Here is a 144,179-nt window from a genome sequence, read left to right on the forward strand (position 1 = left end):
TGGAGTTTTGGAACATTAAAATATTCATCTAAAATCAGCCGAACTACGAATTCCGATTTACTCACCTGTTTTAAGGAGAGACCTCTGTGTTGCATCTTTGAGCCCAGTACTGATCCTGAAAAGTAATTCTAACCGTACTTACCAGTAACTTGAATTTCCTTCCATAGGCTAACATTGACTGGTTTCACTTGGGTATTCTTTTAAGTGTGGAGTTTTGGAACATTAATATATTCATCTAACATCAGCGGAACTACTAATTCCGATTTACTCACCTGTTATCAGGAGATACCTCAGTGCTGCATCTTTGAGCCCAGTGCTGATCCTGAAAAGTAATTTTAATTGTACTTACAAGTAACTTTAATTTCCTTCTGTAGGCTGACATTGACTGGTTTCACTTGGAAATTCTTCTAAGCGTGGAGTTTTGGAGATTTATGATATTCCTGTAAAATCAGCCGAACTACAAATTCCGATTTACTCACCTGTTATCAGGAGAGACCTCAGTGCTGCATCTTTGAGCCCAGTACTGATCCTGAAAAGTAATTCTAACCGTACTTATTAGTAACTTGAATTTCCTTCCATAGGATATCATTGCCTGCTTTTTGCTGAAAAAGTTTCCAAGTGTCGATTTTTGAAACTTACAAATATTCCTCTAAAATCAGCCGAACTACAAATTCCGATTTACTCACCTGTTATCGGGAGAGCTTCAGTGCTACATCTTTGAGCCCAGTACTGATCCTGAAAAGTAATTCTAACCGTACTTACCAGTAACTTGAATTTCCTTCCATAGGCTAACATTGACTGGTTTCACTTCGAAATTCTTCTAAGTGTGGAGTTTTGGAACTTTAAAATATTCATCTAAAATCAGCCGAACTACAAATTCCGAATTACTCACCTGTTATCAAGAGAAAACTCAGTGCTGCATCTTTGAGCCCAGTACTGATCCTGAAAAGTAATTCTAACCGTATTTACCAGCAACTTGAATTTTCTTCCGTAGGCTAACATTGACAGGTTTCACTTGGAAATTCTTCTAAGTGTGGAGTTGTGGAACATTAAAATATTCATCTAAAATCAGCCGAACTACGAATTCCGATTTACTCACCTGTTTTAAGGAGAGACCTCTGTGTTGCATCTTTGAGCCCAGTACTGATCCTGAAAAGTAATTCTAACCGTACTTACCAGTAACTTGAATTTCCTTCCATAGGCTAGCATTGACTGGTTTCACTTGGGTATTCTTTTAAGTGTGGAGTTTTGGAACATTAATATATTCATCTAAAATCAGCGGAACTACTAATTCCGATTTACTCACCTGTTATCAGGAGATACCTCAGTGCTGCATCTTTGAGCCCAGTGCTGATCCTGAAAAGTAATTTTAATTGTACTTACAAGTAACTTTAATTTCCTTCTGTAGGCTGACATTGACTGGTTTCACTTGGAAATTCTTCTAAGTGTGGAGTTTTGGAGATTTATAATATTCCTGTAAAATCAGCCGAACTACAACTTCCGATTTACTCACCTGTTATCAGAAGAGACCTCAGTGCTGCATCTTTGAGCCCAGTACTGATCCTGAAAAGTAATTCTAACCGTACTTACCAGTAACTTGAATTTCCTTCCATAGGATATCATTGCCTGCTTTTTGCTGAAAAAGTTTCCAAGTGTCGATTTTTGAAACTTACAAATATTCCGCTAAAATCAGCCGAACTACAAATTCCGATTTACTCACCTTTTATCAGGAGAGCTTCAGTGCTACATCTTTAAGCCCAGTACTGATCCTGGAAAGTAGTTCTAACCGTACTTACCAGTAACTTGAATTCCCTTCCATAGGCTAACATTGACTGGTTTCACTTGGGTATTCTTTTAAGTGTGGAGTTTTGGAACATTACAATATTCATCTAAAATCAGCGGAACTAAGAATTCCGATTTACTCACCTGTTATCTGGAGATACCTCAGTGCTGCATTTTTGAGCCCAGTACTGATCCTGAAAAGTAATTCTAACCGTACATACCAGTAACTTGAATTTCCTTCCATAGGCTAACATTGACTGGTTTCACTTGGAAATTCTTCTAAGTGTGGAGTTTTGGAACTTTAAACTATTCATCTAAAATCAGCCGAACTACGAATTCCGATTTACTCACCTGTTATCAGAAGAGACCTACGAGCTGCATCTTTGAGCACAGAACTGGTCTTGAAAAGTAATTTTAATCGTACTTACAAGTAACTTTAATTTCCTTCTGTAGGCTAACATTGACTGGTTTCACTTGGAAATTCTTCTAAGTTTGGAGTTTTGGAGCTTTATAATATTCATGTAAAATCAGCCGAACTACAAATTCCGATTTACTCACCTGTTATCAGGAGAGACCTCAGTGCTGCATCTTTAAGCCCAGCACTGATCCTGGAAAGTAATTCTAACCGTACTTACCAGTAACTTGAATTTCCTTCTGTAGGCTAACATTGACTGGTTTCACTTGGAAATTCTTCTAAGTGTCGATTTTTGAAACTTACAAATATTCCTCTAAAATCAGCCGAACTACAAATTCCGATTTACTCACCTGTTATCGGGAGAGCTTCAGTGCTACATCTTTGAGCCCAGTACTGATCCTGAAAAGTAATTCTAACCGTACTTACCAGTAACTTGAATTTCCTTCCATAGGCTAACATTGACTGGTTTCACTTCGAAATTCTTCTAAGTGTGGAGTTTTGGAACTTTAAAATATTCATCTAAAATCAGCCGAACTACAAATTCCGAATTACTCACCTGTTATCAAGAGAAAACTCAGTGCTGCATCTTTGAGCCCAGTACTGATCCTGAAAAGTAATTCTAACCGTACTTACCAGTAACTTGAATTTCCTTCCATAGGCTAACATTGACTGGTTTCACTTCGAAATTCTTCTAAGTGTCGATTTTTGAAACTTACAAATATTCCTCTAAAATCAGCCGAACTACGAATTCCGATTTACTCACCTGTTTTAAGGAGAGACCTCTGTGTTGCATCTTTGAGCCCAGTACTGATCCTGAAAAGTAATTCTAACCGTACTTACCAGTAACTTGAATTTCCTTCCATAGGCTAGCATTGACTGGTTTCACTTGGGTATTCTTTTAAGTGTGGAGTTTTGGAACATTAATATATTCATCTAAAATCAGCGGAACTACTAATTCCGATTTACTCACCTGTTATCAGGAGATACCTCAGTGCTGCATCTTTGAGCCCAGTGCTGATCCTGAAAAGTAATTTTAATTGTACTTACAAGTAACTTTAATTTCCTTCTGTAGGCTGACATTGACTGGTTTCACTTGGAAATTCTTCTAAGTGTGGAGTTTTGGAGATTTATAATATTCCTGTAAAATCAGCCGAACTACAACTTCCGATTTACTCACCTGTTATCAGAAGAGACCTCAGTGCTGCATCTTTGAGCCCAGTACTGATCCTGAAAAGTAATTCTAACCGTACTTACCAGTAACTTGAATTTCCTTCCATAGGATATCATTGCCTGCTTTTTGCTGAAAAAGTTTCCAAGTGTCGATTTTTGAAACTTACAAATATTCCGCTAAAATCAGCCGAACTACAAATTCCGATTTACTCACCTTTTATCAGGAGAGCTTCAGTGCTACATCTTTAAGCCCAGTACTGATCCTGGAAAGTAGTTCTAACCGTACTTACCAGTAACTTGAATTTCCTTCCATAGGCTAACATTGACTGGTTTCACTTGGGTATTCTTTTAAGTGTGGAGTTTTGGAACATTACAATATTCATCTAAAATCAGCGGAACTAAGAATTCCGATTTACTCACCTGTTATCAGGAGATACCTCAGTGCTGCATTTTTTAGCCCAGTGCTGATCGTGAAAAGTAATTCTAATCGTACTTACAAGTAACTTTAATCTCCTTCTGTAGGCTAACATTGACTGGTTTCACTTGGAAATTCTTCTAAGTGTGGAGTTTTGGAACTTTAAAATATTCATCTAAAATCAGCGGAACTGCGAATTCCGATTTACTCACCTGTTATCAGGAGATACCTCAGTGCTGCATCTTTGAGCCCAGTACTGGTCTTGAAAAGTAATTCTAAACGTACTTACCAGTAACCTGAATTTCCTTCCATAGGATATCATTGCCTGCTTTTTGCTGAAAAAGTTTCTGAGTTTCGATTTTTGAAACATACAAATATTTCTCTAAATTCAGCCGAACTACGATTTCCCATTTACTCACCTGTTATCAGGAGAGACCTCAGTGCTGCATCTTTAAGCCCAGTACTGATCCTGGAAAGTAATTCTAACCATACTTACCAGTAACTTGAATTTCCTTCCATAGGCTAACATTGTCTGGTTTCACTTCGAAATTCTTCTAAGTGTGGAGTTTTGGAACTTTAAAATATTCATCTAAAATCAGCCGAACTACAAATTCCGAATTACTCACCTGTTATCAGGAGAGAACTCAGTGCTGCATCTTTGAGCCCAGTACTGATCCTGAAAAGTAATTCTAACCGTATTTACCAGTAACTTGAATTTCCTTCCGTAGGCTAACATTGACGGGTTTCACTTGGAAATTCTTCTATGTGTGGAGTTGTGGAACTTTAAAATATACATCTAAAATCAACCGAATTACGAATTCCGATTTACTCACCTGTTATCAGGAGGGACCTCAGTGCTGCATCTTTAAGCCCAGTACTGATCCTGAAAAGTAATTCTAACTGTACCTACCAGTAACTTGAATTTCCTTCCATAGGATATCATTGCCTGGTTTCACTTGGATATTTTTTTAAGTGTGGAGTTTTGGAACATTAAAATATTCATCTAAAATCAGCCGAACTACGAATTCCGATTTACTCACCTGTTATCAGGAGATACCTCAGTGCTGCATCTTTGAGCCCAGTGCTCATCCTGAAAAGTAATTTTAATTGTACTTACAAGTAACTTTAATTTCCTTCTGTAGGCTGACATTGACTGGTTTCACTTGGAAATTCTTCTAAGTGTGGAGTTTTGGAGCTTTATAATATTCCTGTAAAATCAGCCGAACTACAAATTCCGATTTACTCACCTGTTATCAGGAGAGACCTCAGTGCTGCATCTTTGAGCCCAGTACTGATCCTGAAAAGTAATTCTAACCGTACTTACCAGTAACTTGAATATCCTTCCATAGGCTAACATTGACTGGTTTCACTTGGGTATTCTTTTAAGTGTGGAGTTTTGGAACATTAAAATATTCATCTAAAATCAGCGGAACTACTTATTCCGATTTACTCACCTGTTATCAGGAGATACCTCAGTGCTGCATCTTTGAGCCAGTGCTCATCCTGAAAAGTAATTTTAATTGTACTTACAAGTAACTTTAATTTCCTTCCATAGGATATCATTGCCTGGTTTCACTTGGATATTCTTTTAAGTGTGGAGTTTTGTAACATTAATATATTCATCTAAAATCAGCCGAACTACGAATTCCGATTTACTCACCTGTTTTAATGAGAGACATCTGTATTGTATTTTTGAGCCCTGTACTGATCCTGAAAAGTAATACTAACCGTACTTACCAGTAACTTGAATTTCCTTCCATAGGCTAACATTGACTGGTTTCACTTGGGTATTCTTTTAAGTGTGGAGTTTTCGAACATTAAAATATTCATCTAAAATCAGCGGAACTACTTATTCCGATTTACTCACCTGTTATCAGGAGATACCTCAGTGCTGCATCTTTGAGCCCAGTGCTCATCCTGAAAAGTAATTTTAATTGTACTTACAAGTAACTTTAATTTCCTTCTGTAGGCTGACATTGACTGGTTTCACTTGGAAATTCTTCTAAGTGTGGAGTTTTGGAGCTTTATAATATTCCTGTAAAATCAGCCGAACTACAAATTCCGATTTACTCACCTGTTATCAGGAGAGACCTCAGTGCTGCATCTTTGAGCCCAGTACTGATCCTGAAAAGTAATTCTAACCGTACTTACCAGTAACTTGAATTTCCTTCCATAGGATATCATTGCCTGCTTTTTGCTGAAAAAGTTTCCAAGTGTCGATTTTTGAAACTTACAAATATTCCTCTAAAATCAGCCGAACTACAAATTCCGATTTACTCACCTGTTATCAGGAGAGCTTCAGTGCTACATCTTTGAGCCCAGTACTGATCCTGAAAAGTAATTCTAACCGTACTTACCAGTAACTTGAATTTCGTTCTGTAGGCTAACATTGACTAGTTTCACTTGGAAATTCTTCTAAGTGTGGAGTTTTGGAACTTTAAAATATTCATCTAAAATCAGCTGAACTACGAACTCCGATTTACTCACCTGTTTTAAGGAGAGACCTCAGTGTTGCATCTTTGAGCTCAGTACTGATCCTGAAAAGTAATTCTAACCGTACTTACCAGTAACTTGAATTTCCTTCCATAGGCTATCATTGACTGGTTTCACTTGGAAATTCTTCTAAGTGTGGAGTTTTGGAACTTTAAACTATTCATCTAATATCAGCCAAACTACGAATTCCGATTTACTCACCTGTTATCAGAAGAGACCTACGTGCTCCATCTTTGAGCACAGAACTGGTCTTGAAAAGTAATTTTAATCGTACTTACAAGTAACTTTAATTTCCTTCTGTAGGCTAACATTGACTGGTTTCACTTGGAAATTCTTCTAAGTTTGGAGTTTTGGAGCTTTATAATATTCATGTAAAATCAGCCGAACTACAAATTCCGATTTACTCAACTGTTTTAAGGAGAGACCACAGTGCTGCATCTTTGAGCCCAGTACTGATCCTGAAAAGTAATTCTAACCGTACTTACCAGTAACTTGAATTTCCTTCCATAGGATATCATTGCCTGCTTTTTGCTGAAAAAGCTTCTGTGTGTCGATTTTTGAAACTTGCAAACATTCCTCTAAAATCAGCCGAACTACAAATTCCGATTTACTCACCTGTTATCAGGAGAGCCTCAGTGCTGCATCTTTGAGCCCAGTACTGATCCTGAAAAGTAATTCTAACCGTACTTACCAGTAACTTGAATTTCCTCCCATAGGATATCATTGCCTGCTTTTTGCTGAAAGTTTCTGAGTGTCAATTTTTGAAACTTACAAATATTCCTCTAAAATCAGCCGAACTACAAATTCCGATTTACTCACCTGTTATCGGGAGAGCTTCAGTGCTGCATCTTTAAGCCCAGTACTGATCCTGGAAAGTAATTCTAACCATAGTTACCAGTAACTTGAATTTCCTTCTATAGGCTAACATTGACTGGTTTCACTTCGAAATTCTTCTAAGTGTGGAGTTTTGGAACTTTAAAATATTCATCTAAAATCAGCCGAACTACAAATTCCGAATTACCCACCTGTTAGCAGGAGAGACCTCAGTGCTGCATCTTTGAGCCCAGTACTGATTCTGAAAAGTAATTCTAACCGTATTTACCAGTAACTTGAATTTCCTTCCATAGAATATCATTGCCTGCTTTTTGCTGAAAAAGTTTCTAAGTGTCGATTTTTGAAACTAACAAAAATTCCTCTAAAAACAGCCAAACTACGAATTCCGATTTTCTCACTTGTTATCAGGAGAGACCTCAGCGCTGCATTTTTAAGCCCAGTACTGATCCTGAAAAGTAATTCGTACCGTACTTGCCAGTAACTTGAATTTCCTTCCGTAGGCTAACATTGACGGGTTTCACTTGGAAATTCTTCTAAGTGTGGAGTTGTGGAACTTTAAAATATTCATCTAAAATCAACCGAATTACGAATTCCGATTTACTCACCTGGTATCAGGAGGGACCTCAGTGCTGCATCTTTAAGCCCAGTACTGATCCTGAAAAGTAATTCTAACCGTACTTACAAGTAACTTGAATTTCCTTCCATAGGCTAACATTGACTGGTTTCACTTGGGTATTCTTTTAAGTGTGGAGTTTTGGAACATTAAAATATTCATCTAAAATCAGCGGAACTACGAATTCCGATTTACTCACCTGTTATCAGGAGATACCTCAGTGCTGCATCTTTGAGCCCAGTGCTGATCCTAAAAAGTAATTTTAATCGTACTTACAAGTAACTTTAATTTCCTTCTGTAGGCTAACAATGACTGGTTTCACTTGGAAATTCTTCTAAGTGTGGAGTTTTGGAACTTTAAAATATTCATCTAAAATCAGCCGAACTACAAATTCTGATTTACTTACCTGTTGTCAGGAGATACCTCAGTGCTGCATCTTTGAGCCCAGTACTGATCCTGAAAAGTAATTCTAACCGTACTTACCAGTAACTTGAATTTCCTTCCATAGAATATCATTGACTGCTTTTTACTGAAAAAGTTTCTGAGTTTCGATTTTTGAAACATACAAATATTTCTCTAAATTCAGCCGAACTACGATTTCCCATTTACTCACCTGTTATCAGGAGAGACCTCAGTGCTGCATCTTTAAGCCCAGTACTGATCCTGGAAAGTAATTCTAACCATACTTACCAGTAACTTGAATTTCCTTCCATAGGCTAACATTGTCTGGTTTCACTTCGAAATTCTTCTAAGTGTGGAGTTTTGGAACTTTAAAATATTCATCTAAAATCAGCCGAACTACAAATTCCGAATTACTCACCTGTTATCAGGAGAGAACTCAGTGCTGCATCTTTGAGCCCAGTACTGATCCTGAAAAGTAATTCTAACCGTATTTACCAGTAACTTGAATTTCCTTCCGTAGGCTAACATTGACGGGTTTCACTTGGAAATTCTTCTATGTGTGGAGTTGTGGAACTTTAAAATATACATCTAAAATCAACCGAATTACGAATTCCGATTTACTCACCTGTTATCAGGAGGGACCTCAGTGCTGCATCTTTAAGCCCAGTACTGATCCTGAAAAGTAATTCTAACTGTACTTACCAGTAACTTGAATTTCCTTCCATAGGATATCATTGCCTGGTTTCACTTGGATATTTTTTTAAGTGTGGAGTTTTGGAACATTACAATATTCATCTAAAATCAGCCGAACTACGAATTCCGATTTACTCACCTGTTTTAAGGAGAGACCTCTGTGTTGCATCTTTGAGCCCAGTACTGATCCTGAAAAGTAATTCTAACCGTACTTACCAGTAACTTGAATTTCCTTCCATAGGCTAACATTGACTGGTTTCACTTGGGTATTCATTTAAGTGTGGAGTTTTGGAACATTAAAATATTCATCTAAAATCAGCGGAACTACTTATTCCGATTTACTCACCTGTTATCAGGAGATACCTCAGTGCTGCATCTTTGAGCCCAGTGCTCATCCTGAAAAGTAATTTTAATTGTACTTACAAGTAACTTTAATTTCCTTCTGTAGGCTGACATTGACTGGTTTCACTTGGAAATTCTTCTAAGTGTGGAGTTTTGGAGCTTTATAATATTCCTGTAAAATCAGCCGAACTACAAATTCCGATTTACTCACCTGTTATCAGGAGAGACCTCAGTGCTGCATCTTTGAGCCCAGTACTGATCCTGAAAAGTAATTTTAACCGTTCTTACCAGTAACTTGAATATCCTTCTATAGGCTAACATTGACTGGTTTCACTTGGGTATTCTTTTAAGTGTGGAGTTTTGGAACATTAAAATATTCATCTAAAATCAGCGGAACTACTTATTCCGATTTACTCACCTGTTATCAGGAGATACCTCAGTGCTGCATCTTTGAGCCCAGTGCTCATCCTGAAAAGTAATTTTAATTGTACTTACAAGTAACTTTAATTTCCTTCCATAGGATATCATTGCCTGGTTTCACTTGGATATTCTTTTAAGTGTGGAGTTTTGGAACATTAATATATTCATCTAAAATCAGCCGAACTACGAATTCCGATTTACTCACCTGTTTTAAGGAGAGACCTCTGTGTTGCATTTTTGAGCCCAGTACTGATCCTGAAAAGTAATGCTAACCGTACTTACCAGTAACTTGAATTTCCTTCCATAGGCTAACATTGACTGGTTTCACTTGGGTATTCTTTTAAGTGTGGAGTTTTCGAACATTAAAATATTCATCTAAAATCAGCGGAACTACTTATTCCGATTTACTCACCTGTTATCAGGAGATACCTCAGTGCTGCATCTTTGAGCCCAGTGCTCATCCTGAAAAGTAATTTTAATTGTACTTACAAGTAACTTTAATTTCCTTCTGTAGGCTGACATTGACTGGTTTCACTTGGAAATTCTTCTAAGTGTGGAGTTTTGGAGCTTTATAATATTCCTGTAAAATCAGCCGAACTACAAATTCCGATTTACTCACCTGTTATCAGGAGAGACCTCAGTGCTGCATCTTTGAGCCCAGTACTGATCCTGAAAAGTAATTCTAACCGTACTTACCAGTAACTTGAATTTCCTTCCATAGGATATCATTGCCTGCTTTTTGCTGAAAAAGTTTCCAAGTGTCGATTTTTGAAACTTACAAATATTCCTCTAAAATCAGCCGAACTACAAATTCCGATTTACTCACCTGTTATCAGGAGAGCTTCAGTGCTACATCTTTGAGCCCAGTACTGATCCTGAAAAGTAATTCTAACCGTACTTACCAGTAACTTGAATTTCGTTCTGTAGGCTAACATTGACTAGTTTCACTTGGAAATTCTTCTAAGTGTGGAGTTTTGGAACTTTAAAATATTCATCTAAAATCAGCTGAACTACGAACTCCGATTTACTCACCTGTTTTAAGGAGAGACCTCAGTGTTGCATCTTTGAGCTCAGTACTGATCCTGAAAAGTAATTCTAACCGTACTTACCAGTAACTTGAATTTCCTTCCATAGGCTATCATTGACTGGTTTCACTTGGAAATTCTTCTAAGTGTGGAGTTTTGGAACTTTAAACTATTCATCTAATATCAGCCAAACTACGAATTCCGATTTACTCACCTGTTATCAGAAGAGACCTACGTGCTGCATCTTTGAGCACAGAACTGGTCTTGAAAAGTAATTTTAATCGTACTTACAAGTAACTTTAATTTCCTTCTGTAGGCTAACATTGACTGGTTTCACTTGGAAATTCTTCTAAGTTTGGAGTTTTGGAGCTTTATAATATTCATGTAAAATCAGCCGAACTACAAATTCCGATTTACTCAACTGTTTTAAGGAGAGACCACAGTGCTGCATCTTTGAGCCCAGTACTGATCCTGAAAAGTAATTCTAACCGTACTTACCAGTAACTTGAATTTCCTTCCATAGGATATCATTGCCTGCTTTTTGCTGAAAAAGCTTCTGTGTGTCGATTTTTGAAACTTGCAAACATTCCTCTAAAATCAGCCGAACTACAAATTCCGATTTACTCACCTGTTATCAGGAGAGCCTCAGTGCTGCATCTTTGAGCCCAGTACTGATCCTGAAAAGTAATTCTAACCGTACTTACCAGTAACTTGAATTTCCTCCCATAGGATATCATTGCCTGCTTTTTGCTGAAAGTTTCTGAGTGTCAATTTTTGAAACTTACAAATATTCCACTAAAATCAGCCGAACTACAAATTCCGATTTACTCACCTGTTATCGGGAGAGCTTCAGTGCTACATCTTTGAGCCCAGTACTGATCCTGAAAAGTAATTCTAACCGTACTTACCAGTAACTTGAATTTCCTTTCATAGGCTAACATTGACTGGTTTCACTTGGAAATTCTTCTAAGTGTGGAGTTTTGGAACTTTAAACTATTCATCTAAAATCAGCCGAACTACGAATTCTGATTTACTCACCTGTTATCAGAAGAGACCTACGTGCTGCATCTTTGAGCCCAGTACTGGTCTTGAAAAGTAATTCTAACCGTACTTACCAGTAACTTGAATTTCCTTCCATAGGATATCATTGCCTGCTTTTTGCTGAAAAAGTTTCTGAGTTTCGATTTTTGAAACTTACAAATATTTCTCTAAATTCAGCCGAACTACGATTTCCCATTTACTCACCTGTTATCATGAGAGACCTCAGTGCTGCATCTTTAAGCCCAGTACTGATCCTGGAAAGTAATTGTAACCATAGTTACCAGTAACTTGAATTTCCTTCTATAGGCTAACATTGACTGGTTTCACTTCGAAATTCTTCTAAGTGTGGAGTTTTGGAACTTTAAAATATTCATCTAAAATCAGCCGAACTACAAATTCCGAATTACTCACCTGTTAGCAGGAGAGACCTCAGTGCTGCATCTTTGAGCCCAGTACTGATTCTGAAAAGTAATTCTAACCGTATTTACCAGTAACTTGAATTTCCTTCCATAGAATATCATTGCCTGCTTTTTGCTGAAAAAGTTTCTAAGTGTTGATTTTTGAAACTAACAAAAATTCCTCTAAAAACAGCCAAACTACGAATTCCGATTTTCTCACCTGTTATCAGGAGAGACCTCAGCGCTGCATTTTTAACCCCAGTACTGATCCTGAAAAGTAATTCGTACCGTACTTGCCAGTAACTTGAATTTCCTTCCGTAGGCTAACATTGACGGGTTTCACTTGGAAATTCTTCTAAGTGTGGAGTTGTGGAACTTTAAAATATTCATCTAAAATCAACCGAATTACGAATTCCGATTTACTCACCTGGTATCAGGAGGGACCTCAGTGCTGCATCTTTAAGCCCAGTACTGATCCTGAAAAGTAATTCTAACCGTACTTACAAGTAACTTGAATTTCCTTCCATAGGCTAACATTGACTGGTTTCACTTGGGTATTCTTTTAAGTGTGGAGTTTTGGAACATTAAAATATTCATCTAAAATCAGCGGAACTACGAATTCCGATTTACTCACCTGTTATCAGGAGATACCTCAGTGCTGCATCTTTGAGCCCAGTGCTGATCCTAAAAAGTAATTTTAATCGTACTTACAAGTAACTTTAATTTCCTTCTGTAGGCTAACAATGACTGGTTTCACTTGGAAATTCTTCTAAGTGTGGAGTTTTGGAACTTTAAAATATTCATCTAAAATCAGCCGAACTACACATTCTGATTTACTTACCTGTTGTCAGGAGATACCTCAGTGCTGCATCTTTGAGCCCAGTACTGATCCTGAAAAGTAATTCTAACCGTACTTACCAGTAACTTGAATTTCCTTCCATAGAATATCATTGACTGCTTTTTACTGAAAAAGTTTCTGAGTTTCGATTTTTGAAACATACAAATATTTCTCTAAATTCAGCCGAACTACGATTTCCCATTTACTCACCTGTTATCAGGAGAGACCGTGCTGCATCTTTAAGCCCAGTACTGATCCTGGAAAGTAATTCTAACCATACTTACCAGTAACTTGAATTTCCTTCCATAGGCTAACATTGTCTGGTTTCACTTCGAAATTCTTCTAAGTGTGGAGTTTTGGAACTTTAAAATATTCATCTAAAATCAGCCGAACTACAAATTCCGAATTACTCACCTGTTATCAGGAGAGAACTCAGTGCTGCATCTTTGAGCCCAGTACTGATCCTGAAAAGTAATTCTAACCGTATTTACCAGTAACTTGAATTTCCTTCCGTAGGCTAACATTGACGGGTTTCACTTGGAAATTCTTCTAAGTGTGGAGTTGTGGAACTTTAAAATATACATCTAAAATCAACCGAATTACGAATTCCGATTTACTCACCTGTTATCAGGAGGGACCTCAGTGCTGCATCTTTAAGCCCAGTACTGATCCTGAAAAGTAATTCTAACTGTACTTACCAGTAACTTGAATTTCCTTCCATAGGATATCATTGCCTGGTTTCACTTGGATATTTTTTTAAGTGTGGAGTTTTGGAACATTAAAATATTCATCTAAAATCAGCCGAACTACGAATTCCGATTTACTCTCCTGTTTTAAGGAGAGACCTCTGTGTTGCATCTTTGAGCCCAGTACTGATCCTGAAAAGTAATTCTAACCGTACTTACCAGTAACTTGAATTTCCTTCCATAGGCTAACATTGACTGGTTTCACTTGGGTATTCTTTTAAGTGTGGAGTTTTGGAACATTAAAATATTCATCTAAAATCAGCGGAACTACTTATTCCGATTTACTCACCTGTTATCAGGAGATACCTCAGTGCTGCATCTTTGAGCCCAGTGCTCATCCTGAAAAGTAATTTTAATTGTACTTACAAGTAACTTTAATTTCCTTCTGTAGGCTGACATTGACTGGTTTCACTTGGAAATTCTTCTAAGTGTGGAGTTTTGGAGCTTTATAATATTCCTGTAAAATCAGCCGAACTACAAATTCCGATTTACTCACCTGTTATCAGGAGAGACCTCAGTGCTGCATCTTTGAGCCCAGTACTGATCCTGAAATGTAATTCTAACCGTACTTACCAGTAACTTGAATTTCCTTCCATAGGCTAACATTGACTGGTTTCACTTGGGTATTCTTTTAAGTGTGGAGTTTTGGAACATTAAAATATTCATCTAAAATCAGCGGAACTACTTATTCCGATTTACTCACATGTTATCAGGAGATACCTCAGTGCTGCATCTTTGAGCCCAGTGCTCATCCTGAAAAGTAATTTTAATTGTACTTACAAGTAACTTTAATTTCCTTCTGTAGGCTGACATTGACTGGTTTCACTTGGAAATTCTTCTAAGTGTGGAGTTTTGGAGCTTTATAATATTCCTGTAAAATCAGCCGAACTACAAATTCCGATTTACTCACCTGTTATCAGGAGAGACCTCTGTGTTGCATCTTTGAGCCCAGTACTGATCCTGAAAAGTAATTCTAACCATACTTACCAGTAACTTGAATTTCCTTCCATAGGCTAACATTGACTGGTTTCACTTGGGTATTCTTTTAAGTGTGGAGTTTTGGAACATTAAAATATTCATCTAAAATCAGCGGAACTACTTATTCCGATTTACTCACCTGTTATCAGGAGATACCTCAGTGCTGCATCTTTGAGCCCAGTGCTCATCCTGAAAAGTAATTTTAATTGTACTTACAAGTAACTTTAATTTCCTTCCATAGGATATCATTGCCTGGTTTCACTTGGATATTCTTTTAAGTGTGGAGTTTTGGAACATTAAAATATTCATCTAAAATCAGCCGAACTACGAATTCCGATTTACTCACCTGTTTTAAGGAGAGACCTCTGTGTTGCATCTTTGAGCCCAGTACTGATCCTGAAAAGTAATGCTAACCGTACTTACCAGTAACTTGAATTTCCTTCCATAGGCTAACATTGACTGGTTTCACTTGGGTATTCTTTTAAGTGTGGAGTTTTGGAACATTAAAATATTCATCTAAAATCAGCGGAACTACTTATTCCGATTTACTCACCTGTTATCAGGAGATACCTCAGTGCTGCATCTTTGAGCCCAGTGCTCATCCTGAAAAGTAATTTTAATTGTACTTACAAGTAACTTTAATTTCCTTCTGTAGGCTGACATTGACTGGTTTCACTTGGAAATTCTTCTAAGTGTGGAGTTTTGGAGCTTTATAATATTCCTGTAAAATCAGCCGAACTACAAATTCCGATTTACTCACCTGTTATCAGGAGAGACCTCAGTGCTGCATCTTTGAGCCCAGTACTGATCCTGAAAAGTAATTCTAACCGTACTTACCAGTAACTTGAATTTCCTTCCATAGGATATCATTGCCTGCTTTTTGCTGAAAAAGTTTCCAAGTGTCGATTTTTGAAACTTACAAATATTCCTCTAAAATCAGCCGAACTACAAATTCCGATTTACTCACCTGTTATCAGGAGAGCTTCAGTGCTACATCTTTGAGCCCAGTACTGATCCTGAAAAGTAATTCTAACCGTACTTACCAGTAACTTGAATTTCGTTCTGTAGGCTAACATTGACTAGTTTCACTTGGAAATTCTTCTAAGTGTGGAGTTTTGGAACTTTAAAATATTCATCTAAAATCAGCTGAACTACGAACTCCTATTTACTCACCTGTTTTAAGGAGAGACCTCAGTGTTGCATCTTTGAGCTCAGTACTGATCCTGAAAAGTAATTCTAACCGTACTTACCAGTAACTTGAATTTCCTTCCATAGGCTAACATTGACTGGTTTCACTTGGAAATTCTTCTAAGTGTGGAGTTCTGGAACTTTAAACTATTCATCTAATATCAGCCGAACTACGAATTCCGATTTACTCACCTGTTATCAGAAGAGACCTACGTGCTGCATCTTTGAGCACAGAACTGGTCTTGAAAAGTAATTTTAATCGTACTTACAAGTAACTTTAATTTCCTTCTGTAGGCTAACATTGACTGGTTTCACTTGGAAATTCTTCTAAGTTTGGAGTTTTGGAGCTTTATAATATTCATGTAAAATCAGCCGAACTATAAACTCCGATTTACTCAACTGTTTTAAGGAGAGACCACAGTGCTGCATCTTTGAGCCCAGTACTGATCCTGAAAAGTAATTCTAACCGTACTTACCAGTAACTTGAATTTCCTTCCATAGGATATCATTGCCTGCTTTTTGCTGAAAAAGCTTCTGTGTGTCGATTTTTGAAACTTGCAAACATTCCTCTAAAATCAGCCGAACTACAAATTCCGATTTACTCACCTGTTATCAGGAGAGCCTCAGTGCTGCATCTTTGAGCCCAGTACTGATCCTGAAAAGTAATTCTAACCGTACTTACCAGTAACTTGAATTTCCTTTCATAGGCTAACATTGACTGGTTTCACTTTAAATTCTTCTACGTGTGGAGTTTTGGAACTTTAAACTATTCATCTAAAATCAGCCGAACTACGAATTCTGATTTACTCACCTGTTATCAGAAGAGACCTACGTGCTGCATCTTTGAGCCCAGTACTGGTCTTGAAAAGTAATTCTAACCGTACTTACCAGTAACTTGAATTTCCTTCCATAGGATATCATTGCCTGCTTTTTGCTGAAAAAGTTTCTGAGTTTCGATTTTTGAAACTTACAAATATTTCTCTAAATTCAGCCGAACTACGATTTCCCATTTACTCACCTGTTATCAGGAGAGACCTCAGTGCTGCATCTTTAAGCCCAGTACTGATCCTGGAAAGTAATTCTATTCATAGTTACCAGTAACTTGAATTTCCTTCTATAGGCTAACATTGACTGGTTTCACTTCGAAATTCTTCTAAGTGTGGAGTTTTGGAACTTTAAAATATTCATCTAAAATCAGCCGAACTACAAATTCCGAATTACTCACCTGTTGGCAGGAGAGACCTCAGTGCTGCATCTTTGAGCCCAGTACTGATTCTGAAAAGTAATTCTAACCGTATTTACCAGTAACTTGAATTTCCTTCCATAGAATATCATTGCCTGCTTTTTGCTGAAAAAGTTTCTAAGTGTCGATTTTTGAAACTTACAAAAATTCCTCTAAAAACAGCCAAACTACGAATTCCGATGTTCTCACCTGTTATCAGGAGAGACCTCAGCGCTGCATTTTTAAGCCCAGTACTGATCCTGAAAAGTAATTCGTACCGTACTTGCCAGTAACTTGAATTTCCTTCCGTAGGCTAACATTGACGGGTTTCACTTGGAAATTCTTCTAAGTGTGGAGTTGTGGAACTTTAAAATATTCATCTAAAATCAACCGAATTACGAATTACGATTTACTCACCTGGTATCAGGAGGGACCTCAGTGCTGCATCTTTAAGCCCAGTACTGATCCTGAAAAGTAATTCTAACCGTACTTACAAGTAACTTGAATTTCCTTCCATAGGCTAACATTGACTGGTTTCACTTGGGTATTCTTTTAAGTGTGGAGTTTTGGAACATTAAAATATTCATCTAAAATCAGCGGAACTACGAATTCCGATTTACTCACCTGTTATCAGGAGATACCTCAGTGCTGCATCTTTGAGCCCAGTGCTGATCCTAAAAAGTAATTTTAATCGTACTTACAAGTAACTTTAATTTCCTTCTGTAGGCTAACAATGACTGGTTTCACTTGGAAATTCTTCTAAGTGTGGTGTTTTGGAACTTTAAAATATTCATCTAAAATCAGCCGAACTACAAATTCTGATTTACTTACCTGTTGTCAGGAGATACCTCAGTGCTGCATCTTTGAGCCCAGTACTGATCCTGAAAAGTAATTCTAACCGTACTTACCAGTAACTTGAATTTCCTTCCATAGAATATCATTGACTGCTTTTTACTGAAAAAGTTTCTAAGTGTCGATTTTTGAAACTTACAAATATTTCTCTGAAATCAGCCAAACTACAAATTCCGATTTACTCACCTGTTATCAGGAGAGCCTCAGTGCTGCATCTTTAAGCCCAGTACTGATTCTGAAAAGTAATTCTAACCGTACTTACCAGTAACTTGAATTTCCTTCCATAGGATATCATTGCCTGCTTTTTGCTGAAAAAGTTTCTAAGTGTCGATTTTTGAAACTTACAAATATTCCTCTAAAATCAGCCGAACTACAAATTCCGATTTACTCACCTGTTATCAGGAGAGCTTCAGTGCTACATCTTTGAGCCCAGTACTGATCCTGAAAAGTAATTGTAACCGTACTTACCAGTAACTTGAATTTCCTTCTGTAGGCTAACATTGACTGGTTTCACTTGGAAATTCTTCTGAGTGTGGAGTTTTGGAACTTTAAAATATTCATCTAAAATCAGCTGAACTACGAATTCCGATTTACTCACCTCTTTTAAGGAGAGACCTCAGTGTTGCATCTTTGAGCCCAGTACTGATCCTAAAAAGTAATTCTAACCGTACTTGCCAGTAACTTGAATTTCCTTCCATAGGCTAACATTGACTGGTTTCACTTGGAAATTCTTCTAAGTGTGGAGTTTTGGAACTTTGATCTATTCATCTAAAATCAGCCGAACTACAAATTCCGAATTACTCACCTGTTATCAGGAGAGACCCCAGTGCTGCATCTTTGAGCCCAGTACTGATCCTGAAAAGTAATTTTAATCGTACTTACAAGTAACTTTAATTTCCTTCTGTAGGCTAACATTGAATGGTTTCACTTGGAAATTCTTCTAAGTTTGGAGTTTTGGAGCTTTATAATATTCATGTAAAATCAGCCGAACTACAAATTATGATTTACTCACCTGTTATCAGGAGAGACCTCAGTGCTGCATCTTTGAGCCCAGTACTGATCCTGAAAAGTAATTCTAACCGTACTTACCAGTAACTTGAATTTCCTTCCATAGGATATCATTGCCTGGTTTCACTTGGATATTCTTTTAAGTGTGGAGTTTTGGAACATTAAAATATTCATCTAAAATCAGCCGAACTACGAATTCCGATTTACTCACCTGTTTTAAGGAGAGACCTCAGTGTTGCATCTTTGAGCCCAGTACTGATCCTGAAAAGTAATTCTAACCGTACTTACCAGTAACTTGAATCTCCTTCTGTAGGCTAACATTGACTGGTTTCACTTTGAAATTCTTCTAAGTGTGGAGTTTTGGAACTTTAAAATATTCATCTAAAATCAGCTGAACTACGAATTCCGATTTACTCACCTGTTATCAGGAGAGACCTCAGTGCTGCATCTTTGAGCCCAGTGCTGATCCTGAAAAGTAATTTTAATCGTACTTACAAGTAACTTTAATTTCCTTCTGTAGGCTAACATTGACTGGTTTCACTTGGAAATTCTTCTAAGTGTGGAGTTTTGGAACTTTAAAATATTCATCTAAAATCAGCCGAACTACAAATTCTGATTTACTCACCTGTTGTCAGGAGATACCTCAGTGCTGCATCTTTGAGCCCAGTACTGATCCTGAAAAGTAATTCTAACCGTACTTACCAGTACCTTGAATTTCCTTCCATAGAATATCATTGCCTGCTTTTTACTGAAAAAGTTTCTAACTGTCGATTTTTGAAACTTACAAATATTCCTCTGAAATCAGCCAAACTACAAATTCCGATTTACTCACCTGTTATCAGGAGAGACCTCAGTGCTGCATCTTTAAGCCCAGTACTGATACTGGAAAGTAATTCTAACCATACTTACCAGTAACTTGAATTTCCTTCCATAGGCTAACATTGACTGGTTTCACTTCGAAATTCTTCTAAGTGTGGAGTCTTGGAACTTTAAAATATTCATCTAAAATCAGCCGAACTACAAATTCCGAATTACTCACCTGTTATCAGGAGAGACCTCAGTGCTGCATCTTTGAGCCCAGTACTGATCCTGAAAAGTAATTCTAACCGTACTTACCAGTAACTTAAATTTCCTTCCATAGGATATCATTGCCTGCTTTTTGTTGAAAAAGTTTCTGTGTGTCAATTTTTGAAACTTACAAACATTCCTCTAAATTCAGCCGAACTACAAATTATGATTTGCTCACCTTTTATCAGGAGAGACCTCAGTGCTGCATCTTTGAGCCCAGTACTTATCCTACAAGTAATTCTAACCGTACTTACCAGTAACTTGAATTTCCTTCCATAGAATATCATTGCCTGCTTTTTACTGAAAAAGTTTCTAAGTGTGGAGTTTTGGAACTTTAAAATATTCATCTAAAATCAGCTGAACTACGAATTCTGATTTACTCACCTGTTATCAGGAGAGAACTCAGTGCTGCATCTTTGAGCCCAGTACTGATCCTGAAAAGTAATTCTAACCATACTTACCAGTAACTTGAATTTCCTTCCATAGGCTAACATTGACTGGTATCACTTGGAAATTCTTTTAAGTGTGGAGTTTTGGAACATTAAAATATTCATCTAAAATCAGCCGAACTACGAACTCTGATTTACTCACCTGTTATCAGGAGAGACCTCAGTGCTGCATCTTTAAGCCCAGGATTGATCCTGGAAAGTAATTCTAACCGTACTTACCAGTAACTTGAATTTCCTTCCATAGGCTAAGATTGACTGGTTTCACTTGGGTATTCTTTTAAGTGTGGAGTTTTGGAACATTAAAATATTCATCTAAAATCAGCGGAACTATTAATTCAGATTTATTCACCTGTTATCAGGAGATACCTCAGTGCTGCATCTTTGAGCCCAGTGCTGATCCTGAAAAGTAATTTTAATCGTACTTACAAGTAACTTTAATTTCCTTCTGAAGGCTAACATTGACTGGTTTCACTTGGAAATTCTTCTAAGTTTGGAGTTTTGGAGCTTTATTAAAATTCATGTAAAATCAGCCGAACTAAAAATTCCGATTTACTTACCTGTTATCAGGATAGACCTCAGTGCTGCATCTTTGAGCCCAGTACTGATCCTGAAAAGTAATTCTAACCGTACTTACCAGTAACTTGAATTTCCTTCTGTAGGCTAACATTGACTGGTTTCACTTGGAAATTCTTCTAAGTGTGGAGTTTTGGAACTTTAAAATATTCATCTAAAATCAGCTGAACTACGAATTCCGATTTACTCACCTGTTTTAAGGAGAGACCTCAGTGTTGCATCTTTGAGCCCAGTACTGATCCTGAAAAGTAATTCTAACCGTACTTACCAGTAACTTGAATTTACTTCCATAGGCTAACATTGACTGGTTTCACTTGGAAATTCTTCTAAGTGTGGAGTTTTGGAACTTTAAACTATTCATCTAAAATCAGCCGAACTACGAATTGCGATTTACTCACCTGTTATCAGGAGGGACCTCAGTGCTGCATCTTTAAGCCCAGTACTGATCCTGAAAAGTAATTCTAACCGTACTTACCAGTAACTTGAATTTCCTTCCATAGGATATCATTTCCTGGTTTCACTTGGATATTCTCTTAAGTGTGGAGTTTTGGAACATTAAAATATTCCTCTCAAATCAGCCGCACTACAAATTCCGATTTACTCACCCGTTATCAGGAGAGCTTCAGTGCTACATCTTTGAGCCCAGTACTGATCCTGAAAAGTAATTCTAACCGTACTTACCAGTAACTTGAATTTCCTTCTGTAGGCTAACATTGACTGGTTTCACTTAGAAATTCTTCTAAGTGTGGAGTTTTGGAACTTTAAAATATTCATCTAAAATCAGCTGAACTACGAATTCCGATTTACTCACCTGTTTTAAAGAGAGACCTCAGTGTTGCATCTTTGAGCCCAGTACTGATCCTGGAAAGTAATTCTAACCATACTTACCAGTAACTTGAAATTCCTTCCACAGGCTAACATTGACTGGTTTCACTTCGAAATTCTTCTAAGTGTGGAGTTTTGGAACTTTAAAATATTCATCTAAAATCAGCCGAACTACAAATTCCGATTTACTCACTTGTTATCAGGAGGGACCTCAGTGCTGCATCTTTAAGCCCAGTACTGATCCTGAAAAGTAATTCTAACCGTACTTACCAGTAACTTGAATTTCCTTCCATAGGATATCATTTCCTGGTTTCATTTGGATATTCTTTTAAGTGTGGAGTTTTGGAACATTAAAATATTCATTTAAAATCAGCCGAACTACAATTTCCGATTTACTCACCTGTTTTAAGGAGAGACCTCAATATTGCATCTTTTAGCCCAGTACTGATCCTGAAAAGTAATTCTAACCATACTTACCAGTAACTTGAATTTCATTCCATAGGCTAACATTGACTGGTTTCACTTGGGTATTCTTTTAAGTGTGGAGTTTTGGAACATTAAAATATTCATCTAAAATCAGCGGAACTACGAATTCCGATTTACTCACCTGTTATCAGGAGATACCTCAGTGCTGCATCTTTGAGGCCAGTACTGATCCTGAAAAGTAATTCTAACCGTACTTACCAGTAACTTGAATTTGCTTCCATAGGATATCATTGCCTGCTTTTTGTTGAAAAAGTTTCTGTGTGTCAATTTTTGAAACTTACAAACATTCCTCTAAATTCAGCCGAACTACAAATTCCGATTTACTCACCTGTTATCAGTGGAGGTTCAGTGCTACATCTTTGAGCCCAGTACTGATCCTGAAAAGTAATTCTAACCGTACTTACCAGTAACTTGAATTTCCTTCTGTAGGCTAACATTGACTGGTTTCACTTGGAAATTCTTCTAAGTGTGGCGTTTTGGAACTTTAAACTATTCATCTAAAATCAGCCGAACTACGAATTCTGAATTACTCACCTGTTATCAGAAGAGACCTACGAGCTGCATCTTTGAGCACAGAACTGGTCTTGAAAAGTAATTTTAATCGTACTTACAAGTAACTTTAATTTCCTTCTGTAGGCTAACATTGACTGGTTTCACTTGGAAATTCTTCTAAGTTTGGAGTTTTGGAGCTTTATAATATTCATGTAAAATCAGCCGAACTACAAATTCCGATTTACTCACCTGTTTTAACGAGAGACCACAGTGCTGCATCTTTGAGCCCAGTACTGATCCTGAAAAGTAATTCTAACCGTACTTACCAGTAACTTGAATTTCTTTCCATAGGATCTCATTGCCTGCTTTTTGCTGAAAAAGTTTCTGTGTGTCAATTTTTCAAACTTGCAAACATTCCTCTAAAATCAGCCGAACTACAAATTCCGATTTACTCACCTGTTATCAGGAGAGCCTCAGTGCTGCATCTTTGAGCCCAGTACTGATCCTGAAAAGTAATTCTAACCGTACTTACCAGTAACTTGAATTTCCTTCCATAGGATATCATTGCCTGCTTTTTGCTGAAAAAGTTTCTGAGTGTCAATTTTTGAAACTTACAAATATTCCTCTAAAATCAGCCGAACTACAAATTCCGATTTACTCACCTTTTATCAGAAGAGACCTACGTGCTGCATCTTTGAGCCCAGTACTGGTCTTGAAAAGTAATTCTAACCGTACTTACCAGTAACTTGAATTTCCTTCCATAGGATATCATTGCCTGCTTTTTGCTGAAAAAGTTTCTGAGTTTCGATTTTTGAAACTTACAAATATTTCTCTAAATTCAGCCGAACTACGATTTCCCATTTACTTACCTGTTATCAGGCGAGACCTCAGTGCTGCATCTTTGAGCCCAGTACTGATCCTGAAAAGTAATTCTAACCGTATTTACCAGTAACTTGAATTTCCTTCCATAGAATATCATTGCCTGCTTTTTGCTGAAAAAGTTTCTAAGTGTCGATTTTTGAAACTTACAAAAATTCCTCTAAAAACAGCCAAACTACGAATTCTGATTTTCTCACCTGTTATCAGGAGAGACCTCAGCGCTGCATTTTTAAGCCCAGTACTGATCCTGAAAAGTAATTCGTACCGTACTTGCCAGTAACTTGAATTTCCTTCCGTAGGCTAACATTGACGGGTTTCACTTGGAAATTCTTCTAAGTGTGGAGTTGTGGAACTTTAAAATATTCATCTAAAATCAACCGAATTACGAATTCCGATTTACTCACCTGGTATCAGGAGGGACCTCAGTGCTGCATCTTTAAGCCCAGTACTGATCCTGAAAAGTAATTCTAACCGTACTTACCAGTAACTTGAATTTCCTTCCATAGGCTAACATTGACTGGTTTCACTTGGGTATTCTTTTAAGTGTGGAGTTTTGGAACATTAAAATATTCATCTAAAATCAGCGGAACTACGAATTCCGATTTACTCACCTGTTATCAGGAGATACCTCAGTGCTGCATCTTTGAGCCCAGTGCTGATCCTAAAAAGTAATTTTAATCGTACTTACAAGTAACTTTAATTTCCTTCTGTAGGCTAACATTGACTGGTTTCACTTGAAAATTCTTCTAAGTGTGGAGTTTTGGAACTTTAAAATATTCATCTAAAATCAGCCGAACTACAAATTCTGATTTACTTACCTGTTGTCAGGAGATACCTCAGTGCTGCATCTTTGAGCCCAGTACTGATCCTGAAAAGTAATTCTAACCGTACTTACCAGTAACTTGAATTTCCTTCCATAGAATATCATTGACTGCTTTTTACTGAAAAAGTTTCTAAGTGTCGATTTTTGAAACTTACAAATATTTCTCTGAAATCAGCCAAACTACAAATTCCGATTTACTCACCTGTTATCAGGAGAGCCTCAGTGCTGCATCTTTAAGCCCAGTACTGATTCTGAAAAGTAATTCTAACCGTACTTACCAGTAACTTGAATTTCCTTCCATAGGATATCATTGCCTGCTTTTTGCTGAAAAAGTTTCTAAGTGTCGATTTTTGAAACTTACAAATATTCCTCTAAAATCAGCCGAACTACAAATTCCGATTTACTCACCTGTTATCAGGAGAGACCTCAGTGCTGCATCTTTGAGCCCAGTACTGATCCTGAAAAGTAATTGTAACCGTACTTACCAGTAACTTGAATTTCCTTCTGTAGGCTAACATTGACTGGTTTCACTTGGAAATTCTTCTAAGTGTAGAGTTTTGGAACTTTAAAATATTCATCTAAAATCAGCTGAACTACGAATTCCGATTTACTCACCTCTTGTAAGGAGAGACCTCAGTGTTGCATCTTTGAGCCCAATACTGATCCTAAAAAGTAATTCTAACCGTACTTGCCAGTAACTTGAATTTCCTTCCATAGGCTAACATTGACTGGTTTCACTTGGAAATTCTTCTAAGTGTAGAGTTTTGGAACTTTAAAATATTCATCTAAAATCAGCCGAACTACAAATTCCGAATTACTCACCTGTTATCAGGAGAGACCTCAGTGCTGCATCTTTGAGCCCAGTACTGATCCTGAAAAGTAATTCTAACCGTATTTACCAGTAACTTGAATTTCCTTCCATAGAATATCATTGCCTGCTTTTTGCTGAAAAAGTTTCTAAGTGTCGTTTTTTGAAACTTACAAAAATTCCTCTAAAAACAGCCAAACTACGAATTCTGATTTTCTCACCTGTTATCAGGAGAGACCTCAGCGCTGCATTTTTAAGCCCAGTACTGATCCTGAAAAGTAATTCGTTCCGTGCTTGCCAGTAACTTGAATTTCCTTCCGTAGGCTAACATTGATGGGTTTCACTTGGAAATTCTTCTAAGTGTGGAGTTGTGGAACTTTAAAATATTCATCTAAAATCAACGAATTACGAATTCCGATTTACTCACCTGTTATCAGGAGGGACCTCAGTGCTGCATCTTTAAGCCCAGTACTGATCCTGAAAAGTAATTCTAACCATACTTACCAGTAACTTGAATTTCCTTCCATAGGATATCATTGCCTGGTTTCACTTGGATATTCTTTTAAGTGTGGAGTTTTGGAACAATAAAATATTCATCTAAAATCAGCCGAACTACGAATTCCGATTTACTCACCTGTTTTAAGGAGAGACCTCAGTGTTGCATCTTTGAGCCCAGTACTGATCCTGAAAAGTAATTCTAACCATACTTACCAGTAACTTGAATTTCCTTCCATAGGCTAACATTGACTGGTTTCACTTGGGTATTCTTTTAAGTGTGGAGTTTTGGAACATTAAAATATTCATCTAAAATCAGCGGAACTACGAATTCCGATTTACTCACCTCTTGTAAGGAGAGACCTCAGTGTTGCATCTTTGAGCCCAATACTGATCCTAAAAAGTAATTCTAACCGTACTTGCCAGTAACTTGAATTTCCTTCCATAGGCTAACATTGACTGGTTTCACTTGGAAATTCTTCTAAGTGTAGAGTTTTGGAACTTTAAAATATTCATCTAAAATCAGCCGAACTACAAATTCCGAATTACTCACCTGTTATCAGGAGAGACCTCAGTGCTGCATCTTTGAGCCCAGTACTGATCCTGAAAAGTAATTCTAACCGTATTTACCAGTAACTTGAATTTCCTTCCATAGAATATCATTGCCTGCTTTTTGCTGAAAAAGTTTCTAAGTGTCGTTTTTTGAAACTTACAAAAATTCCTCTAAAAACAGCCAAACTACGAATTCTGATTTTCTCACCTGTTATCAGGAGAGACCTCAGCGCTGCATTTTTAAGCCCAGTACTGATCCTGAAAAGTAATTCGTTCCGTGCTTGCCAGTAACTTGAATTTCCTTCCGTAGGCTAACATTGATGGGTTTCACTTGGAAATTCTTCTAAGTGTGGAGTTGTGGAACTTTAAAATATTCATCTAAAATCAACGAATTACGAATTCCGATTTACTCACCTGTTATCAGGAGGGACCTCAGTGCTGCATCTTTAAGCCCAGTACTGATCCTGAAAAGTAATTCTAACCATACTTACCAGTAACTTGAATTTCCTTCCATAGGATATCATTGCCTGGTTTCACTTGGATATTCTTTTAAGTGTGGAGTTTTGGAACAATAAAATATTCATCTAAAATCAGCCGAACTACGAATTCCGATTTACTCACCTGTTTTAAGGAGAGACCTCAGTGTTGCATCTTTGAGCCCAGTACTGATCCTGAAAAGTAATTCTAACCATACTTACCAGTAACTTGAATTTCCTTCCATAGGCTAACATTGACTGGTTTCACTTGGGTATTCTTTTAAGTGTGGAGTTTTGGAACATTAAAATATTCATCTAAAATCAGCGGAACTACGAATTCCGATTTACTCACCTGTTATCAGGAGATACCTCAGTGCTGCATCTTTGAGCCCAGTGCTGATCCTGAAAAGTAATTTTAATCGTACTTACAAGTAACTTTAATTTCCTTCTGTAGGCTAACATTGACTGGTTTCACTTGGAAATTCTTCAAAGTGTGGAGTTTTGGAACTTTAAAATATTCATCTAAAATAAGCCGAACTACAAATTCTGATTTACTCTCCTGATGTCAGGAGATACCTCAGTGCTGCATCTTTGAGCCCAGTACTGATCCTGAAAAGTAATTCTAACTGTACTTACCAGTAACTTGAATTTCCTTCCATAGAATATCATTGCCTGCTTTTTACTGAAAAAGTTTCTAAGTGTCGATTTTTGAAACTTACAAATAATCCTCTGAAATCAGCCAAACTACAAATTCGAATTTACTCACCTGTTATCAGGAGAGCCTCAGTGCTGCATCTTTGGGCCCAGTACTGATCCTGAAAAGTAATTCTAACCGTACTTACCAGTAACTTGAATTTCCTTCCATAGGATATCATTGCCTGCTTTTTGCTGAAAAAGTTTCTAAGTGTCGATTTTTGAAACTTACAAATATTCCTCTAAAATCAGCTGAACTACAAATTCCGATTTACTCACCTGTTATCAGGAGAGCTTCAGTGCTACATCTTTGAGCCCAGTACTGATCCTGAAAAGTATTTCTAACCGTACTTACCAGTAACTTGAATTTCCTTCTGTAGGCTAACATTGACTGGTTTCACTTGGAAATTCTTCTAAGTGTAGAGTTTTGGAACTTTAAAATATTCATCCAAAATCAGCTGAACTTTGAATTCCGATTTACTTACCTGTTTTAAGGAGAGACCTCAGTGTTGCATCTTTGAGCCCAGTACTGATCCTGAAAAGTAATTCTAACCGTACTTACCAGTAACTTGAATTTCCTTCCATAGGCTAACATTGACTGGTTTCACTTGGAAATTCTTCTAAGTGTGGAGTTTTGGAACTTTAAACTATTCATCTAAAATCAGCCGAACTACGAATTCTGATTTACTCACCTGTTATCAGAAGAGACCTACGTGCTGCATCTTTGAGCACAGAACTGGTCTTGAAAAGTAATTTTAATCGTACTTACAAGTAACTTTAATTTCCTTCTGTAGGCTAACATTGACTGGTTTCACTTGGAAATTCTTCTAAGTTTGGAGTTTTGGAGCTTTATAATATTCATGTAAAATCAGCCGAACTACAAATTCCGATTTACTCACCTGTTTTAAGGAGAGACCACAGTGCTGCATCTTTGAGCCCAGTACTGATCCTGAAAAGTAATTCTAACCGTACTTACCAGTAACTTGAATGTCCTTCCATAGGATCTCATTGCCTGCTTTTTGCTGAAAAAGTTTCTGTGTGTCGATTTTTGAAACTTGCAAACATTCCTCTAAAATCAGCCGAACTACAAATTCCAATTTACTCACCTGTTATCAGGAGAGCCTCAGTGCTGCATCTTTGAGCCCAGTACTGGTCTTGAAAAGTAATTCTAACCGTACTTACCAGTAACTTGAATTTCCTTCCATAGGATATCATTGCCTGCTTTTTGCTGAAAAAGTTTCTGAGTTTCGATTTTTGAAACTTACAAATATTTCTCTAAATTCAGCCGAACTATGATTTCCCATTTACTCACCTGTTATCAGGAGAGACCTCAGTGCTGCATCTTTAAGCCCAGTACTGATCCTGGAAAGTAATTCTAACCATAGTTACCAGTAACTTGAATTTCCTTCGATAGGCTAACATTGACTGGTTTCACTTCGAAATTCTTCTAAGTGTGGAGTTTTGGAACTTTAAAATATTCATCTAAAATCAGCCGAACTACAAATTCCGAATTACTCACCTGTTAGCAGGCGAGACCTCAGTGCTGCATCTTTGAGCCCAGTACTGATCCTGAAAAGTAATTCTAACCGTATTTACCAGTAACTTGAATTTCCTTCCATAGAATATCATTGCCTGCTTTTTGCTGAAAAAGTTTATAAGTGTCGATTTTTGAAACTTACAAAAATTCCTCTAAAAACAGCCAAACTACGAATTCCGATTTTCTCACCTGTTATCAGGAGAGACCTCAGCGCTGCATTTTTAAGCCCAGTACTGATCCTGAAAAGTAATTCGTACCGTACTTGCCAGTAACTTGAATTTCCTTCCGTAGGCTAACATTGACGGGTTTCACTTGGAAATTCTTCTAAGTGTGGAGTTGTGGAAATTTAAAATATTCATCTAAAATCAACCGAATTACGAATTCCGATTTACTCACCTGGTATCAGGAGGGACCTCAGTGCTGCATCTTTAAGCCCAGTACTGATCCTGAAAAGTAATTCTAACCGTACTTACCATTAACTTGAATTTCCTTCCATAGGCTAACATTGACTGGTTTCACTTGGGTATTCTTTTAAGTGTGGAGTTTTGGAACATTAAAATATTCATCTAAAATCAGCCAAACTACGAATTCCGATTTACTCACCTGTTATCAGGAGAGACCTCAGTGCTGCATCTTTGAGCCCAGTACTGATCCTGAAAAGTAATTGTAACCGTACTTAGCAGTAACTTGAATTTCCTTCTGTAGGCTAACATTGACTGGTTTCACTTGGAAATTCTTCTAAGTGTAGAGTTTTGGAACTTTAAAATATTCATCTAAAATCAGCTGAACTACGAATTCCGATTTACTCACCTCTTGTAAGGACAGACCTCAGTGTTGCATCTTTGAGCCCAATACTGATCCTAAAAAGTAATTCTAACCGTACTTGCCAGTAACTTGAATTTCCTTCCATAGGCTAACATTGACTGGTTTCACTTGGAAATTCTTCTAAGTGTGGAGTTTTGGAACTTTGATCTATTCATCTAAAATCAGCCGAACTACGAATTCCGATTTACTCACCTCTTGTAAGGACAGACCTCAGTGCTGCATCTTTAAGCCCAGTACTGATCCTGAAAAGTAATTCTAACCGTACTTACCATTAACTTGAATTTCCTTCCATAGGCTAACATTGACTGGTTTCACTTGGGTATTCTTTTAAGTGTGGAGTTTTGGAACATTAAAATATTCATCTAAAATCAGCCAAACTACGAATTCCGATTTACTCACCTGTTATCAGGAGAGACCTCAGTGCTGCATCTTTGAGCCCAGTACTGATCCTGAAAAGTAATTGTAACCGTACTTACCAGTAACTTGAATTTCCTTCTGTAGGCTAACATTGACTGGTTTCACTTGGAAATTCTTCTAAGTGTAGAGTTTTGGAACTTTAAAATATTCATCTAAAATCAGCTGAACTACGAATTCCGATTTACTCACCTCTTGTAAGGACAGACCTCAGTGCTGCATCTTTAAGCCCAGTACTGATCCTGAAAAGTAATTCTAACTGTACTTACCAGTAACTTGAATTTCCTTCCATAGGATATCATTGTCTGCTTTTTGTTGAAAAAGTTTCTGTGTGTCAATTTTTGAAACTTACAAACATTCCTCTAAAATCAGCCGAACTACAAATTCTGATTTACTCACCTTTTACCAGGAGAGACCTCAGTGCTGCATCTTTGAGCCCAGTACTGATCCTAAAAGTAATTCTAACCGTACTTACCAGTAACTTGAATTTCCTTCTGTAGGCTAACATTGACTGGTTTCACTTGGAAATTCTTCTAAGTGTAGAGTTTTGGAACTTTAAAATATTCATCTAAAATCAGCCGAACTACAAATTCCGAATTACTCACCTGTTATCAGGAGAGACCTCAGTGCTGCATCTTTGAGCCCAGTACTGATCCTGAAAAGTAATTCTAACCGTATTTACCAGTAACTTGAATTTCCTTCCATAGAATATCATTGCCTGCTTTTTGCTGAAAAAGTTTCTAAGTGTCGATTTTTGAAACTTACAAAAATTCCTCTAAAAACAGCCAAACTACGAATTCTGATTTTCTCACCTGTTATCAGGAGAGACCTCAGCACTGCATTTTTAAGCCCAGTACTGATCCTGAAAATTAATTCGTTCCGTGCTTGCCAGTAGCTTGTATTTCCTTCCGTAGGCTAACATTGACGGGTTTCACTTGGAAATTCTTCTAAGTGTGGAGTTTTGGAACCTTAAACTATTCATCTAAAATCAGCCGAACTATGAATTCCGATTTACTCACCTATTATCAGAAGAGACCTACGTGCTGCATCTTTGAGCCCAGTACTGGTCTTGAAAAGTAATTCTAACCGTACTTACCAGTAACTTGAATTTCCTTCCATAGGATATCATTGCCTGCTTTTTGCTGAAAAAGTTTCTGAGTTTCGATTTTTGAAACTTAGAAATATTTCTCTAAATTCAGCCGAACTACGATTTCCGATTTACTCACCTGTTATCAGGAGAGACCTCAGTGCTGCATCTTTAAGCCCAGTACTGATCCTGAAAAGTAATTCTAACCATACTTACCAGTAACTTGGATTTCCTTCCATAGGCTAACATTGACTGCTTTTTGTTGAAAATGTTTCTGTGTGTCAATTTTTGAAACTTACAAACATTCCTCTAAAATCAGCCGAACTACAAATTCTGATTTACTCACCTTTTATCAGGAGAGACCTCAGTGCTGCATCTTTGAGCCCAGTACTGATCCTGAAAAGTAATTCTAACCGTACTTTCCAGTAATTGAATTTTGTTCCATAGAATATCATTGCCTGATTTTTACTGAAAAAGTTTCTAAGTGTCGATTTTTGAAACTTACAAATATTCCTCTAAAATCAGCCGAACTACAAATTCCGATTTACTCACCTGTTATCAGGAGAGCCTCAGTGCTGCATCTTTGATCCCAGTACTGATCCTGAAAAGTAATTCTAACCGTACTTACCAGTAACTTGAATTTCCTTCGGAAGGCTAACATTGACTGGTTTCACTTGGAAATTCTTCTAAGTGTGGAGTTTTGGAACATTAAAATATTCATCTAAAATCAGCCGAACTACGAATTCCGATTTACTCACCTGTTTTAAGGAGAGACCTCAGTGTTGCATCTTTGAGCCCAGTACTGATCCTGAAAAGTAATTCTAACCATACTTACCAGTAACTTGAATTTCCTTCCATAGGCTAACATTGACTGGTTTCACTTGGGTATTCTTTTAAGTGTGGAGTTTTGGAACATTAAAATATTCTTCTAAAATCAGCGGAACTACGAATTCCGATTTACTCACCTGTTATCAGGAGATACCTCAGTGCTGCATCTTTGAGCCCAGTACTGATCCTGAAAAGTAATTCTAACCGTACTTACCAGTAACTTGAATTTCCTTCTGTAGGCTAACATTGACTGGTTTCACTTGGAAATTCTTCTAAGTGTGGAGTTTTGGAACTTTAAAATATTCATCTAAATACAGCTGAACTACGAATTCCGATTTACTCACCTGTTATCAGAAGAGACCTACATGCTGCATCTTTGAGCCCAGTACTGGTCTTGAAAAGTAATTCTAACCGTACTTACCAGTAACTTGAATTTCCTTCCATAGGATATCATTGCCTGCTTTTTGCTGAAAAAGTTTCTGAGTTTCGATTTTTGAAACTTACAAATATTTCTCTAAATTCAGCCGAACTACGATTTCCGATTTACTCACCTGTTATCATGAGAGACCTCAATGCTGCATCTTTAAGCCCAGTACTGATCCTGGAAAGTAATTCTAACCATACTTACCAGTAACTTGAATTTCCTTCCATAGGCTAACATTGACTGGTTTCACTTCGAAATTCTTCTAAGTGTGGAGTTTTGGAACTTTAAAATATTCATCTAAAATCAGCCGAACTACAAATTCTGAATTACTCACCTGTTATCAGGAGAGACCTCAGTGCTGCATCTTTGAGCCCGGTACTGATCCTGAAAAGTAATTCTAACCGTACTTACCAGTAACTTGAATTTCCTTCCATAGGATATCATTGCCTGCTTTTTGTTGAAAAAGTGTCTGTGTGTCAATTTTTGAAACTTACAAACCTTTCTCTAAAATCAGCCGAACTACAAATTCTGATTTACTCACCTTTTATCAGGAGAGACCTCAGTGCTGCATCTTTGAGCCCAGTACTGATCCTGAAAAGTAATTCTAACCGTACTTTCCAGTAACTTGAATTTCCTTCCATAGAATATCATTGCCTGCTTTTTACTGAAAAAGTTTCTAAGTGTCGATTTTTGAAACTTACATATATTCCTCTAAAATCAGCCAAACTACAAATTCCGATTTACTCACATGGTATCAGGAGTGCCTCAGTGCTGCATCTTTGATCCCAGTACTGATCCTGAAAAGTAATTCTAACCGTACTTACCAGTAAATAGAATTTCCTTCGGAAGGCTAACATTGACTGGTTTCACTTGGAAATTCTTCTAAGTGTGGAGTTTTGGAACTTTAAAATATTCATCTATAATCAACCGAACTACGAATTCCAATTTACTCACCTGTTATCAGTAGAGACCTCAGTGCTGCATATTTGAGCCCAGTACTGATCCTGAAAAGTAATTCTAACCGTACTTGCCACTAACTTGAATTTCCTTCCATAGGATATCATTGCCTGCTTTTTGCTGAAAAAGTTTCTGAGTGTCGATTTTTGAAACTTACAAATATTTCTCTAAATTCAGCCGAACTACGAATTCCGATTTACTCACCTGTTATCGTGAGAGACCTCAGTCCTGCATCTTTAAGCCCAGTACTGATCCTGGAAAGTAATTCTAACCGTATTTACCAGTAACTTGAATTTCCTTCCATAGGCTAACATTGACTGGTGTCACTTGAGTATTCTTCTAAGTGTGGATTTTTGGAACATTAAAATATTCATCTCAAATCAGCCGAACTACGAATTCCGATTTACTCACCTGTTATCAGGAGATACCTCAGTGCTGCATCATTGAGCCCAGTGCTGATCCTGAAAAGTAATTCTAACCATACTTACCAGTAACTTGAATTTCCTTCTGTAGGCTAACATTGGCTGGTTTCACTTGGAAATTCTTCTAAGTGTGGAGTTTTGGAACTTTAAAATATTCATCTAAATATAGCTGAACTACGAATTCTGATTTACTCACCTGTTATCAGGAGAGACCTCAGTGCTGCATTTTTAAGCCCAGTACTGATCCTGAAAAGTAATTCGTACCATACTTGCCAGTAACTTGAATTTCCTTCCGTAGGCTACCATTGACGGGTTTCACTTGGAAATTCTTCTAAGTGTGGAGTTGTGGAACTTTAAAATATTCATCTAAAATCAGCCGAACTACAAATTCCGATTTACTCACCTGTTATCAGGAGAGCTTCAGTGCTACATCTTTGAGCCCAGTACTGATCCTGAAAAGTAATTCTAACCGTACTTACCAGTAACTTGAATTTTCTTCTGTAGGCTAACATTGACTGGTTTCACTTGGAAATTCTTCTAAGTGTGGAGTTTTGGAACTTTAAAATATTCATCTTAAATCAGCGGAACTGCGAATTCCGATTTACTCACCTGTTTTAAGGAGAGACCTCAGTGTTGCATCTTTGAGACCAGTACTGATCCTGAAAAGTAATTCTAACCGTACTTACCAGTAACTTGAATTTCCTTCCATAGGCTAACATTAACTGGATTCACTTGGAAATTCTTCTAAGTGTGGAGTTTTGGAACTTTAAACTATTCATCTAAAATCAGCCGAACTACAAATTCTGATTTACTCACCTGTTATCAGAAGAGACCTACGTGCTGCATCTTTGAGCCCAGTACTGGTCTTGAAAAGTAATTCTAACCGTACTTACCAGTAACTTGAATTTCCTTCCATAGGATATCATTGCCTGCTTTTTGCTGAAAAATTTTTGAGTTTCGATTTTTGAAACTTACAAATATTTCTCTAGATTCAGCCGAACTACGATTTCCCATTTACTCACCTGTTATCAGGAGAGACCTCAGTGCTGCATCTTTAAGCCCAGTACTGATCATGGAAAGTAATTCTAACCATACTTACCAGTAACTTGAAATTCCTTCCATAGGCTAACATTGACTGGTTTCACTTCGAAATTCTTCTAAGTGTGGAGTTTTGGAACTTTAAAATATTCATCTAAAATCAGCCGAACTACAAATTCCAAATTACTCACCTGTTATCAGGAGAGACCTCAGTGCTGCATCTTTGAGCCCAGTACTGATCCTGAAAAGTAATTCTAACCGTATTTACTAGTAACTTGAATTTCCTTCCATAGAATATCATTGCCTGCTTTTTGCTGAAAAAGTTTCTAAGTGTCCATTTTTGAAACTTACAAAAATTCCTCTAAAAACAGCCAAACTACGAATTCTGATTTTCTCACCTGTTATCAGGAGAGTCCTCAGTGCTGCATATTTGAGCCCAGTACTGATCCTGAAAAGTAATTCTAACCGTACTTGCCACTAACTTGAATTTCCTTCCATAGGATATCATTGCCTGCTTTTTGCTGAAAAAGTTTCTGAGTGTCGATTTTTGAAACTTACAAATATTTCTCTAAATTCAGCCGAACTACGAATTCCGATTTACTCACCTGTTATCGGGAGAGACCTCAGTCCTGCATCTTTAAGCCCAGTACTGATCCTGGAAAGTAATTCTAACCGTATTTACCAGTAACTTGAATTTCCTTCCATAGGCTAACATTGACTGGTGTCACTTGAGTATTCTTCTAAGTGTGGAGTTTTGGAACATTAAAATATTCATCTCAAATCAGCCGAACTACGAATTCCGATTTACTCACCTGTTATCAGGAAATACCTCAGTGCTGCATCATTGAGCCCAGTGCTGATCCTGAAAAGTAATTCTAACCATACTTACCAGTAACTTGAATTTCCTTCTGTAGGCTAACATTGACTGGTTTCACTTGGAAATTCTTCTAAGTGTGGAGTTTTGGAACTTTAAAATATTAATCTAAATATAGCTGAACTACGAATTCTGATTTACTCACCTGTTATCAGGAGAGACCTCAGTGCTGCATTTTTAAGCCCAGTACTGATCCTGAAAAGTAATTCATACCGTACTTGCCAGTAACTTGAATTTCCTTCCGTAGGCTACCATTGACGGGTTTCACTTGGAAATTCTTCTAAGTGTGGAGTTGTGGAACTTTAAAATATTCATCTAAAATCAGCCGAACTACAAATTCCGATTTACTCACCTGTTATCAGGAGAGCTTCAGTGCTACATCTTTGAGCCCAGTACTGATCCTGAAAAGTAATTCTAACCGTACTTACCAGTAACTTTAATTTTCTTCTGTAGGCTAACATTGACTGGTTTCACTTGGAAATTCTTCTAAGTGTGGAGTTTTGGAACTTTAAAATATTCATCTTAAATCAGCGGAACTGCGAATTCCGATTTACTCACCTGTTTTAAGGAGAGAGCTCAGTGTTGCATCTTTGAGCCCAGTACTGATCCTGAAAAGTAATTCTAACCGTACTTACCAATAACTTGAATTTCCTTCCATAGGCTAACATTGACTGGTTTCACTTGGAAATTCTTCTAAGTGTGGAGTTTTGGAACTTTAAACTATTCATCTAAAATCAGCCGAACTACAAATTCTGATTTACTCACCTGTTATCAGAAGAGACCTACGTGCTGCATCTTTGAGCCCAGTACTGGTCTTGAAAAGTAATTCTAACCGTACTTACCAGTAACTTGAATTTCCTTCCATAGGATATCATTGCCTGCTTTTTGCTGAAAAATTTTTGAGTTTCGATTTTTGAAACTTACAAATATTTCTCTAGATTCAGCCGAACTACGATTTCCCATTTACTCACCTGTTATCAGGAGAGACCTCAGTGCTGCTTCTTTAAGCCCAGTACTGATCATGGAAAGTAATTCTAACCATACTTACCAGTAACTTGAAATTCCTTCCATAGGCTAACATTGACTGGTTTCACTTGGAAATTCTTCTAAGTGTGGAGTTGTGGAACTTTAAAATATTCATCTAAAATCAACCGAATTACGAATTCCGATTTACTCACCTGTTATCAGGAGGGACCTCAGTGCTGCATCTTTGAGCCCAGTACTGATCCTGAAAAGTAATTCTAACCGTACTTACCAGTAACTTGAATTTCCTTCCATAGGATATCATTTCCTGGTTTCCCTTGGATATTCTTTTAAGTGTAGAGTTTTGGAACATTAAAATATTCATCTAAAATCAGCCGAACTACGAATTCCGATTTACTCACCTGTTTTAAGGAGAGACCTCAGTGTTGCATCTTTGAGCCCAGTACTGATCCTGAAAAGTAATTCTAACCATACTTACCAGTAACTTGAATTTCCTTCCATAGGCTAACATTGACTGGTTTAACTTGGGTATTCTTTTAAGTGTGGAGTTTTGGAACATTAAAATATTCATCTAAAATCAGTGGAACTACGAATTCCGATTTACTCACCTGTTATCAGGAGATACCTCAGTGCTGCATCTTTGAGCCCAGTGCTGATCCTGAAAAGTAATTCAAATCGAACTTACAAGTAACTTTAATTTCCTTCTGTAGGCTAACATTGACTGGTTTCACTTGGAAATTCTTCTAAGTGTGGAGTTTTGGAACTTTAAAATATTCATCTAAAATCAGCCGAACTACAAATTCTGATTTACTCACCTGTTATCAGGAGATACCTCAGTGCTGCATCTTTGAGCCCAGTACTGATCATGAAACGTAATTATAACCGTACTTACCAGTAACTTGAATTTCCTTCCATAGAATATCATTGCCTGCTTTTAACTGAAAAAGTTTCTAAGTGTCGATTTTTGAAACTTACAAATATTCCTCTAAAATCAGCCAAACTACAAATTCCGATTTCCTCACCCATCATCAGGAGAGCCTCAGTGCTGCATCTTTGAGCCCAGTACTGATCCTGAAAAGTAATTCTAACCGTACTTACCAGTAACTTGAATTTCCTTCCGTAGGCTTACATTGACTGGTTTCACTTGGATATTCTTCTAAGTGTGGAGTTTTGGAACTTTAAACTATTCATCTAAAATCAGCTGAACTACGAATTCCGATTTGTTCACCAGTTATCAGAAAAGACCTAAGTGCTGCATCTTTGAGCCTAGTACTGATCCTGAAAAGTAATTCTAACCATACTTACCAGTAACTTGAATTTCCTTCCATAGGATATCATTGGCTGCTTTTTGCTGAAAAAGTTTCTGAGTGTCGATTTTAAAACTTACAAATATTTCTCTAAATTCAGCTGAACTACAAATTCCGATTTACTCACCTGTTATCAGGAGAGACCTCAGTGCTGCATCTTTAAACCCAGTACTGATCCTGAAAAGTAATTCTAACTGTACTTACCAGTAACTTGAATTTCCTTCCATAGAATATCATTGCCTGCTTTTTACTGAAAAAGTTTCTAAGTGTCGATTTTTGAAACTTACAAATATTCCACTAAAATCAGCCGAACTACAAATTCCAATTTACTCACCTGTTATCAGGAGAGCCTCAGTGCTGCATCTTTGAGCCCAGTACTGATCCTGAAAAGTAATTCTAACCGTACTTACCAGTAACTTGAATTTCCTTCTGTAGGCTAACATTGACTGGTTTCACTTGGAAATTCTTCTATGTGTGAAGTTTTGGAACTTTAAAATATTCATCTAAAATCAGCTGAACTACGAATTCCGATTTACTCACCTGTTATCAGGAGAGACCTCAGTGCTGCATCTTTGAGCCCAGTACTAATCCTGAAAAGTAATTCTAACCGTACTTACCAGTAACTTGAATTTCCTTCCGTAGGCTAACATTGACTGGTTTCACTTGGAATTTCTTCTAAGTGTCGATTTTAGAAACTTACAAATATTAATCCAAAATCAGCCGAAATACAAATTCCGATTTACTCACCTGTTATCAGGAGAGCTTCAGTGCTACATCTTTGAGCCCAGTACTGGTCCGGAAAAGTAATTCTAACCGTACTTACCAGTAACTTGAATTTCCTTCCATAGGCTAACATTGACTGGTGTCACTTGAGTATTCTTCTAAGTGTGGAGTTTTGGAACATTAAAATATTCATCTCAAATCAGCCGAACTACAAATTCTGATTTACTCACCTGTTATCAGGAGAGCCTCAGTGCTGCATCTTTGAGCCCAGTACTGATCCTGAAAAGTAATTCTGACCGTACTTACCAGTAACTTGAATTTCCTTCTGTAGGCTAACATTGACTGGTTTCACTTGGAAATTCTTCTAAGTGTGGAGTTTTGGAACTTTAAAATATTCATCTAAATACAGCTGAACTACGAATTCCGTTTTACTCACCTGTTTTAAGGAGAGACCTCAGTGCTGCATCTTTGAGCCAGTACTGATCCTGAAAAGTAATTCTAACCGTACTTGCCAGCAACTTGAATTTCAATCCGTAGGCTAACATTGACTGGTTTCACTTGGAAATTCTTCTAAGTGTGGAGTTTTGGAACTTTAAAATATTCATCTAAATACAGCTGAACTATGAATTCCGATTTACTTACTCACCTATTATCAGGAGGGACCTCAGTGCTGCATCTTTGAGCCCAGTACTGATCCTGAAAAGTAATTCTAACCGTATTCACCAGTAACTTGAATTTCCTTCCATAGAATATCATTGCCTGCTTTTTGCTTAAAAAGTTTCTAATAGTCGATTTTTGAAACTTACAAAAATTCCTATAAAACCAGCCAAACTACAAATTCCGATTTACTCACCTGTTATCAGGAGAGACCTCAGTGCTGCATATTTAAGCCCAGTACTGATCCTGAAAAGTAATTCGTACCGTACTTGCCAGTAACTTGAATTTCCTTCCGTAGGCTAACATTGGCGGGTTTCACTTGGAAATTCTTCTAAGTTTGGAGTTGTGGAACTTTAAAATATTCATCCAAAATCAACTGAATTACGAATTCCGATTTACTCACCTGTTATCAGGAGGGACCTCAGTGCTGCATCTTTAAGCCTAGTACTGATCCTGAAAAGTAATTCTAACCGTACTTAACAGTGACTTGAATTTCCTTCCATAGGATAATATTGCCTGCTTTTTGCTGAAAAAGTTTCTGAGTGTCGAATTTTGAAACTTACAAATATTTCTCTGAAATCAGCCGAACTACGAACTCTGATTTACTCACCTGTTATCAGGAGAGACCTCAGTGCTGCATCTTTAGGCCCAGTACTGATCCTGGAAAGTAATTCTAATCGTACTTACCAGTAACTTGAATTTCCTTCCATAGGCTAACATTGACTGGTTTCACTTGGGTGTTCTTTTAAGTGTGGAGTTTTGGAACATTAAAATATTCATCTAAAATCAGTGGAACTACGAATTCCGATTTACTCACCTGTTATGAGGAGATACCTCAGTGCTGCATCTTTGAGCCCAGTGCTGATCCTGAAAAGTAATTCTAATCGTACTTACAAGTAACTTTAATTTCCTTCTGTAGGCTAACATTGACTGGTTTCACATGGAAATTCTTCTAAGTGTGGAGTTTTGGAACTTTAAAATATTCATCTAAAATCAGCTGAACTACGAATTCCGATTTACTCACCTGTTATCAGGAGAGACCTCAGTGCTGCATCTTTGAGCCCAGTACTGATCCTGAAAAGTAATTCTAACCGTACTTACCAGTAACTTGAATATCCTTCAGTAGGCTAACATTGACTGGTTTCACTTGGAAATTCTTCTAAGTGTGGAGTTTTGGAACTTTAAATTATTCATCTAAAATCAGCCGTACTACAAATTCCGATTTTCTCACCTGTTATCAGAAGAGACCTAAGTGCTGCATCTTTGAGCCCAGTACTGATCCTGAAAATTAATTCTAACTGTACTTACCAGTAACTTGAATTTCCTTCCATAGGATATCATTGCCTGCTTTTTGCTGAAAAAGTTTCTAAGTGTTGATTTTTGAAACTCACAAATATTAATCTAAAATCAGCCGAAATACAAATTCCGATTTACTCACCTGTTATCAGGAGAGCTTCAGTGCTACATCTTTGAGCCCAGTACTGATCCTGAAAAGTAATTCTAACCGTACTTACCAGTAACTTGAATTATCTTCCATAGGATATTATTGCCTGCTTTTTGCTGAAAAAGTTTCTAAGTGTTGATTTTTGAAACTCACAAATATTCCTCTAAAATCAGCCGAACTACAAATTCCGATTTACTCACCTGTTATCAGGAGAGCCTCAGTGCTGCATCTTTGAGCCCAGTACTGATCCTGAAAAGTAATTCTGACCGTACTTACCAGTAACTTGAATTTCCTTCTGTAGGCTAACATTGACTGGTTTCACATGGAAATTATTCTAAGTGTGGAGTTTTGGAACTTTAAAATATTCATCTAAAATCAGCTGAACTACGAATTCCGATTTACTCACCTGTTATCAGGAGAGACCTCAGTGCTGCATCTTTGAGCCCAGTACTGATCCTGAAAAGTAATTCTAACCTTACTTACCAGTAACTTGAATTTCCTTCCGTAGGCTAACATTGACTGGTTTCACTTGGAAATTCTTTTAAGTGTGGAGTTTTGGAACTCTTAAACTATTCATCTAAAATCAGCTGAACTACGAATTCCGATTTGATCACCTGTTATCAGAAAAGACCTAAGTGCTGCATCTTTGAGCCCAGTACTGATCCTGAAAAGTAATTCTAACCGTATTTACTAGTAACTTGAATTTCCTTCCATAGAATATCATTGCCTGCTTTTTGCTGAAAAAGTTTCTGAGTGTCGATTTTTGAAACTTACAAATATTTCTCTAAATTCAGCCGAACTACGAATTCCGATTTACTCACCTGTTATCAGGAGAGACCTCAGTGCTGCATATTTGAGCCCAGTACTGATCCTGAAAAGTAATTCTAACCGTACTTGCCACTAACTTGAATTTCCTTCCATAGGATATCATTGCCTGCTTTTTGCTGAAAAAGTTTCTGAGTGTCGATTTTTGAAACTTACAAATATTTCTCTAAATTCAGCCGAACTACGAATTCCGATTTACTCACCTGTTATCGGGAGAGACCTCAGTCCTGCATCTTTAAGCCCAGTACTGATCCTGGAAAGTAATTCTAACCGTATTTACCAGTAACTTGAATTTCCTTCCATAGGCTAACATTGACTGGTGTCACTTGAGTATTCTTCTAAGTGTGGAGTTTTGGAACATTAAAATATTCATCTCAAATCAGCCGAACTACGAATTCCAATTTACTCACCTGTTATCAGGAAATACCTCAGTGCTGCATCATTGAGCCCAGTGCTGATCCTGAAAAGTAATTCTAACCATACTTACCAGTAACTTGAATTTCCTTCTGTAGGCTAACATTGACTGGTTTCACTTGGAAATTCTTCTAAGTGTGGAGTTTTGGAACTTTAAAATATTAATCTAAATATAGCTGAACTACGAATTCTGATTTACTCACCTGTTATCAGGAGAGACCTCAGTGCTGCATTTTTAAGCCCAGTACTGATCCTGAAAAGTAATTCATACCGTACTTGCCAGTAACTTGAATTTCCTTCCGTAGGCTACCATTGACGGGTTTCACTTGGAAATTCTTCTAAGTGTGGAGTTGTGGAACTTTAAAATATTCATCTAAAATCAGCCGAACTACAAATTCCGATTTACTCACCTGTTATCAGGAGAGCTTCAGTGCTACATCTTTGAGTCCAGTACTGATCCTGAAAAGTAATTCTAACCGTACTTACCAGTAACTTTAATTTTCTTCTGTAGGCTAACATTGACTGATTTCACTTGGAAATTCTTCTAAGTGTGGAGTTTTGGAACTTTAAAATATTCATCTTAAATCAGCGGAACTGCGAATTCCGATTTACTCACCTGTTTTAAGGAGAGACCTCAGTGTTGCATCTTTGAGCCCAGTACTGATCCTGAAAAGTAATTCTAACCGTACTTACCAGTAACTTGAATTTCCTTCCATAGGCTAACATTGACTGGTTTCACTTGGAAATTCTTCTAAGTGTGGAGTTTTGGAACTTTAAACTATTCATCTAAAATCAGCCGAACTACAAATTCTGATTTACTCACCTGTTATCAGAAGAGACCTACGTGCTGCATCTTTGAGCCCAGTACTGGTCTTGAAAAGTAATTCTAACCGTACTTACCAGTAACTTGAATTGCCTTCCATAGGATATCATTGCCTGCTTTTTGCTGAAAAATTTTTGAGTTTCGATTTTTGAAACTTACAAATATTTCTCTAGATTCAGCCGAACTACGATTTCCCATTTACTCACCTGTTATCAGGAGAGACCTCAGTGCTGCTTCTTTAAGCCCAGTACTGATCATGGAAAGTAATTCTAACCATACTTACCAGTAACTTGAAATTCCTTCCATAGGCTAACATTGACTGGTTTCACTTCGAAATTCTTCTAAGTGTGGAGTTTTGGAACTTTTAAATATTCATCTAAAATCAGCCGAACTACAAATTCCAAATTACTCACCTGTTATCAGGAGAGACCTCAGTGCTGCATCTTTGAGCCCAGTACTGATCCTGAAAAGTAATTCTAACCGTATTTACTAGTAACTTGAATTTCCTTCCATAGAATATCATTTCCGGCTTTTTGCTGAAAAAGTTTCTAAGTGTCCATTTTTGAAACTTACAAAAATTCCTCTAAAAACAGCCAAACTACGAATTCTGATTTTCTCACCTGTTATCAGGAGAGTCCTCAGCGCTGCATTTTTAAGCCCAGTACTGATCCTGAAAAGTAATTCATACCGTACTTGCCAGTAACTTGAATTTCCTTCTGTAGGCTAACATTGACGGGTTTCACTTGGAAATTCTTCTAAGTGTGGAGTTGTGGAACTTTAAAATATTCATCTAAAATCAACCGAATTACGAATTCCGATTTACTCACCTGTTATCAGGAGGGACCTCAGTGCTGCATCTTTAAGCCCAGTACTGATCCTGAAAAGTAATTCTAACCGTACTTACCAGTAACTTGAATTTCCTTCCATAGGATATCATTTCCTGGTTTCCCTTGGATATTCTTTTAAGTGTAGAGTTTTGGAACATTAAAATATTCATCTAAAATCAGCCGAACTACGAATTCCGATTTACTCACCTGTTTTAAGGAGAGACCTCAGTGTTGCATCTTTGAGCCCAGTACTGATCCTGAAAAGTAATTCTAACCATACTTACCAGTAACTTGAATTTCCTTCCATAGGCTAACATTGACTGGTTTAACTTGGGTATTCTTTTAAGTGTGGAGTTTTGGAACATTAAAATATTCATCTAAAATCAGTGGAACTACGAATTCCGATTTACTCACCTGTTATCAGGAGATACCTCAGTGCTGCATCTTTGAGCCCAGTGCTGATCCTGAAAAGTAATTCAAATCGAACTTACAAGTAACTTTAATTTCCTTCTGTAGGCTAACATTGACTGGTTTCACTTGGAAATTCTTCTAAGTGTGGAGTTTTGGAACTTTAAAATATTCATCTAAAATCAGCCGAACTACAAATTCTGATTTACTCACCTGTTATCAGGAGATACCTCAGTGCTGCATCTTTGAGCCCAGTACTGATCATGAAACGTAATTATAACCGTACTTACCAGTAACTTGAATTTCCTTCCATAGAATATCATTGCCTGCTTTTAACTGAAAAAGTTTCTAAGTGTCGATTTTTGAAACTTACAAATATTCCTCTAAAATCAGCCAAACTACAAATTCCGATTTCCTCACCCATCATCAGGAGAGCCTCAGTGCTGCATCTTTGAGCCCAGTACTGATCCTGAAAAGTAATTCTAACCGTACTTACCAGTAACTTGAATTTCCTTCCGTAGGCTTACATTGACTGGTTTCACTTGGAAATTCTTCTAAGTGTGGAGTTTTGGAACTTTAAACTATTCATCTAAAATCAGCTGAACTACGAATTCCGATTTGTTCACCAGTTATCAGAAAAGACCTAAGTGCTGCATCTTTGAGCCTAGTACTGATCCTGAAAAGTAATTCTAACCATACTTACCAGTAACTTGAATTTCCTTCCATAGGATATCATTGGCTGCTTTTTGCTGAAAAAGTTTCTGAGTGTCGATTTTAAAACTTACAAATATTTCTCTAAATTCAGCTGAACTACAAATTCCGATTTACTCACCTGTTATCAGGAGAGACCTCAGTGCTGCATCTTTAAACCCAGTACTGATCCTGAAAAGTAATTCTAACTGTACTTACCAGTAACTTGAATTTCCTTCCATAGAATATCATTGCCTGCTTTTTACTGAAAAAGTTTCTAAGTGTCGATTTTTGAAACTTACAAATATTCCACTAAAATCAGCCGAACTACAAATTCCAATTTACTCACCTGTTATCAGGAGAGCCTCAGTGCTGCATCTTTGAGCCCAGTACTGATCCTGAAAAGTAATTCTAACCGTACTTACCAGTAACTTGAATTTCCTTCTGTAGGCTAACATTGACTGGTTTCACTTGGAAATTCTTCTATGTGTGAAGTTTTGGAACTTTAAAATATTCATCTAAAATCAGCTGAACTACGAATTCCGATTTACTCACCTGTTATCAGGAGAGACCTCAGTGCTGCATCTTTGAGCCCAGTACTAATCCTGAAAAGTAATTCTAACCGTACTTACCAGTAACTTGAATTTCCTTCCGTAGGCTAACATTGACTGGTTTCACTTGGAATTTCTTCTAAGTGTCGATTTTAGAAACTTACAAATATTAATCCAAAATCAGCCGAAATACAAATTCCGATTTACTCAACTGTTATCAGGAGAGCTTCAGTGCTACATCTTTGAGCCCAGTACTGATCCGGAAAAGTAATTCTAACCGTACTTACCAGTAACTTGAATTTCCTTCCATAGGCTAACATTGACTGGTGTCACTTGAGTATTCTTCTAAGTGTGGAGTTTTGGAACATTAAAATATTCATCTCAAATCAGCCGAACTACAAATTCTGATTTACTCACCTGTTATCAGGAGAGCCTCAGTGCTGCATCTTTGAGCCCAGTACTGATCCTGAAAAGTAATTCTGACCGTACTTACCAGTAACTTGAATTTCCTTCTGTAGGCTAACATTGACTGGTTTCACTTGGAAATTCTTCTAAGTGTGGAGTTTTGGAACTTTAAAATATTCATCTAAATACAGCTGAACTACGAATTCCGTTTTACTCACCTGTTTTAAGGAGAGACCTCAGTGCTGCATCTTTGAGCCAGTACTGATCCTGAAAAGTAATTCTAACCGTACTTGCCAGCAACTTGAATTTCAATCCGTAGGCTAACATTGACTGGTTTCACTTGGAAATTCTTCTAAGTGTGGAGTTTTGGAACTTTAAAATATTCATCTAAATACAGCTGAACTATGAATTCCGATTTACTTACTCACCTATTATCAGGAGGGACCTCAGTGCTGCATCTTTGAGCCCAGTACTGATCCTGAAAAGTAATTCTAACCGTATTCACCAGTAACTTGAATTTCCTTCCATAGAATATCATTGCCTGCTTTTTGCTTAAAAAGTTTCTAATAGTCGATTTTTGAAACTTACAAAAATTCCTATAAAACCAGCCAAACTACAAATTCCGATTTACTCACCTGTTATCAGGAGAGACCTCAGTGCTGCATATTTAAGCCCAGTACTGATCCTGAAAAGTAATTCGTACCGTACTTGCCAGTAACTTGAATTTCCTTCCGTAGGCTAACATTGACGGGTTTCACTTGGAAATTCTTCTAAGTTTGGAGTTGTGGAACTTTAAAATATTCATCCAAAATCAACCGAATTACGAATTCCGATTTACTCACCTGTTATCAGGAGGGACCTCAGTGCTGCATCTTTAAGCCTAGTACTGATCCTGAAAAGTAATTCTAACCGTACTTAACAGTGACTTGAATTTCCTTCCATAGGATAATATTGCCTGCTTTTTGCTGAAAAAGTTTCTGAGTGTCGAATTTTGAAACGTACAAATATTTCTCTGAAATCAGCCGAACTACGAACTCTGATTTACTCACCTGTTATCAGGAGAGACCTCAGTGCTGCATCTTTAGGCCCAGTACTGATCCTGGAAAGTAATTCTAATCGTACTTACCAGTAACTTGAATTTCCTTCCATAGGCTAACATTGACTGGTTTCACTTGGGTGTTCTTTTAAGTGTGGAGTTTTGGAACATTAAAATATTCATCTAAAATCAGTGGAACTACGAATTCCGATTTACTCACCTGTTATGAGGAGATACCTCAGTGCTGCATCTTTGAGCCCAGTGCTGATCCTGAAAAGTAATTCTAATCGTACTTACAAGTAACTTTAATTTCCTTCTGTAGGCTAACATTGACTGGTTTCACATGGAAATTCTTCTAAGTGTGGAGTTTTGGAACTTTAAAATATTCATCTAAAATCAGCTGAACTACGAATTCCGATTTACTCACCTGTTATCAGGAGAGACCTCAGTGCTGCATCTTTGAGCCCAGTACTGATCCTGAAAAGTAATTCTAACCGTACTTACCAGTAACTTGAATATCCTTCAGTAGGCTAACATTGACTGGTTTCACTTGGAAATTCTTCTAAGTGTGGAGTTTTGGAACTTTAAACTATTCATCTAAAATCAGCCGTACTACAAATTCCGATTTACTCACCTGTTATCAGAAGAGACCTAAGTGCTGCATCTTTGAGCCCAGTACTGATCCTGAAAATTAATTCTAACTGTACTTACCAGTAACTTGAATTTCCTTCCATAGGATATCATTGCCTGCTTTTTGCTGAAAAAGTTTCTAAGTGTTGATTTTTGAAACTCACAAATATTAATCTAAAATCAGCCGAAATACAAATTCCGATTTACTCACCTGTTATCAGGAGAGCTTCAGTGCTACATCTTTGAGCCCAGTACTGATCCTGAAAAGTAATTCTAACCGTACTTACCAGTAACTTGAATTATCTTCCATAGGATATCATTGCCTGCTTTTTGCTGAAAAAGTTTCTAAGTGTTGATTTTTGAAACTCACAAATATTCCTCTAAAATCAGCCGAACTACAAATTCCGATTTACTCACCTGTTATCAGGAGAGCCTCAGTGCTGCATCTTTGAGCCCAGTACTGATCCTGAAAAGTAATTCTGACCGTACTTACCAGTAACTTGAATTTCCTTCTGTAGGCTAACATTGACTGGTTTCACATGGAAATTATTCTAAGTGTGGAGTTTTGGAACTTTAAAATATTCATCTAAAATCAGCTGAACTACGAATTCCGATTTACTCACCTGTTATCAGGAGAGACCTCAGTGCTGCATCTTTGAGCCCAGTACTGATCCTGAAAAGTAATTCTAACCTTACTTACCAGTAACTTGAATTTCCTTCCGTAGGCTAACATTGACTGGTTTCACTTGGAAATTCTTTTAAGTGTGGAGTTTTGGAACTCTTAAACTATTCATCTAAAATCAGCTGAACTACGAATTCCGATTTGATCACCTGTTATCAGAAAAGACCTAAGTGCTGCATCTTTGAGCCCAGTACTGATCCTGAAAAGTAATTCTAACCATACTTACCAGTAACTTGAATTTCCTTCCATAGGATATCATTGCCTGCTTTTTGCTGAAAAAGTTTCTGAGTGTAGATTTTTGAAACTTACAAATATTTCTCTAAATTCAGCCGAACTACGAATTCCGATTTACTCACCTGTTATCAGGAGAGACCTCAGTGCTGCATCTTTAAGCCCAGTACTGATCCTGGAATGTAATTCTAACCATACTTACCAGTAACTTGAATTTCCTTCCGTAGGCTAACATTGCCTGGTTTCACTTGGAAATTCTTCTAAGTGTGGAGATTTGGAACTTTAAACTATTCATCTAAAATCAGCCGTACTACAAATTCCGATTTACTCACCTGTTATCAGGAGAGACCTCAGTGCTGCATCTTTGAGCCCAGTACTGATCCTGAAAAGTAATTCTAACCATACTTACCAATAACTTGAATTTCCTTCCATAGAATATCATTGCCTGTTTTTTACTGTAAAAGTTTCTAAGTTTTGATTTTTGAAACTTACAAATATTCCTCTAAAATCAGCCGAACTACAAATTCCGATTTACTCACCTGTTATCAGGAGAGCTTCAGTGCTACATCTTTGAGCCCAGTAATGATCCTGAAAAGTAATTCTAACCGTACTTACCAGTAACTTGAATTTCCTTCTGTAGGCTAATATTGACTGGTTTCACTTGGAAATTCTTCAAAGTGTGGAGCTTTGAAACTTTAAAATATTCATCTAAAATCAGCTGAACTACGAATTCCGATTTACTCACTTGTTATCAGGAGAGACCTCAGTGCTGCATCTTTGAGCCCAGTACTGATCCTGAAAAGTAATTCTAACCATACTTACCAATAACTTGAATTTCCTTCCATAGAATATCTTTGCCTGGTTTTTACTGTAAAAGTTTCTAAGTGTCGATTTTTGAAACTTACAAATATTCCTCTAAAATCAGCCGAACTACAAATTCCGATTTACTCACCTGTTATCAGGAGAGCTTCAGTGCTACCTCTTTAAGCCCAGTACTGATCCTGAAAAGTAATTCTAACCGTACTTACCAGTAACTTGAATTTCCTTCTGTAGGCTAACATTGACTGGTTTCACTTGGAAATTCTTCTAAGTGTGGAGTTTTGGAATTTTAAAATATTCATCTAAAATGAGCTGAACTACGAATTCCGATTTACTCACCTTTTATCAAGAGAGACCACAGTGCTGCATCTTTGAGCCCAGCACTGATCCTGAAAAGTAATTCTAACCATACTTACCAGTAACTTGAACTTCCTTCTGTAGGCTAACATTGACTGGTTTCACTTGGAAATTCTTCTAAGTGTGGAGTTTTGGAACTTTAAAATATTAATCTAAAATCAGCTGAACTACGAATTCCGATTTACTCACCTGTTATCAGGAGAGACCTCAGTGCTGCATCTTTGAGCCCAGTACTGATCCTGAAAAGTAATTCTAACCTTACTTACCAGTAACTTGAATTTCCTTCTGTAGGCTATCATTGACTGGTTTCACTTGGAAATTCTTCTAAGTGTGGAGTTTTGGAACTTTAAACTATTCATCTAAAATCAGCCGTACTACAAATTCCGATTTACTTACCTGTTATCAGAAGAGACCTAAGTGCTGCATCTTTGAGCCCAGTACTGATCCTGAAAATTAATTCTAACCGTACTTACCAGTAACTTGAATTTCCTTCCATAGGATATCATTGCCTTCTTTTTGCTGAAAAAGTTTCTAAGTGTCGATTTTTTAAACTTGCAAACATTCCTCTAAAATCAGCCGAACTACAAATTACGATTTACTCACCAGTTATCAGGAGAGCCTCAGTGCTGCATCTTTGAGCCCAGTACTGATCCTGAAAAATAATTCTAACCGTACTTACCAGTAACTTGAATTTCCTTCTGTAGGCTATCATTGACTGATTTCACTTGGAAATTCTTCTAAGTGTGGAGATTTGGAACTTTAAACTATTCATCTAAAATCAGCCGTACTACAAATTCCGATTTACTCACCTGTTATCAGAAGAGACCTAAGTGCTGCATCTTTGAGCCCAGTACTGATCCTGAAAATTAATTCTAACCGTACTTACCAGTAACTTGAATTTCCTTCCATACGATATCATTGCCTTCTTTTTGCTGAAAAAGTTTCTAAGTGTCGATTTTTGAAACTTACAAATAATAATCTAAAATCAGCCGAAATACAAATTCCGATTTACTCACCTGTTATCAGGAGAGCTTCAGTGCTACATCTTTGAGCCCAGTACTGATCCGGAAAAGTAATTCTAACCGTACTTACCAGTAACTTGAATTTCCTTCCATAGGATATCATTGCCTGCTTTTTGCTGAAAAAGTTTCTAAGTGTTGATTTTTGAAACTCACAAATATTCCTCTAAAATCAGCCCAGTACTGATCCTGAAAAATAATTCTGACCGTACTTACCAGTAACTTGAATTTCCTTCTGTAGGCTAACATTGACTGGTTTCACATGGAAATTCTTCTAAGTGTGGAGTTTTGGAACTTTAAAATATTCATCTAAAATCAGCTGAACTACAAATTCCGATTTACTCACCTGTTATCAGGAGAGACCTCAGTGCTGCATCTTTGAGCCCAGTACTGATCCTGGAAAGTAATTCTAACCTTACTTACCAGTAACTTGAATTGCCTTCCGTAGGCTAACATTGACTGGTTTCACTTGGAAATTCTTTTAAGTGTGGAGTTTTGGAACTTTAAACTATTCATCTAAAATCAGCTGAACTACGAATTCCGATTTGATCACCTGTTATCAGAGAAGACCTAAGTGCTGTATCTTAGAGCCCAGTACTGATCCTGAAAAGTAATTCTAACCATACTTACCAGTAACTTGAATTTCCTTCCATAGGATATCATTGCCTGCTTTTTGCTGAAAAAGTTTCTTAGTGTCGATTTTTGAAACTTACAAATATTTCTCTAAATTCAGCCGAACTACGAATTCCGATTTACTCACCTGTTATCAGGAGAGACCTCAGTGCTGCATCTTTGAGCCCAGTACTGATCCTGAAAAGTAATTCTAACCATACTTACCAATAACTTGAATTTCCTTCCATAGAATATCTTTGCCTGGTTTTTACTGTAAAAGTTTCTAAGTGTCGATTTTTGAAACTTACAAATATTCCTCTAAAATCAGCCGAACTACAAATTCCGATTTACTCACCTGTTATCAGGAGAGCTTCAGTGCTACATCTTTGAGCCCAGTACTGATCCTGAAAAGTAATTCTAACCGTACTTACCAGTAACTTGAATTTCCTTCTGTAGGCTAACATTGACTGGTTTCACTTGGAAATTCTTCTAAGTGTGGAGTTTTGGAATTTTAAAATATTCATCTAAAATGAGCTGAACTACGAATTCCGATTTACTCACCTTTTATCAAGAGAGACCACAGTGCTGCATCTTTGAGCCCAGCACTGATCCTGAAAAGTAATTCTAACCATACTTACCAGTAACTTGAACTACCTTCTGTAGGCTAACATTGACTGATTTCACTTGGAAATTCTTCTAAGTGTGGAGTTTTGGAACATTAAAATATTAATCTAAAATCAGCTGAACTACGAATTCCGATTTACTCACCTGTTATCAGGAGAGACCTCAGTGCTGCATCTTTGAGCCCAGTACTGATCCTGAAAATTAATTCTAACCGTACTTACCAGTAACTTGAATTTCCTTCCATAGGATATCATTCCCTTCTTTTTGCTGAAAAAGTTTCTACGTGTCGATTTTTTAAACTTGCAAACATTCCTCTAAAATCAGCCGAACTACAAATTACGATTTACTCACCAGTTATCAGGAGAGCCTCAGTGCTGCATCTTTGAGCCCAGTACTGATCCTGAAAAGTAATTCTAACCGTACTTACCAGTAACTTGAATTTCCTTCCATAGGATATCATTGCCTGCTTTTTGCTGAAAAAGTTTCTAAGTGTTGATTTTTGAAACTCACAAATATTCCTCTAAAATCAGCCGAACTACAAATTCTGATTTACTCACCTGTTATCAGGAGAGCCTCAGTGCTGCATCTTTGAGCCCAGTACTGATCCTGAAAAATAATTCTGACCGTACTTACCAGTAACTTGAATTTCCTTCTGTAGGCTAACATTGATTGGTTTCACATGGAATTTCTTCTAAGTGTGGAGTTTTGGAACTTTAAAATATTCATCTAAAATCAGCTTAACTACGAATTCCGATTTACTCACCTGTTATCAGGAGAGACCTCAGTGCTGCATCTTTGAGTCCAGTACTGATCCTGGAAAGTAATTCTAACCTTACTTACCAGTAACTTGAATTTCCTTCCATAGGCTAACATTGCCTGGTTTCACTTGGAAATTCTTCTAAGTGTGGAGTTTTGGAACTTTAAACTATTCATCTAAAATCAGCTGAACTACGAATTCCGATTTGCTCACCAGTTATCAGAAAAGACCTAAGTGCTGCATCTTTGAGCCCAGTACTGATCCTGAAAAGTAATTCTAACCGTACTTACCAGTAACTTGAATTTCCTTCCATAGGATATCATTGCCTGCTTTCACTTGGAAATTCTTCTAAGTGTGGAGTTTTGGAACTTTAAAATATTCATCTAAAATCAGCCGAACTATAAATTCCGATTTACTCACCTGTTATCAGGAGAGACCTCAGTGTTGCATCTTTGAGCCAAGTACTGATCCTGAAAAGTAATTCTAACCGTACTTACCAGTAACTTGAATTTCCTTCCATAGGATATCATTGCATGCTTTTTGCTGAAAAAGTTTCTGTTTGTCGATTTTTTAAACTTGCAAACATTCCTCTAAAATCAGCCGAACTACAAATTACGATTTACTCACCAGTTATCAGGAGAGCCTCAGTGCTGCATCTTTGAGCCCAGTACTGATCCTGAAAAGTAATTCTAACCGTACTTACCAGTAACTTGGATTTCCTTCCATAGGATATCATTGCCTGCTTTTTGCTGAAAAAGTTTTTAAGTGTTGATTTTTGAAACTCACAAATATTCCTCTAAAATCAGCCGAACTACAAATTCCGATTTACTCACCTGTTATCAGGAGAGCCTCAGTGCTGCATCTTTGAGCCCAGTACTGATCCTGAAAAGTAATTCTAACCGTACTTACCAGTAACTTGAATTTCCTTCTGTAGGCTATCATTGGCTGGTTTCACTTGGAAATTCTTCTAAGTGTGGAGTTTTGGAACTTTAAACTATTCATCTAAAATCAGCCGTACTACAGATTCCGATTTACTCACCTGTTATCAGAAGAGACCTAAGTGCTGCATCTTTGAGCCCAGTACTGATCCTGAAAATTAATTCTAACCGTACTTACCAGTAACTTGAATTTCCTTCCATAGGATATCATTGCCTGCTTTTTGCTGAAAAAGTTTCTAAGTGTCGATTTTTGAAACTTACAAATATTAATCTAAAATCAGCTGAAATACATATTCCGATTTACTCACCTGTTATCAGGAGAGCTTCAGTGCTACATCTTTGAGCCCAGTACTGATCCTGAAAAGTAATTCTAACCGTACTTACCAGTAACATGAATTTCCTTCCATAGGATATCATTGCCTGCTTTTTGCTGAAAAAGTTTCTAAGTGTTGATTTTTGAAACTCACAAATATTCCTCTAAAATCAGCCGAACTACCAATTCCGATTTACTCACCTGTTATCAGGAGAGCCTCAGTGCTGCATCTTTGAGCCCAGTACTGATCCTGAAAAGTAATTCTAACCTTACTTACCAGTAACTTGAATTTCCTTCCGTAGGCTAACATTGACTGGTTTCACTTGGAAATTCTTTTAAGTGTGGAGTTTTGGAACTTTAAACTATTCATATAAAATCAGCTGAACTACGAATTCCGATTTGCTCACCTGTTATCAGAAAAGACCTACGTGCTGCATCTTTGAGCCAAGTACTGATCCTGAAAAGTAATTCTAACCATACTTACCAGTAACTTGAATTTCCTTCCATAGGATATCATTGCCTGCTTTTTGCTGAAAAAGTTTCTGAGTGTCGATTTTTGAAACCTACAAATATTTCTCTAAATTCAGCCGAACTACGAATTCCGATTTACTCACCTGTTATCAGGAGAGACCTCAGTGCTGCATCTTTAAGCCCAGTACTGATCCTGGAATGTAATTCTAACCATACTTACCAGTAACTTGAATTTCCTTCCATAGGCTAACATTGCCTGGTTTCACTTGGAAATTCTTCTAAGTGTGGAGTTTTGGAACTTTAAAATATTCATCTAAAATCAGCCGAACTATAAATTCCGATTTACTCACCTGTTATCAGGAGAGACCTCAGTACTGCATCTTTGAGCCCAGTACTGATCCTGAAAAGTAATTCTAACCGTACTTACCAGTAACTTGAATTTCCTTCCATAGGATATCATTGCATGCTTTTTGCTGAAAAAGTTTCTGTTTGACGATTTTTTAAACTTGCAAACATTCCTCTAAAATCAGCCGAACTACAAATTACGATTTACTCACCAGTTATCAGGAGAGCCTCAGTGCTGCATCTTTGAGCCCAGTACTGATCCTGAAAAGTAATTCTAACCGTACTTACCAGTAACTTGAATTTCCTTCTGTAGGCTATCATTGACTGGTTTCACTTGGAAATTCTTCTAAGTGTGGAGTTTTGGAACTTTAAACTATTCATCTAAAATCAGCCGTACTACAAATTCCGATTTACTCACCTGTTATCAGAAGAGACCTAAGTGCTGCATCTTTGAGCCCAGTACTGATCCTGAAAATTAATTCTAACCGTACTTACCAGTAACTTGAATTTCCTTCCATAGGATATCATTGCCTGCTTTTGCTGAAAAAGTTTCTAAGTGTTGATTTTTGAAACTCACAAATATTCCTCTAAAATCAGCTGAACTACAAATTCTGATTTACTCACCTGTTATCAGGAGAGCCTCAGTGCTGCATCTTTGAGCCCAGTACTGATCCTGAAAAGTAATTCTGACCGTACTTACCAGTAACTTGAATTTCCTTCCATAGGATATCATTGCCTGCTTTTTGCTGAAAAAGTTTCTAAGTGTTGATTTTTGAAACTCACAAATATTCCTCTAAAATCAGCCGAACTACCAATTCCGATTTACTCACCTGTTATCAGGAGAGCCTCAGTGCTGCATCTTTGAGCCCAGTACTGATCCTGAAAAGTAATTCTAACCTTACTTACCAGTAACTTGAATTTCCTTCCGTAGGCTAACATTGACTGGTTTCACTTGGAAATTCTTTTAAGTGTGGAGTTTTGGAACTTTAAACTATTCATATAAAATCAGCTGAACTACGAATTCCGATTTGCTCACCTGTTATCAGAAAAGACCTACGTGCTGCATCTTTGAGCCAAGTATTGATCCTGAAAAGTAATTCTAACCATACTTACCAGTAACTTGAATTTCCTTCCATAGGATATCATTGCCTGCTTTTTGCTGAAAAAGTTTCTGAGTGTCGATTTTTGAAACTTACAAATATTTCTCTAAATTCAGCCGAACTACGAATTCCGATTTACTCACCTGTTATCAGGAGAGACCTCAGTGCTGCATCTTTAAGCCCAGTACTGATCCTGGAATCTAATTCTAACCATACTTACCAGTAACTTGAATTTCCTTCCATAGGCTAACATTGCCTGGTTTCACTTGGAAATTCTTCTAAGTGTGGAGTTTTGGAACTTTAAAATATTCATCTAAAATCAGCCGAACTATAAATTCCGATTTACTCACCTGTTATCAGGAGAGACCTCAGTACTGCATCTTTGAGCCCAGTACTGATCCTGAAAAGTAATTCTAACCGTACTTACCAGTAACTTGAATTTCCTTCCATAGGATATCATTGCATGCTTTTTGCTGAAAAAGTTTCTGTTTGACGATTTTTTAAACTTGCAAACATTCCTCTAAAATCAGCCGAACTACAAATTACGATTTACTCACCAGTTATCAGGAGAGCCTCAGTGCTGCATCTTTGAGCCCAGTACTGATCCTGAAAAGTAATTCTAACCGTACTTACCAGTAACTTGAATTTCCTTCTGTAGGCTATCATTGACTGGTTTCACTTGGAAATTCTTCTAAGTGTGGAGTTTTGGAACTTTAAACTATTCATCTAAAATCAGCCGTACTACAAATTCCGGTTTACTCACCTGTTATCAGAAGAGACCTAAGTGCTGCATCTTTGAGCCCAGTACTGATCCTGAAAATTAATTCTAACCGTACTTACCAGTAACTTGAATTTCCTTCCATAGGATATCATTGCCTGCTTTTGCTGAAAAAGTTTCTAAGTGTTGATTTTTGAAACTCACAAATATTCCTCTAAAATCAGCCGAACTACAAATTCTGATTTACTCACCTGTTATCAGGAGAGCCTCAGTGCTGCATCTTTGAGCCCAGTACTGATCCTGAAAAGTAATTCTGACCGTACTTACCAGTAACTTGAATTTCCTTCCGTAGGCTAACATTGACTGGTTTCACTTGGAAATTCTTTTAAGTGTGGAATTTTGGAACTTTAAACTATTCATCTAAAATCAGCTGAACTACGAATTCCGATTTGCTCACCAGTTATCAGAAAAGACCTAAGTGCTGCATCTTTGAGCCCAGTACTGATCCTGAAAAGTAATTCTAACCGTACTTACCAGTAACTTGAATTTCCTTCCATAGGATATCATTGCCTGCTTTCACTTGGAAATTCTTCTAAGTGTGGAGTTTTGGAACTTTAAAATATTCATCTAAAATCAGCCGAACTATAAATTCCGATTTACTCACCTGTCATCAGGAGAGACCTCAGTGTTGCATCTTTGAGCCCAGTACTGATCCTGAAAAGTAATTCTAACCGTACTTACCAGTAACTTGAATTTCCTTCCATAGGATATCATTGCATGCTTTTTGCTGAAAAAGTTTCTGTTTGTCGATTTTTTAAACTTGCAAACATTCCTCTAAAATCAGCCGAACTACAAATTACGATTTACTCACCAGTTATCAGGAGAGCCTCAGTGCTGCATCTTTGAGCCCAGTACTGATCCTGAAAAGTAATTCTAACCGTACTTACCAGTAACTTGAATTTCCTTCCATAGGATATCATTGCCTGCTTTTTGCTGAAAAAGTTTTTAAGTGTTGATTTTTGAAACTCACAAATATTCCTCTAAAATCAGCCGAACTACAAATTCCGATTTACTCACCTGTTATCAGGAGAGCCTCAGTGCTGCATCTTTGAGCCCAGTACTGATCCTGAAAAGTAATTCTAACCGTACTTACCAGTAACTTGAATTTCCTTCTGTAGGCTATCATTGGCTGGTTTCACTTGGAAATTCTTCTAAGTGTGGAGTTTTGGAACTTTAAACTATTCATCTAAAATCAGCCGTACTACAGATTCCGATTTACTCACCTGTTATCAGAAGAGACCTAAGTGCTGCATCTTTGAGCCCAGTACTGATCCTGAAAATTAATTCTAACCGTACTTACCAGTAACTTGAATTTCCTTCCATAGGATATCATTGCCTGCTTTTTGCTGAAAAAGTTTCTAAGTGTCGATTTTTGAAACTTACAAATATTAATCTAAAATCAGCTGAAATACATATTCCGATTTACTCACCTGTTATCAGGAGAGCTTCAGTGCTACATCTTTGAGCCCAGTACTGATCCTGAAAAGTAATTCTAACCGTACTTACCAGTAACATGAATTTCCTTCCATAGGATATCATTGCCTGCTTTTTGCTGAAAAAGTTTCTAAGTGTTGATTTTTGAAACTCACAAATATTCCTCTAAAATCAGCCGAACTACCAATTCCGATTTACTCACCTGTTATCAGGAGAGCCTCAGTGCTGCATCTTTGAGCCCAGTACTGATCCTGAAAAGTAATTCTAACCTTACTTACCAGTAACTTGAATTTCCTTCCGTAGGCTAACATTGACTGGTTTCACTTGGAAATTCTTTTAAGTGTGGAGTTTTGGAACTTTAAACTATTCATATAAAATCAGCTGAACTACGAATTCCGATTTGCTCACCTGTTATCAGAAAAGACCTACGTGCTGCATCTTTGAGCCAAGTACTGATCCTGAAAAGTAATTCTAACCATACTTACCAGTAACTTGAATTTCCTTCCATAGGATATCATTGCCTGCTTTTTGCTGAAAAAGTTTCTGAGTGTCGATTTTTGAAACTTACAAATATTTCTCTAAATTCAGCCGAACTACGAATTCCGATTTACTCACCTGTTATCAGGAGAGACCTCAGTGCTGCATCTTTAAGCCCAGTACTGATCCTGGAATGTAATTCTAACCATACTTACCAGTAACTTGAATTTCCTTCCATAGGCTAACATTGCCTGGTTTCACTTGGAAATTCTTCTAAGTGTGGAGTTTTGGAACTTTAAAATATTCATCTAAAATCAGCCGAACTATAAATTCCGATTTACTCACCTGTTATCAGGAGAGACCTCAGTACTGCATCTTTGAGCCCAGTACTGATCCTGAAAAGTAATTCTAACCGTACTTACCAGTAACTTGAATTTCGTTCCATAGGATATCATTGCATGCTTTTTGCTGAAAAAGTTTCTGTTTGACGATTTTTTAAACTTGCAAACATTCCTCTAAAATCAGCCGAACTACAAATTACGATTTACTCACCAGTTATCAGGAGAGACTCAGTGCTGCATCTTTGAGCCCAGTACTGATCCTGAAAAGTAATTCTAACCGTACTTACCAGTAACTTGAATTTCCTTCTGTAGGCTATCATTGACTGGTTTCACTTGGAAATTCTTCTAAGTGTGGAGTTTTGGAACTTTAAACTATTCATCTAAAATCAGCCGTACTACAAATTCCGATTTACTCACCTGTTATCAGAAGAGACCTAAGTGCTGCATCTTTGAGCCCAGTACTGATCCTGAAAATTAATTCTAACCGTACTTACCAGTAACTTGAATTTCCTTCCATAGGATATCATTGCCTGCTTTTGCTGAAAAAGTTTCTAAGTGTTGATTTTTGAAACTCACAAATATTCCTCTAAAATCAGCCGAACTACAAATTCTGATTTACTCACCTGTTATCAGGAGAGCCTCAGTGCTGCATCTTTGAGCCCAGTACTGATCCTGAAAAGTAATTCTGACCGTACTTACCAGTAACTTGAATTTCCTTCCATAGGATATCATTGCCTGCTTTTTGCTGAAAAAGTTTCTAAGTGTTGATTTTTGAAACTCACAAATATTCCTCTAAAATCAGCCGAACTACCAATTCCGATTTACTCACCTGTTATCAGGAGAGCCTCAGTGCTGCATCTTTGAGCCCAGTACTGATCCTGAAAAGTAATTCTAACCTTACTTACCAGTAACTTGAATTTCCTTCCGTAGGCTAACATTGACTGGTTTCACTTGGAAATTCTTTTAAGTGTGGAGTTTTGGAACTTTAAACTATTCATATAAAATCAGCTGAACTACGAATTCCGATTTGCTCACCTGTTATCAGAAAAGACCTACGTGCTGCATCTTTGAGCCAAGTACTGATCCTGAAAAGTAATTCTAACCATACTTACCAGTAACTTGAATTTCCTTCCATAGGATATCATTGCCTGCTTTTTGCTGAAAAAGTTTCTGAGTGTCGATTTTTGAAACTTACAAATATTTCTCTAAATTCAGCCGAACTACGAATTCCGATTTACTCACCTGTTATCAGGAGAGACCTCAGTGCTGCATCTTTAAGCCCAGTACTGATCCTGGAATGTAATTCTAACCATACTTACCAGTAACTTGAATTTCCTTCCATAGGCTAACATTGCCTGGTTTCACTTGGAAATTCTTCTAAGTGTGGAGTTTTGGAACTTTAAAATATTCATCTAAAATCAGCCGAACTATAAATTCCGATTTACTCACCTGTTATCAGGAGAGACCTCAGTACTGCATCTTTGAGCCCAGTACTGATCCTGAAAAGTAATTCTAACCGTACTTACCAGTAACTTGAATTTCCTTCCATAGGATATCATTGCATGCTTTTTGCTGAAAAAGTTTCTGTTTGACGATTTTTTAAACTTGCAAACATTCCTCTAAAATCAGCCGAACTACAAATTACGATTTACTCACCAGTTATCAGGAGAGCCTCAGTGCTGCATCTTTGAGCCCAGTACTGATCCTGAAAAGTAATTCTAACCGTACTTACCAGTAACTTGAATTTCCTTCTGTAGGCTATCATTGACTGGTTTCACTTGGAAATTCTTCTAAGTGTGGAGTTTTGGAACTTTAAACTATTCATCTAAAATCAGCCGTACTACAAATTCCGGTTTACTCACCTGTTATCAGAAGAGACCTAAGTGCTGCATCTTTGAGCCCAGTACTGATCCTGAAAATTAATTCTAACCGTACTTACCAGTAACTTGAATTTCCTTCCATAGGATATCATTGCCTGCTTTTGCTGAAAAAGTTTCTAAGTGTTGATTTTTGAAACTCACAAATATTCCTCTAAAATCAGCCGAACTACAAATTCTGATTTACTCACCTGTTATCAGGAGAGCCTCAGTGCTGCATCTTTGAGCCCAGTACTGATCCTGAAAAGTAATTCTGACCGTACTTACCAGTAACTTGAATTTCCTTCCATAGGATATCATTGCCTGCTTTTTGCTGAAAAAGTTTCTAAGTGTTGATTTTTGAAACTCACAAATATTCCTCTAAAATCAGCCGAACTACCAATTCCGATTTACTCACCTGTTATCAGGAGAGCCTCAGTGCTGCATCTTTGAGCCCAGTACTGATCCTGAAAAGTAATTCTAACCTTACTTACCAGTAACTTGAATTTCCTTCCGTAGGCTAACATTGACTGGTTTCACTTGGAAATTCTTTTAAGTGTGGAGTTTTGGAACTTTAAACTATTCATATAAAATCAGCTGAACTACGAATTCCGATTTGCTCACCTGTTATCAGAAAAGACCTACGTGCTGCATCTTTGAGCCAAGTATTGATCCTGAAAAGTAATTCTAACCATACTTACCAGTAACTTGAATTTCCTTCCATAGGATATCATTGCCTGCTTTTTGCTGAAAAAGTTTCTGAGTGTCGATTTTTGAAACTTACAAATATTTCTCTAAATTCAGCCGAACTACGAATTCCGATTTACTCACCTGTTATCAGGAGAGACCTCAGTGCTGCATCTTTAAGCCCAGTACTGATCCTGGAATCTAATTCTAACCATACTTACCAGTAACTTGAATTTCCTTCCATAGGCTAACATTGCCTGGTTTCACTTGGAAATTCTTCTAAGTGTGGAGTTTTGGAACTTTAAAATATTCATCTAAAATCAGCCGAACTATAAATTCCGATTTACTCACCTGTTATCAGGAGAGACCTCAGTACTGCATCTTTGAGCCCAGTACTGATCCTGAAAAGTAATTCTAACCGTACTTACCAGTAACTTGAATTTCCTTCCATAGGATATCATTGCATGCTTTTTGCTGAAAAAGTTTCTGTTTGACGATTTTTTAAACTTGCAAACATTCCTCTAAAATCAGCCGAACTACAAATTACGATTTACTCACCAGTTATCAGGAGAGCCTCAGTGCTGCATCTTTGAGCCCAGTACTGATCCTGAAAAGTAATTCTAACCGTACTTACCAGTAACTTGAATTTCCTTCTGTAGGCTATCATTGACTGGTTTCACTTGGAAATTCTTCTAAGTGTGGAGTTTTGGAACTTTAAACTATTCATCTAAAATCAGCCGTACTACAAATTCCGGTTTACTCACCTGTTATCAGAAGAGACCTAAGTGCTGCATCTTTGAGCCCAGTACTGATCCTGAAAATTAATTCTAACCGTACTTACCAGTAACTTGAATTTCCTTCCATAGGATATCATTGCCTGCTTTTGCTGAAAAAGTTTCTAAGTGTTGATTTTTGAAACTCACAAATATTCCTCTAAAATCAGCCGAACTACAAATTCTGATTTACTCACCTGTTATCAGGAGAGCCTCAGTGCTGCATCTTTGAGCCCAGTACTGATCCTGAAAAGTAATTCTGACCGTACTTACCAGTAACTTGAATTTCCTTCTGTAGGCTAACATTGACTGGTTTCACATGGAAATTCTTCTAAGTGTGGAGTTTTGGAACATTAAATTATTCATCTAAAATCAGCTGAACTACGAATTCCGATTTACTCACCTGTTATCAGGAGAGACCTCAGTGCTGCATCTTTGAGCCCAGTACTGATCCTGAAAAGTAATTCTAACCTTACTTACCAGTAACTTGAATTTCCTTCCGTAGGCTAACATTGACTGGTTTCACTTGGAAATTCTTTTAAGTGTGGAATTTTGGAACTTTAAACTATTCATCTAAAATCAGCTGAACTACGAATTCCGATTTGCTCACCTGTTATCAGAAAAGACCTAAGTGCTGCATCTTTGAGCCCAGTACTGATCCTGAAAAGTAATTCTAACCATACTTACCAGTAACTTGAATTTCCTTCCATAGGATATCATTGCCTGCTTTTTGCTGAAAAAGTTTCTGAGTGTCGATTTTTGAAACTTACAAATATTTCTCTAAATTCAGCCGAACTACGAATTCCGATTTAATCCCCTGTTATCAGAAGAGACCTAAGTGCTGCATCTTTGAGCCCAGTACTGATCCTGAAAAGTAATTCTAACCGTACTTACCAGTATCTTGAATTTCCTTCCATAGGATATCATTGCCTGCTTTTGCTGAAAAAGTTTCTAAGTGTTGATTTTTGAAACTCACAAATATTCCTCTAAAATCAGCCGAACTACAAATTCTGATTTACTCACCTGTTATCAGGAGAGCCTCAGTGCTGCATCTTTGAGCCCAGTACTGATCCTGAAAAGTAATTCTAACCTTACTTACCAGTAACTTGAATTTCCTTCCGTAGGCTAACATTGACTGGTTTCACTTGGAAATTCTTTTAAGTGTGGAATTTTGGAACTTTAAACTATTCATCTAAAATCAGCTGAACTACGAATTCCGATTTGCTCACCTGTTATCAGAAAAGACCTAAGTGCTGCATCTTTGAGCCCAGTACTGATCCTGAAAAGTAATTCTAACCATACTTACCAGTAACTTGAATTTCCTTCCATAGGATATCATTGCCTGCTTTTTGCTGAAAAAGTTTCTGAGTGTCGATTTTTGAAACTTACAAATATTTCTCTAAATTCAGCCGAACTACGAATTCCGATTTACTCCCCTGTTATCAGAAGAGACCTAAGTGCTGCATCTTTGAGCCCAGTACTGATCCTGAAAAGTAATTCTAACCGTACTTACCAGTATCTTGAATTTCCTTCCATAGGATATCATTGCCTGCTTTTTGCTGAAAAAGTTTCTAAGTGTCGATTTTTGAAACTTACAAATATTCCTCTAAAATCAGCCGAACTACAAATTCCGATTTATTCACCTGTTATCAGGAGAGCTTCAGTGCTACATCTTTAAGCCCAGTACTGATCCTTGAATGTAATTCTAACCATACTTACCAGTAACTTGAATTTCCTTCCATAGGCTAACATTGACTGGTTTCTCTTGGAAATTCTTCTAAGTGTGGAGTTTTGGAACTTTAAAATATTCATCTAAAATCAACCGAACTATAAATTCTGATTTACTCACCTGTTATCAGGAGAGACCTCAGTGCTGCGTCTTTGAGCCCAGTACTGATCCTGAAAAGTAATTCTAACTGTACTTACCAGTAACTTGAATTTCCTTCCGTAGGCTAACATTGACTGGTTTCACTTGGAAATTCTTCTAAGTGTGGAGTTTTGGAACTTTAAACTATTCATCTAAAATCAGCCGAACTACGAATTCTGATTTACTCCCCTGTTATCAGAAGAGACCTAAGTGCTGCATCTTTGAGCCCAGTACTGATCCTGAAAAGTAATTCTAACCGTACTTACCAGTAACTTGAATTTCCTTCCATAGGATATCATTGCCTGCTTTTTGCTGAAAAAGTTTCTAAGTGTCGATTTTTGAAAACGTACAAATATTAATCTAAAATCAGCCGAAATACAAATTCTGATTTACTCACCTGTTATCAGGAGAGCTTCAGTGCTACATCTTTGAGCCCAGTACTGATCCTGAAAAGTAATTCTAACCGTACTTACCAGTAGCTTGAATTACCTTCTGTAGGCAAACATTGACTGGTTTCACTTGGAAATTCTTCTAAGTGTGGAGTTTTGGAACTTTAAAACATTAATTTAAATACAGCTGAACTACGAATTCCGTTTTACTCACCTGTTTTGAGGAGAGACCTCAGTGCTGCGTCTTTGAGCCCAGTACTGATCCTGAAAAGTAATTCTAACCGTACTTGGCAGCAACTTGAATTTCCATCCGTAGGCTAACATTGACTGGTTTCACTTGGAAATTCTTCTAAGTGTGGAGTTTTGGAACTTTAAAATATTCATCTAAATACAGCTGAACTATGAATTCCGATTTACTCACCTGTTATCAGGAGGGACCTCAGTGCTGCATCTTTGAGCCCAGTACTGATCCTGAAAAGTAATTCTAACCGTACTTACCAGTAACTTGAATTTCCTTCTGTAGGCTAACATTGACTGGTTTCACTTGGAAATTCTTCTATGTGTGAAGTTTTGGAACTTTAAAATATTCATCTAAAATCAGCTGAACTACGAATTCCGATTTACTCACCTGTTATCAGGAGAGACCTCAGTGCTGCATCTTTGAGCCCAGTACTAATCCTGAAAAGTAATTCTAACCGTACTTACCAGTAACTTGAATTTCCTTCCGTAGGCTAACATTGACTGGTTTCACTTGGAAATTCTTCTAAGTGTGGAGTTTTTGGAACTTTAAACTATTCATCTAAAATCAGCCGAACTACGAATTCTGATTTACTCACCTGTTATCAGAAGAGACCTAAGTGCTGCATCTTTGAGCCCAGTACTGATCCTGAAAAGTAATTCTAACCGTAATTACCAGTAACTTGAATTTCCTTCCGTAGGCTAACATTGACTGGTTTCACTTGGAATTTCTTCTAAGTGTCGATTTTAGAAACTTACAAATATTAATCCAAAATCAGCCGAAATACAAATTCCGATTTACTCACCTGTTATCAGGAGAGCTTCAGTGCTACATCTTTGAGCCCAGTACTGATCCGGAAAAGTAATTCTAACCGTACTTACCAGTAGCTTGAATTACCTTCTGTAGGCTAACATTGACTGGTTTCACTTGGAAATTCTTCTAAGTGTGGAGTTTTGGAACTTTAAAATATTCATCTAAATACAGCTGAACTACGAATTCCGTTTTACTCACCTGTTTTAAGGAGAGACCTCAGTGCTGCATCTTTGAGCCAGTACTGATCCTGAAAAGTAATTCTAACCGTACTTGCCAGCAACTTGAATTTCAATCCGTAGGCTAACATTGACTGGTTTCACTTGGAAATTCTTCTAAGTGTGGAGTTTTGGAACTTTAAAATATTCATCTAAATACAGCTGAACTATGAATTCCGATTTACTTACTCACCTGTTATCAGGAGGGACCTCAGTGCTGCATCTTTGAGCCCAGTACTGATCCTGAAAAGTAATTCTAACCATATTCACCAGTAACTTGAATTTCCTTCCATAGAATATCATTGCCTGCTTTTTGCTTAAAAAGTTTCTAATAGTCGATTTTTGAAACTTACAAAAATTCCTATAAAACCAGCCAAACTACAAATTCCGATTTACTCACCTGTTATCAGGAGAGACCTCAGTGCTGCATATTTAAGCCCAGTACTGATCCTGAAAAGTAATTCGTACCGTACTTGCCAGTAACTTGAATTTCCTTCCGTAGGCTAACATTGACGGGTTTCACTTGGAAATTCTTCTAAGTTTGGAGTTGTGGAACTTTAAAATATTCATCCAAAATCAACCGAATTACGAATTCCGATTTACTCACCTGTTATCAGGAGGGACCTCAGTGCTGCATCTTTGAGCCCAGTACTGATCCTGAAAATTAATTCTAACCGTACTTACCAGTAACTTGAATTTCCTTCCATAGGATATCATTGCCTGCTTTTGCTGAAAAAGTTTCTAAGTGTTGATTTTTGAAACTCACAAATATTCCTCTAAAATCAGCCGAACTACAAATTCTGATTTACTCACCTGTTATCAGGAGAGCCTCAGTGCTGCATCTTTGAGCCCAGTACTGATCCTGAAAAGTAATTCTGACCGTACTTACCAGTAACTTGAATTTCCTTCTGTAGGCTAACATTGACTGGTTTCACATGGAAATTCTTCTAAGTGTGGAGTTTTGGAACATTAAATTATTCATCTAAAATCAGCTGAACTACGAATTCCGATTTACTCACCTGTTATCAGGAGAGACCTCAGTGCTGCATCTTTGAGCCCAGTACTGATCCTGAAAAGTAATTCTAACCTTACTTACCAGTAACTTGAATTTCCTTCCGTAGGCTAACATTGACTGGTTTCACTTGGAAATTCTTTTTAAGTGTGGAATTTTGGAACTTTAAACTATTCATCTAAAATCAGCTGAACTACGAATTCCGATTTGCTCACCTGTTATCAGAAAAGACCTAAGTGCTGCATCTTTGAGCCCAGTACTGATCCTGAAAAGTAATTCTAACCATACTTACCAGTAACTTGAATTTCCTTCCATAGGATATCATTGCCTGCTTTTTGCTGAAAAAGTTTCTGAGTGTCGATTTTTGAAACTTACAAATATTTCTCTAAATTCAGCCGAACTACGAATTCCGATTTACTCCCCTGTTATCAGAAGAGACCTAAGTGCTGCATCTTTGAGCCCAGTACTGATCCTGAAAAGTAATTCTAACCGTACTTACCAGTATCTTGAATTTCCTTCCATAGGATATCATTGCCTGCTTTTTGCTGAAAAAGTTTCTAAGTGTCGATTTTTGAAACTTACAAATATTCCTCTAAAATCAGCCGAACTACAAATTCCGATTTATTCACCTGTTATCAGGAGAGCTTCAGTGCTACATCTTTAAGCCCAGTACTGATCCTTGAATGTAATTCTAACCATACTTACCAGTAACTTGAATTTCCTTCCATAGGCTAACATTGACTGGTTTCTCTTGGAAATTCTTCTAAGTGTGGAGTTTTGGAACTTTAAAATATTCATCTAAAATCAACCGAACTATAAATTCTGATTTACTCACCTGTTATCAGGAGAGACCTCAGTGCTGCGTCTTTGAGCCCAGTACTGATCCTGAAAAGTAATTCTAACTGTACTTACCAGTAACTTGAATTTCCTTCCATAGGATATCATTGCCTGCTTTTTGCTGAAAAAGTTTCTGTGTGTCGATTTTTTAAACTTGCACACATTCCTCTAAAATCAGCCGAACTACAAATTCCGATTTACTCACCTATTATCAGGAGAGCCTCAGTGCTGCATCTTTGAGCCCAGTACTGATCCTGAAAAGTAATTCTAACGGTACTTACTAGTAACTTGAATTTCCTTCCGTAGGCTAACATTGACTGGTTTCACTTGGAAATTCTTCTAAGTATGGAGTTTTGGAACTTTAAACTATTCATCTAAAATCAGCCGAACTACGAATTCTGATTTACTCCCCTGTTATCAGAAGAGACCTAAGTGCTGCATCTTTGAGCCCAGTACTGATCCTGAAAAGTAATTCTAACCGTACTTACCAGTAACTTGAATTTCCTTCCATAGGATATCATTGCCTGCTTTTTGCTGAAAAAGTTTCTAAGTGTCGATTTTTGAAAACGTACAAATATTAATCTAAAATCAGCCGAAATACAAATTCTGATTTACTCACCTGTTATCAGGAGAGCTTCAGTGCTACATCTTTGAGCCCAGTACTGATCCTGAAAAGTAATTCTAACCATACTTACCAGTAGCTTGAATTACCTTCTGTAGGCTAACATTGACTGGTTTCACTTGGAAATTCTTCTAAGTGTGGAGTTTTGGAACTTTAAAACATTAATTTAAATACAGCTGAACTACGAATTCCGTTTTACTCACCTGTTTTGAGGAGAGACCTCAGTGCTGCGTCTTTGAGCCCAGTACTGATCCTGAAAAGTAATTCTAACCGTACTTGGCAGCAACTTGAATTTCCATCCGTAGGCTAACATTGACTGGTTTCACTTGGAAATTCTTCTAAGTGTGGAGTTTTGGAACTTTAAAATATTCATCTAAATACAGCTGAACTATGAATTCCGATTTACTCACCTGTTATCAGGAGGGACCTCAGTGCTGCATCTTTGAGCCCAGTACTGATCCTGAAAAGTAATTCTAACCGTACTTACCAGTAACTTGAATTTCCTTCTGTAGGCTAACATTGACTGGTTTCACTTGGAAATTCTTCTATGTGTGAAGTTTTGGAACTTTAAAATATTCATCTAAAATCAGCTGAACTACGAATTCCGATTTACTCACCTGTTATCAGGAGAGACCTCAGTGCTGCATCTTTGAGCCCAGTACTAATCCTGAAAAGTAATTCTAACCGTACTTACCAGTAACTTGAATTTCCTTCCGTAGGCTAACATTGACTGGTTTCACTTGGAAATTCTTCTAAGTGTGGAGTTTTTGGAACTTTAAACTATTCATCTAAAATCAGCCGAACTACGAATTCTGATTTACTCACCTGTTATCAGAAGAGACCTAAGTGCTGCATCTTTGAGCCCAGTACTGATCCTGAAAAGTAATTCTAACCGTAATTACCAGTAACTTGAATTTCCTTCCGTAGGCTAACATTGACTGGTTTCACTTGGAATTTCTTCTAAGTGTCGATTTTAGAAACTTACAAATATTAATCCAAAATCAGCCGAAATACAAATTCCGATTTACTCACCTGTTATCAGGAGAGCTTCAGTGCTACATCTTTGAGCCCAGTACTGATCCTGAAAAGTAATTCTAACCGTACTTACCAGTAACTTGAATTTCCATCCGTAGGCTAACATTGATGGGTTTCACGTGAAAATTCTTCTAAGTGTGGAGTTGTGGAACTTTAAAATATTCATCTAAAATCAACCAAACTATGAATTCCGATTTACTCACCTGTTATCAGGAGAGACCTCAGTGCTGCATCTTTGAGCCCAGTACTGATCCTGAAAAGTAATTCTAACCGTACTTACCAGTAACTTGAATTTCCTTCCATAGGATATCATTGCCTGCTTTTTGCTGAAAAAGTTTCTAAATGTCGATTTTTGAAACGTACAAATATTAATCTAAAATCAGCCGAAATACAAATTCCGATTTACTCACCTGTTATCAGGAGAGCTTCAGTGCTACATCTTTGAGCCCAGTACTGATCCTGAAAAGTAATTCTAACCGTACTTACCAGTAGCTTGAATTACCTTCTGTAGGCTAACATTGACTGGTTTCACTTGGAAATTCTTCTAAGTGTGGAGTTTTGGAACTTTAAAATATTCATCTAAATACAGCTGGACTATAAATTCCGATTTACTCACCTGTTATCAGGAGGGACCTCAGTGCTGCATCTTTGAGCCCAGTACTGATCCTGAAAAGTAATTCTAACCGTATTTACCAGTAACTTGAATTTGTTCCATAGAATATCATTGCCTGCTTTTTGCTGAAAAAGTTTCTAATTGTCGATTTTTGAAACTTACAAAAATTCCTCTAAAAACAGCCAAACTACGAATTCTGATTTACTCACCTGTTATCAGAAGAGACCTAAGTGCTGTATCATTGAGCCCAGTACTGATCCTGAAAAGTAATTCTAACCGTACTTACCAGTAACTTGAATTTCCTTCCATAGGATATCATTGCATGCTTTTTGCTGAAAAAGTTTCTGTGTGTCGATTTTTTAAACTTGCACACATTCCTCTAAAATCAGCCGAACTACAAATTCCGATTTACTCACCTTTTATCAGGAGAGCCTCAGTGCTGCATCTTTGAGCCCAGTACTGATCCTGGAATGTAATTCTAACCATACTTACCAGTAACTTGAATGTCCTTCCATAGGCTAACAGTGACTGGTTTCACTTGGAAATTCTTCTAAGTGTGGAGTTTTGGAACTTTAAAATATTCATCTAAAATCAGCTGAATTACGAATTCCTATTTACCCACCTGTTATCAGGAGAGACCTCAGTGCTGCATCTTTGAGCCCAGTACTGATCCTGAAAAGTAATTCTAACGGTACTTACTAGTAACTTGAATTTCCTTCCATAGGCTAACATTGACTGGTTTCACTTGGAAATTCTTCTAAGTGTGGAGTTTTGGAACTTTAAAATATTCATCTAAATACAGCTGAACTACGAATTCCGTTTTACTCACCTGTTTTAAGGAGAGACCTCAGTGCTGCATCTTTGAGCCAGTACTGATCCTGAAAAGTAATTCTAACCGTACTTGCCAGCAACTTGAATTTCAATCCGTAGGCTAACATTGACTGGTTTCACTTGGAAATTCTTCTAAGTGTGGAGTTTTGGAACTTTAAAATATTCATCTAAATACAGCTGAACTATGAATTCCGATTTACTTACTCACCTGTTATCAGGAGGGACCTCAGTGCTGCATCTTTGAGCCCAGTACTGATCCTGAAAAGTAATTCTAACCGTATTCACCAGTAACTTGAATTTCCTTCCATAGAATATCATTGCCTGCTTTTTGCTTAAAAAGTTTCTAATAGTCGATTTTTGAAACTTACAAAAATTCCTATAAAACCAGCCAAACTACAAATTCCGATTTACTCACCTGTTATCAGGAGAGACCTCAGTGCTGCATATTTAAGCCCAGTACTGATCCTGAAAAGTAATTCGTACCGTACTTGCCAGTAACTTGAATTTCCTTCCGTAGGCTAACATTGACGGGTTTCACTTGGAAATTCTTCTAAGTTTGGAGTTGTGGAACTTTAAAATATTCATCCAAAATCAACCGAATTACGAATTCCGATTTACTCACCTGTTATCAGGAGGGACCTCAGTGCTGCATCTTTAAGCCTAGTACTGATCCTGAAAAGTAATTCTAACCGTACTTAACAGTGACTTGAATTTCCTTCCATAGGATAATATTGCCTGCTTTTTGCTGAAAAAGTTTCTGAGTGTCGAATTTTGAAACGTACAAATATTTCTCTGAAATCAGCCGAACTACGAACTCTGATTTACTCACCTGTTATCAGGAGAGACCTCAGTGCTGCATCTTTAGGCCCAGTACTGATCCTGGAAAGTAATTCTAATCGTACTTACCAGTAACTTGAATTTCCTTCCATAGGCTAACATTGACTGGTTTCACTTGGGTGTTCTTTTAAGTGTGGAGTTTTGGAACATTAAAATATTCATCTAAAATCAGTGGAACTACGAATTCCGATTTACTCACCTGTTATGAGGAGATACCTCAGTGCTGCATCTTTGAGCCCAGTGCTGATCCTGAAAAGTAATTCTAATCGTACTTACAAGTAACTTTAATTTCCTTCTGTAGGCTAACATTGACTGGTTTCACATGGAAATTCTTCTAAGTGTGGAGTTTTGGAACTTTAAAATATTCATCTAAAATCAGCTGAACTACGAATTCCGATTTACTCACCTGTTATCAGGAGAGACCTCAGTGCTGCATCTTTGAGCCCAGTACTGATCCTGAAAAGTAATTCTAACCGTACTTACCATTAACTTGAATATCCTTCAGTAGGCTAACATTGACTGGTTTCACTTGGAAATTCTTCTAAGTGTGGAGTTTTGGAACTTTAAACTATTCATCTAAAATCAGCCGTACTACAAATTCCGATTTACTCACCTGTTATCAGAAGAGACCTAAGTGCTGCATCTTTGAGCCCAGTACTGATCCTGAAAATTAATTCTAACCGTACTTACCAGTAACTTGAATTTCCTTCCATAGGATATCATTGCCTGCTTTTTGCTGAAAAAGTTTCTAAGTGTTGATTTTTGAAACTCACAAATATTAATCTAAAATCAGCCGAAATACAAATTCCGATTTACTCACCTGTTATCAGGAGAGCTTCAGTGCTACATCTTTGAGCCCAGTACTGATCCTGAAAAGTAATTCTAACCGTACTTACCAGTAACTTGAATTATCTTCCATAGGATATCATTGCCTGCTTTTTGCTGAAAAAGTTCCTAAGTGTTGATTTTTGAAACTCACAAATATTCCTCTAAAATCAGCCGAACTACAAATTCCGATTTACTCACCTGTTATCAGGAGAGCCTCAGTGCTGCATCTTTGAGCCCAGTACTGATCCTGAAAAGTAATTCTGACCGTACATACCAGTAACTTGAATTTCCTTCTGTAGGCTAACATTGACTGGTTTCACATGGAAATTATTCTAAGTGTGGAGTTTTGGAACTTTAAAATATTCATCTAAAATCAGCTGAACTACGAATTCCGATTTACTCACCTGTTATCAGGAGAGACCTCAGTGCTGCATCTTTGAGCCCAGTACTGATCCTGAAAAGTAATTCTAACCTTACTTACCAGTAACTTGAATTTCCTTCCGTAGGCTAACATTGACTGGTTTCACTTGGAAATTCTTTTAAGTGTGGAGTTTTGGAACTCTTAAACTATTCATCTAAAATCAGCTGAACTACGAATTCCGATTTGATCACCTGTTATCAGAAAAGACCTAAGTGCTGCATCTTTGAGCCCAGTACTGATCCTGAAAAGTAATTCTAACCATACTTACCAGTAACTTGAATTTCCTTCCATAGGATATCATTGCCTGCTTTTTGCTGAAAAAGTTTCTGAGTGTCGATTTTTGAAACTTACAAATATTTCTCTAAATTCAGCCGAACTACGAATTCCGATTTACTCACCTGTTATCAGGAGAGACCTCAGTGCTGCATCTTTAAGCCCAGTACTGATCCTGGAATGTAATTCTAACCATACTTACCAGTAACTTGAATTTCCTTCCATAGGCTAACATTGCCTGGTTTCACTTGGAAATTCTTCTAAGTGTGGAGTTTTGGAACTTTAAAATATTCATCTAAAATTAGCCGAACTATAAATTCCGATTTACTCACCTGTTATCAGGAAAGACCTCAGTGCTGCATCTTTGAGCCCAGTACTGATCCTGAAAAGTAATTCTAACCATACTTACCAATAACTTGATTTTCCTTCCATAGAATATCATTGCCTGTTTTTTACTGTAAAAGTTTCTAAGTTTCGATTTTTGAAACTTACAAATATTCCTCTAAAATCAGCCGAACTACAAATTCCGATTTACTCACCTGTTATCAGGAGAGCTTCAGTGCTACATCTTTGAGCCCAGTAATGATCCTGAAAAGTAATTCTAACCGTACTTACCAGTAACTTGAATTTCCTTCTGTAGGCTAATATTGACTGGTTTCACTTGGAAATTCTTCAAAGTGTGGAGCTTTGAAACTTTAAAATATTCATCTAAAATCAGCTGAACTACGAATTCCGATTTACTCACTTGTTATCAGGAGAGACCTCAGTGCTGCATCTTTGAGCCCAGTACTGATCCTGAAAAGTAATTCTAACCATACTTACCAATAACTTGAATTTCCTTCCATAGAATATCTTTGCCTGGTTTTTACTGTAAAAGTTTCTAAGTGTCGATTTTTGAAACTTACAAATATTCCTCTAAAATCAGCCGAACTACAAATTCCGATTTACTCACCTGTTATCAGGAGAGCTTCAGTGCTACCTCTTTGAGCCCAGTACTGATCCTGAAAAGTAATTCTAACCGTACTTACCAGTAACTTGAATTTCCTTCTGTAGGCTAACATTGACTGGTTTCACTTGGAAATTCTTCTAAGTGTGGAATTTTGGAATTTTAAAATATTCATCTAAAATGAGCTGAACTACGAATTCCGATTTACTCACCTTTTATCAAGAGAGACCACAGTTCTGCATCTTTGAGCCCAGCACTGATCCTGAAAAGTAATTCTAACCATACTTACCAGTAACTTGAACTTCCTTCTGTAGGCTAACATTGACTGGTTTCACTTGGAAATTCTTCTAAGTGTGGAGTTTTGGAACTTTAAAATATTAATCTAAAATCAGCTGAACTACGAATTCCGATTTACTCACCTGTTATCAGGAGAGACCTCAGTGCTGCATCTTTGAGCCCAGTACTGATCCTGAAAAGTAATTCTAACCATACTTACCAATAACTTGAATTTCCTTCCATAGAATATCTTTGCCTGCTTTTTGCTGAAAAAGTTTCTGAGTGTCGATTTTTGAAACTTACAAATATTCCTCTAAAATCAGCCGAACTACAAATTCCGATTTACTCACCTGTTATCAGGAGAGCTTCAGTGCTACCTCTTTGAGCCCAGTACTGATCCTGAAAAGTAATTCTAACCGTACTTACCAGTAACTTGAATTTCCTTCTGTAGGCTAACATTGACTGGTTTCACTTGGAAATTCTTCTAAGTGTGGAATTTTGGAATTTTAAAATATTCATCTAAAATGAGCTGAACTACGAATTCCAATTTACTCACCTTTTATCAAGAGAGACCACAGTTCTGCATCTTTGAGCCCAGCACTGATCCTGAAAAGTAATTCTAACCATACTTACCAGTAACTTGAACTTCCTTCTGTAGGCTAACATTGACTGGTTTCACTTGGAAATTCTTCTAAGTGTGGAGTTTTGGAACTTTAAAATATTAATCTAAAATCAGCTGAACTACGAATTCCGATTTACTCACCTGTTATCAGGAGAGACCTCAGTGCTGCATCTTTGAGCCCAGTACTGATCCTGAAAAGTAATTCTAACCTTACTTACCAGTAACTTGAATTTCCTTCTGTAGGCTATCATTGACTGGTTTCACTTGGAAATTCTTCTAAGTGTGGAGTTTTGGAACTTTAAACTATTCATCTAAAATCAGCCGTACTACAAATTCCGATTTACTCACCTGTTATCAGAAGAGACCTAAGTGCTGCATCTTTGAGCCCAGTACTGATCCTGAAAATTAATTCTAACCGTACTTACCAGTAACTTGAATTTCCTTCCATAGGATATCATTGCCTGCTTTTTGCTGAAAAAGTTTCTAAGTGTTGATTTTTGAAACTCACAAATATTAATCTAAAATCAGCCGAAATACAAATTCCGATTTACTCACCTGTTATCAGGAGAGCTTCAGTGCTACATCTTTGAGCCCAGTACTGATCCTGAAAAGTAATTCTAACCGTACTTACCAGTAACTTGAATTATCTTCCATAGGATATCATTGCCTGCTTTTTGCTGAAAAAGTTTCTAAGTGTTGATTTTTGAAACTCACAAATATTCCTCTAAAATCAGCCGAACTACAAATTCCGATTTACTCACCTGTTATCAGGAGAGCCTCAGTGCTGCATCTTTGAGCCCAGTACTGATCCTGAAAAGTAATTCTGACCGTACTTACCAGTAACTTGAATTTCCTTCTGTAGGCTAACATTGACTGGTTTCACATGGAAATTATTCTAAGTGTGGAGTTTTGGAACTTTAAAATATTCATCTAAAATCAGCTGAACTACGAATTCCGATTTACTCACCTGTTATCAGGAGAGACCTCAGTGCTGCATCTTTGAGCCCAGTACTGATCCTGAAAAGTAATTCTAACCTTACTTACCAGTAACTTGAATTTCCTTCCGTAGGCTAACATTGACTGGTTTCACTTGGAAATTCTTTTAAGTGTGGAGTTTTGGAACTCTTAAACTATTCATCTAAAATCAGCTGAACTACGAATTCCGATTTGATCACCTGTTATCAGAAAAGACCTAAGTGCTGCATCTTTGAGCCCAGTACTGATCCTGAAAAGTAATTCTAACCATACTTACCAGTAACTTGAATTTCCTTCCATAGGATATCATTGCCTGCTTTTTGCTGAAAAAGTTTCTGAGTGTCTATTTTTGAAACTTACAAATATTTCTCTAAATTCAGCCGAACTACGAATTCCGATTTACTCACCTGTTATCAGGAGAGACCTCAGTGCTGCATCTTTAAGCCCAGTACTGATCCTGGAATGTAATTCTAACCATACTTACCAGTAACTTGAATTTCCTTCCATAGGCTAACATTGCCTGGTTTCACTTGGAAATTCTTCTAAGTGTGGAGTTTTGGAACTTTAAAATATTCATCTAAAATTAGCCGAACTATAAATTCCGATTTACTCACCTGTTATCAGGAAAGACCTCAGTGCTGCATCTTTGAGCCCAGTACTGATCCTGAAAAGTAATTCTAACCATACTTACCAATTACTTGAATTTCCTTCCATAGAATATCATTGCCTGTTTTTTACTGTAAAAGTTTCTAAGTTTCGATTTTTGAAACTTACAAATATTCCTCTAAAATCAGCCGAACTACAAATTCCGATTTACTCACCTGTTATCAGGAGAGCTTCAGTGCTACATCTTTGAGCCCAGTAATGATCCTGAAAAGTAATTCTAACCGTACTTACCAGTAACTTGAATTTCCTTCTGTAGGCTGATATTGACTGGTTTCACTTGGAAATTCTTCAAAGTGTGGAGCTTTGAAACTTTAAAATATTCATCTAAAATCAGCTGAACTACGAATTCCGATTTACTCACTTGTTATCAGGAGAGACCTCAGTGCTGCATCTTTGAGCCCAGTACTGATCCTGAAAAGTAATTCTAACCATACTTACCAATAACTTGAATTTCCTTCCATAGAATATCTTTGCCTGGTTTTTACTGTAAAAGTTTCTAAGTGTCGATTTTTGAAACTTACAAATATTCCTCTAAAATCAGCCGAACTACAAATTCCGATTTACTCACCTGTTATCAGGAGAGCTTCAGTGCTACCTCTTTGAGCCCAGTACTGATCCTGAAAAGTAATTCTAACCGTACTTACCAGTAACTTGAATTTCCTTCTGTAGGCTAACATTGACTGGTTTCACTTGGAAATTCTTCTAAGTGTGGAATTTTGGAATTTTAAAATATTCATCTAAAATGAGCTGAACTACGAATTCCGATTTACTCACCTTTTATCAAGAGAGACCACAGTGCTGCATCTTTGAGCCCAGCACTGATCCTGAAAAGTAATTCTAACCATACTTACCAGTAACTTGAACTTCCTTCTGTAGGCTAACATTGACTGGTTTCACTTGGAAATTCTTCTAAGTGTGGAGTTTTGGAACTTTAAAATATTAATCTAAAATCAGCTGAACTACGAATTCCAATTTACTCACCTTTTATCAAGAGAGACCACAGTTCTGCATCTTTGAGCCCAGCACTGATCCTGAAAAGTAATTCTAACCATACTTACCAGTAACTTGAACTTCCTTCTGTAGGCTAACATTGACTGGTTTCACTTGGAAATTCTTCTAAGTGTGGAGTTTTGGAACTTTAAAATATTAATCTAAAATCAGCTGAACTACGAATTCCGATTTACTCACCTGTTATCAGGAGAGACCTCAGTGCTGCATCTTTGAGCCCAGTACTGATCCTGAAAAGTAATTCTAACCTTACTTACCAGTAACTTGAATTTCCTTCTGTAGGCTATCATTGACTGGTTTCACTTGGAAATTCTTCTAAGTGTGGAGTTTTGGAACTTTAAACTATTCATCTAAAATCAGCCGTACTACAAATTCCGATTTACTCACCTGTTATCAGAAGAGACCTAAGTGCTGCATCTTTGAGCCCAGTACTGATCCTGAAAATTAATTCTAACCGTACTTACCAGTAACTTGAATTTCCTTCCATAGGATATCATTGCCTGCTTTTTGCTGAAAAAGTTTCTAAGTGTTGATTTTTGAAACTCACAAATATTAATCTAAAATCAGCCGAAATACAAATTCCGATTTACTCACCTGTTATCAGGAGAGCTTCAGTGCTACATCTTTGAGCCCAGTACTGATCCTGAAAAGTAATTCTAACCGTACTTACCAGTAACTTGAATTATCTTCCATAGGATATCATTGCCTGCTTTTTGCTGAAAAAGTTTCTAAGTGTTGATTTTTGAAACTCACAAATATTCCTCTAAAATCAGCCGAACTACAAATTCCGATTTACTCACCTGTTATCAGGAGAGCCTCAGTGCTGCATCTTTGAGCCCAGTACTGATCCTGAAAAGTAATTCTGACCGTACTTACCAGTAACTTGAATTTCCTTCTGTAGGCTAACATTGACTGGTTTCACATGGAAATTATTCTAAGTGTGGAGTTTTGGAACTTTAAAATATTCATCTAAAATCAGCTGAACTACGAATTCCGATTTACTCACCTGTTATCAGGAGAGACCTCAGTGCTGCATCTTTGAGCCCAGTACTGATCCTGAAAAGTAATTCTAACCTTACTTACCAGTAACTTGAATTTCCTTCCGTAGGCTAACATTGACTGGTTTCACTTGGAAATTCTTTTAAGTGTGGAGTTTTGGAACTCTTAAACTATTCATCTAAAATCAGCTGAACTACGAATTCCGATTTGATCACCTGTTATCAGAAAAGACCTAAGTGCTGCATCTTTGAGCCCAGTACTGATCCTGAAAAGTAATTCTAACCATACTTACCAGTAACTTGAATTTCCTTCCATAGGATATCATTGCCTGCTTTTTGCTGAAAAAGTTTCTGAGTGTCGATTTTTGAAACTTACAAATATTTCTCTAAATTCAGCCGAACTACGAATTCCGATTTACTCACCTGTTATCAGGAGAGACCTCAGTGCTGCATCTTTAAGCCCAGTACTGATCCTGGAATGTAATTCTAACCATACTTACCAGTAACTTGAATTTCCTTCCATAGGCTAACATTGCCTGGTTTCACTTGGAAATTCTTCTAAGTGTGGAGTTTTGGAACTTTAAAATATTCATCTAAAATTAGCCGAACTATAAATTCCGATTTACTCACCTGTTATCAGGAAAGACCTCAGTGCTGCATCTTTGAGCCCAGTACTGATCCTGAAAAGTAATTCTAACCATACTTACCAATTACTTGAATTTCCTTCCATAGAATATCATTGCCTGTTTTTTACTGTAAAAGTTTCTAAGTTTCGATTTTTGAAACTTACAAATATTCCTCTAAAATCAGCCGAACTACAAATTCCGATTTACTCACCTGTTATCAGGAGAGCTTCAGTGCTACATCTTTGAGCCCAGTAATGATCCTGAAAAGTAATTCTAACCGTACTTACCAGTAACTTGAATTTCCTTCTGTAGGCTGATATTGACTGGTTTCACTTGGAAATTCTTCAAAGTGTGGAGCTTTGAAACTTTAAAATATTCATCTAAAATCAGCTGAACTACGAATTCCGATTTACTCACTTGTTATCAGGAGAGACCTCAGTGCTGCATCTTTGAGCCCAGTACTGATCCTGAAAAGTAATTCTAACCATACTTACCAATAACTTGAATTTCCTTCCATAGAATATCTTTGCCTGGTTTTTACTGTAAAAGTTTCTAAGTGTCGATTTTTGAAACTTACAAATATTCCTCTAAAATCAGCCGAACTACAAATTCCGATTTACTCACCTGTTATCAGGAGAGCTTCAGTGCTACCTCTTTGAGCCCAGTACTGATCCTGAAAAGTAATTCTAACCGTACTTACCAGTAACTTGAATTTCCTTCTGTAGGCTAACATTGACTGGTTTCACTTGGAAATTCTTCTAAGTGTGGAATTTTGGAATTTTAAAATATTCATCTAAAATGAGCTGAACTACGAATTCCGATTTACTCACCTTTTATCAAGAGAGACCACAGTGCTGCATCTTTGAGCCCAGCACTGATCCTGAAAAGTAATTCTAACCATACTTACCAGTAACTTGAACTTCCTTCTGTAGGCTAACATTGACTGGTTTCACTTGGAAATTCTTCTAAGTGTGGAGTTTTGGAACTTTAAAATATTAATCTAAAATCAGCTGAACTACGAATTCCGATTTACTCACCTGTTATCAGGAGAGACCTCAGTGCTGCATCTTTGAGCCCAGTACTGATCCTGAAAAGTAATTCTAACCTTACTTACCAGTAACTTGAATTTCCTTCTGTAGGCTATCATTGACTGGTTTCACTTGGAAATTCTTCTAAGTGTGGAGTTTTGGAACTTTAAACTATTCATCTAAAATCAGCCGTACTACAAATTCCGATTTACTCACCTGTTATCAGAAGAGACCTAAGTGCTGCATCTTTGAGCCCAGTACTGATCCTGAAAATTAATTCTAACCGTACTTACCAGTAACTTGAATTTCCTTCCATAGGATATCATTGCCTTCTTTTTGCTGAAAAAGTTTCTAAGTGTCGATTTTTTAAACTTGCAAACATTCCTCTAAAATCAGCCGAACTACAAATTACGATTTACTCACCAGTTATCAGGAGAGCCTCAGTGCTGCATCTTTGAGCCCAGTACTGATCCTGAAAAATAATTCTAACCGTACTTACCAGTAACTTGAATTTCCTTCTGTAGGCTATCATTGACTGATTTCACTTGGAAATTCTTCTAAGTGTGGAGATTTGGAACTTTAAACTATTCATCTAAAATCAGGCGTACTACAAATTCCGATTTACTCACCTGTTATCAGAAGAGACCTAAGTGCTGCATCTTTGAGCCCAGTACTGATCCTGAAAATTAATTCTAACCGTACTTACCAGTAACTTGAATTTCCTTCCATACGATATCATTGCCTTCTTTTTGCTGAAAAAGTTTCTAAGTGTCGATTTTTGAAACTTACAAATATTAATCTAAAATCAGCCGAAATACAAATTCCGATTTACTCACCTGTTATCAGGAGAGCTTCAGTGCTACATCTTTGAGCCCAGTACTGATCCGGAAAAGTAATTCTAACCGTACTTACCAGTAACTTGAATTTCCTTCCATAGGATATCATTGCCTGCTTTTTGCTGAAAAAGTTTCTAAGTGTTGATTTTTGAAACTCACAAATATTCCTCTAAAATCAGCCGAACTACAAATTCTGATTTACTCACCTGTTATCAGGAGAGCCTCAGTGCTGCATCTTTGAGCCCAGTACTGATCCTGAAAAATAATTCTGACCGTACTTACCAGTAACTTGAATTTCCTTCTGTAGGCTAACATTGACTGGTTTCACATGGAAATTCTTCTAAGTGTGGAGTTTTGGAACTTTAAAATATTCATCTAAAATCAGCTGAACTACAAATTCCGATTTACTCACCTGTTATCAGGAGAGACCTCAGTGCTGCATCTTTGAGCCCAGTACTGATCCTGGAAAGTAATTCTAACCTTACTTACCAGTAACTTGAATTGCCTTCCGTAGGCTAACATTGACTGGTTTCACTTGGAAATTCTTTTAAGTGTGGAATTTTGGAACTTTAAACTATTCATCTAAAATCAGCCGAACTATAAATTCCGATTTGCTCACCTGTTATCAGGAGAGACCTCAGTGTTGCATCTTTGAGCCCAGTACTGATCCTGAAAAGTAATTCTAACCTTACTTACCAGTAACTTGAATTTCCTTCCATAGGATATCATTGCATGCTTTTTGCTGAAAAAGTTTCTGTTTGTCGATTTTTTTAACTTGCAAACATTCCTCTAAAATCAGCCGAACTACAAATTACGATTTACTCACCAGTTATCAGGAGAGCCTCAGTGCTGCATCTTTGAGCCCAGTACTGATCCTGAAAAGTAATTCTAACCGTACTTACCAGTAACTTGAATTTTATTCCATAGGATATCATTGCCTGCTTTTTGCTGAAAAAGTTTTTAAGTTTTGATTTTTGAAACTCACAAATATTCCTCTAAAATCAGCCGAACTACAAATTCCGATTTACTCACCTTTTATCAGGAGAGCCTCAGTGCTGCATCTTTAAGCCCAGTACTGATCCTGAAAAGTAATTCTGACCGTACTTACCAGTAACTTGAATTTCCTTCTGTAGGCTAACATTGATTGGTTTCACATGGAAATTCTTCTAAGTGTGGAGTTTTGGAACTTTAAAATATTCATCTAAAATCAGCTGAACTACGAATTCCGATTTACTCACCTGTTATCAGGAGAGACCTTAGTGCTGCATCTTTGAGCCCAGTACTGATCCTGAAAAGTAATTCTAACCTTACTTACCAGTAACTTGAATTTCCTTCCGTAGGCTAACATTGACTGGTTTCACTTGGAAATTCTTTTAAGTGTGGAGTTTTGGAACTTTAAACTATTCATCTAAAATCAGCTGAACTACGAATTCCGATTTGATCACCTGTTATCAGAGAAGACCTAAGTGCTGTATCTTAGAGCCCAGTACTGATCCTGAAAAGTAATTCTAACCATACTTACCAGTAACTTGAATTTCCTTCCATAGGATATCATTGCCTGCTTTTTGCTGAAAAAGTTTCTTAGTGTCGATTTTTGAAACTTACAAATATTTCTCTAAATTCAGCCGAACTACGAATTCCGATTTACTCACCTGTTATCAGGAGAGACCTCAGTGCTGCATTTTTAAGCCCAGTACTGATCCTGGAATGTAATTCTAACCATACTTACCAGTAACTTGAATTTCCTTCCATAGGCTAACATTGCCTGGTTTCACTTGGAAATTCTTCTAAGTGTGGAGTTTTGGAACTTTAAAATATTCATCTAAAATCAGCCGAACTATAAATTCCGATTTACTCACCTCTTATCAGGAGAGACCTCAGTGCTGCATCTTTGAGCCCAGTACTGATCCTGAAAAGTAATTCTAACCATACTTACCAATAACTTGAATTTCCTTCCATAGAATATCATTGCCTGTTTTTTACTGTAAAAGTTTCTAAGTGTCGATTTTTGAAACTTACAAATATTCCTCTAAAATCAGCCGAACTACAAATTCCGATTTACTCACCTGTTATCAGGAGAGCTTCAGTGCTACATCTTTGAGCCCAGTAATGATCCTGAAAAGTAATTCTAACCATACTTACCAGTAACTTGAATTTCCTTCTGTAGGCTAATATTGACTGGTTTCACTTGGAAATTCTTCAAAGTGTGGAGCTTTGAAACTTTAAAATATTCATCTAAAATCAGCTGAACTACGAATTCCGATTTACTCACTTGTTATCAGGAGAGACCTCAGTGCTGCATCTTTGAGCCCAGTACTGATCCTGAAAAGTAATTCTAACCATACTTACCAATAACTTGAATTTCCTTCCATAGAATATCTTTGCCTGGTTTTTACTGTAAAAGTTTCTAAGTGTCGATTTTTGAAACTTACAAATATTCCTCTAAAATCAGCCGAACTACAAATTCCGATTTACTCACCTCTTATCAGGAGAGACCTCAGTGCTGCATCTTTGAGCCCAGTACTGATCCTGAAAAGTAATTCTAACCATACTTACCAATAACTTGAATTTCCTTCCATAGAATATCATTGCCTGTTTTTTACTGTAAAAGTTTCTAAGTGTCGATTTTTGAAACTTACAAATATTCCTCTAAAATCAGCCGAACTACAAATTCCGATTTACTCACCTGTTATCAGGAGAGCTTCAGTGCTACATCTTTGAGCCCAGTAATGATCCTGAAAAGTAATTCTAACCATACTTACCAGTAACTTGAATTTCCTTCTGTAGGCTAATATTGACTGGTTTCACTTGGAAATTCTTCAAAGTGTGGAGCTTTGAAACTTTAAAATATTCATCTAAAATCAGCTGAACTACGAATTCGGATTTACTCACTTGTTATCAGGAGAGACCTCAGTGCTGCATCTTTGAGCCCAGTACTGATCCTGAAAAGTAATTCTAACCATACTTACCAATAACTTGAATTTCCTTCCATAGAATATCTTTGCCTGGTTTTTACTGTAAAAGTTTCTAAGTGTCGATTTTTGAAACTTACAAATATTCCTCTAAAATCAGCCGAACTACAAATTCCGATTTACTCACCTGTTATCAGGAGAGCTTCAGTGCTACATCTTTGAGCCCAGTACTGATCCTGAAAAGTAATTCTAACCGTACTTACCAGTAACTTGAATTTCCTTCTGTAGGCTAACATTGACTGGTTTCACTTGGAAATTCTTCTAAGTGTGGAGTTTTGGAATTTTAAAATATTCATCTAAAATGAGCTGAACTACGAATTCCGATTTACTCACCTTTTATCAAGAGAGACCACAGTGCTGCATCTTTGAGCCCAGCACTGATCCTGAAAAGTAATTCTAACCATACTTACCAGTAACTTGAACTTCCTTCTGTAGGCTAACATTGACTGGTTTCACTTGGAAATTCTTCTAAGTGTGGAGTTTTGGAACTTTAAAATATTAATCTAAAATCAGCTGAACTACGAATTCCGATTTACTCACCTGTTATCAGGAGAGACCTCAGTGCTGCATCTTTCAGCCCAGTACTGATCCTGAAAATTAATTCTAACCGTACTTACCAGTAACTTGAATTTCCTTCCATAGGATATCATTCCCTTCTTTTTGCTGAAAAAGTTATCAGGAGAGCCTCAGTGCTGCATCTTTGAGCCCAGTACTGATCCTGAAAGTAATTCTAACCGTACTTACCAGTAACTTGAATTTCCTTCCATAGGATATCATTGCCTGCTTTTTGCTGAAAAAGTTTCTAAGTGTTGATTTTTGAAACTCACAAATATTCCTCTAAAATCAGCCGAACTACAAATTCTGATTTACTCACCTGTTATCAGAAGAGCCTCAGTGCTGCATCTTTGAGCCCAGTACTGATCCTGAAAAATAATTCTGACCGTACTTACCAGTAACTTGAATTTCCTTCTGTAGGCTAACATTGACTGGTTTCACATGGAAATTCTTCTAAGTGTGGAGTTTTGGAACTTTAAAATATTCATCTAAAATCAGCTGAACTACGAATTCCGATTTACTCACCTGTTATCAGGAGAGACCTCAGTGCTGCATCTTTGAGCCCAGTACTGATCCTGGAAAGTAATTCTAACCTTACTTACCAGTAACTTGAATTTCCTTCCGTAGGCTAACATTGACTGGTTTCACTTGGAAATTCTTTTAAGTGTGGAATTTTGGAACTTTAAACTATTCATCTAAAATCAGCTGAACAACGAATTCCGATTTGCTCACCAGTTATCAGAAAAGACCTAAGTGCTGCATCTTTGAGCCCAGTACTGATCCTGAAAAGTAATTCTAACCGTACTTACCAGTAACTTGAATTTCCTTCCATAGGATATCATTGCATGCTTTTTGCTGAAAAAGTTTCTGTTTGTCGATTTTTTAAACTTGCAAACATTCCTCTAAAATCAGCCGAACTACAAATTACGATTTACTCACCAGTTATCAGGAGAGCCTCAGTGCTGCATCTTTGAGCCCAGTACTGATCCTGAAAAGTAATTCTAACCGTACTTACCAGTAACTTGAATTTCCTTCCATAGGATATCATTGCCTGCTTTTTGCTGAAAAAGTTTTTAAGTGTTGATTTTTGAAACTCACAAATATTCCTCTAAAATCAGCCGAACTACAAATTCCGATTTACTCACCTGTTATCAGGAGAGCCTCAGTGCTGCATCTTTGAGCCCAGTACTGATCCTGAAAAGTAATTCTGACCGTACTTACCAGTAACTTGAATTTCCTTCTGTAGGCTAACATTGACTGGTTTCACATGGAAATTCTTCTAAGTGTGGAGTTTTGGAACTTTAAAATATTCATCTAAAATCAGCTGAACTACGAATTCCTATTTACTCACCTGTTATCAGGAGAGACCTTAGTGCTGCATCTTTGAGCCCAGTACTGATCCTGAAAAGTAATTCTAACCTTACTTACCAGTGACTTGAATTTCCTTCCATAGGCTAACATTGCCTGGTTTCACTTGGAAATTCTTCTAAGTGTGGAGTTTTGGAACTTTAAAATATTCATCTAAAATCAGCTGAACTACGAATTCCGATTTGATCACCTGTTATCAGAGAAGACCTAAGTGCTGCATCTTTGAGCCCAGTACTGATCCTGAAAAGTAATTCTAACCGTACTTACCAGTAACTTGAATTTCCTTCCATAGGATATCATTGCATGCTTTTTGCTGAAAAAGTTTCTGTTTGTCGATTTTTTAAACTTGCAAACATTCCTCTAAAATCAGCCGAACTACAAATTACGATTTACTCACCAGTTATCAGGAGAGCCTCAGTGCTGCATCTTTGAGCCCAGTACTGATCCTGAAAAGTGATTCTAACCGTACTTACCAGTAACTTCAATTTCCTTCTGTAGGCTATCATTGACTGGTTTCACTTGGAAATTCTTCTAAGTGTGAAGTTTTGGAACTTTAAACTATTCATCTAAAATCAGCCGTACTACAAATTCCGATTTACTCACCTGTTATCAGAAGAGCCCTACGTGCTGCATCTTTGAGCCCAGTACTGATCCTGAAAATTAATTCTAACCGTACTTACCAGTAACTTGAATTTCCTTCCATAGGATATCATTGCCTTCTTTTTGCCTGAAAAAGTTTCTAAGTGTCGATTTTTGAAACTTACAAATATTAATCTAAAATCAGCCGAAATACAAATTCCGATTTACTCACCTGTTATCAGGAGAGCTTCAGTGCTACATCTTTGAGCCCAGTACTGATCCTGAAAAGTAATTCTAACCGTACTTACCAGTAACTTGAATTTCCTTCTATAGGATATCATTGCCTGCTTTTTGCTGAAAAAGTTTCTAAGTGTTGATTTTTGAAACTCACAAATATTCCTCTAAAATCAGCCGAACTACAAATTCTGATTTACTCACCTGTTATCAGGAGAGCCTCAGTGCTGCATCTTTGAGCCCAGTACTGATCCTGAAAAGTAATTCTGACCGTACTTACCAGTAACTTGAATTTCCTTCTGTAGGCTAACATTGACTGGTTTCACATGGAAATTCTTCTAAGTGTGGAGTTTTGGAACTTTAAAATATTCATCTAAAATCAGCTGAACTACGAATTCCGATTTACTCACCTGTTATCAGGAGAGACCTCAGTGCTCCATCTTTGAGCCCAGTACTGATCCTGAAAAGTAATTCTAACCTTACTTACCAGTAACTTGAATTTCCTTCCGTAGGCTAACATTGACTGGTTTCACTTGGAAATTCTTTTAAGTGGGGAATTTTGGAACTTTAATCTATTCATCTAAAATCAGCTGAACTACGAATTCCGATTTGCTCACCAGTTATCAGAAAAGACCTAAGTGCTGCATCTTTGAGCCCAGTACTGATCCTGAAAAGTAATTCTAACCATACTTACCAGTAACTTGAATTTCCTTCCATGGGATATCATTGCCTGCTTTTTGCTGAAAAAGTTTCTGAGTGTCGATTTTTGAAACTTACAAATATTTCTCTAAATTCAGCCGAACTACGAATTCCGATTTACTCACCTGTTATCAGGAGAGACCTCAGTGCTGCATCTTTAAGCCCAGTACTGATCCTGGAATGTAATTCTAACCATACTTACCAGTAACTTGAATTTCCTTCCATAGGCTAACATTGCCTGGTTTCACTTGGAAATTCTTCTAAGTGTGGAGTTTTGGAACTTTAAAATATTCATCTAGAATCAGCCGAACTATAAATTCCGATTTACTCACCTGTTATCAGGAGAGACCTCAGTGCTGCATCTTTGAGCCCAGTACTGATCCTGAAAAGTAATTCAAACCGTACTTACCAGTAGCTTGAATTTCCTTCCATAGCTTATCATTGCATGCTTTTTGCTGAAAAAGTTTCTGTTTGTCGATTTTTTAAACTTGCAAACATTCCTCTAAAATCAGCCGAACTACAAATTACGATTTACTCACCAGTTATCAGGAGAGCCTCAGTGCTGCATCTTTGAGCCCAGTACTGATCCTGAAAAGTAATTCTAACCGTACTTACCAGTAACTTGAATTTCCTTCCATAGGATATCATTGCCTGCTTTTTGCTGAAAAAGTTTTTAAGTGTTGATTTTTGAAACTCACAAATATTCCTCTAAAATCAGCCGAACTACAAATTCCGATTTACTCACCTGTTATCAGGAGAGCCTCAGTGCTGCATCTTTGAGCCCAGTACTGATCCTGAAAAGTAATTCTGACCGTACTTACCAGTAACTTGAATTTCCTTCTGTAGGCTAACATTGACTGGTTTCACATGGAAATTCTTCTAAGTGTGGAGTTTTGGAACTTTAAAATATTCATCTAAAATCAGCTGAACTACGAATTCCTATTTACTCACCTGTTATCAGGAGAGACCTTAGTGCTGCATCTTTGAGCCCAGTACTGATCCTGAAAAGTAATTCTAACCTTACTTACCAGTAACTTGAATTTCCTTCCATAGGCTAACATTGCCTGGTTTCACTTGGAAATTCTTCTAAGTGTGGAGTTTTGGAACTTTAAAATATTCATCTAAAATCAGCTGAACTACGAATTCCGATTTGATCACCTGTTATCAGAGAAGACCTAAGTGCTGCATCTTTGAGCCCAGTACTGATCCTGAAAAGTAATTCTAACCGTACTTACCAGTAACTTGAATTTCCTTCCATAGGATATCATTGCATGCTTTTTGCTGAAAAAGTTTCTGTTTGTCGATTTTTTAAACTTGCAAACATTCCTCTAAAATCAGCCGAACTACAAATTACGATTTACTCACCAGTTATCAGGAGAGCCTCAGTGCTGCATCTTTGAGCCCAGTACTGATCCTGAAAAGTAATTCTAACCGTACTTACCAGTAACTTCAATTTCCTTCTGTAGGCTATCATTGACTGGTTTCACTTGGAAATTCTTCTAAGTGTGAAGTTTTGGAACTTTAAACTATTCATCTAAAATCAGCCGTACTACAAATTCCGATTTACTCACCTGTTATCAGAAGAGCCCTACGTGCTGCATCTTTGAGCCCAGTACTGATCCTGAAAATTAATTCTAACCGTACTTACCAGTAACTTGAATTTCCTTCCATAGGATATCATTGCCTTCTTTTTGCCTGAAAAAGTTTCTAAGTGTCGATTTTTGAAACTTACAAATATTAATCTAAAATCAGCCGAAATACAAATTCCGATTTACTCACCTGTTATCAGGAGAGCTTCAGTGCTACATCTTTGAGCCCAGTACTGATCCTGAAAAGTAATTCTAACCGTACTTACCAGTAACTTGAATTTCCTTCTATAGGATATCATTGCCTGCTTTTTGCTGAAAAAGTTTCTAAGTGTTGATTTTTGAAACTCACAAATATTCCTCTAAAATCAGCCGAACTACAAATTCTGATTTACTCACCTGTTATCAGGAGAGCCTCAGTGCTGCATCTTTGAGCCCAGTACTGATCCTGAAAAGTAATTCTGACCGTACTTACCAGTAACTTGAATTTCCTTCTGTAGGCTAACATTGACTGGTTTCACATGGAAATTCTTCTAAGTGTGGAGTTTTGGAACTTTAAAATATTCATCTAAAATCAGCTGAACTACGAATTCCGATTTACTCACCTGTTATCAGGAGAGACCTCAGTGCTCCATCTTTGAGCCCAGTACTGATCCTGAAAAGTAATTCTAACCTTACTTACCAGTAACTTGAATTTCCTTCCGTAGGCTAACATTGACTGGTTTCACTTGGAAATTCTTTTAAGTGGGGAATTTTGGAACTTTAATCTATTCATCTAAAATCAGCTGAACTACGAATTCCGATTTGCTCACCAGTTATCAGAAAAGACCTAAGTGCTGCATCTTTGAGCCCAGTACTGATCCTGAAAAGTAATTCTAACCATACTTACCAGTAACTTGAATTTCCTTCCATGGGATATCATTGCCTGCTTTTTGCTGAAAAAGTTTCTGAGTGTCGATTTTTGAAACTTACAAATATTTCTCTAAATTCAGCCGAACTACGAATTCCGATTTACTCACCTGTTATCAGGAGAGACCTCAGTGCTGCATCTTTAAGCCCAGTACTGATCCTGGAATGTAATTCTAACCATACTTACCAGTAACTTGAATTTCCTTCCATAGGCTAACATTGCCTGGTTTCACTTGGAAATTCTTCTAAGTGTGGAGTTTTGGAACTTTAAAATATTCATCTAGAATCAGCCGAACTATAAATTCCGATTTACTCACCTGTTATCAGGAGAGACCTCAGTGCTGCATCTTTGAGCCCAGTACTGATCCTGAAAAGTAATTCAAACCGTACTTACCAGTAGCTTGAATTTCCTTCCATAGCTTATCATTGCATGCTTTTTGCTGAAAAAGTTTCTGTTTGTCGATTTTTTAAACTTGCAAACATTCCTCTAAAATCAGCCGAACTACAAATTACGATTTACTCACCAGTTATCAGGAGAGCCTCAGTGCTGCAACTTTGAGCCAAGTACTGATCCTGAAAAGTAATTCTAACCGTACTTACCAGTAACTTGAATTTCCTTCTGTAGGCTATCATTGGCTGGTTTCACTTGGAAATTCTTCTAAGTGTGGAGTTTTGGAACTTTAAACTATTCATCTAAAATCAGCCGTACTACAGATTCCGATTTACTCACCTGTTATCAGAAGAGACCTAAGTGCTGCATCTTTGAGCCCAGTACTGATCCTGAAAATTAATTCTAACCATACTTACCAGTAACTTGAATTTCCTTCCATAGGATATCATTGCCTGCTTTTTGCTGAAAAAGTTTCTAAGTGTCGATTTTTGAAACTTACAAATATTAATCTAAAATCAGCCGAAATACATATTCCGATTTACGCACCTGTTATCAGGAGAGCTTCAGTGCTACATCTTTGAGCCCAGTACTGATCCTGAAAAGTAATTCTAACCGTACTTACCAGTAACATGAATTTCCTTCCATAGGATATCATTGCCTGCTTTTTGCTGAAAAAGTTTCTAAGTGTTGATTTTTGAAACTCACAAATATTCCTCTAAAATCAGCCGAACTACCAATTCCGATTTACTCACCTGTTATCAGGAGAGCCTCAGTGCTGCATCTTTGAGCCCAGTACTGATCCTGAAAAGTAATTCTAACCTTACTTACCAGTAACTTGAATTTCCTTCCGTAGGCTAACATTGACTGGTTTCACTTGGAAATTCTTTTAAGTGTGGAGTTTTGGAACTTTAAACTATTCATATAAAATCAGCTGAACTACGAATTCCGATTTGCTCACCTGTTATCAGAAAAGACCTACGTGCTGCATCTTTGAGCCAAGTACTGATCCTGAAAAGTAATTCTAACCATACTTACCAGTAACTTGAATTTCCTTCCATAGGATATCATTGCCTGCTTTTTGCTGAAAAAGTTTCTGAGTGTCGATTTTTGAAACTTACAAATATTTTTCTAAATTCAGCCGAACTACGAATTCCGATTTACTCACCTGTTATCAGGAGAGACCTCAGTGCTGCATCTTTAAGCCCAGTACTGATCCTGGAATGTAATTCTAACCATACTTACCAGTAACTTGAATTTCCTTCCATAGGCTAACATTGCCTGGTTTCACTTGGAAATTCTTCTAAGTGTGGAGTTTTGGAACTTTAAAATATTCATCTAAAATCAGCCGAACTATAAATTCCGATTTACTCACCTGTTATCAGGAGAGACCTCAGTACTGCATCTTTGAGCCCAGTACTGATCCTGAAAAGTAATTCTAACCGTACTTACCAGTTACTTGAATTTCCTTCCATAGGATATCATTGCATGCTTTTTGCTGAAAAAGTTTCTGTTTGACGATTTTTTAAACTTGCAAACATTCCTCTAAAATCAGCCGAACTACAAATTACGATTTACTCACCAGTTATCAGGAGAGCCTCAGTGCTGCATCTTTGAGCCCAGTACTGATCCTGAAAAGTAATTCTAACCGTACTTACCAGTAACTTGAATTTCCTTCTGTAGGCTATCATTGACTGGTTTCACTTGGAAATTCTTCTAAGTGTGGAGTTTTGGAACTTTAAACTATTCATCTAAAATCAGCCGTACTACAAATTCTGATTTACTCACCTGTTATCAGAAGAGACCTAAGTGCTGCATCTTTGAGCCCAGTACTGATCCTGAAAATTAATTCTAACCGTACTTACCAGTAACTTGAATTTCCTTCCATAGGATATCATTGCCTGCTTTTGCTGAAAAAGTTTCTAAGTGTTGATTTTTGAAACTCACAAATATTCCTCTAAAATCAGCCGAACTACAAATTCTGATTTACTCACCTGTTATCAGGAGAGCCTCAGTGCTGCATCTTTGAGCCCAGTACTGATCCTGAAAAGTAATTCTGACCGTACTTACCAGTAACTTGAATTTCCTTCTGTAGGCTAACATTGACTGGTTTCACATGGAAATTCTTCTAAGTGTGGAGTTTTGGAACTTTAAAATATTCATCTAAAATCAGCTGAACTACGAATTCTGATTTACTCACCTGTTATCAGGAGAGACCTCAGTGCTGCATCTTTGAGCCCAGTACTGATCCTGAAAAGTAATTCTAACCTTACTTACCAGTAACTTGAATTTCCTTCCGTAGGCTAACATTGACTGGTTTCACTTGGAAATTCTTTTAAGTGTGGAATTTTGGAACTTTAAACTATTCATCTAAAATCAGCTGAACTACGAATTCCGATTTGCTCACCTGTTATCAGAAAAGACCTAAGTGCTGCATCTTTGAGCCCAGTACTGATCCTGAAAAGTAATTCTAACCATACTTACCAGTAACTTGAATTTCCTTCCATAGGATATCATTGCCTGCTTTTTGCTGAAAAAGTTTCTGAGTGTCGATTTTTGAAACTTACAAATATTTCTCTAAATTCAGCCGAACTACGAATTCCGATTTACTCCCCTGTTATCAGAAGAGACCTAAGTGCTGCATCTTTGAGCCCAGTACTGATCCTGAAAAGTAATTCTAACCGTACTTACCAGTATCTTGAATTTCCTTCCATAGGATATCATTGCCTGCTTTTTGCTGAAAAAGTTTTTAAGTGTTGATTTTTGAAACTCACAAATATTCCTCTAAAATCAGCCGAACTACAAATTCCGATTTACTCACCTGTTATCAGGAGAGCCTCAGTGCTGCATCTTTGAGCCCAGTACAGATCCTGAAAAGTAATTCTGACCGTACTTACCAGTAACTTGAATTTCCTTCTGTAGGCTAACATTGACTGGTTTCACATGGAAATTCTTCTAAGTGTGGAGTTTTGGAACTTTAAAATATTCATCTAAAATCAGCTGAACTACGAATTCCGATTTACTCACCTGTTATCAGGAGAGACCTTAGTGCTGCATCTTTGAGCCCAGTACTGATCCTGAAAAGTAATTCTAACCTTACTTACCAGTAACTTGAATTTCCTTCCATAGGCTAACATTGCCTGGTTTCACTTGGAAATTCTTCTAAGTGTGGAGTTTTGGAACTTTAAAATATTCATCTAAAATCAGCTGAACTACGAATTCCGATTTGATCACCTGTTATCAGAGAAGACCTAAGTGCTGCATCTTTGAGCCCAGTACTGATCCTGAAAAGTAATTCTAACCGTACTTACCAGTAACTTGAATTTCCTTCCATAGGATATCATTGCATGCTTTTTGCTGAAAAAGTTTCTGTTTGTCGATTTTTTAAACTTGCAAACATTCCTCTAAAATCAGCCGAACTACAAATTACGATTTACTCACCAGTTATCAGGAGAGCCTCAGTGCTGCATCTTTGAGCCCAGTACTGATCCTGAAAAGTAATTCTAACCGTACTTACCAGTAACTTCAATTTCCTTCTGTAGGCTATCATTGACTGGTTTCACTTGGAAATTCTTCTAAGTGTGAAGTTTTGGAACTTTAAACTATTCATCTAAAATCAGCCGTACTACAAATTCCGATTTACTCACCTGTTATCAGAAGAGCCCTACGTGCTGCATCTTTGAGCCCAGTACTGATCCTGAAAATTAATTCTAACCGTACTTACCAGTAACTTGAATTTCCTTCCATAGGATATCATTGCCTTCTTTTTGCCTGAAAAAGTTTCTAAGTGTCGATTTTTGAAACTTACAAATATTAATCTAAAATCAGCCGAAATACAAATTCCGATTTACTCACCTGTTATCAGGAGAGCTTCAGTGCTACATCTTTGAGCCCAGTACTGATCCTGAAAAGTAATTCTAACCGTACTTACCAGTAACTTGAATTTCCTTCTATAGGATATCATTGCCTGCTTTTTGCTGAAAAAGTTTCTAAGTGTTGATTTTTGAAACTCACAAATATTCCTCTAAAATCAGCCGAACTACAAATTCTGATTTACTCACCTGTTATCAGGAGAGCCTCAGTGCTGCATCTTTGAGCCCAGTACTGATCCTGAAAAGTAATTCTGACCGTACTTACCAGTAACTTGAATTTCCTTCTGTAGGCTAACATTGACTGGTTTCACATGGAAATTCTTCTAAGTGTGGAGTTTTGGAACTTTAAAATATTCATCTAAAATCAGCTGAACTACGAATTCCGATTTACTCACCTGTTATCAGGAGAGACCTCAGTGCTCCATCTTTGAGCCCAGTACTGATCCTGAAAAGTAATTCTAACCTTACTTACCAGTAACTTGAATTTCCTTCCGTAGGCTAACATTGACTGGTTTCACTTGGAAATTCTTTTAAGTGGGGAATTTTGGAACTTTAATCTATTCATCTAAAATCAGCTGAACTACGAATTCCGATTTGCTCACCAGTTATCAGAAAAGACCTAAGTGCTGCATCTTTGAGCCCAGTACTGATCCTGAAAAGTAATTCTAACCATACTTACCAGTAACTTGAATTTCCTTCCATGGGATATCATTGCCTGCTTTTTGCTGAAAAAGTTTCTGAGTGTCGATTTTTGAAACTTACAAATATTTCTCTAAATTCAGCCGAACTACGAATTCCGATTTACTCACCTGTTATCAGGAGAGACCTCAGTGCTGCATCTTTGAGCCCAGTACTGCTCCTGAAAAGTAATTCTAACCGTACTTACCAGTAGCTTGAATTTCCTTCCATAGCTTATCATTGCATGCTTTTTGCTGAAAAAGTTTCTGTTTGTCGATTTTTTAAACTTGCAAACATTCCTCTAAAATCAGCCGAACTACAAATTACGATTTACTCACCAGTTATCAGGAGAGCCTCAGTGCTGCAACTTTGAGCCAAGTACTGATCCTGAAAAGTAATTCTAACCGTACTTACCAGTAACTTGAATTTCCTTCTGTAGGCTATCATTGGCTGGTTTCACTTGGAAATTCTTCTAAGTGTGGAGTTTTGGAACTTTAAACTATTCATCTAAAATCAGCCGTACTACAGATTCCGATTTACTCACCTGTTATCAGAAGAGACCTAAGTGCTGCATCTTTGAGCCCAGTACTGATCCTGAAAATTAATTCTAACCATACTTACCAGTAACTTGAATTTCCTTCCATAGGATATCATTGCCTGCTTTTTGCTGAAAAAGTTTCTAAGTGTCGATTTTTGAAACTTACAAATATTAATCTAAAATCAGCCGAAATACATATTCCGATTTACTCACCTGTTATCAGGAGAGCTTCAGTGCTACATCTTTGAGCCCAGTACTGATCCTGAAAAGTAATTCTAACCGTACTTACCAGTAACATGAATTTCCTTCCATAGGATATCATTGCCTGCTTTTTGCTGAAAAAGTTTCTAAGTGTTGATTTTTGAAACTCACAAATATTCCTCTAAAATCAGCCGAACTACCAATTCCGATTTACTCACCTGTTATCAGGAGAGCCTCAGTGCTGCATCTTTGAGCCCAGTACTGATCCTGAAAAGTAATTCTAACCTTACTTACCAGTAACTTGAATTTCCTTCCGTAGGCTAACATTGACTGGTTTCACTTGGAAATTCTTTTAAGTGTGGAGTTTTGGAACTTTAAACTATTCATATAAAATCAGCTGAACTACGAATTCCGATTTGCTCACCTGTTATCAGAAAAGACCTACGTGCTGCATCTTTGAGCCAAGTACTGATCCTGAAAAGTAATTCTAACCATACTTACCAGTAACTTGAATTTCCTTCCATAGGATATCATTGCCTGCTTTTTGCTGAAAAAGTTTCTGAGTGTCGATTTTTGAAACTTACAAATATTTCTCTAAATTCAGCCGAACTACGAATTCCGATTTACTCACCTGTTATCAGGAGAGACCTCAGTGCTGCATCTTTAAGCCCAGTACTGATCCTGGAATGTAATTCTAACCATACTTACCAGTAACTTGAATTTCCTTCCATAGGCTAACATTGCCTGGTTTCACTTGGAAATTCTTCTAAGTGTGGAGTTTTGGAACTTTAAAATATTCATCTAAAATCAGCCGAACTATAAATTCCGATTTACTCACCTGTTATCAGGAGAGACCTCAGTACTGCATCTTTGAGCCCAGTACTGATCCTGAAAAGTAATTCTAACCGTACTTACCAGTAACTTGAATTTCCTTCCATAGGATATCATTGCATGCTTTTTGCTGAAAAAGTTTCTGTTTGACGATTTTTTAAACTTGCAAACATTCCTCTAAAATCAGCCGAACTACAAATTACGATTTACTCACCAGTTATCAGGAGAGCCTCAGTGCTGCATCTTTGAGCCCAGTACTGATCCTGAAAAGTAATTCTAACCGTACTTACCAGTAACTTGAATTTCCTTCTGTAGGCTATCATTGACTGGTTTCACTTGGAAATTCTTCTAAGTGTGGAGTTTTGGAACTTTAAACTATTCATCTAAAATCAGCCGTACTACAAATTCCGATTTACTCACCTGTTATCAGAAGAGACCTAAGTGCTGCATCTTTGAGCCCAGTACTGATCCTGAAAATTAATTCTAACCGTACTTACCAGTAACTTGAATTTCCTTCCATAGGATATCATTGCCTGCTTTTGCTGAAAAAGTTTCTAAGTGTTGATTTTTGAAACTCACAAATATTCCTCTAAAATCAGCCGAACTACAAATTCTGATTTACTCACCTGTTATCAGGAGAGCCTCAGTGCTGCATCTTTGAGCCCAGTACTGATCCTGAAAAGTAATTCTGACCGTACTTACCAGTAACTTGAATTTCCTTCTGTAGGCTAACATTGACTGGTTTCACATGGAAATTCTTCTAAGTGTGGAGTTTTGGAACTTTAAAATATTCATCTAAAATCAGCTGAACTACGAATTCTGATTTACTCACCTGTTATCAGGAGAGACCTCAGTGCTGCATCTTTGAGCCCAGTACTGATCCTGAAAAGTAATTCTAACCTTACTTACCAGTAACTTGAATTTCCTTCCGTAGGCTAACATTGACTGGTTTCACTTGGAAATTCTTTTAAGTGTGGAATTTTGGAACTTTAAACTATTCATCTAAAATCAGCTGAACTACGAATTCCGATTTGCTCACCTGTTATCAGAAAAGACCTAAGTGCTGCATCTTTGAGCCCAGTACTGATCCTGAAAAGTAATTCTAACCATACTTACCAGTAACTTGAATTTCCTTCCATAGGATATCATTGCCTGCTTTTTGCTGAAAAAGTTTCTGAGTGTCGATTTTTGAAACTTACAAATATTTCTCTAAATTCAGCCGAACTACGAATTCCGATTTACTCCCCTGTTATCAGAAGAGACCTAAGTGCTGCATCTTTGAGCCCAGTACTGATCCTGAAAAGTAATTCTAACCGTACTTACCAGTATCTTGAATTTCCTTCCATAGGATATCATTGCCTGCTTTTTGCTGAAAAAGTTTTTAAGTGTTGATTTTTGAAACTCACAAATATTCCTCTAAAATCAGCCGAACTACAAATTCCGATTTACTCACCTGTTATCAGGAGAGCCTCAGTGCTGCATCTTTGAGCCCAGTACTGATCCTGAAAAGTAATTCTGACCGTACTTACCAGTAACTTGAATTTCCTTCTGTAGGCTAACATTGACTGGTTTCACATGGAAATTCTTCTAAGTGTGGAGTTTTGGAACTTTAAAATATTCATCTAAAATCAGCTGAACTACGAATTCCGATTTACTCACCTGTTATCAGGAGAGACCTTAGTGCTGCATCTTTGAGCCCAGTACTGATCCTGAAAAGTAATTCTAACCTTACTTACCAGTAACTTGAATTTCCTTCCATAGGCTAACATTGCCTGGTTTCACTTGGAAATTCTTCTAAGTGTGGAGTTTTGGAACTTTAAAATATTCATCTAAAATCAGCTGAACTACGAATTCCGATTTGATCACCTGTTATCAGAGAAGACCTAAGTGCTGCATCTTTGAGCCCAGTACTGATCCTGAAAAGTAATTCTAACCGTACTTACCAGTAACTTGAATTTCCTTCCATAGGATATCATTGCCTTCTTTTTGCCTGAAAAAGTTTCTAAGTGTCGATTTTTGAAACTTACAAATATTAATCTAAAATCAGCCGAAATACAAATTCCGATTTACTCACCTGTTATCAGGAGAGCTTCAGTGCTACCTCTTTGAGCCCAGTACTGATCCTTGAATGTAATTCTAACCATACTTACCAGTAACTTGAATTTCCTTCCATAGGCTAACATTGACTGGTTTCTCTTGGAAATTCTTCTAAGTGTGGAGTTTTGGAACTTTAAAATATTCATCTAAAATCAACCGAACTATAAATTCTGATTTACTCACCTGTTATCAGGAGAGACCTCAGTGCTGCGTCTTTGAGCCCAGTACTGATCCTGAAAAGTAATTCTAACTGTACTTACCAGTAACTTGAATTTCCTTCCATAGGATATCATTGCCTGCTTTTTGCTGAAAAAGTTTCTGTGTGTCAATTTTTTAAACTTGCACACATTCCTCTAAAATCAGCCGAACTACAAATTCCGATTTACTCACCTATTATCAGGAGAGCCTCAGTGCTGCATCTTTGAGCCCAGTACTGATCCTGAAAAGTAATTCTAACGGTACTTACTAGAAACTTGAATTTCCTTCCGTAGGCTAACATTGACTGGTTTCACTTGGAAATTCTTCTAAGTGTGGAGTTTTGGAACTTTAAACTATTCATCTAAAATCAGCCGAACTACGAATTCTGATTTACTCCCCTGTTATCAGAAGAGACCTAAGTGCTGCATCTTTGAGCCCAGTACTGATCCTGAAAAGTAATTCTAACCGTACTTACCAGTAACTTGAATTTCCTTCCATAGGATATCATTGCCTTCTTTTTGCCTGAAAAAGTTTCTAAGTGTCGATTTTTGAAACTTACAAATATTAATCTAAAATCAGCCGAAATACAAATTCCGATTTACTCACCTGTTATCAGGAGAGCTTCAGTGCTACATCTTTGAGCCCAGTACTGATCCTGAAAAGTAATTCTAACCGTACTTACCAGTAACTTGAATTTCCTTCTATAGGATATCATTGCCTGCTTTTTGCTGAAAAAGTTTCTAAGTGTTGATTTTTGAAACTCACAAATATTCCTCTAAAATCAGCCGAACTACAAATTCTGATTTACTCACCTGTTATCAGGAGAACCTCAGTGCTGCATCTTTGAGCCCAGTACTGATCCTGAAAAGTAATTCTGACCGTACTTACCAGTAACTTGAATTTCCTTCTGTAGGCTAACATTGACTGGTTTCACATGGAAATTCTTCTAAGTGTGGAGTTTTGGAACTTTAAAATATTCATCTAAAATCAGCTGAACTACGAATTCCGATTTACTCACCTGTTATCAGGAGAGACCTCAGTGCTCCATCTTTGAGCCCAGTACTGATCCTGAAAAGTAATTCTAACCTTACTTACCAGTAACTTGAATTTCCTTCCGTAGGCTAACATTGACTGGTTTCACTTGGAAATTCTTTTAAGTGGGGAATTTTGGAACTTTAATCTATTCATCTAAAATCAGCTGAACTACGAATTCCGATTTGCTCACCAGTTATCAGAAAAGACCTAAGTGCTGCATCTTTGAGCCCAGTACTGATCCTGAAAAGTAATTCTAACCATACTTACCAGTAACTTGAATTTCCTTCCATGGGATATCATTGCCTGCTTTTTGCTGAAAAAGTTTCTGAGTGTCGATTTTTGAAACTTACAAATATTTCTCTAAATTCAGCCGAACTACGAATTCCGATTTACTCACCTGTTATCAGGAGAGACCTCAGTGCTGCATCTTTAAGCCCAGTACTGATCCTGGAATGTAATTCTAACCATACTTACCAGTAACTTGAATTTCCTTCCATAGGCTAACATTGCCTGGTTTCACTTGGAAATTCTTCTAAGTGTGGAGTTTTGGAACTTTAAAATATTCATCTAGAATCAGCCGAACTATAAATTCCGATTTACTCACCTGTTATCAGGAGAGACCTCAGTGCTGCATCTTTGAGCCCAGTACTGATCCTGAAAAGTAATTCTAACCATACTTACCAGTAGCTTGAATTTCCTTCCATAGCTTATCATTGCATGCTTTTTGCTGAAAAAGTTTCTGTTTGTCGATTTTTTAAACTTGCAAACATTCCTCTAAAATCAGCCGAACTACAAATTACGATTTACTCACCAGTTATCAGGAGAGCCTCAGTGCTGCAACTTTGAGCCAAGTACTGATCCTGAAAAGTAATTCTAACCGTACTTACCAGTAACTTGAATTTCCTTTCTGTAGGCTATCATTGGCTGGTTTCACTTGGAAATTCTTCTAAGTGTGGAGTTTTGGAACTTTAAACTATTCATCTAAAATCAGCCGTACTACAGATTCCGATTTACTCACCTGTTATCAGAAGAGACCTAAGTGCTGCATCTTTGAGCCCAGTACTGATCCTGAAAATTAATTCTAACCGTACTTACCAGTAACTTGAATTTCCTTCCATAGGACATCATTGCCTGCTTTTTGCTGAAAAAGTTTCTAAGTGTCGATTTTTGAAACTTACAAATATTAATCTAAAATCAGCCGAAATACATATTCCGATTTACTCACCTGTTATCAGGAGAGCTTCAGTGCTACATCTTTGAGCCCAGTACTGATCCTGAAAAGTAATTCTAACCGTACTTACCAGTAACATGAATTTCCTTCCATAGGATATCATTGCCTGCTTTTTGCTGAAAAAGTTTCTAAGTGTTGATTTTTGAAACTCACAAATATTCCTCTAAAATCAGCCGAACTACCAATTCCGATTTACTCACCTGTTATCAGGAGAGCCTCAGTGCTGCATCTTTGAGCCCAGTACTGATCCTGAAAAGTAATTCTAACCTTACTTACCAGTAACTTGAATTTCCTTCTATAGGATATCATTGCCTGCTTTTTGCTGAAAAAGTTTCTAAGTGTTGATTTTTGAAACTCACAAATATTCCTCTAAAATCAGCCGAACTACAAATTCTGATTTACTCACCTGTTATCAGGAGAGCCTCAGTGCTGCATCTTTGAGCCCAGTACTGATCCTGAAAAGTAATTCTGACCGTACTTACCAGTAACTTGAATTTCCTTCTGTAGGCTAACATTGACTGGTTTCACATGGAAATTCTTCTAAGTGTGGAGTTTTGGAACTTTAAACTATTCATCTAAAATCAGCCGAACTACGAATTCTGATTTACTCCCCTGTTATCAGAAGAGACCTAAGTGCTGCATCTTTGAGCCCAGTACTGATCCTGAAAAGTAATTCTAACCGTACTTACCAGTAACTTGAATTTCCTTCCATAGGATATCATTGCCTTCTTTTTGCCTGAAAAAGTTTCTAAGTGTCGATTTTTGAAACTTACAAATATTAATCTAAAATCAGCCGAAATACAAATTCCGATTTACTCACCTGTTATCAGGAGAGCTTCAGTGCTACATCTTTGAGCCCAGTACTGATCCTGAAAAGTAATTCTAACCGTACTTACCAGTAACTTGAATTTCCTTCTATAGGATATCATTGCCTGCTTTTTGCTGAAAAAGTTTCTAAGTGTTGATTTTTGAAACTCACAAATATTCCTCTAAAATCAGCCGAACTACAAATTCTGATTTACTCACCTGTTATCAGGAGAGCCTCAGTGCTGCATCTTTGAGCCCAGTACTGATCCTGAAAAGTAATTCTGACCGTACTTACCAGTAACTTGAATTTCCTTCTGTAGGCTAACATTGACTGGTTTCACATGGAAATTCTTCTAAGTGTGGAGTTTTGGAACTTTAAAATATTCATCTAAAATCAGCTGAACTACGAATTCCGATTTACTCACCTGTTATCAGGAGAGACCTCAGTGCTCCATCTTTGAGCCCAATACTGATCCTGAAAAGTAATTCTAACCTTACTTACCAGTAACTTGAATTTCCTTCCGTAGGCTAACATTGACTGGTTTCACTTGGAAATTCTTTTAAGTGGGGAATTTTGGAACTTTAATCTATTCATCTAAAATCAGCTGAACTACGAATTCCGATTTGCTCACCAGTTATCAGAAAAGACCTAAGTGCTGCATCTTTGAGCCCAGTACTGATCCTGAAAAGTAATTCTAACCATACTTACCAGTAACTTGAATTTCCTTCCATGGGATATCATTGCCTGCTTTTTGCTGAAAAAGTTTCTGAGTGTCGATTTTTGAAACTTACAAATATTTCTCTAAATTCAGCCGAACTACGAATTCCGATTTACTCACCTGTTATCAGGAGAGACCTCAGTGCTGCATCTTTAAGCCCAGTACTGATCCTGGAATGTAATTCTAACCATACTTACCAGTAACTTGAAATTCCTTCCATAGGCTAACATTGCCTGGTTTCACTTGGAAATTCTTCTAAGTGTGGAGTTTTGGAACTTTAAAATATTCATCTAGAATCAGCCGAACTATAAATTCCGATTTACTCACCTGTTATCAGGAGAGACCTCAGTGCTGCATCTTTGAGCCCAGTACTGATCCTGAAAAGTAATTCTAACCATACTTACCAGTAGCTTGAATTTCCTTCCATAGCTTATCATTGCATGCTTTTTGCTGAAAAAGTTTCTGTTTGTCGATTTTTTAAACTTGCAAACATTCCTCTAAAATCAGCCGAACTACAAATTACGATTTACTCACCAGTTATCAGGAGAGCCTCAGTGCTGCAACTTTGAGCCAAGTACTGATCCTGAAAAGTAATTCTAACCGTACTTACCAGTAACTTGAATTTCCTTCTGTAGGCTATCATTGGCTGGTTTCACTTGGAAATTCTTCTAAGTGTGGAGTTTTGGAACTTTAAACTATTCATCTAAAATCAGCCGTACTACAGATTCCGATTTACTCACCTGTTATCAGAAGAGACCTAAGTGCTGCATCTTTGAGCCCAGTACTGATCCTGAAAATTAATTCTAACCGTACTTACCAGTAACTTGAATTTCCTTCCATAGGATATCATTGCCTGCTTTTTGCTGAAAAAGTTTCTAAGTGTCGATTTTTGAAACTTACAAATATTAATCTAAAATCAGCCGAAATACATATTCCGATTTACTCACCTGTTATCAGGAGAGCTTCAGTGCTACATCTTTGAGCCCAGTACTGATCCTGAAAAGTAATTCTAACCGTACTTACCAGTAACATGAATTTCCTTCCATAGGATATCATTGCCTGCTTTTTGCTGAAAAAGTTTCTAAGTGTTGATTTTTGAAATTCACAAATATTCCTCTAAAATCAGCCGAACTACCAATTCCGATTTACTCACCTGTTATCAGGAGAGCCTCAGTGCTGCATCTTTGAGCCCAGTACTGATCCTGAAAAGTAATTCTAACCTTACTTACCAGTAACTTGAATTTCCATCCGTAGGCTAACATTGACTGGTTTCACTTGGAAATTCTTTTAAGTGTGGAGTTTTGGAACTTTAAACTATTCATATAAAATCAGCTGAACTACGAATTCCGATTTGCTCACCTGTTATCAGAAAAGACCTACGTGCTGCATCTTTGAGCCAAGTACTGATCCTGAAAAGTAATTCTAACCATACTTACCAGTAACTTGAATTTCCTTCCATAGGATATCATTGCCTGCTTTTTGCTGAAAAAGTTTCTGAGTGTCGATTTTTGAAACTTACAAATATTTCTCTAAATTCAGCCGAACTACGAATTCCGATTTACTCACCTGTTATCAGGAGAGACCTCAGTGCTGCATCTTTAAGCCCAGTACTGATCCTGGAATGTAATTCTAACCATACTTACCAGTAACTTGAATTTCCTTCCATAGGCTAACATTGCCTGGTTTCACTTGGAAATTCTTCTAAGTGTGGAGTTTTGGAACTTTAAAATATTCATCTAAAATCAGCCGAACTATAAATTCCGATTTACTCACCTGTTATCAGGAGAGACCTCAGTACTGCATCTTTGAGCCCAGTACTGATCCTGAAAAGTAATTCTAACCGTACTTACCAGTAACTTGAATTTCCTTCCATAGGATATCATTGCATGCTTTTTGCTGAAAAAGTTTCTGTTTGACGATTTTTTAAACTTGCAAACATTCCTCTAAAATCAGCCGAACTACAAATTACGATTTACTCACCAGTTATCAGGAGAGCCTCAGTGCTGCATCTTTGAGCCCAGTACTGATCCTGAAAAGTAATTCTAACCGTACTTACCAGTAACTTGAATTTCCTTCTGTAGGCTATCATTGACTGGTTTCACTTGGAAATTCTTCTAAGTGTGGAGTTTTGGAACTTTAAACTATTCATCTAAAATCAGCCGTACTACAAATTACGGTTTACTCACCTGTTATCAGAAGAGACCTAAGTGCTGCATCTTTGAGCCCAGTACTGATCCTGAAAATTAATTCTAACCGTACTTACCAGTAACTTGAATTTCCTTCCATAGGATATCATTGCCTGCTTTTGCTGAAAAAGTTTCTAAGTGTTGATTTTTGAAACTCACAAATATTCCTCTAAAATCAGCCGAACTACAAATTCTGATTTACTCACCTGTTATCAGGAGAGCCTCAGTGCTGCATCTTTGAGCCCAGTACTGATCCTGAAAAGTAATTCTGACCGTACTTACCAGTAACTTGAATTTCCTTCTGTAGGCTAACATTGACTGGTTTCACATGGAAATTCTTCTAAGTGTGGAGTTTTGGAACATTAAATTATTCATCTAAAATCAGCTGAACTACGAATTCCGATTTACTCACCTGTTATCAGGAGAGACCTCAGTGCTGCATCTTTGAGCCCAGTACTGATCCTGAAAAGTAATTCTAACCTTACTTACCAGTAACTTGAATTTCCTTCCGTAGGCTAACATTGACTGGTTTCACTTGGAAATTCTTTTAAGTGTGGAATTTTGGAACTTTAAACTATTCATCTAAAATCAGCTGAACTACGAATTCCGATTTGCTCACCTGTTATCAGAAAAGACCTAAGTGCTGCATCTTTGAGCCCAGTACTGATCCTGAAAAGTAATTCTAACCATACTTACCAGTAACTTGAATTTCCTTCCATAGGATATCATTGCCTGCTTTTTGCTGAAAAAGTTTCTGAGTGTAGATTTTTGAAACTTACAAATATTTCTCTAAATTCAGCCGAACTACGAATTCCGATTTACTCCCCTGTTATCAGAAGAGACCTAAGTGCTGCATCTTTGAGCCCAGTACTGATCCTGAAAAGTAATTCTAACCGTACTTACCAGTATCTTGAATTTCCTTCCATAGGATATCATTGCCTGCTTTTTGCTGAAAAAGTTTCTAAGTGTCGATTTTTGAAACTTACAAATATTCCTCTAAAATCAGCCGAACTACAAATTCCGATTTATTCACCTGTTATCAGGAGAGCTTCAGTGCTACATCTTTAAGCCCAGTACTGATCCTTGAATGTAATTCTAACCATACTTACCAGTAACTTGAATTTCCTTCCATAGGCTAACATTGACTGGTTTCTCTTGGAAATTCTTCTAAGTGTGGAGTTTTGGAACTTTAAAATATTCATCTAAAATCAGCCCAACTACAAATTCCGATTTACTCACCTGTTATCAGGAGACCCTCAGTGCCCCATCTTTAAGCCTAGTACTGATCCTGAAAAGTAATTCTAATCGTACTTACCAGTAACTTGAATTTCCTTCCATAGGATATCATTGCATGCTTTTTGCTGAAAAAGTTTCTGTGTGTCGATTTTTTAAACTTGCAAACATTCCTCTAAAATCAGCCGAACTACAAATTCCGATTTACTCACCTGTTATCAGGAGAGCCTGAGTGCTACATCTTTGAGCCCAGTACTGATCCTGAAAAGTAATTCTAACCGTACTTACCAGTAACTTGAATTCCCTTCTGTAGGCTAACATTGACTGGTTTCACATGGAAATTCTTCTAAGTGTGGAGTTTTGGAACTTTAAAATATTCATCTAAAATCAGCTGAACTACGAATTCCGATTTACTCACCTGTTATCTGGAGAGACCTCAGTGCTGCATCTTTGAGCCCAGTACTGATCCTGAAAAGTAATTCTAACCGTACTTACCAGTAACTTGAATTTCCTTCCGTAGGCTAACATTGACTGGTTTCACTTGGAAATTCTTCTAAGTGTGGAGTTTTGGAACTTTACAATATTCATCTAAAATCAGCCGAACTATAAATTCCGATTTACTCACCTGTTATCAGGAGAGACCTCAGTGCTGCATCTTTGAGCCCAGTACTGATCCTAAAAAGTAATTCTAACCGTACTTACCAGTAACTTGAATTTCCTTCCATAGAATATCATTGCCTGCTTTTTACTGAAAAAGTTTCTAAGTGTCGATTTTTGAAACTTACAAATATTCCTCTAAAATCAGCTGAACTACAAATTCCGATTTACTCACCTGTTATCAGGAGAGCCTCAGTGCTGCATCTTTGAGCCCAGTACTGATCCTGAAAAGTAGTTCTAACCGTACTTACCAGTAACTTGAATTTCCTTCCATAGGATATCATTGACTGGTTTCACTTGGAAATTCTTCTAAGTGTGGAGTTTTGGAACTTTAAACTATTCATCTAAAATCAGCTGAACTACGAATTCCGATATGCTCACCTGTTATCAGAAAAGACCTAAGTGCTGCATCTTTGAACCTAGTACTGATCCTGAAAAGTAATTCTAACCATACTTACCAGTAACTTGAATTTCCTTCCATAGGATATCATTGCCTGCTTTTTGTTGAAAAAGTTTCTGAGTGTCGATTTTTGAAACTTACAAATATTTCTCTAAATTCAGCTGAACTACGAATTCCGATTTAGTCACCTGTTATCAGGAGAGACCTCAGTGCTGCATCTTTAAGCCCAGTACTGATCCTGGAATGTAATTCTAACCATACTTACCAGTAACTTGAATTTCCATCCATAGGCTAACATTGCCTGGTTTCACTTGGAAATTCTTCTAAGTGTGGAGTTTTTGAACTTTAAAATATTCATCTAAAATCAGCCGAAATATAAATTCCGATTTACTCACCTGTTATCAGGATAGACCTCAGTACTGCATCTTTGAGCCCAGTACTGATCCTGAAAAGTAATTCTAACCGTACTTACCAGTAACTTGAATTTCCTTCCATAGGATATCATTGCATGCTTTTTGCTGAAAAAGTTTCTGTTTGACGATTTTTTAAACTTGCAAACATTCCTCTAAAATCAGCCGAACTACAAATTACGATTTACTCACCAGTTATCAGGAGAGCCTCAGTGCTGCATCTTTGAGCCCAGTACTGATCCTGAAAAGTAATTCTAACCGTACTTACCAGTAACTTGAATTTCCTTCTGTAGGCTATCATTGACTGGTTTCACTTGGAAATTCTTCTAAGTGTGGAGTTTTGGAACTTTAAACTATTCATCTAAAATCAGCCGTACTACAAATTCCGATTTACTCACCTGTTATCAGAAGAGACCTAAGTGCTGCATCTTTGAGCCCAGTACTGATCCTGAAAATTAATTCTAACCGTACTTACCAGTAACTTGAATTTCCTTCCATAGGATATCATTGCCTGCTTTTGCTGAAAAAGTTTCTAAGTGTTGATTTTTGAAACTCACAAATATTCCTCTAAAATCAGCCGAACTACAAATTCTGATTTACTCACCTGTTATCAGGAGAGCCTCAGTGCTGCATCTTTGAGCCCAGTACTGATCCTGAAAAGTAATTCTGACCGTACTTACCAGTAACTTGAATTTCCTTCTGTAGGCTAACATTGACTGGTTTCACATGGAAATTCTTCTAAGTGTGGAGTTTTGGAACTTTAAAATATTCATCTAAAATCAGCTGAACTACGAATTCTGATTTACTCACCTGTTATCAGGAGAGACCTCAGTGCTGCATCTTTGAGCCCAGTACTGATCCTGAAAAGTAATTCTAACCTTACTTACCAGTAACTTGAATTTCCTTCCGTAGGCTAACATTGACTGGTTTCACTTGGAAATTCTTTTAAGTGTGGAATTTTGGAACTTTAAACTATTCATCTAAAATCAGCTGAACTACGAATTCCGATTTGCTCACCTGTTATCAGAAAAGACCTAAGTGCTGCATCTTTGAGCCCAGTACTGATCCTGAAAAGTAATTCTAACCATACTTACCAGTAACTTGAATTTCCTTCCATAGGATATCATTGCCTGCTTTTTGCTGAAAAAGTTTCTGAGTGTCGATTTTTGAAACTTACAAATATTTCTCTAAATTCAGCCGAACTACGAATTCCGATTTACTCCCCTGTTATCAGAAGAGACCTAAGTGCTGCATCTTTGAGCCCAGTACTGATCCTGAAAAGTAATTCTAACCGTACTTACCAGTATCTTGAATTTCCTTCCATAGGATATCATTGCCTGCTTTTTGCTGAAAAAGTTTCTAAGTGTCGATTTTTGAAACTTACAAATATTCCTCTAAAATCAGCCGAACTACAAATTCCGATTTATTCACCTGTTATCAGGAGAGCTTCAGTGCTACATCTTTAAGCCCAGTACTGATCCTTGAATGTAATTCTAACCATACTTACCAGTAACTTGAATTTCCTTCCATAGGCTAACATTGACTGGTTTCTCTTGGAAATTCTTCTAAGTGTGGAGTTTTGGAACTTTAAAATATTCATCTAAAATCAACCGAACTATAAATTCTGATTTACTCACCTGTTATCAGGAGAGACCTCAGTGCTGCGTCTTTGAGCCCAGTACTGATCCTGAAAAGTAATTCTAACTGTACTTACCAGTAACTTGAATTTCCTTCCATAGGATGTCATTGCCTGCTTTTTGCTGAAAAAGTTTCTGTGTGTCGATTTTTTAAACTTGCACACATTCCTCTAAAATCAGCCGAACTACAAATTCCGATTTACTCACCTATTATCAGGAGAGCCTCAGTGCTGCATCTTTGAGCCCAGTACTGATCCTGAAAAGTAATTCTAACGGTACTTACTAGAAACTTGAATTTCCTTCCGTAGGCTAACATTGACTGGTTTCACTTGGAAATTCTTCTAAGTGTGGAGTTTTGGAACTTTAAACTATTCATCTAAAATCAGCCGAACTACGAATTCTGATTTACTCCCCTGTTATCAGAAGAGACCTAAGTGCTGCATCTTTGAGCCCAGTACTGATCCTGAAAAGTAATTCTAACCGTACTTACCAGTAACTTGAATTTCCTTCCATAGGATATCATTGCCTTCTTTTTGCCTGAAAAAGTTTCTAAGTGTCGATTTTTGAAACTTACAAATATTAATCTAAAATCAGCCGAAATACAAATTCCGATTTACTCACCTGTTATCAGGAGAGCTTCAGTGCTACATCTTTGAGCCCAGTACTGATCCTGAAAAGTAATTCTAACCGTACTTACCAGTAACTTGAATTTCCTTCTATAGGATATCATTGCCTGCTTTTTGCTGAAAAAGTTTCTAAGTGTTGATTTTTGAAACTCACAAATATTCCTCTAAAATCAGCCGAACTACAAATTCTGATTTACTCACCTGTTATCAGGAGAGCCTCAGTGCTGCATCTTTGAGCCCAGTACTGATCCTGAAAAGTAATTCTGACCGTACTTACCAGTAACTTGAATTTCCTTCTGTAGGCTAACATTGACTGGTTTCACATGGAAATTCTTCTAAGTGTGGAGTTTTGGAACTTTAAAATATTCATCTAAAATCAGCTGAACTACGAATTCCGATTTACTCACCTGTTATCAGGAGAGACCTCAGTGCTCCATCTTTGAGCCCAGTACTGATCCTGAAAAGTAATTCTAACCTTACTTACCAGTAACTTGAATTTCCTTCCGTAGGCTAACATTGACTGGTTTCACTTGGAAATTCTTTTAAGTGGGGAATTTTGGAACTTTAATCTATTCATCTAAAATCAGCTGAACTACGAATTCCGATTTGCTCACCAGTTATCAGAAAAGACCTAAGTGCTGCATCTTTGAGCCCAGTACTGATCCTGAAAAGTAATTCTAACCATACTTACCAGTAAATTGAATTTCCTTCCATGGGATATCATTGCCTGCTTTTTGCTGAAAAAGTTTCTGAGTGTCGATTTTTGAAACTTACAAATATTTCTCTAAATTCAGCCGAACTACGAATTCCGATTTACTCACCTGTTATCAGGAGAGACCTCAGTGCTGCATCTTTAAGCCCAGTACTGATCCTGGAATGTAATTCTAACCATACTTACCAGTAACTTGAATTTCCTTCCACAGGCTAACATTGCCTGGTTTCACTTGGAAATTCTTCTAAGTGTGGAGTTTTGGAACTTTAAAATATTCATCTAGAATCAGCCGCACTATAAATTCCGATTTACTCACCTGTTATCAGGAGAGACCTCAGTGCTGCATCTTTGAGCCCAGTACTGATCCTGAAAAGTAATTCTAACCATACTTACCAGTAGCTTGAATTTCCTTCCATAGCTTATCATTGCATGCTTTTTGCTGAAAAAGTTTCTGTTTGTCGATTTTTTAAACTTGCAAACATTCCTCTAAAATCAGCCGAACTACAAATTACGATTTACTCACCAGTTATCAGGAGAGCCTCAGTGCTGCAACTTTGAGCCAAGTACTGATCCTGAAAAGTAATTCTAACCGTACTTACCAGTAACTTGAATTTCCTTCTGTAGGCTATCATTGGCTGGTTTCACTTGGAAATTCTTCTAAGTGTGGAGTTTTGGAACTTTAAACTATTCATCTAAAATCAGCCGTACTACAGATTCCGATTTACTCACCTGTTATCAGAAGAGACCTAAGTGCTGCATCTTTGAGCCCAGTACTGATCCTGAAAATTAATTCTAACCGTACTTACCAGTAACTTGAATTTCCTTCCATAGGATATCATTGCCTGCTTTTTGCTGAAAAAGTTTCTAAGTGTCGATTTTTGAAACTTACAAATATTAATCTAAAATCAGCCGAAATACATATTCCGATTTACTCACCTGTTATCAGGAGAGCTTCAGTGCTACATCTTTGAGCCCAGTACTGATCCTGAAAAGTAATTCTAACCGTACTTACCAGTAACATGAATTTCCTTCCATAGGATATCATTGCCTGCTTTTTGCTGAAAAAGTTTCTAAGTGTTGATTTTTGAAACTCACAAATATTCCTCTAAAATCAGCCGAACTACCAATTCCGATTTACTCACCTGTTATCAGGAGAGCCTCAGTGCTGCATCTTTGAGCCCAGTACTGATCCTGAAAAGTAATTCTAACCTTACTTACCAGTAACTTGAATTTCCTTCCGTAGGCTAACATTGACTGGTTTCACTTGGAAATTCTTTTAAGTGTGGAGTTTTGGAACTTTAAACTATTCATATAAAATCAGCTGAACTACGAATTCCGATTTGCTCACCTGTTATCAGAAAAGACCTACGTGCTGCATCTTTGAGCCAAGTACTGATCCTGAAAAGTAATTCTAACCATACTTACCAGTAACTTGAATTTCCTTCCATAGGATATCATTGCCTGCTTTTTGCTGAAAAAGTTTCTGAGTGTCGATTTTTGAAACTTACAAATATTTCTCTAAATTCTGCCGAACTACGAATTCCGATTTACTCACCTGTTATCAGGAGAGACCTCAGTGCTGCATCTTTAAGCCCAGTACTGATTCTGGAATGTAATTCTAACCATACTTACCAGTAACTTGAATTTCCTTCCATAGGCTAACATTGCCTGGTTTCACTTGTAAATTCTTCTAAGTGTGGAGTTTTGGAACTTTAAAATATTCATCTAAAATCAGCCGAACTATAAATTCCGATTTACTCACCTGTTATCAGGAGAGACCTCAGTACTGCATCTTTGAGCCCAGTACTGATCCTGAAAAGTAATTCTAACCGTACTTACCAGTAACTTGAATTTCCTTCCATAGGATATCATTGCATGCTTTTTGCTGAAAAAGTTTCTGTTTGACGATTTTTTAAACTTGCAAACATTCCTCTAAAATCAGCCGAACTACAAATTACGATTTACTCACCAGTTATCAGGAGAGCCTTAGTGCTGCATCTTTGAGCCCAGTACTGATCCTGAAAAGTAATTCTAACCGTACTTACCAGTAACTTGAATTTCCTTCTGTAGGCTATCATTGACTGGTTTCACTTGGAAATTCTTCTAAGTGTGGAGTTTTGGAACTTTAAACTATTCATCTAAAATCAGCCGTACTACAAATTCCGGTTTACTCACCTGTTATCAGAAGAGACCTAAGTGCTGCATCTTTGAGCCCAGTACTGATCCTGAAAATTAATTCTAACCGTACTTACCAGTAACTTGAATTTCCTTCCATAGGATATCATTGCCTGCTTTTGCTGAAAAAGTTTCTAAGTGTTGATTTTTGAAACTCACAAATATTCCTCTAAAATCAGCCGAACTACAAATTCTGATTTACTCACCTGTTATCAGGAGAGCCTCAGTGCTGCATCTTTGAGCCCAGTACTGGTCCTGAAAAGTAATTCTGACCGTACTTACCAGTAACTTGAATTTCCTTCTGTAGGCTAACATTGACTGGTTTCACATGGAAATTCTTCTAAGTGTGGAGTTTTGGAACATTAAATTATTCATCTAAAATCAGCTGAACTACGAATTCCGATTTACTCACCTGTTATCAGGAGAGACCTCAGTGCTGCATCTTTGAGCCCAGTACTGATCCTGAAAAGTAATTCTAACCTTACTTACCAGTAACTTGAATTTCCTTCCGTAGGCTAACATTGACTGGTTTCACTTGGAAATTCTTTTAAGTGTGGAATTTTGGAACTTTAAACTATTCATCTAAAATCAGCTGAACTACGAATTCCGATATGCTCACCTGTTATCAGAAAAGACCTAAGTGCTGCATCTTTGAACCTAGTACTGATCCTGAAAAGTAATTCTAACCATACTTACCAGTAACTTGAATTTCCTTCCATAGGATATCATTGCCTGCTTTTTGTTGAAAAAGTTTCTGAGTGTCGATTTTTGAAACTTACAAATATTTCTCTAAATTCAGCTGAACTACGAATTCCGATTTAGTCACCTGTTATCAGGAGAGACCTCAGTGCTGCATCTTTAAGCCCAGTACTGATCCTGGAATGTAATTCTAACCATACTTACCAGTAACTTGAATTTCCTTCCATAGGCTAACATTGCCTGGTTTCACTTGGAAATTCTTCTAAGTGTGGAGTTTTGGAACTTTAAAATATTCATCTAAAATCAGCCGAACTATAAATTCCGATTTACTCACCTGTTATCAGGAGAGACCTCAGTACTGCATCTTTGAGCCCAGTACTGATCCTGAAAAGTAATTCTAACCGTACTTACCAGTAACTTGAATTTCCTTCCATAGGATATCATTGCATGCTTTTTGCTGAAAAAGTTTCTGTTTGACGATTTTTTAAACTTGCAAACATTCCTCTAAAATCAGCCGAACTACAAATTACGATTTACTCACCAGTTATCAGGAGAGCCTCAGTGCTGCATCTTTGAGCCCAGTACTGATCCTGAAAAGTAATTCTAACCGTACTTACCAGTAACTTGAATTTCCTTCTGTAGGCTATCATTGACTGGTTTCACTTGGAAATTCTTCTAAGTGTGGAGTTTTGGAACTTTAAACTATTCATCTAAAATCAGCCGTACTACAAATTCCGATTTACTCACCTGTTATCAGAAGAGACCTAAGTGCTGCATCTTTGAGCCCAGTACTGATCCTGAAAATTAATTCTAACCGTACTTACCAGTAACTTGAATTTCCTTCCATGGGATATCATTGCCTGCTTTTGCTGAAAAAGTTTCTAAGTGTTGATTTTTGAAACTCACAAATATTCCTCTAAAATCAGCCGAACTACAAATTCTGATTTACTCACCTGTTATCAGGAGAGCCTCAGTGCTGCATCTTTGAGCCCAGTACTGATCCTGAAAAGTAATTCTGACCGTACTTACCAGTAACTTGAATTTCCTTCTGTAGGCTAACATTGACTGGTTTCACATGGAAATTCTTCTAAGTGTGGAGTTTTGGAACTTTAAAATATTCATCTAAAATCAGCTGAACTACGAATTCTGATTTACTCACCTGTTATCAGGAGAGACCTCAGTGCTGCATCTTTGAGCCCAGTACTGATCCTGAAAAGTAATTCTAACCTTACTTACCAGTAACTTGAATTTCCTTCCGTAGGCTAACATTGACTGGTTTCACTTGGAAATTCTTTTAAGTGTGGAATTTTGGAACTTTAAACTATTCATCTAAAATCAGCTGAACTACGAATTCCGATTTGCTCACCTGTTATCAGAAAAGACCTAAGTGCTGCATCTTTGAGCCCAGTACTGATCCTGAAAAGTAATTCTAACCATACTTACCAGTAACTTGAATTTCCTTCCATAGGATATCATTGCCTGCTTTTTGCTGAAAAAGTTTCTGAGTGTCGATTTTTGAAACTTACAAATATTTCTCTAAATTCAGCCGAACTACGAATTCCGATTTACTCCCCTGTTATCAGAAGAGACCTAAGTGCTGCATCTTTGAGCCCAGTACTGATCCTGAAAAGTAATTCTAACCGTACTTACCAGTATCTTGAATTTCCTTCCATAGGATATCATTGCCTGCTTTTTGCTGAAAAAGTTTCTAAGTGTCGATTTTTGAAACTTACAAATATTCCTCTAAAATCAGCCGAACTACAAATTCCGATTTATTCACCTGTTATCAGGAGAGCTTCAGTGCTACATCTTTAAGCCCAGTACTGATCCTTGAATGTAATTCTAACCATACTTACCAGTAACTTGAATTTCCTTCCATAGGCTAACATTGACTGGTTTCTCTTGGAAATTCTTCTAAGTGTGGAGTTTTGGAACTTTAAAATATTCATCTAAAATCAACCGAACTATAAATTCTGATTTACTCACCTGTTATCAGGAGAGACCTCAGTGCTGCGTCTTTGAGCCCAGTACTGATCCTGAAAAGTAATTCTAACTGTACTTACCAGTAACTTGAATTTCCTTCCATAGGATATCATTGCCTGCTTTTTGCTGAAAAAGTTTCTGTGTGTCGATTTTTTAAACTTGCACACATTCCTCTAAAATCAGCCGAACTACAAATTCCGATTTACTCACCTATTATCAGGAGAGCCTCAGTGCTGCATCTTTGAGCCCAGTACTGATCCTGAAAAGTAATTCTAACGGTACTTACTAGAAACTTGAATTTCCTTCCGTAGGCTAACATTGACTGGTTTCACTTGGAAATTCTTCTAAGTGTGGAGTTTTGGAACTTTAAACTATTCATCTAAAATCAGCCGAACTACGAATTCTGATTTACTCCCCTGTTATCAGAAGAGACCTAAGTGCTGCATCTTTGAGCCCAGTACTGATCCTGAAAAGTAATTCTAACCGTACTTACCAGTAACTTGAATTTCCTTCCATAGGATATCATTGCCTTCTTTTTGCCTGAAAAAGTTTCTAAGTGTCGATTTTTGAAACTTACAAATATTAATCTAAAATCAGCCGAAATACAAATTCCGATTTACTCACCTGTTATCAGGAGAGCTTCAGTGCTACATCTTTGAGCCCAGTACTGATCCTGAAAAGTAATTCTAACCGTACTTACCAGTAACTTGAATTTCCTTCTATAGGATATCATTGCCTGCTTTTTGCTGAAAAAGTTTCTAAGTGTTGATTTTTGAAACTCACAAATATTCCTCTAAAATCAGCCGAACTACAAATTCTGATTTACTCACCTGTTATCAGGAGAGCCTCAGTGCTGCATCTTTGAGCCCAGTACTGATCCTGAAAAGTAATTCTGACCGTACTTACCAGTAACTTGAATTTCCTTCCGTAGGCTAACATTGACTGGTTTCACTTGGAAATTCTTTTAAGTGTGGAGTTTTGGAACTTTAAACTATTCATATAAAATCAGCTGAACTACGAATTCCGATTTGCTCACCTGTTATCAGAAAAGACCTACGTGCTGCATCTTTGAGCCAAGTACTGATCCTGAAAAGTAATTCTAACCATACTTACCAGTAACTTGAATTTCCTTCCATAGGATATCATTGCCTGCTTTTTGCTGAAAAAGTTTCTGAGTGTCGATTTTTGAAACTTACAAATATTTCTCTAAATTCTGCCGAACTACGAATTCCGATTTACTCACCTGTTATCAGGAGAGACCTCAGTGCTGCATCTTTAAGCCCAGTACTGATTCTGGAATGTAATTCTAACCATACTTACCAGTAACTTGAATTTCCTTCCATAGGCTAACATTGCCTGGTTTCACTTGGAAATTCTTCTAAGTGTGGAGTTTTGGAACTTTAAAATATTCATCTAAAATCAGCCGAACTATAAATTCCGATTTACTCACCTGTTATCAGGAGAGACCTCAGTACTGCATCTTTGAGCCCAGTACTGATCCTGAAAAGTAATTCTAACCGTACTTACCAGTAACTTGAATTTCCTTCCATAGGATATCATTGCATGCTTTTTGCTGAAAAAGTTTCTGTTTGACGATTTTTTAAACTTGCAAACATTCCTCTAAAATCAGCCGAACTACAAATTACGATTTACTCACCAGTTATCAGGAGAGCCTTAGTGCTGCATCTTTGAGCCCATTACTGATCCTGAAAAGTAATTCTAACCGTACTTACCAGTAACTTGAATTTCCTTCTGTAGGCTATCATTGACTGGTTTCACTTGGAAATTCTTCTAAGTGTGGAGTTTTGGAACTTTAAACTATTCATCTAAAATCAGCCGTACTACAAATTCCGGTTTACTCACCTGTTATCAGAAGAGACCTAAGTGCTGCATCTTTGAGCCCAGTACTGATCCTGAAAATTAATTCTAACCGTACTTACCAGTAACTTGAATTTCCTTCCATGGGATATCATTGCCTGCTTTTGCTGAAAAAGTTTCTAAGTGTTGATTTTTGAAACTCACAAATATTCCTCTAAAATCAGCCGAACTACAAATTCTGATTTACTCACCTGTTATCAGGAGAGCCTCAGTGCTGCATCTTTGAGCCCAGTACTGATCCTGAAAAGTAATTCTGACCGTACTTACCAGTAACTTGAATTTCCTTCTGTAGGCTAACATTGACTGGTTTCACATGGAAATTCTTCTAAGTGTGGAGTTTTGGAACTTTAAAATATTCATCTAAAATCAGCTGAACTACGAATTCTGATTTACTCACCTGTTATCAGGAGAGACCTCAGTGCTGCATCTTTGAGCCCAGTACTGATCCTGAAAAGTAATTCTAACCTTACTTACCAGTAACTTGAATTTCCTTCCGTAGGCTAACATTGACTGGTTTCACTTGGAAATTCTTTTAAGTGTGGAATTTTGGAACTTTAAACTATTCATCTAAAATCAGCTGAACTACGAATTCCGATTTGCTCACCTGTTATCAGAAAAGACCTAAGTGCTGCATCTTTGAGCCCAGTACTGATCCTGAAAAGTAATTCTAACCATACTTACCAGTAACTTGAATTTCCTTCCATAGGATATCATTGCCTGCTTTTTGCTGAAAAAGTTTCTGAGTGTCGATTTTTGAAACTTACAAATATTTCTCTAAATTCAGCCGAACTACGAATTCCGATTTACTCCCCTGTTATCAGAAGAGACCTAAGTGCTGCATCTTTGAGCCCAGTACTGATCCTGAAAAGTAATTCTAACCGTACTTACCAGTATCTTGAATTTCCTTCCATAGGATATCATTGCCTGCTTTTTGCTGAAAAAGTTTCTAAGTGTCGATTTTTGAAACTTACAAATATTCCTCTAAAATCAGCCGAACTACAAATTCCGATTTATTCACCTGTTATCAGGAGAGCTTCAGTGCTACATCTTTAAGCCCAGTACTGATCCTTGAATGTAATTCTAACCATACTTACCAGTAACTTGAATTTCCTTCCATAGGCTAACATTGACTGGTTTCTCTTGGAAATTCTTCTAAGTGTGGAGTTTTGGAACTTTAAAATATTCATCTAAAATCAACCGAACTATAAATTCTGATTTACTCACCTGTTATCAGGAGAGACCTCAGTGCTGCGTCTTTGAGCCCAGTACTGATCCTGAAAAGTAATTCTAACTGTACTTACCAGTAACTTGAATTTCCTTCCATAGGATATCATTGCCTGCTTTTTGCTGAAAAAGTTTCTGTGTGTCGATTTTTTAAACTTGCACACATTCCTCTAAAATCAGCCGAACTACAAATTCCGATTTACTCACCTATTATCAGGAGAGCCTCAGTGCTGCATCTTTGAGCCCAGTACTGATCCTGAAAAGTAATTCTAACGGTACTTACTAGAAACTTGAATTTCCTTCCGTAGGCTAACATTGACTGGTTTCACTTGGAAATTCTTCTAAGTGTGGAGTTTTGGAACTTTAAACTATTCATCTAAAATCAGCCGAACTACGAATTCTGATTTACTCCCCTGTTATCAGAAGAGACCTAAGTGCTGCATCTTTGAGCCCAGTACTGATCCTGAAAAGTAATTCTAACCGTACTTACCAGTAACTTGAATTTCCTTCCATAGGATATCATTGCCTTCTTTTTGCCTGAAAAAGTTTCTAAGTGTCGATTTTTGAAACTTACAAATATTAATCTAAAATCAGCCGAAATACAAATTCCGATTTACTCACCTGTTATCAGGAGAGCTTCAGTGCTACATCTTTGAGCCCAGTACTGATCCTGAAAAGTAATTCTAACCGTACTTACCAGTAACTTGAATTTCCTTCTATAGGATATCATTGCCTGCTTTTTGCTGAAAAAGTTTCTAAGTGTTGATTTTTGAAACTCACAAATATTCCTCTAAAATCAGCCGAACTACAAATTCTGATTTACTCACCTGTTATCAGGAGAGCCTCAGTGCTGCATCTTTGAGCCCAGTACTGATCCTGAAAAGTAATTCTGACCGTACTTACCAGTAACTTGAATTTCCTTCCGTAGGCTAACATTGACTGGTTTCACTTGGAAATTCTTTTAAGTGTGGAGTTTTGGAACTTTAAACTATTCATATAAAATCAGCTGAACTACGAATTCCGATTTGCTCACCTGTTATCAGAAAAGACCTACGTGCTGCATCTTTGAGCCAAGTACTGATCCTGAAAAGTAATTCTAACCATACTTACCAGTAACTTGAATTTCCTTCCATAGGATATCATTGCCTGCTTTTTGCTGAAAAAGTTTCTAAGTGTTGATTTTTGAAACTCACAAACATTCCTCTAAAATCAGCCGAACTACAAATTACGATTTACTCACCAGTTATCAGGAGAGCCTTAGTGCTGCATCTTTGAGCCCATTACTGATCCTGAAAAGTAATTCTAACCGTACTTACCAGTAACTTGAATTTCCTTCTGTAGGCTATCATTGACTGGTTTCACTTGGAAATTCTTCTAAGTGTGGAGTTTTGGAACTTTAAACTATTCATCTAAAATCAGCCGTACTACAAATTCCGGTTTACTCACCTGTTATCAGAAGAGACCTAAGTGCTGCATCTTTGAGCCCAGTACTGATCCTGAAAATTAATTCTAACCGTACTTACCAGTAACTTGAATTTCCTTCCATGGGATATCATTGCCTGCTTTTGCTGAAAAAGTTTCTAAGTGTTGATTTTTGAAACTCACAAATATTCCTCTAAAATCAGCCGAACTACAAATTCTGATTTACTCACCTGTTATCAGGAGAGCCTCAGTGCTGCATCTTTGAGCCCAGTACTGATCCTGAAAAGTAATTCTGACCGTACTTACCAGTAACTTGAATTTCCTTCTGTAGGCTAACATTGACTGGTTTCACATGGAAATTCTTCTAAGTGTGGAGTTTTGGAACTTTAAAATATTCATCTAAAATCAGCTGAACTACGAATTCTGATTTACTCACCTGTTATCAGGAGAGACCTCAGTGCTGCATCTTTGAGCCCAGTACTGATCCTGAAAAGTAATTCTAACCTTACTTACCAGTAACTTGAATTTCCTTCCGTAGGCTAACATTGACTGGTTTCACTTGGAAATTCTTTTAAGTGTGGAATTTTGGAACTTTAAACTATTCATCTAAAATCAGCTGAACTACGAATTCCGATTTGCTCACCTGTTATCAGAAAAGACCTAAGTGCTGCATCTTTGAGCCCAGTACTGATCCTGAAAAGTAATTCTAACCATACTTACCAGTAACTTGAATTTCCTTCCATAGGATATCATTGCCTGCTTTTTGCTGAAAAAGTTTCTGAGTGTCGATTTTTGAAACTTACAAATATTTCTCTAAATTCAGCCGAACTACGAATTCCGATTTACTCCCCTGTTATCAGAAGAGACCTAAGTGCTGCATCTTTGAGCCCAGTACTGATCCTGAAAAGTAATTCTAACCGTACTTACCAGTATCTTGAATTTCCTTCCATAGGATATCATTGCCTGCTTTTTGCTGAAAAAGTTTCTAAGTGTCGATTTTTGAAACTTACAAATATTCCTCTAAAATCAGCCGAACTACAAATTCCGATTTATTCACCTGTTATCAGGAGAGCTTCAGTGCTACATCTTTAAGCCCAGTACTGATCCTTGAATGTAATTCTAACCATACTTACCAGTAACTTGAATTTCCTTCCATAGGCTAACATTGACTGGTTTCTCTTGGAAATTCTTCTAAGTGTGGAGTTTTGGAACTTTAAAATATTCATCTAAAATCAACCGAACTATAAATTCTGATTTACTCACCTGTTATCAGGAGAGACCTCAGTGCTGCGTCTTTGAGCCCAGTACTGATCCTGAAAAGTAATTCTAACTGTACTTACCAGTAACTTGAATTTCCTTCCATAGGATATCATTGCCTGCTTTTTGCTGAAAAAGTTTCTGTGTGTCGATTTTTTAAACTTGCACACATTCCTCTAAAATCAGCCGAACTACAAATTCCGATTTACTCACCTATTATCAGGAGAGCCTCAGTGCTGCATCTTTGAGCCCAGTACTGATCCTGAAAAGTAATTCTAACGGTACTTACTAGAAACTTGAATTTCCTTCCGTAGGCTAACATTGACTGGTTTCACTTGGAAATTCTTCTAAGTGTGGAGTTTTGGAACTTTAAACTATTCATCTAAAATCAGCCGAACTACGAATTCTGATTTACTCCCCTGTTATCAGAAGAGACCTAAGTGCTGCATCTTTGAGCCCAGTACTGATCCTGAAAAGTAATTCTAACCGTACTTACCAGTAACTTGAATTTCCTTCCATAGGATATCATTGCCTTCTTTTTGCCTGAAAAAGTTTCTAAGTGTCGATTTTTGAAACTTACAAATATTAATCTAAAATCAGCCGAAATACAAATTCCGATTTACTCACCTGTTATCAGGAGAGCTTCAGTGCTACATCTTTGAGCCCAGTACTGATCCTGAAAAGTAATTCTAACCGTACTTACCAGTAACTTGAATTTCCTTCTATAGGATATCATTGCCTGCTTTTTGCTGAAAAAGTTTCTAAGTGTTGATTTTTGAAACTCACAAATATTCCTCTAAAATCAGCCGAACTACAAATTCTGATTTACTCACCTGTTATCAGGAGAGCCTCAGTGCTGCATCTTTGAGCCCAGTACTGATCCTGAAAAGTAATTCTGACCGTACTTACCAGTAACTTGAATTTCCTTCCGTAGGCTAACATTGACTGGTTTCACTTGGAAATTCTTTTAAGTGTGGAGTTTTGGAACTTTAAACTATTCATATAAAATCAGCTGAACTACGAATTCCGATTTGCTCACCTGTTATCAGAAAAGACCTACGTGCTGCATCTTTGAGCCAAGTACTGATCCTGAAAAGTAATTCTAACCATACTTACCAGTAACTTGAATTTCCTTCCATAGGATATCATTGCCTGCTTTTTGCTGAAAAAGTTTCTGAGTGTCGATTTTTGAAACTTACAAATATTTCTCTAAATTCTGCCGAACTACGAATTCCGATTTACTCACCTGTTATCAGGAGAGACCTCAGTGCTGCATCTTTAAGCCCAGTACTGATTCTGGAATGTAATTCTAACCATACTTACCAGTAACTTGAATTTCCTTCCATAGGCTAACATTGCCTGGTTTCACTTGGAAATTCTTCTAAGTGTGGAGTTTTGGAACTTTAAAATATTCATCTAAAATCAGCCGAACTATAAATTCCGATTTACTCACCTGTTATCAGGAGAGACCTCAGTACTGCATCTTTGAGCCCAGTACTGATCCTGAAAAGTAATTCTAACCGTACTTACCAGTAACTTGAATTTCCTTCCATAGGATATCATTGCATGCTTTTTGCTGAAAAAGTTTCTGTTTGACGATTTTTTAAACTTGCAAACATTCCTCTAAAATCAGCCGAACTACAAATTACGATTTACTCACCAGTTATCAGGAGAGCCTTAGTGCTGCATCTTTGAGCCCAGTACTGATCCTGAAAAGTAATTCTAACCGTACTTACCAGTAACTTGAATTTCCTTCTGTAGGCTATCATTGACTGGTTTCACTTGGAAATTCTTCTAAGTGTGGAGTTTTGGAACTTTAAACTATTCATCTAAAATCAGCCGTACTACAAATTCCGGTTTACTCACCTGTTATCAGAAGAGACCTAAGTGCTGCATCTTTGAGCCCAGTACTGATCCTGAAAATTAATTCTAACCGTACTTACCAGTAACTTGAATTTCCTTCCATAGGATATCATTGCCTGCTTTTGCTGAAAAAGTTTCTAAGTGTTGATTTTTGAAACTCACAAATATTCCTCTAAAATCAGCCGAACTACAAATTCTGATTTACTCACCTGTTATCAGGAGAGCCTCAGTGCTGCATCTTTGAGCCCAGTACTGGTCCTGAAAAGTAATTCTGACCGTACTTACCAGTAACTTGAATTTCCTTCTGTAGGCTAACATTGACTGGTTTCACATGGAAATTCTTCTAAGTGTGGAGTTTTGGAACATTAAATTATTCATCTAAAATCAGCTGAACTACGAATTCCGATTTACTCACCTGTTATCAGGAGAGACCTCAGTGCTGCATCTTTGAGCCCAGTACTGATCCTGAAAAGTAATTCTAACCTTACTTACCAGTAACTTGAATTTCCTTCCGTAGGCTAACATTGACTGGTTTCACTTGGAAATTCTTTTAAGTGTGGAATTTTGGAACTTTAAACTATTCATCTAAAATCAGCTGAACTACGAATTCCGATATGCTCACCTGTTATCAGAAAAGACCTAAGTGCTGCATCTTTGAACCTAGTACTGATCCTGAAAAGTAATTCTAACCATACTTACCAGTAACTTGAATTTCCTTCCATAGGATATCATTGCCTGCTTTTTGTTGAAAAAGTTTCTGAGTGTCGATTTTTGAAACTTACAAATATTTCTCTAAATTCAGCTGAACTACGAATTCCGATTTAGTCACCTGTTATCAGGAGAGACCTCAGTGCTGCATCTTTAAGCCCAGTACTGATCCTGGAATGTAATTCTAACCATACTTACCAGTAACTTGAATTTCCTTCCATAGGCTAACATTGCCTGGTTTCACTTGGAAATTCTTCTAAGTGTGGAGTTTTGGAACTTTAAAATATTCATCTAAAATCAGCCGAACTATAAATTCCGATTTACTCACCTGTTATCAGGAGAGACCTCAGTACTGCATCTTTGAGCCCAGTACTGATCCTGAAAAGTAATTCTAACCGTACTTACCAGTAACTTGAATTTCCTTCCATAGGATATCATTGCATGCTTTTTGCTGAAAAAGTTTCTGTTTGACGATTTTTTAAACTTGCAAACATTCCTCTAAAATCAGCCGAACTACAAATTACGATTTACTCACCAGTTATCAGGAGAGCCTCAGTGCTGCATCTTTGAGCCCAGTACTGATCCTGAAAAGTAATTCTAACCGTACTTACCAGTAACTTGAATTTCCTTCTGTAGGCTATCATTGACTGGTTTCACTTGGAAATTCTTCTAAGTGTGGAGTTTTGGAACTTTAAACTATTCATCTAAAATCAGCCGTACTACAAATTCCGATTTACTCACCTGTTATCAGAAGAGACCTAAGTGCTGCATCTTTGAGCCCAGTACTGATCCTGAAAATTAATTCTAACCGTACTTACCAGTAACTTGAATTTCCTTCCATGGGATATCATTGCCTGCTTTTGCTGAAAAAGTTTCTAAGTGTTGATTTTTGAAACTCACAAATATTCCTCTAAAATCAGCCGAACTACAAATTCTGATTTACTCACCTGTTATCAGGAGAGCCTCAGTGCTGCATCTTTGAGCCCAGTACTGATCCTGAAAAGTAATTCTGACCGTACTTACCAGTAACTTGAATTTCCTTCTGTAGGCTAACATTGACTGGTTTCACATGGAAATTCTTCTAAGTGTGGAGTTTTGGAACTTTAAAATATTCATCTAAAATCAGCTGAACTACGAATTCTGATTTACTCACCTGTTATCAGGAGAGACCTCAGTGCTGCATCTTTGAGCCCAGTACTGATCCTGAAAAGTAATTCTAACCTTACTTACCAGTAACTTGAATTTCCTTCCGTAGGCTAACATTGACTGGTTTCACTTGGAAATTCTTTTAAGTGTGGAATTTTGGAACTTTAAACTATTCATCTAAAATCAGCTGAACTACGAATTCCGATTTGCTCACCTGTTATCAGAAAAGACCTAAGTGCTGCATCTTTGAGCCCAGTACTGATCCTGAAAAGTAATTCTAACCATACTTACCAGTAACTTGAATTTCCTTCCATAGGATATCATTGCCTGCTTTTTGCTGAAAAAGTTTCTGAGTGTCGATTTTTGAAACTTACAAATATTTCTCTAAATTCAGCCGAACTACGAATTCCGATTTACTCCCCTGTTATCAGAAGAGACCTAAGTGCTGCATCTTTGAGCCCAGTACTGATCCTGAAAAGTAATTCTAACCGTACTTACCAGTATCTTGAATTTCCTTCCATAGGATATCATTGCCTGCTTTTTGCTGAAAAAGTTTCTAAGTGTCGATTTTTGAAACTTACAAATATTCCTCTAAAATCAGCCGAACTACAAATTCCGATTTATTCACCTGTTATCAGGAGAGCTTCAGTGCTACATCTTTAAGCCCAGTACTGATCCTTGAATGTAATTCTAACCATACTTACCAGTAACTTGAATTTCCTTCCATAGGCTAACATTGACTGGTTTCTCTTGGAAATTCTTCTAAGTGTGGAGTTTTGGAACTTTAAAATATTCATCTAAAATCAACCGAACTATAAATTCTGATTTACTCACCTGTTATCAGGAGAGACCTCAGTGCTGCGTCTTTGAGCCCAGTACTGATCCTGAAAAGTAATTCTAACTGTACTTACCAGTAACTTGAATTTCCTTCCATAGGATATCATTGCCTGCTTTTTGCTGAAAAAGTTTCTGTGTGTCGATTTTTTAAACTTGCACACATTCCTCTAAAATCAGCCGAACTACAAATTCCGATTTACTCACCTATTATCAGGAGAGCCTCAGTGCTGCATCTTTGAGCCCAGTACTGATCCTGAAAAGTAATTCTAACGGTACTTACTAGAAACTTGAATTTCCTTCCGTAGGCTAACATTGACTGGTTTCACTTGGAAATTCTTCTAAGTGTGGAGTTTTGGAACTTTAAACTATTCATCTAAAATCAGCCGAACTACGAATTCTGATTTACTCCCCTGTTATCAGAAGAGACCTAAGTGCTGCATCTTTGAGCCCAGTACTGATCCTGAAAAGTAATTCTAACCGTACTTACCAGTAACTTGAATTTCCTTCCATAGGATATCATTGCCTTCTTTTTGCCTGAAAAAGTTTCTAAGTGTCGATTTTTGAAACTTACAAATATTAATCTAAAATCAGCCGAAATACAAATTCCGATTTACTCACCTGTTATCAGGAGAGCTTCAGTGCTACATCTTTGAGCCCAGTACTGATCCTGAAAAGTAATTCTAACCGTACTTACCAGTAACTTGAATTTCCTTCTATAGGATATCATTGCCTGCTTTTTGCTGAAAAAGTTTCTAAGTGTTGATTTTTGAAACTCACAAATATTCCTCTAAAATCAGCCGAACTACAAATTCTGATTTACTCACCTGTTATCAGGAGAGCCTCAGTGCTGCATCTTTGAGCCCAGTACTGATCCTGAAAAGTAATTCTGACCGTACTTACCAGTAACTTGAATTTCCTTCCGTAGGCTAACATTGACTGGTTTCACTTGGAAATTCTTTTAAGTGTGGAGTTTTGGAACTTTAAACTATTCATATAAAATCAGCTGAACTACGAATTCCGATTTGCTCACCTGTTATCAGAAAAGACCTACGTGCTGCATCTTTGAGCCAAGTACTGATCCTGAAAAGTAATTCTAACCATACTTACCAGTAACTTGAATTTCCTTCCATAGGATATCATTGCCTGCTTTTTGCTGAAAAAGTTTCTGAGTGTCGATTTTTGAAACTTACAAATATTTCTCTAAATTTTGCCGAACTACGAATTCCGATTTACTCACCTGTTATCAGGAGAGACCTCAGTGCTGCATCTTTAAGCCCAGTACTGATTCTGGAATGTAATTCTAACCATACTTACCAGTAACTTGAATTTCCTTCCATAGGCTAACATTGCCTGGTTTCACTTGGAAATTCTTCTAAGTGTGGAGTTTTGGAACTTTAAAATATTCATCTAAAATCAGCCGAACTATAAATTCCGATTTACTCACCTGTTATCAGGAGAGACCTCAGTACTGCATCTTTGAGCCCAGTACTGATCCTGAAAAGTAATTCTAACCGTACTTACCAGTAACTTGAATTTCCTTCCATAGGATATCATTGCATGCTTTTTGCTGAAAAAGTTTCTGTTTGACGATTTTTTAAACTTGCAAACATTCCTCTAAAATCAGCCGAACTACAAATTACGATTTACTCACCAGTTATCAGGAGAGCCTCAGTGCTGCATCTTTGAGCCCAGTACTGATCCTGAAAAGTAATTCTAACCGTACTTACCAGTAACTTGAATTTCCTTCTGTAGGCTATCATTGACTGGTTTCACTTGGAAATTCTTCTAAGTGTGGAGTTTTGGAACTTTAAACTATTCATCTAAAATCAGCCGTACTACAAATTCCGGTTTACTCACCTGTTATCAGAAGAGACCTAAGTGCTGCATCTTTGAGCCCAGTACTGATCCTGAAAATTAATTCTAACCGTACTTACCAGTAACTTGAATTTCCTTCCATAGGATATCATTGCCTGCTTTTGCTGAAAAAGTTTCTAAGTGTTGATTTTTGAAACTCACAAATATTCCTCTAAAATCAGCCGAACTACAAATTCTGATTTACTCACCTGTTATCAGGAGAGCCTCAGTGCTGCATCTTTGAGCCCAGTACTGATCCTGAAAAGTAATTCTGACCGTACTTACCAGTAACTTGAATTTCCTTCTGTAGGCTAACATTGACTGGTTTCACATGGAAATTCTTCTAAGTGTGGAGTTTTGGAACATTAAATTATTCATCTAAAATCAGCTGAACTACGAATTCCGATTTACTCACCTGTTATCAGGAGAGACCTCAGTGCTGCATCTTTGAGCCCAGTACTGATCCTGAAAAGTAATTCTAACCTTACTTACCAGTAACTTGAATTTCCTTCCGTAGGCTAACATTGACTGGTTTCACTTGGAAATTCTTTTAAGTGTGGAATTTTTGAACTTTAAACTATTCATCTAAAATCAGCTGAACTACGAATTCCGATTTGCTCACCTGTTATCAGAAAAGACCTAAGTGCTGCATCTTTGAGCCCAGTACTGATCCTGAAAAGTAATTCTAACCATACTTACCAGTAACTTGAATTTCCTTCCATAGGATATCATTGCCTGCTTTTTGCTGAAAAAGTTTCTGAGTGTCGATTTTTGAAACTTACAAATATTTCTCTAAATTCAGCCGAACTACGAATTCCGATTTATTCACCTGTTATCAGGAGAGCTTCAGTGCTACATCTTTAAGCCCAGTACTGATCCTTGAATGTAATTCTAACCATACTTACCAGTAACTTGAATTTCCTTCCATAGGCTAACATTGACTGGTTTCTCTTGGAAATTCTTCTAAGTGTGGAGTTTTGGAACTTTAAAATATTCATCTAAAATCAGCCGAACTACAAATTCCGATTTACTCACCTGTTATCAGGAGAGCCTCAGTGCCCCATCTTTAAGCCTAGTACTGATCCTGAAAAGTAATTCTAACCGTACTTACCAGTAACTTGAATTTCCTTCCATAGGATATCATTGCATGCTTTTTGCTGAAAAAGTTTCTGTGTGTCGATTTTTTAAACTTGCAAACATTCCTCTAAAATCAGCCGAACTACAAATTCCGATTTACTCACCTGTTATCAGGAGAGCCTTAGTGCTACATCTTTGAGCCCAGTACTGATCCTGAAAAGTAATTCTAACCGTACTTACCAGTAACTTGAATTTCCTTCTGTAGGCTAACATTGACTGGTTTCACATGGAAATTCTTCTAAGTGTGGAGTTTTGGAACTTTAAAATATTCATCTAAAATCAGCTGAACTACGAATTCCGATTTACTCACCTGTTATCTGGAGAGACCTCAGTGCTGCATCTTTGAGCCCAGTACTGATCCTGAAAAGTAATTCTAACCGTACTTACCAGTAACTTGAATTTCCTTCCGTAGGCTAACATTGACTGGTTTCACTTGGAAATTCTTCTAAGTGTGGAGTTTTGGAACTTTACAATATTCATCTAAAATCAGCCGAACTATAAATTCCGATTTACTCACCTGTTATCAGGAGAGACCTCAGTGCTGCATCTTTGAGCCCAGTACTGATCCTAAAAAGTAATTCTAACCGTACTTACCAGTAACTTGAATTTCCTTCCATAGGATATCATTGCATGCTTTTTCCTGAAAAAGTTTCTGTGTGTCGATTTTTTTAACTTGCAAACATTCCTCTAAAATCAGCCGAACTACAAATTCCGATTTACTCACCTGTTATCAGGAGAGCCTTAGTGCTGCATCTTTGAGCCCAGTACTGATCCTGAAAAGTAATTCTAACCGTATTTACCAGTAACTTGAATTTCCTTCTGTAGGCCATCATTGACTGGTTTCACTTGGAAATTATTCTAAGTGTGGAGTTTTGGAACTTTAAACTTTTCATCTAAAATCAGCCGAACTACAAATTCCGATTTACTCACCTGTTATCAGGAGAGACCTCAGTGCTGCATCTTTGAGCCCAGTACAGAACCTGAAAAGTAATTCTAACCGTACTTACCAGAAACTTGAATTTCCTTCCATAGAATATCATTGCCTGCTTTTTACTGAAAAAGTTTCTAAGTGTCGATTTTTGAAACTTACAAATATTCCTCTAAAATCAGCCGAACTACAAATTCCGATTTACTCACCTGTTATCAGGAGAGCCTCAGTGCTGCATCTTTGAGCCCAGTACTGATCCTGAAAAGTAGTTCTAACCGTACTTACCAGTAACTTGAATTTCCTTCCATAGGATATCATTGACTGGTTTCACTTGGAAATTCTTCTAAGTGTGGAGTTTTGGAACTTTAAACTATTCATCTAAAATCAGCTGAACTACGAATTCCGATATGCTCACCTGTTATCAGAAAAGACCTAAGTGCTGCATCTTTGAACCTAGTACTGATCCTGAAAAGTAATTCTAACCATACTTACCAGTAACTTGAATTTCCTTCCATAGGATATCATTGCCTGCTTTTTGTTGAAAAAGTTTCTGAGTGTCGATTTTTGAAACTTACAAATATTTCTCTAAATTCAGCTGAACTACGAATTCCGATTTAGTCACCTGTTATCAGAAGAGACCTCAGTGCTGCATCTTTAAGCCCAGTACTGATCCTGGAATGTAATTCTAACCATACTTACCAGTAACTTGAATTTCCTTCCATAGGCTAACATTGCCTGGTTTCACTTGGAAATTCTTCTAAGTGTGGAGTTTTGGAACTTTAAAATATTCATCTAAAATCAACCAAATTACGAATTCCGATTTACTCACCTGTTATCAGGAGGGACCTCAGTGCTGCATCTTTAAGCCTAGTACTGATCATGAAAAATAATTCTAACCGTACTTACCAGTAACTTGAATTTCCTTCCATAGGATATCATTGCATGCTTTTTGCTGAAAAAGTTTCTGTGTGTCGATTTTTTAAACTTGCAAACATTCCTCTAAAGTCAGCCGAACTACAAATTCCGATTTACTCACCTGTTATCAGGAGAGCCTTAGTGCTGCATCTTTGAGCCCAGTACTGATCCTGGAATGTAATTCTAACCAAACTTACCAGTAACTTGAATTTCCTTCCATAGGCTAACATTGACTGGTTTCACTTGGAAATTCTTCTAAGTGTGGAGTTTTGGAACTTTAAAATATTCATCTAAAATCAACCGAACTATAAATTCCGATTTACTCACCTGTTATCAGGAGAGACCTCAGTGCTGCATCTTTGAGCCCTGTACTGATCCTGAAAAGTAATTCTAACCGTACTTACCAGTAACTTGAATTTCCTTCCATAGGATATAATTGCCTGCTTTTTGCTGAAAAAAATTCTGTGTGTCGATTTTTTAAACTTGCACACATTCCTCTAAAATCAACCGAACTACAAATTCCGATTTACTCACCTGTTATCAGGAGAGACCTCAGTACTGCATCTTTGAGCCTAGTACTGATCCTGAAAAGTAATTCTAACGGTACTTACTAGTAACTTAAATTTCCTTCCGTAGGCTAACATTGACTGGTTTCACTTGGAAATTCTTCTAAGTGTGGAGTTGTGGAACTTTAAAATATTCATCTAAAATCAACCAAACTATGAATTCCGATTTACTCACCTGTTATCAGGAGAGCCTTAGTGCTGCATCTTTGAGCCCAGTACTGATCCTGGAATGTAATTCTAACCAAACTTACCAGTAACTTGAATTTCCTTCCATAGGCTAACATTGACTGGTTTCACTTGGAAATTCTTCTAAGTGTGGAGTTTTGGAACATTAAAATATTCATCTAAAATCAGCCGAACTATAAATTCCGATTTACTCACCTGTTATCAGGAGAGACCTCAGTGCTGCATCTTTAAGCCCTGTACTGATCCTGAAAAGTAATTCTAACCGTACTTACCAGTAACTTGAATTTCCTTCCATAGGATATAATTGCCTGCTTTTTGCTGAAAAAGTTTCTGTGTGTCGATTTTTTAAACTTGCACACATTCCTCTAAAATCAGCCGAACTACAAATTCTGTTTACTCACCTGTTATCAGGAGAGCCTCAGTGCTGCATCTTTGAGCCCAGTACTGATCCTGGAATGCAATTCTAACCATACTTACCAGTAACTTGAATGTCCTTCCATAGGCTAACAGTGACTGGTTTCACTTGGAAATTCTTCTAAGTGTGGAGTTTTGGAACTTTAAAATATTCATCTAAAATCAGCTGAACTACGAATTCCTATTTAGCCACCTGTTATCAGGAGAGACCTCAGTGCTGCATCTTTGAGCCCAGTACTGATCCTGAAAAGTAATTCTAACGGTACTTACTAGTAACTTGAATTTCCTTCCGTAGGCTAACATTGACTGGTTTCACTTGGAAATTCTTCTAAGTGTGGAGTTTTGGAACCTTAAACTATTCATCTAAAATCAGCCGAACTACGAATTCTGATTTACTCCCCTGTTATCAGAAAAGAACTAAGTGCTGCATCTTTGAGCCCAGTACTGATCCTGAAAAGTAATTCTAACTGTACTTACCAGTAACTTGAATTTCCTTCCATAGGATATCATTGCCTGCTTTTTGCTGAAAAAGTTTCTAAATGTCGATTTTTGAAACGTACAAATATTAATCTAAAATCAGCCAAAATACAAATTCCGATTTACTCACCTGTTATCAGGAGAGCTTTAGTGCTACATCTTTGAGCCCAGTACTGATCCTGAAAAGTAATTCTAACCGTACTTACCAGTAGCTTGAATTACCTTCCGTAGGCTAACATTGACTGGTTTCACTTGGAAATTCTTCTAAGTGTGGAGTTTTGGAACCTTAAACTATTCATCTAAAATCAGCCGAACTACGAATTCTGATTTACTCCCCTGTTATCAGAAGAGACCTAAGTGCTGCATCTTTGAGCCCAGTACTGATCCTGAAAAGTGATTCTAACCGTACTTACCAGTAACTTGAATTTCCTTCCATAGGATATCATTGCCGAAAAAGTTTCTAAATGTCGATTTTTGAAACGTACAAATATTTATCTAAAATCAGCCGAAATACAAATTCCGATTTACTCACCTGTTATCAGGAGAGCTTCAGTGCTACATCTTTGAGCCCAGTACTGATCCTGAAAAGTAATTCTAACCGTACTTACCAGTAACTTGAATTTCCATCCGTAGGCTAACATTGATGGGTTTCACGTGAAAATTCTTCTAAGTGTGGAGTTGTGGAACTTTAAAATATTCATCTAAAATCAACCAAACTATGAATTCCGATTTACTCACCTGTTATCAGGAGAGACCTCAGTGCTGCATCTTTGAGCCCAGTACTGATCCTGAAAAGTAATTCTAACCGTACTTACCAGTAACTTGAATTTCCTTCCATAGGATATCATTGCCTGCTTTTTGCTGAAAAAGTTTCTAAATGTCGATTTTTGAAACGTACAAATATTAATCTAAAATCAGCCGAAATACAAATTCCGATTTACTCACCTGTTATCAGGAGAGCTTCAGTGCTACATCTTTGAGCCCAGTACTGATCCTGAAAAGTAATTCTAACCGTACTTACCAGTAGCTTGAATTACCTTCTGTAGGCTAACATTGACTGGTTTCACTTGGAAATTCTTCTAAGTGTGGAGTTTTGGAACTTTAAAATATTCATCTAAATACAGCTGGACTATAAATTCCGATTTACTCACCTGTTATCAGGAGGGACCTCAGTGCTGCATCTTTGAGCCCAGTACTGATCCTGAAAAGTAATTCTAACCGTATTTACCAGTAACTTGAATTTGTTCCATAGAATATCATTGCCTGCTTTTTGCTGAAAAAGTTTCTAATTGTCGATTTTTGAAACTTACAAAAATTCCTCTAAAAACAGCCAAACTACGAATTCTGATTTACTCACCTGTTATCAGAAGAGACCTAAGTGCTGTATCATTGAGCCCAGTACTGATCCTGAAAAGTAATTCTAACCGTACTTACCAGTAACTTGAATTTCCTTCCATAGGATATCATTGCATGCTTTTTGCTGAAAAAGTTTCTGTGTGTCGATTTTTTAAACTTGCACACATTCCTCTAAAATCAACCGAACTACAAATTCCGATTTACTCACCTTTTATCAGGAGAGCCTCAGTGCTGCATCTTTGAGCCCAGTACTGATCCTGGAATGTAATTCTAACCATACTTACCAGTAACTTGAATGTCCTTCCATAGGCTAACAGTGACTGGTTTCACTTGGAAATTCTTCTAAGTGTGGAGTTTTGGAACTTTAAAATATTCATCTAAAATCAGCTGAATTACGAATTCCTATTTACCCACCTGTTATCAGGAGAGACCTCAGTGCTGCATCTTTGAGCCCAGTACTGATCCTGAAAAGTAATTCTAACGGTACTTACTAGTAACTTGAATTTCCTTCCATAGGCTAACATTGACTGGTTTCACTTGGAAATTCTTCTAAGTGTGGAGTTTTGGAACCTTAAACTATTCATCTAAAATCAGCCGAACTACAAATTCTGATTTACTCCCCTGTTATCAGAACAGAACTAAGTGCTGCATCTTTGAGCCAGTACTGATCCTGAAAAGTAATTCTAACCGTACTTACCAGTAACTTGAATTTCCTTCCATAGGATATCATTGCCTGCTTTTTGGTGAAAAAGTTTCTAAATGTCGATTTTTGAAACGTACAAATATTAATCTAAAATCAGCCGAAATACAAATTCCGATTTACTCACCTGTTATCAGGAGAGCTTCAGTGCTACATCTTTGAGCCCAGTACTGATCCTGAAAAGTAATTCTAACCGTACTTACCAGTAGCTTGAATTACCTTCTGTAGGCTAACATTGACTGGTTTCACTTGGAAATTCTTCTAAGTGTGGAGTTTTGGAACTTTAAAATATTCATCTAAATACAGCTGAACTATGAATTCCGATTTACTGACCTTTTATCAGGAGGGACCTCAGTGCTGCATCTTTGAGCCCTGTACTGATCCTGAAAAGTAATTCTAACCGTATTTACCAGTAACTTGAATTTCCTTCCATAGAATATCATTGCCTGCTTTTTGCTGAAAAAGTTTCTAATTGTCGATTTTTGAAACTTACAAAAATACCTCTAAAAACAGCCAAACTACGAATTCCGATTTACTCACCTGTTATCGGGAGAGACCTCAGTGCTGCATTTTTAAGCCCAGTACTGATCCTGAAAAGTAATTTGTACCGTACTTGCCAGTAACTTGAATTTCCTTCTGTAGGCTAACATTGACAGGTTTCACTTGGAAATTCTTCTAAGTGTGGAGTTGTGGAACTTTAAAATATTCATCTAAAATCAGCCAAACTATAAATTCCGATTTACTCACCTGTTATCAGGAGAGACCTCAGTGCTGCATCTTTGAGCCCAGTACTGATCCTGAAAAGTAATTCTAACCGTACTTACCAGTAACTTGAATTTCCTTCCATAGGATATCATTGCATGCTTTTTGCTGAAAAAGTTTCTGTTTGTCGATTTTTTAAACTTGCAAACATTCCTCTAAAATCAGCCAAACTACAAATTACGATTTACTCACCAGTTATCAGGAGAGCCTCAGTGCTGCATCTTTGAGCCCAGTACTGATCCTGAAAAGTAATTCTAACCGTACTTACCAGTAACTTGAATTTCCTTTTGTAGGCTATCATTGACTGGTTTCACTTGGAAATTCTTCTAAGTGTGGAGTTTTGGAACTTTAAACTATTCATCTAAAATCAGCCGTACTACAAATTCCGATTTACTCACCTGTTATCAGAAGAGACCTAAGTGCTGCATCTTTGAGCCCAGTACTGATCCTGAAAATTAATTCTAACCGTACTTACCAGTAACTTGAATTTCCTCCCATAGGATATCATTGCCTGCTTTTTGCTGAAAAAGTTTTTAAGTGTCGATTTTTGAAACTTACAAATATTAAACTAAAATCAGCCGAAATACAAATTCCGATGTACTCACCTGTTATCAGGAGAGACCTCAGTGCTGCATCTTTGAGCCCAGTACTGATCCTGAAAAGTAATTCTAACCGTACTTACCAGTAACTTGAATTTCCTTCCATAGGATATAATTGCCTGCTTTTTGCTGAAAAAGTTTCTGTGTGTCGATTTTTTAAACTTGCACACATTCCTCTAAAATCAGCCGAACTACAAATTCCGATTTACTCACCTGTTATCAGGAGAGCCTTAGTGCTGCATCTTTGAGCCCAGTACTGATCCTGAAAAGTAATTCTAACCGTACTTACCAGTAACTTGAATTTCCTTCCGTAGGCTAACATTGACTGGTTTCACTTGGAAATTCTTCTAAGTGTGGAGTTTTGGAACTTTAAAATATTCATCTAAAATCAGCTGAACTACGAATTCCAATTTACTCACCTGTTATCAGGATAGACCTCAGTGCTGCATCTTTGAGCCCAGTACTGATCCTGAAAATTAATTCTAACCGTACTTAACAGTGACTTGAATTTCCTTCCATAGGCTAACATTGACTGGTTTCACTTGAGTATTCTTCTAAGTGTGGAGTTTTGGAACATTAAAATATTCATCTCAAATCAGCCGAACTACGAATTCCGATTTACTCATCTGTTATCAGGAGATACCTCAGTGCTGCATCTTTGAGCCCAGTGCTGATCCTAAAAAGTAATTCTAACTGTACTTACCAGTAACTTGAATTTCCTTCTGTAGGCTAACATTGACTGGTTTCACTTGGAAATTCTTCTAAGTGTGGAGTTTTGGAACTTTAAAATATTCATCTAAAATCAGCTGAACTACGAATTCCAATTTACTCACCTGTTATCAGGATAGACCTCAGTGCTGCATCTTTGAGCCCAGTACTGATCCTGAAAATTAATTCTAACCGTACTTAACAGTGACTTGAATTTCCTTCCATAGGCTAACATTGACTGGTTTCACTCGGAAATTCTTCTAAGTGTGGAGTTTTGGAACTTTAAAATATTCATCTAAATACAGCTGAACTACGAATTACGATTTACTCACCTGTTATCAGAAGAGACCTAGGTGCTGCATCTTTGAGCCCAGTACTGGTCTTGAAAAGTAATTCTAACCGTACTTACCAGTAACTTGAATTTCCTTCCATAGGATATTATTGCCTGCTTTTTGCTGAAAAAGTTTCTGAGTTTCGATTTTTGAAACTTACAAATATTTCTCTAAATTCAGCCGAACTGCAATTTCCGATTTACTCACCTGTTATCAGGAGAGACCTCAGTGCTGCATCTTTAAGCCCAGTACTGATCCTGGAAAGTAATTCTAACCATACTTACCAGTAACTTGAATTTCCTTCGGAAGGCTAACATTGACTGGTTTCACTTGGAAATTCTTCTAAGTGTGGAGTTTTGGAACTTTAAAATATTCCTCTAAAATCAGCCGAACTACAAATTCCGATTTACTCACCTGTTATCAGGAGAGCCTCAGTGCTGCATATTTGAGCCCAGTACTGATCCTGAAAAGTAATTCTAACCGTACTTGCCACTAACTTGAATTTCCTTCCATAGGATATCATTGCCTGCTTTTTGCTGAAAAAGTTTCTGAGTGTCGATTTTTGAAACTTACAAATATTTCTCTAAATTCAGCCAAACTACGAATTCCGATTTACTCACCTGTTATCAGGAGAGACCTCAGTGCTGCATCTTTAAGCCCAGTACTGATCCTGGAAAGTAATTCTAACCGTATTTACCAGTAACTTGAATTTCCTTCCATAGGCTAACATTGACTGGTGTCACTTGAGTATTCTTCTAAGTGTGGAGTTTTGGAACATTAAAATATTCATCTCAAATCAGCCGAACTACGAATTCCGATTTACTCACCTGTTATCAGGAGATACCTCAGTGCTGCATCTTTGAGCCCAGTGCTGGTCCTAAAAAGTAATTCTAACTGTACTTACCAGTAACTTGAATTTCCTTCTGTAGGCTAACATTGACTGGTTTCACTTGGAAATTCTTCTAAGTGTGGAGTTTTGGAACTTTAAAATATTCATCTAAAATCAGCTGAACTACGAATTCCAATTTACTCACCTGTTATCAGGATAGGCCTCAGTGCTGCATCTTTGAGCCCAGTACTGATCCTGAAAATTAATTCTAACCGTACTTAACAGTGACTTGAATTTCCTTCCATAGGCTAACATTGACTGGTTTCACTCGGAAATTCTTCTAAGTGTGGAGTTTTGGAACTTTAAAATATTCATCTAAATACAGCTGAACTACGAATTACGATTTACTCACCTGTTATCAGAAGAGACCTAGGTGCTGCATCTTTGAGCCCAGTACTGGTCTTGAAAAGTAATTCTAACCGTACTTACCAGTAACTTGAATTTCCTTCCATAGGATATCATTGCCTGCTTTTTGCTGAAAAAGTTTCTGAGTTTCAATTTTTGAAACTTACAAATATTTCTCTAAATTCAGCCGAACTGCAATTTCCGATTTACTCACCTGTTATCAGGAGAGACCTCAGTGCTGCATCTTTAAGCCCAGTACTGATCCTGGAAAGTAATTCTAACCATACTTACCAGTAACTTGAATTTCCTTCGGAAGGCTAACATTGACTGGTTTCACTTGGAAATTCTTCTAAGTGTGGAGTTTTGGAACTTTAAAATATTCATCTTAAATCAGCGGAACTACGAATTCCGATATACTCACCTGTTATCAGTAGAGACCTCAGTGCTGCATATTTGAGCCCAGTACTGATCCTGAAAAGTAATTCTAACCGTACTTGCCACTAACTTGAATTTCCTTCCATAGGATATCATTGCCTGCTTTTTGCTGAAAAAGTTTCTGAGTGTCGATTTTTGAAACTTACAAATATTTCTCTAAATTCAGCCGAACTACGAATTCCGATTTACTCACCTGTTATCGGGAGAGACCTCAGTGCTGCATCTTTAAGCCCAGTACTGATCCTGGAAAGTAATTCTAACCGTATTTACCAGTAACTTGAATTTCCTTCCATAGGCTAACATTGACTGGTGTCACTTGAGTATTCTTCTAAGTGTGGAGTTTTGGAACATTAAAATATTAATCTCAAATCAGCCGAACTACGAATTCCGATTTACTCACCTGTTATCAGGAGATACCTCAGTGCTGCATCTTTGAGCCCAGTGCTGATCCTGAAAAGTAATTCTAACTGTACTTACCAGTAACTTGAATTTCCTTCTGTAGGCTAACATTGACTGGTTTCACTTGGAAATTCTTCTAAGTGTGGAGTTTTGGAACTTTAAAATATTCATCTAAAATCAGCTGAACTACGAATTCCAATTTACTCACCTGTTATCAGGATAGACCTCAGTGCTGCATCTTTGAGCCCAGTACTGATCCTGAAAATTAATTCTAACCGTACTTAACAGTGACTTGAATTTCCTTCCATAGGCTAACATTGACTGGTTTCACTTGGAAATTCTTCTAAGTGTGGAGTTTTGGAACTTTAAAATATTCATCTAAATACAGCTGAACTACGAATTCCGATTTACTCACCTGTTATCAGAAGAGACCTACGTGCTGCATCTTTGAGCCCAGTACTGGTCTTGAAAAGTAATTCTAACCGTACTTACCAGTAACTTGAATTTCCTTCCATAGGATATCATTGCCTGCTTTTTGCTGAAAAAGTTTCTGAGTTTCGATTTTTGAAACTTACAAATATTTCTCTAAATTCAGCCGAACTACGATTTCCGAATTACTCACCTGTTATCAGGAGAGACCTCAGTGCTGCATCTTTGAGCCCAGTACTGATCCTGAAAAGTAATTCTAACCGTACTTACCAGTAACTTGAATTTCCTTCCATAGGATATCATTGTCTGCTTTTTGTTGAAAAAGTTTCTGTGTGTCAATTTTTGAAACTTACAAACATTCCTCTAAAATCAGCCGAACTACAAATTCTGATTTACTCACCTTTTATCAGGAGAGACCTCAGTGCTGCATCTTTGAGCCCAGTACTGATCCTGAAAAGTAATTCTAACCGTACTTTCCAGTAACTTGAATTTCCTTCCATAGAATATCATTGCCTGCTTTTTACTGAAAAAGTTTCTAAGTGTCGATTTTTGAAACTTACAAATATTCCTCTAAAATCAGCCGAACTACAAATTCCGATTTACTCACATGGTATCAGGAGAGCCTCAGTGCTGCATCTTTGATCCCAGTACTGATCCTGAAAAGTAATTCTAACCGTACTTACCAGTAACTTGAATTTCCTTCGGAAGGCTAACATTGACTGGTTTCACTTGGAAATTCTTCTAAGTGTGGAGTTTTGGAACTTTAAAATATTCATCTAAAATCAACCGAACTACGAATTCCAATGTACTCACCTGTTATCAGTAGAGACCTCAGTGCTGCATATTTGAGCCCAGTACTGATCCTGAAAAGTAATTCTAACCATACTTGCCACTAACTTGAATTTCCTTCCATAGGATATCATTGCCTGCTTTTTGCTGAAAAAGTTTCTGAGTGTTGATTTTTGAAACTTACAAATATTTCTCTAAATTCAGCCGAACTACGAATTCCGATTTACTCACCTGTTATCGGGAGAGACCTCAGTGCTGCATCTTTAAGCTCAGTACTGATCCTGGAAAATAATTCTAACCGTATTTACCAGTAACTTGAATTTCCTTCCATAGGCTAACATTGACTGGGGTCACTTGAGTATTCTTCTAAGTGTGGAGTTTTGGAACATTAAAATATTCATCTCAAATCAGCCGAACTACGAATATCGATTTACTCACCTGTTATCAGGAGATACCTCAGTGCTGCATCTTTGAGCCCAGTGCTGATCCTGAAAAGTAATTCTAACCATACTTACCAGTAACTTGAATTTCCTTCTGTAGGCTAACATTGACTGGTTTCACTTGGAAATTCTTCTAAGTGTGGAGTTTTGGAACTTTAAAATATTCATATAAAATCAGCTGAACTCCGAATTCCAATTTACTCACCTGTTATCAGGAGAGCTTCAGTGCTACATCTTTGAGCCCAGTACTGATCCTGAAAAGTAATTCTAACCGTACTTTCCAGTAACTTGAATTTCGTTCCATAGAATATCATTGCCTGCTTTTTACTGAAAAAGTTTCTAAGTGTCGATTTTTGAAACTTACAAATATTCCTCTAAAATCAGCCGAACTACAAATTCCGATTTACTCACCTGTTATCAGGAGAGCCTCAGTGCTGCATCTTTGATCCCAGTGCTGATCCTGAAAAGTAATTCAACCATACTTACCAGTAACTTGAATTTCCTTCGGAAGGCTAACATTGACTGGTTTCACTTGGAAATTCTTCTAAGTGTGGAGTTTTGGAACTTTAAAATATTAATCTAAAATCAGCTGAACTACGAATTCCGATTTACTCACCTGTTATCAGGAGAGACCTCAGTGCTGCATATTTGAGCCCAGTACTGATCCTGAAAAGTAATTCTAACCTTACTTACCAGTAACTTGAATTTCCTTCTGTAGGCTATCATTGACTGGTTTCACTTGGAAATTCTTCTAAGTGTGGAGTTTTGGAACTTTAAACTATTCATCTAAAATCAGCCGTACTACAAATTCCGATTTACTCACCTGTTATCAGAAGAGACCTAAGTGCTGCATCTTTGAGCCCAGTACTGATCCTGAAAATTAATTCTAACCGTACTTACCAGTAACTTGAATTTCCTTCCATAGGATATCATTGCCTTCTTTTTGCTGAAAAAGTTTCTAAGTGTCGATTTTTTAAACTTGCAAACATTCCTCTAAAATCAGCCGAACTACAAATTACGATTTACCCACCAGTTATCAGGAGAGCCTCAGTGCTGCATCTTTGAGCCCAGTACTGATCCTGAAAAGTAATTCTAACCGTACTTACCAGTAACTTGAATTTCCTTCTGTAGGCTATCATTGACTGATTTCACTTGGAAATTCTTCTAAGTGTGGAGATTTGGAACTTTAAACTATTCATCTAAAATCAGCCGTACTACAAATTCCGATTTACTCACCTGTTATCAGAAGAGACCTAAGTGCTGCATCTTTGAGCCCAGTACTGATCCTGAAAATTAATTCTAACCGTGCTTACCAGTAACTTGAATTTCCTTCCACACGATATCATTGCCTTCTTTTTGCTGAAAAAGTTTCTAAGTGTCGATTTTTGAAACTTACAAATATTAATCTAAAATCAGCCGAAATACAAATTCCGATTTACTCACCTGTTATCAGGAGAGCTTCAGTGCTACATCTTTGAGCCCAGTACTGATCCGGAAAAGTAATTCTAACCGTACTTACCAGTAACTTGAATTTCCTTCCATAGGATATCATTGCCTGCTTTTTGCTGAAAAAGTTTCTAAGTGTTGATTTTTGAAACTCACAAATATTCCTCTAAAATCAGCCGAACTACAAATTCTGATTTACTCACCTGTTATCAGGAGAGCCTCAGTGCTGCATCTTTGAGCCCAGTACTGATCCTGAAAAATAATTCTGACTGTACTTACCAGTAACTTGAATTTCCTTCTGTAGGCTAACATTGACTGGTTTCACATGGAAATTCTTTTAAGTGTGGAATTTTGGAACTTTAAACTATTCATCTAAAATCAGCTGAACTACGAATTCCGATTTGCTCACCAGTTATCAGGAGAGACCTCAGTGCTGCATCTTTGAGCCCAGTACTGATCCTGGAAAGTAATTCTAACCTTACTTACCAGTAACTTGACTTGCCTTCCGTAGGCTAACATTGACTGGTTTCACTTGGAAATTCTTTTAAGTGTGGAATTTTGGAACTTTAAACTATTCATCTAAAATCAGCTGAACTACGAATTCCGATTTGCTCACCAGTTATCAGAAAAGACCTAAGTGCTGCATCTTTGAGCCCAGTACTGATCCTGAAAAGTAATTCTAACCGTACTTACCAGTAACTTGAATTTCCTTCCATAGGATATCATTGCCTGCTTTCACTTGGAAATTCTTCTAAGTGTGGAGTTTTGGAACTTTAAAATATTCATCTAAAATCAGCCGAACTATAAATTCCGATTTACTCACCTGTTATCAGGAGAGACCTCAGTGTTGCATCTTTGAGCCCAGTACTGATCCTGAAAAGTAATTCTAACCGTACTTACCAGTAACTTGAATTTCCTTCCATAGGATATCATTGCATGCTTTTTGCTGAAAAAGTTTCTGTTTGTCGAGTTTTTTAAACTTGCAAACATTCCTCTAAAATCAGCCGAACTACAAATTACGATTTACTCACCAGTTATCAGGAGAGCCTCAGTGCTGCATCTTTGAGCCCAGTACTGATCCTGAAAAGTAATTCTAACCGTACTTACCAGTAACTTGAATTTCATTCCATAGGATATCATTGCCTGCTTTTTGCTGAAAAAGTTTTTAAGTGTTGATTTTTGAAACTCACAAATATTCCTCTAAAATCAGCCGAACTACAAATTCCGATTTACTCACCTGTTATCAGGAGAGCCTCAGTGCTGCATCTTTAAGCCCAGTACTGATCCTGAAAAGTAATTCTGACCGTACTTACCAGTAACTTGAATTTCCTTCTGTAGGCTAACATTGATTGGTTTCACATGGAAATTCTTCTAAGTGTGGAGTTTTGGAACTTTAAAATATTCATCTAAAATCAGCTGAACTACGAATTCCGATTTACTCACCTGTTATCAGGAGAGACCTTAGTGCTGCATCTTTGAGCCCAGTACTGATCCTGAAAAGTAATTCTAACCTTACTTACCAGTAACTTGAATTTCCTTCCGTAGGCTAACATTGACTGGTTTCACTTGGAAATTCTTTTAAGTGTGGAGTTTTGGAACTTTAAACTATTCATCTAAAATCAGCTGAACTACGAATTCCGATTTGATCACCTGTTATCAGAGAAGACCTAAGTGCTGTATCTTAGAGCCCAGTACTGATCCTGAAAAGTAATTCTAACCATACTTACCAGTAACTTGAATTTCCTTCCATAGGATATCATTGCCTGCTTTTTGCTGAAAAAGTTTCTGAGTGTCGATTTTATAAACTTACAAATATTTCTCTAAATTCAGCCGAACTACGAATTCCGATTTACTCACCTGTTATCAGGAGAGACCTCAGTGCTGCATTTTTAAGCCCAGTACTGATCCTGGAATGTAATTCTAACCATACTTACCAGTAACTTGAATTTCCTTCCATAGGCTAACATTGCCTGGTTTCACTTGGAAATTCTTCTAAGTGTGGAGTTTTGGAACTTTAAAATATTCATCTAAAATCAGCCGAACTATAAATTCCGATTTACTCACCTGTTATCAGGAGAGACCTCAGTGCTGCATCTTTGAGCCCAGTACTGATCCTGAAAAGTAATTCTAACCATACTTACCAATAACTTGAATTTCCTTCCATAGAATATCATTGCCTGTTTTTTACTGTAAACGTTTCTAAGTATCGATTTTTGAAACTTACAAATATTCCTCTAAAATCAGCCGAACTACAAATTCCGATTTACTCACCTGTTATCAGGAGAGCTTCAGTGCTACATCTTTGAGCCCAGTAATGATCCTGAAAAGTAATTCTAACCATACTTACCAGTAACTTGAATTTCCTTCTGTAGGCTAATATTGACTGGTTTCACTTGGAAATTCTTCAAAGTGTGGAGCTTTGAAACTTTAAAATATTCATCTAAAATCAGCTGAACTACGAATTCCGATTTAC

This window comes from Triturus cristatus, chromosome 1_1 (assembly GCF_964204655.1).
Source record: "Triturus cristatus chromosome 1_1, aTriCri1.1, whole genome shotgun sequence".
Classification (NCBI taxonomy): Eukaryota; Metazoa; Chordata; class Amphibia; order Caudata; family Salamandridae; genus Triturus; species Triturus cristatus.